Below are 144179 nucleotides of genomic sequence, written 5' to 3'. Positions count from 1 at the left end.
GTCCAAAGCTGTGCAACACATATAAAAGGAACAAAGAAGTTGAGGAATATGAATCCAGGTAAGTTTAAAATCATAAAACAAGAAATGGAATGTTTAAACATTGTGATCCTGGGTGTGTGAACTGAATTAGGATATTTCCAGTCAAAAAATTACTAAGTGTTTAACTGTGGAAATGACAAATGTGGAAGAATCGGTGTTGCTTTTATAGCGAGGCCAGACGTGGCACAAGGAATCAGGCGCAATAATGCAAATTTGACCAAATAATATGAATCAGATTTCATGGAAATATTCTGGTACAACAATATCATCATCATTCAAGTGTATGTCACAACTACAGATGCTGAAGAAGAAACTGAAAGCTTTTGCACAAATGTCCAAGAAGAAATTGATCACAAACCTAAACAAGAGGCACTGATAATCATAGGTGGCTGGCAGCGCAATCCTAAACAGAGTTACTCCAGTCCAAGACCATTGGTTTCATTGGCATTTCAGTCTAAGCCCATTGCCAAAGCAAGACCAGAAACTCATTCTGGTACAGATCACCAATTGTTAATATCAAAAATTAGAACAAAGTAGAAGCGAAATATTAAGAGAAACACAATGCCAACAGTTAATCTAAATAGCATTCCTGAAGAATTAAAAGCAGAAAAAGCAAGAGACCAGTAGCACCTATAAGACTAACAAAATTTATTGTAGGGTATGAGCTTTTGTGAGACACAGCTCACTTCTTCAGATACAGCTAGTCCATCTGTCCTTATATCTTGGAGAATGGAGTGATTTCAGAAGCTGAATAACAATTGCTGGTGAAGGACAATAGCAGGCGTGATTGGATTAGGGGTGGAGAAATCAGACAAGAAGCTTAGGTCTCTATTCAATCCATGTAGATGCATTCTCTTTTTAAAATCAATTTTTATTGAATGGGTTAACATACTTTCCCATAATACATAATACAACTACATTTATCCTTTAAATCAGTATATATGCCCCCATGCCTTCCCCCTCCCCCTTTTCCCTTTTGACTCCCAACAGCACTATGACCCCTTTATTTCTTATTCTTATCTCTATTCAAATATTTGTCCCTATTATAAAAGGTAAAGTTTTACATATTCTTTATACATCTTAATAATTGTCCAGAGACCACAGCTGTCCTTTCACATCCCACTTGCTTTCAAGATACTCCTTAAATTTCCCCCAGTCGTTTAAAAATTCACTTGGATTTTGTTCTTTCAGTGTTCTTGTCATTTGATCCATCTCCACCATGTACAACAGTTTTTGGATCCAATCTTCAACTTCTGGTATTTCTTCTTGCTTCCAGTACTGTGCATATAGTAATCTTGCTGCCACCGTCATATAAAATATCCATGTCCTATCCTTCACGTTAACTTTTTGCATATTCAATCCTAACAATAACATTTCAGGGCTCTTCAACAAATTACATTTCATAATTAATAACATTTCCGTATATATCTGTGACCAAAAAAGCTTGGTCTTGTCACACGTCCACCACATATGATAAAAAGAACCCTCATGTTTTTTACATTTCCAGCATTTGATTGACATATTACTATTTACATTTGCTAATTTTTTCGGTTAGATACCACCTATACATCATCTTGTATCCATTCTCTTTCAGATTATTCCATGTAGATATCTTCAGTGTATTCTTCCATAGAAATTCCCATGTCTCCTTTATAATTTCTTTATTAAAAATTTTTGCCCACTTCACCATTTGAGTTTTAACCATCTCGTCTTCCACATACCATTTCAGTAAAAGTTTATACACCTTAGAAATCAATTTTTCCCCCTCCAAATAGTAGCTCCTCTAATTCTGTATTTTTAGTTCTCATGTAGATGCATTCTCTTGAGCTTCATTATCAATTGTCCTAGATCCTAGCCGTGTTAATCTGTAGTAGCAAAATCGAAAAGAGTCCAGTAGCACCTTTAAGACTAACCAACTTTACTATAGCGTAAGCTTTCGAGAATCACAGTTCTCTTCGTCAGATGCATGTACGCGCGTACGCATCTGACGAAGAGAACTGTAATTCTCGAAAGCTTACGCTGCAGTAAAGTTGGTTAGTCTTAAAGGTGCTACTGGACTGTTTTCAATTTTCAGTTGTAATTCAGAAGTCTCTCTTTTACCTGGAGATGCTGGAGATTGAACCATTGGCCTCTGAAAGAGAGACTGCTGAATTACAATGCATTTCCAAGGCTTTCCAGGCAAAGAAAAACTTAAAGAGCAACCCCTTGCCAAATGCCAGTTCCAATCCAAGTCGCACTCCCAATGCAGGCAAAAGCTAAAATGATAAAACTAAGAATATCATACTTTGGTTACATCAGGAGAAGGCAAGACTCTCTGGAAAAGATACAAGGAAAAGGAGAAGGCAGTAGGAAAAGAGGAAGATCCAAAATGAGATGGCTTGACTCAATAAGAGAAGCTACAGCCTCCAGTTTGCAAGGTCTGAGCAAGGCTGTTAACAATAGGACGTACTGGAGGTTGTTAATTCATAGGGTTACCATAATCTGGAAGCGCACATAACACATACACATGCACACCACACTTTGGTGAGAAATTGTAGAGGCACTAATCAGCCAAGTTCCATTTCCTTTGGGTAAGAGTACACTGAAGATTCTTTGGCCGCTTTGTAGAATGCTCTAACCACTGCACCATGCTGCCTCTCTCCCCTCTCCATATAATTAAATTAAATCTAAGCCTCCAATTAAAATTAATTTTCTCAAAGCAGATCAAGACAAAAGAGGTCTGAAAGTTGAAGGGGATAATTTGATTCTAACGAAAAGGATAGTCTCCATGGCCAGATTGGATTTCACTGGGATTATAGAAACGGCAGCAGTAGATTATGTCCCATCTTGATATACCAGAGTTTAAAAAGTTGCACCTCTTATAGTTAACAAATTCAAGGTCCAAAACTTGGCTCACTTGTGATGACTACCTTTAAAAAACCACACGTAGTTGAAACTCTGGTTGCTGTTTTGAAATCTAATCCTATAAAGTGTGAAAAGCGTTCAGTATTCTGTAACAGGAAGTGGAGAATAATTTCTACAGACACCAAGGTTAAACAACAGTTAAAAAGGTCTAGAAGAAACGGAACAAAAGGACGGTACTGTGGATTAAGAGTAATTGTCCAAATGATTGTTTAGATCGTTCACTATATTGTGATGTGCCTGTTTTGTCAAAATAGGATTGAAATGCCTAAAGTTAAAATGCCAAAATGATCGGATCATTAAAAGGGATAGAATAATTTAAAACAGTGCTTGGATCTTCTTTCCATGTGTGCCCCATTTTGTCTGTTGTGTACATTATCCTCAAATGTCTTCAGCACTAGGTGCTGTCTTGATAATTGAAGAATTTTGTGTCTGTTTATTACTAATTGCAAGACCTCATGTGTGCCGCTTCTTAATAAAGGATTCACAAGAACCAGTGTTTGGGCTGGATTATGAATTATTCATCCACATGTCAGTCATCAGGAATGTTAAATTGCATCAGTTATGAAAATGGGTTTTCTTATACCGACTCTTCGTTGATAGTTAAGTGGGTAGCCGTGTTGGTCTGCAGTAGAAGCAGAGCTTTTTTTCAGCCAGAATGCGGTGGAACAGAATTCCGGCACCTCTTGAAAATGGTCACATGGCCTGTGGTGCCTCCCCCTGATCTTCAGACTGAGGGGAGTTTAGATTGCCCTCTGTGCCGCTCAGCGGAGCGGAGGGCAATCTAAACTCCCCTCTGTCTGGCGATCAGGGGGCGGGGCCACCGGCCATGTGACCATTTTTGCCGAGGACGATTTAAACTTTAAAAAACTCCTCCCTTGTTGCAGCTGACCCAAAGTGATGTCATTGTGCAGTCCTGGGAGCGTGCGCACACTTTGCATGTGCACATGTGGTACCAGGGACACCACCTTCCGCCAGGAGTTGCCCCCTGTGCTGGCAACCCACTGAGTTCCACCACCTCTTTTACCAGAAAAAAAAGTCCTGAGTAGAAGAGCAGGATTTTAGTCCAGCGGCATTTTAAGGTGCCACTGGACCAAAATCCTGCTGACTCCTCGTTGACTTCTTACCTTGAATGTGGACATTGTGTAATCTTCTGTTATAAAAAGTTGCTGACCCCCAGCCTATAGAGTCAAACAAATGAAATACAGAGGCCCAATTCTTCCTATTGTAACTTTGAGTGGGATATTATTATGAGTGTATATTATTCTATATTATTCGATATTTCTAAATAACACACTGATGAAAAGCTTGGGAAAATCATACTTAGAGCAATAGGTGGGGATGATAAACTAAACTCTTATAGCACATCCCTCTGCACACTGGAAAAGATATTCTTTCTGAAGCAACTGATTATTGCTAGCATTTTGTCGCCTGGTTGTCATGTTACCACATCCCTGTAAAGATGTGAACGCGTGTCTTCAGACTCTCATGAGGAAAACTTGCTTGTTTGTGCAGGGAGCAGAAATTGGGATCTTCTACCTAAAGAGGGAGCTATTGGGAGTCTAACTAGTTAGGAAAAGGACAGCAGCAGCTGATTTAAAGGTTTAACAAGAAATAGGGTTTTTAAAAAAGGGATTTGGTTGCAGTATTAGGGAGCAGGGGCGGGACTTTTCTGAGCAAATACTAACTCAAAGCAAATAGCACAGCTCCTTATCCGAAACAAATACTAAATCAAAGTACAAGCAAATTACACACTGGGAGCCAGAGGAATTACTTCTAAGATAGAGATGTAAATGTGAGGAAACGGAGAACGGGACAGAGAAGTGAGTATCGAGTCTTTCCAGCTTTGAGTTCCTAAAGAAGCAAACTGCCAGCCCTCTGTGTGGTGTAGTGTGAGTGGGAAAATAAGGGGAGATTAGATTGAGATGGAGAGGAAAGGATGTATCTTTTCTATTCTGCATAGCAATCAGGAGGAAGGAGTGATCCAGTGTGTTGGGAGCCTGTTGTAGTCCATGTGGAAGCCCAGAGAAGTCTGGGTGATTTCAGCAAGAATAGACCGACCATGGGGTTGGGGTAGCTGGCTCCAGAAACCAGCTACCAAAATTGGCTTTTATGCCGAGAGGTGGCTTTTATGTACCATTAATTGCACTGAGAAGGGAACAGTGTCTCTGCTGCAATGGGACTGGGCCCAGGCTAGAAACTGAATCTTATTGGAAGGTTTGGATTTTAGGGGAGTGAAAGCAAGGGAAGACACATCCCCATCTAATACTTAACATACAAGAATACAGACCTGCCTCTCACCTGGGTCTTGGAAAACATGAAACATTGATCTGGCTTCCTGCTGTTTTGTCACTCCCCCAATCAGCTCTGAAATTCCAATCTGGCCTACTGTTGAGGAATTCAAAACTTAAGTCTTACATCATTACCCAGGTTGAAGCCTGTCCCGACTGAAGATCTAATCCGTTGAACGATTACGGCAAGGTGCCAAAGCCCTGGCTTGAGGCAGAACTCTTACTTTAAAAGGACACCAGGCTTTCTTTTTAAACTACCGCTTCTACAGCTGTTTTTCATAGCCATCCAGTTGTCCTCTTTGATACTGCTGGGATGGAATATTCATCTTTTAAAAAATTTGCTTTCCTTTTACAAAAAACATAACACTTACCTCTGATCCTACCCAAAACTTGGTACAACTATCAACTATGGATTATTTATTTATTTGCTTACATAAGAAAGAAAGAAAGAAAGAAAGAAAGAAAGAAAGAAAGAAAGAAAGAAAGAAAGAAAGAAAGAAAGAAAGAAAGAAAGAAAGAAAGAAAGAAATTTAACAGTGTTGAAGCACAGCATAGACAAATTCCATGACTGATATATTAAACAACATAGAAACTACCCAGTAAAATCATACTTATAGCAATAGTAGAGATATATCTGTTGTGAAGTCTATTGTTTACAACAGTAGTAGTGAAGTCTCTGGTCCCTCCTTAACCCTTTACTGATGGGTTCCCTATCCTTTTATTGATAGGTTCCTTTTTTAAAAAAAAAAATATTTTATTAATAGAATTAAAAGCCCAATAAAAAGGGCAAAAAGCAAAGAAAAAAGAAAGAGAAAGTAAAAGAAGAGAGAAGAAAACAGAACTTAGAAATAAAATAAAACAATAATACAAATTTTATTTCCATTCTTCTTTACAACACATCTTATTTTAGCAAACATCATACCTAAAATGTAATCTCTCCAAAATTTTCTTTTCCACTACTGCTTCCCTTCTCTTTATTTTTTTTCCAGATTTATCTTCTTAAAGAGCAAAACCAAAAATAATCAAAGCACAATTCCTTGTTTCATGCAGCAAGTCAATAAGAGGATTCCAGTTAGCCAAAAAAGGAGCCAATTTTTTAATCTCTGATCAAAGCTGTAAGTTTAGCCATCTCTGCTAATTCCATCGTTTTCCTAAAACAGTCCTCAATTGAAGGCTACTTTTCCATTTTTGAGCATACAAAAGCCTGGCTGCTGTAGTCATATATAAAAATAAAGTCCCGTGCTGATTTTTCAACTGTGTGTCCATTAATCTCAACAAAAACGCTTCTGGCTTAAACTGTATAGTAGTCTTTAAAAAAAATTGTATTATCATATGAATATGAGTCCAAAATTTTTTAGCTTTACGGCAAGTCCACCAGAGATGATAAAATGTTCCTTCTTGTTTCTCACATTTCCAACATTTATTTGACATACTTTTATTCATTTTAGCTAATTTATCAGGTGACATATACCAGCGATACATCATTTTATAAATTTTTTCTTTAACACTCAAAGTAAATTTAAGCCCCTTTACTCTCATATTTTCCCACTGAGCCATCATTGTATTATACCCACATTTTTTAGCCCATTTTACCATACAATCTTTCACTGTTTCAAATTTCAGTAGCATCTTATACATTTTGGAAATAATATGTTCATCATTTGAACAAAGCTCTTTTTCAAACTCAGTCTTTTCATGTTCAAAGCCCCAAAGTTTTTTTATCTAATTTGAATCTTTCTAAGAGTCGAACATAGGAAAACTATTGACGTTTATAACCTTTAGCTATTAAACCTTCCCTTGTCTTCAGTTTGCAGTCTCCTTGTGAGAATTCTAATAAATCTCCGTAAGTCAACCATCCCTGTTTGAAAATCATCTTCCTTCTGAAAACGCTTCCAAACTGGTGTCTTCTGTGTTAGTCTCAGTTTACATTTGTTCCAGATTCTCAAAATGGCTCTCCTAATATAGTGATTTTTAAAGTCTGCATTGGCCTTTACTTAGTCATACAGCCTGTAATAAATGTATAAGACTCTCTGCTGTGAATTTTCTTTATGCATGAGTTGGAACATGGCATTGCATGCATAATAATGCATTGCATTGCATGCATAGTAATGCATTGCATTGCATGCATTATTCTTTATGGATCACTATTTTGGTGTCTTAATTACTGGTGGGTGACGGCTGTTGGGAAATATAGTCTGAACGCAGAGCACCTTTAAGAAAATTTTCCTTAACAGCAAGTAAGAAAATTACAATAAAATATAGTATCAGTACATTTGGGCGGCAACCCAAATTGCTCAGCCTCCCAACCATAAACATTCCCTGAGATGGGAACAGGCCTGTAATGTTAGTATTCAGTGGAAAACTAGGGGGGCGGAGTTAATGTTTGTATACTTATAAACTGAAATAAAATATATTTAAAAGGGGAAAAAAGAGAAACCTCGTCACAGACTGGACACTTTTACGTGCTGATTCAGAATCTCCAAGACTGTATAGGTCAGCTCCATTTTGGTACTCTCAGATTATGATCACAGTCACCCAGACAGCATTTTCCTGGAGGAATTCCTCTCTCTGTCTCAAAGCCAATAATTTCTTGCTATTGAGCAGTTCTATAGCTCCCATTTCCCTGAACTACGGAAGTTGGCAAGCCCAAAACAGATGTAATTAATCCTATAGATCCTTCCTTGTGTATTATCCCATAGGATGATTTTGACTGGCTCGTGTCTAAAATGAACCCCTGATAAATATCAGTTCCAGCCAGATATTAAAAATTAAACTGGAGCAGACTGGACGGAGCTAGAGGCAATTTAACAGTACAAGCCCAGATGTATATATTTATTTACTTTATTTATAGTCCACCTTTCTCACTGAGACTCAAAGCAGATTGCGCAAATTAAAAACAATGGCGTAATGACAATCAGGAATGTATTTAAGCTGCATTTGAAAATTCGAGCACAGCATAAATGGCATAATATGTATACTAAAATGATAAGACGCATAGAATTTTGCCAGAAAACTGGCTTACAGAATTAGAAAAAACAGTGTAACTGTATAAACAGAGTTACACCCTTCTAAGCCCATTGACTGAAATGGATTTAGAAGGGTGTAACTGTGGTTAGGACTTTACTGCGAGACAGTTTTCGATATTCTTTGCAGAACTGGCCATCCACAATATTTATTTGTGTTAATTTTTTTTATCCTGCATCTTCAGCTGCACAAAACAGCTTACTAAAAAACCAACAGTTCCCCCCAAAATATTACACCACCCTAAAAAAATGACAGCCCCTCCACCAAGTCAATGCCCCCAAATGCAAAAAATTACTATCTGCAAATCAATCAACTGCTTAGACTCAAATAGTGGAAAGAACTGTCAAGTCCCAGCAGTTTTATGGCGACCCCATAGGGTTTTCAATACAAGAGATGAGCAGGGGCAGTTTTCTACTGCATAGCAACCCTGGGCTTCCTTGGTGGTCCCCCATCTGGGCCCTAACCAGGGTTAACCCTGTTTAGCTTCTGCGATATGATGAAATTGAGGCCTCCACACATGCCACAGAAATTTGAGTTTGTGTTGGACCAATCCCCACCCCATCTCATGTTTAACATGCGTGACTATAAAATTTACCTTTAAAACAGTAGGGAGGGCACAATCCGTAGTGCCAATAGCCCTCCCTCCATAGCTTTACTTGGTTTTAAAGTGTGTGGGGTGAAAGGAGGAGGTGTAGAGTCTCCTTCTGCCCCTCTGTGTGCATGGGACATAATTTGTGGGCCTCCACTTTAAAGATAAGCTTCCATTCACACGTTAAACATGAGGTAGTTTGGTATTTTCATCCAAAGCAAACTTGAGTGTGAGGAGGCCCTGTGGCTAGCCTGGGCCATCCATGTCAGGGTCAGACTCACATACCCAATCATAAACCTCTCAGAAAAACACTTCAAAAAACAGAATCCTACAGAATGGTTGCAAAGAGCTTGATGGAAAAGTGTTGGGATTTTTGCAGTCTCCTACGTTCAGTCATGAAAGAGTTAAATTGTTATTCTGTTTGTTTAGTCAGATAGCTAGTTAGCATAGGACCACTTAGGCCTCGAATAAAAGTTCCCACCATAGAAAGGGGAGACTTTAGTCCTAATGAAGGAATCTAGGATTGTTTATTGGATGAGCCAGTTTATTGGGGGGCAATTAACTAGTTCAGTGTGTCTAAGGGCGAAGCTACAAGTGACGAATGACACTTGAACGGCAAGTGTATTTCTCCCTGTTCACTTGCCCTCCACTCAATCCACTTGCTGTTCAAGTGTCGTCCGTCACTTGTAGCTTGGCCCTAAGTCTCAGTTCTATCTCAGTCTTTCTCTCTAGCCCTCAAGATGTAGCTAGTTAGATATTCTTTATTTTCTTACCAAATGTACCCTTTCCCCGTGTTATGTAGTAAATTATTTTTGTAGAGCTAAAACCACAGACGTCTGTTTACTTATTTCCAATGTGCTAGTATCAAATTCTGTTACTTTCTTTCCTTTTTAATTCTCCCAACCAACCAAAGGCCTCAGGTGGTTTAAGTGACCGTTCTGTGTGTTCTTAGCTTGATAAAGCAAGGTATTTTAAAAAGGAAACTCGAAGACTTTCTGATTCGCGCTACCTTTCCTGAGGAGACGACCAGAAAAGCAAGGAACCTTGGTGAGCTTATGCCAGGACGAAAGAAGACAAAGCAATCTACACATCAAAGAAATTCAAAAAGCCATTACAAAGCAGCAGCCATGGAAGGGAACCAAGGACTGCTAGCTCAAGAGCTGTGGGTGAGGCTCAAGCAATTTCTTCATTTATGCAAAATAGTAAAGAGTTGGGTAACACCTTTAAGACTAACCAAATTTATTGTAGCATAAACTTTCAAGAGCCTCAGCTCTCTTTGTCAGATGCCACAGCCCTCTTTGTCATGTATGCACATTCCCAAATTAAATGAGCAAAACTTATCTAGAGTGGAAGTCAAGAATTTTATGTGCCTTAGATGTTCAGGATGTAAAACATTTAATCTCAGAAGACCAGGGTTCATTTCATAGAAAAAGAGCTGCAGGAACTTATTAGCATAACTCATTAGCACAACTCATTTGCATATGCGACACTCCTTGCCATCACCGGAAGTGTGTCATTGGCATAAGTGATTTGCATATGCCACACTCCCTGACATCACCTATCCTGGCTGTTTTGGAGCCAATCCTGGCCATTTAGAGCCGAAATTGGGCCCAAAATGGCAAAAAAGGGCTGAAAATGGCCAAAAAGGGGCCCAAAATGGTCAGGACTGGACCACTGCTGAGCGGGAGAGTGATCCACCACCCATCAGAGGCCCAATCCTGGCCGTTTTGGGACCAATCCTGGTTGTTTGGGGCCTGATCCTGGCCATTTGGAGCCTGAATTGGGCCGTTTCAGCCCCGATCCATGCCGAAACGGGCCCCAAATGAACGAGAGTCAGGTGGGTGGGGCCACCTGACATGTGACCTCTTTGGAGAACTGCCGGAACTGCGTTCCTGTGCGTTCCCCCCTCGAAATGAGCCCTGCAGAATACCCACCTGAAAACCAGGCTGAAAGACAAAAGTTCATGAAACTAGATTCTCAGGCTAGAATGATCATATTGAATGCAGTTGGAGATGATGAGAGCCCTTTAATAATAAGTGCTGGTACAGCCAAAGATTTGTGGATGCAGCTTGAGCAAAAGAATTCACTTCTTAGGATGAGACTTTACAGCCGAAAGTTCCAGGAACATGGTAATTTTGAGAACCATTGGAAAGAGATTATGCAGATTGTGGGGCAATTGAATTTGAGATCAGCAGGAGCTGAGGTCAGCGACTCTGAAATTAATGCAACTATCCTAAACAGTTTCCCCAGATCCTATGCAAATTTGATCTCGGTCCTTGAAGCTAAAGATAAAATTGATTTCTCTTATACTCTCAACTTTCTAAGAGCAGAACCACAAGTGACAAAAGGCACAGATTGGACACTTGTCAGCTTCCCTCAAGTTTTGATGGGAAATGTAGGCATCCTGGTCTCGCAGCTTGGCTCTCTGACTGCTGTCCAATGGACTTTTCAACTGTCACTTGTCCAAGATTCCGCGAAGCTGCCTACATTTCCCATCAAAACTTGAGGGAAGCTGACAAGTGTCCAACCTGTGCCTTTTGTCACTTGTGGTTCTGTTCTAAGAGGTGAATCCATTAAGAGATCTCTTAAAGAGACAGAAGGGAGAATGAGTGTGCTAAAAGTAAATGACAGACCCAGAGAGAACATTTGTCATTTCTGACAGAAGGTGGGGCATTTCACCAGACACTGCAGACAAAGAGAGGGACCACAGGGTCGTTTTGAATATCAAAACAGCAGGGGACATTTCAATGCACATAATAACAAAAACAAATCATGAGACTTTGCTTGCACCATATCAAATAATGATTTTAAATGAAAAATCTCTGGTTATTGGATTCTGGCTGCACCAATCATTTGACCTCTAATTTAAACACCTAAATTTGAATAAAGAAAGAGAGGCTCTTTTCCAAGCAAATGATGATTGGCTCCAGATCAAAGGGATTGGAGTTCTTAAGCTGAAAGCTTTTGATTCAGAAGGGGATGCCGTAGGGTTGATTCTAAAGGACTGCATTTATTGTCCACAGGCAAAACAAAATTGCCTTTCTATGGGAAGGACACTTGATGCAGGATTTAAGATTTCAATAAGTAAAAATGATTGCAGCATCTATATTACTGAAGCTGGTGTAGAAATTAAGGCACTGAGAATTGGCAAGAGCTTTTACTTAAGAAATGCTAATTCTATGTTGATATGGCAGTGTGGATCGGAAATGAATGCCTGTGAAAATGCAAATGAGAGGGGTGACTCCGCAGCACCACTCAGCCAGAGAGCTAATGAAATCTCTTTTACCGATTTGGCAAGACACCTACCTGACGAGTGGGATGCCAACATGCAGGGAGAACAACAAGCAGTTCCTCTGCCAAAAGGGAAGGCAGAAATCCAGGGTTCAGAAGGGGCAGGAAGGGCAGACCCAAAGGAGACTAATATGAGTCAGTCCCAAGCAGTACAGCCACTAAACTTCCAGCTATATGAAAATGTGCAACCAAAGCCTAACGCTGTTAAAACTGCTGCACCCATCACTAAATATATTGCAATCAGAGCTATACTCAGTGTAGAAATCCTCAAGGAAATGCATGTTGATTACTAAAAATCAAAGTAGAGTTTTCCAAAGAGAAACTATGTTATTAAGAAAGTTAAACTTCCAACTAGGAGAGGCAGAGCCATGCCGATTTACAAAATTAAAAAATGGATAGTATCAATACCTGTTAATCTTGGACGAGAATTTGATTTTGTGTTGTACAAACAGAAAGGATGCAAAATAAATTGCTAAATACCTAAGTAGAGACATTGACATAATACTTCTTGGAAAACTGAGTAAATACCTTGGATTACAAATTGATAGGACAAAAGATGGAAGTTTTCTCCCAAGTCAGAAAGATGAAATCTTGAACCTTGTACAATCTCTGGAAATGCAGAAAGCCACAGGAACAAACCAATGGAACAAGGGCCGTTTCCACACACGTTGAATAATGCACTTTCAATGCACTTTAGTTATCCTTTAGAAGTGGATTTTCTGTTTCACACACGAAAACCCAGTTCCAAATGATCACTAAGAGCATTGAAAGTGCATTATCCAACGTGTGTGGAAGCAGCCAAGCTTATTTCAATCTCACTGATGGAATGCAACTTGAAAACAACCTGAACAGCTGGACAAGCGAAAGGCAATCTCTAGTCATCAAGTCTGCCACGGAAGCTGAATGCATCTCTGACACACAAGCCTGAAGTGAGCTTGAATGGATCATCCATCTACTCAAGGACTTTGGCATAGATAAACTTAAACCATTTTCTCTATTTTCTCATCAAACCATTTGAGAAGTCTGAACAGTTACGCAAGAAGGCAAACCTTCATGACTTCAGCTTCTGACACTTGAGAAAGGGTTTGTTGGGATTTTTGCAAGTGTCCTTCGTTCAGTCATGAAAGAGTTAAATTGAAATTCTATTTGTTTAGTCAGATAGCTAGTTAGCATAGGCATAGGCCTCGAATAAAAGTTCCCGCCATAGAAAGGGGAGTCTTTAGTCCTAATGAAGGAATCTAGGATTGTTTATTGGATGAGCCAGTTTATTGGGGGGCAATTAACTAGCAACATATACTAAGGTTTTACTGCTCTTTGTTCAGTGTGTCTAAGTTTCAGTTCTAAATCTATCTCAGTCTTTCTCTCTAGCCATCAAGATATAGCTAGTTAGTTAAATATTCTTTATTTTCTTACCAAATGTACCCTTTTCCCCTGTTATGTAGTTTTGCTTGTGGACAACAACATAACTGGAGAGCCAGTTTGGTGTAGTGGTTAAGAGCGTGGGACTCTAATCTGGAGAGCCAGGTTTGATTCCCCACTCCTCCACTTGAAGCCAACTGGGTGACCTTGGGCTAGTCACGGCTCTCTGGAGCTCTCTCAGCCCCACCCACCTCACAGGGTGTTTTGCTGTGGGGATAATAATGACATATGGTTGTTGTGGGTTTTCCGGGCTGTATTGCCGTGGTCTTGGCATTGTAGTTCCTGACGTTTCGCCAGCAGCTGTGGCTGGCATCTTCAGAGGTGTAGCACCAAAAGACAGAGATCTCTCAGTGTCAGTGTGGGGACGGCAAGGCAGGCAGCGTGGCGGCTCACAGCAGGGAAAGAGGAGAGAGAAAATGCAGCCAATGTTGTGGTCGCAGCTGCTGCCAAAGCAGCTTAATTTAATCTGTCAACCACATCTCCGAGGGCTAAGCAGAAGCTGAGATGGGGCAAGAGTTCCACCTGGCCCAACCCACTTCTTTAAAACACTTGGTGGGCACCAGGGAAGGTGCTGGTGGGTACCATGGTGCCCAAGGGCACCTTGTTGGGGACGTGGATCTTCTACCTCATAATCTTTTGAAAAAAGGGAAACTAGAACCTTCTGCTCCTCTGCCTTTCTGTGTTACTTCCACATATAATGGTGCAGCATTTCATAAAGACCCAGACATTTTATTTTCAGCACAATCCTTTCAACGCCATTTCTGCATTTTGATCATTGTTTGCTATTAGAGTTCATAAAACAATCCACGCCCATGAGCACAGTTTGCACTCAAGATGCTAAAGAAGCTTTGGTGATTTTAAACCACTTTATGGGATGGGAATTTAATTCAAGAGATTAGCATAAACCATTACAACACCACAAGGGCTGTCAGTGCCTTCAGGCATTTGAGCCAGCAGCAATGGCAAAAGAGGCCTATTGCATCGTTCCCATCTTATTGCTCCTCCACTAAATTTGGAAAAGCTGCAGAGAACTTAATAGCACTTGTAGGAAGACCAAGCAGGGCATAGAGCAATGGAATAAATGGATATGGGGCTGTGGCTCAGTGATAGAGCATGTGCTTTGGCCTGCAGAAGGTCCAAGGTTCAATCCCTGGAATCTCCAGTTAAAAGATCTGGCAGTAGGCGATATGAAAGACGGTTGTTGTGGGTTTTCCGGGCTGTATTGCCGTGGTCTTGGCATTGTAGTTCCTGACGTTTCGCCAGCAGCTGTGGCTGGCATCTTCAGAGGTGTAGCATCAAAAGACAGAGATCTCTCAGTGTCTCAGTGTCACGTTTCGCCAGCCACAGCTGCTGGCGAAACGTCAGGAACTACAATGCCAAGACCACGGCAATACAGCCCAGAAAACCCACAACAACCATCGTTCTCCGGCCGTGAAAGCCTTCGACAATACATCGATATGAAAGACCTCTGCCTGAGACCCTGAAGAGTTGCTGCCATCTGAGTAGACAATACCGAGCCAAACTACACGAGATGCCCGACACGTGTTCTTCACGTGTTGGCTCCCGCAAGGTTCCCTGGGTAGTGTAGTCTTACAAAGAACAGGTGCTCGATGCAATTTTCTGCCAGGGGAAGAGTGATGGGAGAGATTCTTTCTCTGTCTCTTGCAAAAAGCCTTGGATTGGATTTTCCTCTGGGAGCTCAGAGGAGCTCAGCTTTTTCCAAAAGAGAGAGGGAGAGAGAGAATCTCCCCCACCACCACTGCTCTTCTCCCAGCAGAGAATCACATCATGGATTTTCTTTCTCTCTTACAAAAAGCCATGGATTTCCTGGCTCCTGTTATGTCCCTGCCCACAAGCTCCTGGAGGAAAACCTGAGTCAAGACTTTTTACAAGAGACAGAGAGATTCCGTGGTGGAAAATTGTATCGAGCAGCTGTTCTTTGTAAGACTACACTACCCAGGCAATCTTGCAGGACCCGACATGTGCCCAGGAGTCTCGTGTAATTTTCCTCACAGACTTTGATGATCTAAGGGTCTGATTCTGTATAGGGTAGCTTCATATCTTTATAACAAAGACCACCAGCCGAGAGCGAACTGAATCGGGCATTCTATTTCCTAAATGGGTTTCTGCAAAGCATCTATAAATTGCATCCAAATCTTTACCTGCCATTCCATTCTCACCTTGATTGTTCTAGCATCCCACCTATCCTTCTGATAGACCTTATCTTTTAAGTTTGATTTTCTTTCCCATTTTTAAAAGCCATAATTTGACTCTATGGTGAGCCACTTTTAGTTCTCCCAAACCATAGGTTGCAGACTCCTGGGCTGGAGTAACTGCACAAACTCTACAGAAATCTATCTTCCAAGTGAGGCTTACGTATGTGTGCCAGCAAGTCACAACCAACTCATGACATCCCATCAAGGGGTTTTTCAAGGCTTGTGAGGCAAAGAGATGGTTTGCCAATGGGCCTTTCCTAATCTGTGCTGGAAATATTAAGAGTCTCTCATCTTTGTTGTGTGGGTCGGAGGCTCCCTCCAGAAAAGCATGAAGCTTGGCTGAACTTAGAAGAATTCTAGTATTTCAGTAGAAAAGAGCAAGAGTCCACCTATAAGGCTAAGAAAATTTGTGGTAGGATATGAGCTTTCATGAGTCACAGCTCACGTCTTCAGATACAGCTAGAATGTGAGTCCATGTGTCTTTATATCTTGGAGAGTGGAGTGATTTCAGATACCGAATGACAAAAGCCGGTGAATGACAATAGCAGCTGTGATTGGATAGGGTGGGGTATGTAGGGAGCAACAAAGCTCAGGACAATGTATCCACCTGGATTGAATTGAGACCTAGGCTTCCTGTCTCATTACCAGTGCTGATTTCTCCACACCCACCACCCTCCTGCATATCTCACCCTATCCAATCACGCCTGCTATGTTCATTCACCGACTATTGTCATTTGGCCCCTGAAATCACTCCACTCTCCAGGATATAAGGACAGATGGACTCATTCTATCTGTATCTGAAGAAGTGAGCAGTACGAAAAGCTCCTACCCTACCACAAATTTTGTTAGTCTGACTTTTGCTCTTTTCTACTGCTACAGACTGACTAACACAGCCACCCACCTTGATCTAGTATTTCAGTTTATACTGAAGCTGAATTATATTATTCTGTGGTCAGGGAATTCGGATCAGGAAGTTTTAGTTGCTCAGAGATTCATCCCTTAACATCTACTTGAAGTATGGGATCAACAGCAGTTTCTGTTTGCTCCAGCTTTTTTTCCTCTAGAAACAATCTCTAAAAGTTCTCCGCTGAAATGATACAGGGATGATAGCATTGTTCACCAGCTGAGGAAGGCAAGATATTTGTACACTGAAAGATGCAATAGATACTGGCAAATTTATGATGTTTGAAGAGGTTGCTAGGTGATGTAACAGTTGGACACTGCTGTGCAAGGCTTTTTTTCTGGGAAAAGCGGTGGTGGAACTCAGGGGGTTGCCCTCGGAGAAAATGGTCACATGGCTGGTGGCCCCGCCCCCTGATCTCCAGACAGAGGGGAGTTTAGATTGCCCTCCAAGAAGGCAATCTAAGCTCCCCTCTGTCTGGAGATCAGGGGGCGGGGCCACCAGCCATGTGACCATTTTCAAGAGGTGCCAGAACTCCGTTCCACCGCGTTCCAGCTGAAAAAAAGCCCTGCTGCTGTGGTTCTCCACCCTTAGATCCTCAGATAGTTAATGAGGTTGCCTCCTAGCTGGAAATATTTGACACTGATTTGACTGTCCTTTTGCATTGGCATCTCACCCCTGGCAATTTTTCACAGAACATTTAAAGCAAACACTTGCAGACGTGAAGAGTGTGCTGCCCTGGATGCAGATTTCCCCCCCTCCCCGCCCCGCCTTTACTCTTGTATGCAATAGTTCTGTGGACACAAGTTACTTCAGCGATTCATGCCGTTATTAATATACTCATAGGTTTCAAGCTGTTGCATATTTGATTGAATTATGTTCCCTTGGGCTGTCAAATCATTTCAAGTTGCTGTTAGTAAATCTTCTGGCTGTAGCCACAATTATATGGTGGCTGTAAGCGCTGGAAGAATACCATTCCAGTGACGCAGGAATGGCTTAATAAATTTTGGGGTGTGGTGGAAATAGACAAGCTCTTGGTGTTCAGTGGGAGACAAATCCTTGCCTTGGCCAGAGGCCACCCAAAGATGGTGGATGGGGGTTGTATTTAAGGAACTGTCCCAAGTACCTGATTGCCTGCCATGGTGGCAGCAGCTGGAGAGGCTCAGTCCCAACTCATCTCAAGAAGAGGTATCCTAGTAAAAGGCCAAAGTGGTGGGTAGGCATGCATCATTTGTCCTGCTTCCATCAAGAGGGCCCAGGCAGGTGCCAATGAGGAAGCATTTAGTGAATCACTCCAGGTTGTATAGGATCGGGGTTCCCACAACACCCCCTCCCCTTTCAATCTGAGGTTACTGGGGGCATGAGTCTTTGCCACTACAGAGTATCTGGCACAGAAGAGTCAGGGGAGCAGAGATTCACCAAAGTGGCATCCCCATGATGCCACAACATCACTTCTGGTTCCATATCTGCAAACAACGTCACCATGTAATGGAACGCTCTAGGATTTTCCTAAAACTCTATGGTAAAATCCGTGGAGTTTGAGGGAATCCTAGATCATACTGCAACACAGTGACATCACTTCCAGTTATACTGCTGGAAATGACATGTGGTGACGGGATGATGTTCCAGCCTCCCCATCCCCTACCCCTCACCAGAATGAGGGCAGGGAACAGAGAGTAGGGGGAATTTCCCTATCCTCAGTTGGTGCTTGGCAATCCTAGTCCGGCAGCATCATGGCGCAGCATTCCATCCTAGATATTTAGGCACAACCAGTTCCCACTGGTGCCCATATCCTGTACTTTGTCCCATTTCCTGTACAGTACATCAATTCCTAAACTCCAGACTGTCCCACCAGGAACAAATGCCTTAATCGTGTTATTCAGAGAGCAGCACAGTGTAGTGGTTAGACGAGAATCTGGGAGGCCCAATTTAGAATCCCCACTCTGCCATGAAAGCTTGGTGGATGACCTTGGGCCACTCGCACACTTTCAGCCTAACCTTCTTTACAGGGTTGTTGTGAGGACAAAATGGGGAAAGGGAGAATGGTGTTGTAAGTTACTTCAGGTTCTCATTTGGAAGACAGTGGGATATAAGGATCTAAATATGATTTCGCAAGATGGTTGAGTTTTCCAAACACACACAGTTTTGATATTGTCCAGGGATGAGCTACCTACACACCCCGGACTTACCACAGCCACAACACCTGGGGCCTGCAGGAAGCATACTGCCATCACAGCGAGTGGAGAGCAGTGGAACGCTGGTGCCCGGGGGAGCCCTGGAGGTGCAAGAATGCAGCCAGCGTACCCTGGGAGACTTAGGAGCAGCCCCAGATGAGCCCCAGACCCCTCCCCAGGTGCTAGGACCCAAGGAGCAAAGCAGGCAGGCAGGCAAAGCACATTGGGTGGGGCTGGCCAGCTGGAAACGCCACCGGCCCCAGGGACCTGTCTAACCACAAGCATGCCCAGAGGGAAACGGCTACCAGGCCATCTTGCCTGGAAAGGCCCTGCCAGCCCTATCCTCCAGGTAAGGAACAAGGAGAAAGGGAGAGGCTGGAGCTGAGGAGAGACACCTGGAGGCCTCCCCAGCTGGCCTAGATCAGGAGTAAGCATCCCACAAGAGGAAGGGTGGAGGGCAGGGCAGGAAACCCTATATATATTATATTGGGAAACATAGTATATAGTTAGGCTGAGTTGGGAGCCAGGGGGTGGAGAGTGTAGGAGTGTATTGGGGTTTGGGAGAGGGAGAGGCTGGAAGGGAGATGAAGGACAGGAAGAAGAGCAAGCCTGAAGGAGGGTGGAGGCTTTGGAAGGCGAGGAGAAAGGGGAGGCAGCCGGGACTATGTCAGGTTGAGCAGGCCTGCGAGTGGACTGCCAGGGAGCGAGGGTGATGTATACCACTCCTCCTTCCACGGAGTGAGAACCTGCACTGTCCTTGATGGCTTCCCAGAATTGAGGTCAGGTGTGTCAGCGCCCGGCATAACGGCGCCCAGGGCAGAACCTGACAAATATCATGATCCACACTTTGCAAAGTTGTGGCCATTTAGGAGCCCAACCTTGCAGAGTTGCAGCTTCTGCATTAGTGAGAATTGCGGCCTCAGTGACAGGTGTCTGAGCTCTTGGGACCCTGGCGTTTCTGCTGAGCCACTGACGCTTTGCTTTCATGTCGTGGGCAGTCGCTCGCAACTGTTCACAAACGAGGACTTCAGTTCAAGATGTCTTTGTTGTGTTGCTTTAATCTTGGCAGGTGTGTGATAGTGAAGTCGTCTTCTTTTGCTTCTGCAGCCACTTGCTTACTGGTTCTTCAAGGGCTTTAAAATGAACGACCAGTTGCAAGAAGCAATGGTTTGTTCTCACTATAAACATCCTCCCCCACAGATGATGGAAAAAATTTGTGGACTGTACAATTGCGAGAAGTTCCTTTCTCATGGTGCAATTTTTTCTCCCCTCCCTCTCTTTCTCAACATTTATGCTTTTCCTGAAATAAGCAATTGTGCATCAGTGTCAATAGAATGGCAAGCTTCAAGCCCAGTTGCTTAAAGACCAGCACAATTTCCAAAATATAAGTTTTTGATAGTCAAGCATCCTTCGTCTGATACAAGTAGGTATGGAGATCCCTAAGCCTTTACATCCCAGTCAGAAGGTGGGAGGGATGTTACAAAGAAGGGAGTCAAGATGCATAAGTAGGATGCAAAATGTAATTAGCTTGATCAGAGCAGGGGAGATTCGCCTGGGAGTAAGAAATGCATGGAGAATTAAATGGGTATTGAAACATGGGTACACTAAGACTGGAGCATAAGTGCTTTTTCCCCAGTGTCTTTGGTTTGGTTGCCACATCAGGGTTGGGACATTCCTGGAGGTGAAGCCTGGGTAAGGGGGGTTGAGGAGGGGGGACATCAGCTGGGTATAACGCCATCCAGTCCGCCCTCCAAAACAGCCATTTTTCTTCAGACAAGCTGATCTTCATTAGAGATCAGTTGTAATTCTGGGAGATCTCAAGGTCCCATTTGTAGGATGGCAACCATACATTCTAGTATCCAATGGGTAATCCTTTCTGACAAGAACCCCTTCTGCACCGGTCAATTTCATTGGTTCAGTTCCCATAGGGTAGCGTTTTTTCCTGACCGTTTGCACCAGATTTGCCGCCATGCGTAGTCACTCCTGCCACTATACAACTTTTCAGCAGATTTCCTGGGAGCGCTTATATCACGATTTTTTAAAATTGCTTTGTGGCCTGCTGTTTCTCCGTGCACACTCTTTATTCCATTTTTGGGTGTTCCACCCTCTTCCCCCACCGCCGTCCCTTGCCTGTCCCCAGCCACTGTGATTGGCTACGCTCGTCATCATCATCAAAATAAAAAGGAAGCTGAGAGAGGTAGGCCATGAAGCTCCGTTTCCACCAACCTTTCAAAAGTAGCAGGGACACTGCACAAAACAAAGGGCTGTGACCCTAATTTGCCACTCCCCACCCTGCTGTTAAAAGTGTCTTTTCCTCATCTCTGGGAGTAATTCCCACCTGTCGGGATTCACTTGTCAGACTCTCTGTGGAGAACCACGCTGATTCTGCCACAACAAATCAGGTGTCATTACTCAAGGCATGGGGGGGGAATGTAATATTTTATAATTTTGTTTAATTTCCCAGTGTTTACACACAACCGAATGTTGCCATCTTTTTCTTAACAAGGGCAGTGATGGAAGGTCAAGGAAGGAAGAAGGTTCATTTATTCCCCCAGAGTCAGTCTTTTGCTGTTCCAGTGCCATGCATCTTATATCTGCGTCCAGTTAGTAAAAATAAACCCTTTGTTTCTCAGAGCTTTTAGTTTCTCCTCACTAAGAAATTCTGCACTGCACCAGAACTGCTAGACTTGCCATTTGCCCATCTGCAGTGTGTGAACCCCTGCCTTCTGCTCCAATATCTCACTTTGAGAAATGAAGGAGTGAGGGGAAAAAAATGGCCTCCACAGTGACACTCCAGGAGTTTCCCTATGTCTCTATGGCCTTTACCACAGAGATAATAGGCAAAACTCCTTGAGGTTCAGCTGGAAGTGCCATCTTGTCCTCCTAGCAACCCTAGGTATAGCCCACAGAGAAACAAAGGAAGCTTCCTTTGGGGATGGATCCACAGGGTTCTGCACCAACCACCAGCGATTAGTCAGGTTTCCACTTTGCCACCATTAAGAACGAATGAAATCCTGCCCTCAAGTCATAGCTGACTTATGGCGACCCCCTAGTGGGGTTTTCATGGCAAGAGACTAACAGAGGTGGTTTGCCATTGCCTGCCTCTGCAACCCTGGTTTTCGCTGGAGGTCTTCCATCTAACTATTAGCCAAGTCTGACCCTGCTTAGCTTCTGAGATCTGACGAAATCAAGTTGGGGATTCTTTAGAAGTCAGATTGGCATAGGTTCCCTGGAAATTTGGTGAAGTTTGATCAAAAATGATGCCCCGCCCCAGGCCACTGGGTGGAGCCCTGAATTGAGTTTCGCATAGGAAAGAATTGCCAAAGTTAAGCTAATTCCACCAATTGGGTAACATTTATGTTCTACTGCTGATCCACAACCTCACCCCTTATAATGAATACATGAAACTGCCTTACAGTGACACAGACCATTGGTCCTTCAAGGTCTGGCAGTGGCTTTCCAGGGTCTCAGGGGGAGGTCTTTCACATCACCTGATACCTGATCTTTTTTTAAAACCAGAAATGCCAGAGATTGTACCTGGGACTTTCTGCATGCCAAGCAGATGCTCAACCACTGAGCCACAACCTCTCCCCTCTTCATTGTATCCAACTAACAAGGTAGGCTGGGCTGAAAGAGTGGACAGAACCATTGCCCGGTGGTGGCATGGTGGCATGGGTCTGAGATGGAACTTTTGATGGGGTGGAGAGGGACATTGCAATGTCACTTCTGGTTTGTACCTGGAAGTGACATCACAATGTAGCGTTTCATCATGCGGCACTGCTGCCCACCCCCTTGCTCCTTGCTCCCAGTGTGGTGAAGAGGCCCCGCAGAGCCTGGAGGTAGAAGCTTGCATGCTGCCTCAAGAGGATAGCAAGCCTAGTCTGAAAGATAACAGATGAAAGCTATTTAGGTTTCTTCCCACATTGCCTCTGTGTTACCTCCTACACCTCTAGAAGCTGGCAGTGTACCAAGTCCAGCACCACAGTCTGCTGCTTGGCTCAAAGCCAGCTGCTGATAGGACAGGTTCAAGAGGTGACAGGCATAGGGCACCAGCATGCCACCTCCCACACAACTAGGACTTGGTTTGGTTGGAGAACTTGCACATGGAATGTACCCCTTGCACATAGCCGCTGTGATGCTGAGTAGACATGGGCACGAACAGAAAAAAAATGAACATGGTGTTCATTGTTTGTTGCCATCCACGAACAACGAACACTGACGGACATGACCTGTTCACGAACATGTTCGTTGTTCGTGGGGGCCAGCAGGCTCTCCTCCAGCCATCAAGATCCCTACCACACCACTCCCAGAAACCTTACTTGAGCAGGCAGCATGAAAGGTACCAGTAATAAATAATAGCTTGGCCCAGAGCCTGGCAGCAGCCCTGGAACTTGAAGGGGTAGATCCCTATCCCACCACACACAAAGAAAATTGGAGCTCCAATGCACTCTCCCTGTCTCTCTCTCAAAATACCAACAACAACTGTCTCTCCCTCACTGTCTGTAAAACCAGGGCAGGGAGCCCCCCTCCCCCCTGCTCTTTGGTTTCTTGTAACAAATTTGGAGCACACGTGGAAGAAAGACCTGCCTATCAAGCTAAATTGGGCTTAGATTGGGGTTTCCAGGGCAACAGCAGGAGTTCAGACAGAGTTCATACAATCCCTTCCTGAATTGCCATGGGAATTGATTGCTGGTGCCAAACTGTCTGGCTTGATGAATAGCAACGAACCAGGCTTGCAACGACCACCTATTCGTTTAGAATGGGGCCTCACGAACAGCTTGTTCACGAACAGCAGATTGGGCTGTTCGTGGGTTTTTTTAGTTCGTATTGCTGTTCGTGCCCATCTCTAATGCTGAGTCTCTCTTTCTCCCATCTGAGGGAATACAAAGCAAAGGAAGGGATGCAATCGCTCATCCTTTTCTTGCACCAGGCAGACCCAAAGCCCCTACTCCCAGCTCAACCTGTACCTCCTCTACCCTCCCAGTCTCATTTTCCACTTTTGAAAGAGTCACAACCCCACTTTTGAGTTTCAAGCTCACACTTTTAAATCCGTTGCCCTGCAGGCCTGAAGAGAGGGCAGCTGCAGAAACTGCAGTGGAAAGCCTCACCCCCTCCACGTGGCACATTTTTTCTCCTCAGAAAAAGGTCTTCCTTTCAGAACAGACAGAAATCGTCACCTGAAAAGCTTAAAATGTTTTCATACATTTATAAAATACACTTTGGGTGAACGAGTGTCTGCAAATACAGCTTCAACTGCAGCAAACAAACAAAACACCAACTTTCCTTGGTAACATATTCAATTGAAGGGTTCAATTTTGTATACTGTGGAAACTTCCTCACAACAGAGAGCCAGTTTGGTGTAGTGGTTAAGAGCGACGGGATTCTAATCTGGAGAACCGGGTTTGATTCCCCACTCCTTGGCTTGAAGCTAGTTGGGTGACCTTGGGTCAGTCACAGCTCTCCAGAACTCTCTCAGCCCTACCCACCTCACAGGGTGATTGTTATGGGGATAATAATAACACACTTTGTAAACCTCTTTGAGTGGGTATTAAGCTGTCCTGAAGGGTGGGGTAAATTGAATGTTGTTGTTATTATTAACACCTACAGTTATTTCATTAAAGTCACAGAGGCTGAGGAGTGACTTCATATTTGCTACCTTTTCAGGAAGAAAGTCCCCTGGCTGGGAGTCTTTCCAGTATCAAACCAAGCAATCTGTGAACCTGTTTCTTAAGGCCGAGCCCACTCTTTCCCCACGTCCCGGAAGGATTCTCTTCAAGTATATTATCAAGTCATTTAAAGCTAGGGTTGCTTAACTTCTCAGCGGGGTGGGAGGACCCAGTGCTTACCTTCCTGGTGCTCTGGAATGCTCTTTGTGTGTGGCCCCACTTTGGCACAAGTATGAGGAAGATTTCTCGAAGGCTTGGTCTACAAGGAAAGGGCACCGATGAAACGCTCATAAAAACAAATGGGATGGTCCAAAACGACAGGGAGGGAAGACGTGGCCCAGACTTGCTTCACATAGTGACCGAGGTAGTCTCTTTCACAGACCCCAGCCCCATACGTAAAAAAAACTTAACTCAAAATACTTAAAACAATTCACACACATCCTTCTGTAGAAGGTAAGGCATTAATATTACAGAGCAAAAGGATTGGCCAAAGCACATAAAACATGGAGTGAGGGGATCTAATCTAGGGGTGGCAACTTTAGGATGGGGAATTCCTGAATACCTGAAGGTAGACCCTGAGGAGGACAGGGTTTGGGAAGGTGAGGGACCTCAGAAGGCCTCTGTGAGCGGCTGTAGCACAGCGGTTAAGTGGTTCGGCTGCGAATCAGCACTCTACTGGTTTGAATCCCACTCCTGCCATGAGCTCAGTAGGTGGCCTTGGGTCAGCCACTCCTCTCAGCCCCAGCCCCCCAGCTGTATTGTGGGGATAATAATAACACTAACTTGTTCACCGCTCTGGGTGAGGCACTAATCTGTCTAGAAGAGCGGTATATAAGTGCAGTTGCTGTCGTTATAATGCCATAGAAGTCACACTCCAAAGGAGGCATTTTCTCCAGGGGAACAGATCTCTGTTACCTGGAAAGTAGTTGTAATTCTGAGAGATATCCAGGTCTAGGTAGGCAAGCTCAGTCTAATCTTGAGTGCAAGGGGGTTTGCCCCCGCCCCCGCCCATGCACTTGCCACTAACTTTCCTGTAGCTTATCCTCCCAAGTCCTCGTCTCTGAGCCTAGCTGTGGAAGTGTGCTTTGCAATGGTGTCTAAATATACATTAAACTTCCTCATCATCTCCCTCCCACCCCTGGTCATGTCAACCAGATGTGCACTGTGACTTCTGTGCTCAGAACTTAATTCCCAGGCATGCAGGAGCCCAATTTGGAAGAGGGGAATAAGGGAGCTGCGGCTTTCCCTCCCACCATTTTCCTGGACACCTGCTATTTTCTCCACAAAGGAAAGTTAAGTGTAACTAACAATGGAGTTGCCAGCTAGAGCTACAGCTGGCAACCTGGCAAGAGAAACTGAGGAATGATGTCGATGTGTGATGTCTCTTTCAGGTGCAAAACTGGAAGTGATGTCATCCTCTCAGGGTAGGGTGGACAGTGGAAGACCACCAACCATCTGCAGCTGTTGCCTACCTCCACTCACCTGACTGGTGGGAGGAAGTTGTCTGGCAAAATGGGTGGTGATAGGCATCCCTGGAACTATCCCTGGAAGTGACATCATTATGTCAGATGACACTCTATCATCCACCCCTAACTCAATGGTTAAAATATAGTTTGCAGACAATGCCACAGCATCACCATCACCATGCTGGCGTGATGTCACTTTTGGGTCACGCAAGAAATGAAGCTATTGCACAGGTGCCAGGCTGCCTGGAAACCCTGTAGCAATGCAACACGGAGGAGATTGTTGCATTCCCGTGCAAGCAGCAGCAAGGAACGGCAGGTAGGGCAAGGATTGGATATATCAGGTGATCTGATCCCCCCCCCCCAACTGAAAAGCTACTCAAAAGTTTCCTTAGAGGGGAAAAAGATAGCTCCCTGGGGCCATTTCAAGTTGGGAAAACTGCATGGGGGGTCCTAAATAGAGGTGGGCATGAATCGTAATACGAATCAAAATTATGCATGAACCAGGCCAATTCGTGGTTCATGAAAATGCGGTTCGTGAGGCCACGTTTTCTACGAACTCCATGACTTTTTGGCCCAGTTCATGAGAGTTGTGAATGGTTCGTGAAGACAGACATGCTGGCGCTGATCAATCGATTCTCTAGGCAATGGAGGCCTGGAATTTCTGCAGACCTTTCGTTGCCGTGGAAACCCCAATCTTAGCACACCTAACCTTGATAGGCAGGTCCCCCTTCCAACTGTGGAGCTTCCATTCTGTGACATGGGAGCCAAGAGCAGGGGGGAGACCGGCCTTCTGTAGCCATGGGAACTCCAATCTCATCCCTCTAAACCCTGTTAGGCAGGTCTGACTCTCAACCAGAGAGCTCCTGTTCTGCTCTATGTGACCCTTTATTATATCAGGCACAGCTCTCTGCCTCCTGCTTTCAGTTTCAGCCAACAGTGGGAGATGTGGTCACACGAAAAAAATGTAATGTGTTGTTAGGCCCCTAAAGTAAGAAGAGACTTGTAGGGTATGTGATAATAATTGTGTGCCACAGAGGTTAGGGTGGGTTTTGGTTGGTGGGCGGCCATGTCTTCTAGGGCTGAGGGGCCTTACGCTGTTGAGATCATAAGCATGAAACTTGGGCTCCCAAGTCCCGCCACCTCTGAGAAGGGAGGCAGCCAACCGTCTCCCTGAGCCTTCGAGGAGGAGGTGGCCACTGACATCACCCATGCGCCAGACATGAAGGTGGCCAGCCATTGGGGCATGTGGGCAGGCACAGGGGGGTGCTGCCAACCGGCAACCAAACCTCCTGCCCCCCGAGAAGGGAGGTGGCTGACAGCCTCCCCAAGTCTGTGAGGAGGAGGCGGCCACCAACATTACCCACATCTGGGGGACCATCACTTCAAATGGAGCCATAAGTCAATTGGCATTGATGGCTCCAATTCTATCGAATGGGACTTTCCTGGGGGCGCTGGCTTTGAGAGTCTATAACTTGGAGATCCGTATTGCAATCTTGACCAAACTTGGAGGGTGCCTGGAGAAGAGCCTACTGAAAACTCCCTGCAAGTTTGGGCTCTCTGAGTGTGAAGGGGGCCATTCTGGGCTCCGACTAACCATGAACCGGTTCGTGAACCAGGTCAAGTTCATCCAAGTTTGGAGTTCGGGGTTTGTGAAACTGAACAAACCTCGAACCTCGCGGTTCATTTTTTTTGTTCTTGCCCATGTCTAGTCCTAAATCATGCTCATACAAATCAGAACTCCATGCACACGTCTGGTCAAAATGACTGGGGGCATACTCTGGGGGATGTGGTCACACGAAGAAAATGTAGTGTATTGTTAGGCCCCTAGAGAAAGAAGAGACTTGTAGGGTATGCTGCTAATGGAGAGAAAGTTGAGTGTCTCTGCTTTTTGCCACTAAATTGGCCACACACACAATCTACCTGATACATGAGTAGGGTAGACCTGGCTTTAAACAAACAGCCCTTCACATCTGACATAAGCACCAGCAAAGTGACTCTACAATTGTTTCTTCTCTTCTTCCAAATGAATCTTCATCTCTGCAGTCAAGAAGCACAGCAACTTTGACCTCATTCCCTGCACCACAGAATAAGAACATGGGGTGTCTATGTCAGACGGTTAACCTGTCTAGCCTAGAAGGTAGAGAAGTTACATAGTTGCAATTTAGTTTTCTAGCACTGAAAGGCTGTCAAAGCCAAAAGTTCCATTCCGTAGGAAAAGGGGAGGGGTAAGTCTCTTCTTACTCAAGGGGCCTAACAATACATTATATTTTCTTCGTGTGACCACATCCCCCAGAGTATATAGTCAGTACTGTTACAGTTAAACAGTCATTCTCAGCCATTGCCTTCTGTTAGTTGGTTGTACTGGAATTCCTGAATAAAACCGAATTACTGAATCTGCCTCTGCCTGGTCTGATCGGGGCAGATATTTTGAGAAGATCCATTGAACAGAAACTGATAGTCTAACCTACTCCAGTCAGCAATGATACTGAGCACCGCTGGCGCCAGGGTTTCTGGCGCTGGCGGCCACCCTCCCATGCATGCGCGCACAATGCGCACGCCCCCGGACTGCGTGATGACATCATCATGCAGCAAAGCTGGGCCCATTGGCCAGTGGGTAGCTGGGGTGGCGCAAGGAGGCTGCCTGTGCTCCGCGCACCGTCCCGGCCACCTGCCATGCCTGGCCCACGGCTGCTGTGCCCGGCCGAGGGCATGTGGCGGCAGTGGCAGCAGCGGTGCAGGGCTGGCCGGCTGCAGCAGCAGCTGCAGGCCAGGCACACCAGCTCCGTGGCACGCACCTCTGCCCCCGGCACCCCCTCCAGCGCCCCCTCCAGGCCCACGGTGCCCAGCTCACTGCTTCAATGGTGGCGCTGGCCCTGATACAGAGAGAAAAGAGTTGTGGTTGGCAGGGGCTAAGAAGAGCAGAGTCATATTTAAATATAAATAAATAATATTACAATCTCCCTCAAATAAATCACTTCTGTATGCCATGGTCTACAGGTCTAATTTGGAATCAGGAATATGGGCAATTTTTTAGGGTAAATTTTTCTGGAATCCTAGACTGACAGAGGGTTAAATCTGCAAAAAGATTCCAAATGAAACACACTTCCTGGCAGAGTTTGAGCATCACTTTTAGAGGAAACTCTCCAGACTTCCCTTCGACTCATCTCTGGTACTGGCAGAGCCCCTCAAACTGGCAACGAGAGCTACAGAATGGTTAATCATTGAACTCTTGATGCCTGAGGGAAATGCCTATAACTGGGAGCAAATACTAGGAGGAAACATTGCCGGCAGTTTTGACCTCTTAAAAGATTTGTCTTTGTTTACTGAGCTTAAAGGTCATAAGCTCAGCTCATTCTTGAAAAGAACTTGGAAGAAGACATTTCTGAAACCATTTGAAAGCAAGTATTTCAGTTGCTTAAACATTCAGGGGAAAGCGTCTCAGAGAAAAGTCCTTGACGACACCTGAAGAGGGCAGCCTGCTTGGAGTGTGTGTGAGGAAGGTGCTGAATAGCTCACCCTGTGCGAGTCTCTTGTTTTTACAGGAACTCCTTGTCATATAGGAACAATATTAATTTTATTTGCTGGCCAACACGACAGACTTTTTTAAAAATTCCTGGAATAATGAAAATTGAAACCCTGCCACAAGCTAACTTGTGACGACCCCTGGTGGGGTTTTCATGGCAAGAGACTAACAGAGGTGGTTTGCCATTGCCTGCTTTTGCAACCCTGGTCTTCGTTGGAGGTCTCCAATCCAATTACTAACCAAGGTCAACCCTGCTCAGCTGCTGAGATCTGACGAGATAAATACGGCTCTCCTGGGCTATCTAATAATCAAGAGAAATGGCTCAAGTTCATGGCAACCAGAAGTTCTAAATGCAGCTTTTCCTGTTCAAACTGTGTGGCCTATTACAAACTTTGGGCTAGGCTCCTGTTCTTCATGCTGTAGTCTAGCTAAGTTATGCTTAAAAAGGTAGAGGTAGTCCCCTGTGCAAGCACCAAGTCATTACTGATCCATGGGGGGACATTGCATCACATTTTCTTGGCAGACTTTTGTTATGGGGTGGTTTGCCATTGCCTTCCCAGGTCATCTACACTTTAGCCACAGGAAACTGGGTACTCATTTTACTGACCTCAGAAGGATGGAAGGCTGAGTCAACCTTGAGCCGGCTACCTGAACCCAGCTTCCGCCAGGATTGAACTCAGGTCATGAGTAGAGATGGGCACGATCGGAATCACAATGTGAACCCCGCCCCCGATAATGGTGTTTGTGCCATCAGGACTCAGCTAATCGGTTCCGTCCACGGCAACCGTTCCAGCGTTCGGGGGGGGGGCTTGATTGGGGGGGGCATCGTGATCTAATCGGAGAGCCAGACACTCAGGCGCCAATAATCTATTCCCCTAGCAACGGAGCCAGGGGAATGCCTGAGCTGTGTTTGCCCTCCTTCTGTCACTCTGGAAAACCGAATGGAAGCCCAGCTTTCCTTGATTAGCAGGCTTCCTTCCAACCACGGAGCAGCAACCCAGGGGAGGGAGGGGGAAGGGGGTGTTCTGCAGGCAGAACACCCCTTCATGGGCCATGGGCACAAAGGTTTTTTGCTTTAAAAAAAACCAGGGCTTTGTAGGAGGAATGGGTGTTTTTCTGTCTGTCACTCTCTGCAAAAGGCAGCGCAGGTGGCTGAGAGGCCGCCCACACCGTTCGTCTTTCCCCAGGACAAGGGGCGCGCGGGCAAGCCAGCCACCCCTTGTCCTGGGGAAAGGCAAAAGGCAGCGCGGGTGGCTGGGAGGCTGCCCGCACCGTTCGTCTTTCCCCAGGACAAGGGGCGCGCGGGCAAGCCAGCCACCCCTTGTCCTGGGGAAAGGCAAAAGGCAGCGCGGGTGGCTGGGAGGCTGCCCGCACCGTTCGTCTTTCCCCAGGACAAGGGGCGCGCGGGCAAGCCAGCCACCCCTTGTCCTGGGGAAAGGCAAAAGGCAGCGCGGGTGGCTGGGAGGCTGCCCGCACCGTTCGTCTTTCCCCAGGACCACAGCTGGATCTACGGTTGCCAGCGCCCAGGGCAACCGTAGTCAGGCTCTTGCACATGTGTGCTCCTGGGTCACCCCCCCCTCCCACGCAGCAAGCTGGCTGTCCTGGTGCGCTGAGGAGCTGGCGGCAGCGCGAGTGGCTCGGAGGCTGCTCGCACCGTTCACCTGACCCACAAGACAAGGGGCGGCCAGCTTGCCCGCGCGCCCCTTGTCCTGGGGAAAGACGAACGGCGCGGGCAGCCTCCCAGCCACCTGCGCTGCCTTTTGCCTTTCCCCAGGACAAGGGGCGGCTGGCTTGCCCGCGTGCCCCTTGTCCTGGGGAAAGACAAACAGCGCAGGCGGCCTCCCAGCCACCTGCGCTGCCTTTTGCTTTTCCCGCAAGCTGGCCGCCCCTCGTCCTGCGGGAAAGGCAAAAGGCAGTGCGGGTGGCTGGGAGGCCGCCCGCGCTGTTCAACTTTCCCCAGGCACACTCCTGGGGCTGGCAACTGTGCCCAGTGCCCCCTCTTTGGTGGCGCTGGGGGCAGACTACCCCCTGCCCCCCCGTCGATCCGGCCCTGCCCAGGACAAGGGGTGTGCGGGCGAGCCGGCCACCCCTTGTCCTGGGGAAAGGCAAAAGGCAGTGCGGGAGGCTGGGAGGCTGCCCGCAGTGTTTGCCTTTCCCCAGGACAAGGGGCGCGCAGGCAAGCCGGCCACACCTTGTCTTGCAGGGCAGGTGAACGGCGCGGGCAGCCTCCGAGCCACTCATGCTGCCACCAGCTCCGCAGAGCACCGGCACAGCCGGCTTGCTGCATGGGCGGGGGGGTGACCCATTAGCGCGCACGCACAAGAGCCTGACTACGGTTGCCCTGGGCGCTGGCAACCGTAGATCTGGCCGTGGTGTGAATGTCCCCTCCCTGAGGGGAGGTGGCTTATTGCCGGGTTAAAAACTCCCCCCTCTGCTCTAAGTGTGTGTGAACGTCCCCTCCCTCCCTGAGGGGAGGTGGCTCATCGCCGCCTCCCCGTGCCCGCCAGGCCTGGCGGCCGCTGCCACCAACCACCGTTCCTATATCGCTGGAAACAGCGGGGCGCCCTCCCCGCTTTGGCCTCCCTGATTCCCGATTCTGGTTCGGAAACGGGACTTGATTGGTTAGAATCAGTGACCTGGGTTCGGTGGCGGCCTGAATCCGCGAACGGCTTGATCAGTATTTTTTTGGGGATTGTGCCCACCTCTAGTCATGAGCAGAGCTTGGGCTGCAGTACTGCAGCTTACCACTCTGCGCCATGGGGCTCCTAAGTTATGCTTAGTGTACTTACATTGAAATCAGTGTGCTTAGACTGGAGTAACTCTGCTTAGGATTTCACTGTCTGTGTACTACTAAGTAGATTACTGAGGGCCAAACTGCAAGTGACAAATGGCACAGGTTGGACACTTGTCAGCTTCCCTCAAGTTTCGATGGAAAAATGTAGGCAGCTTGGCGGAATGTTGGACAAGTGACAGTTGAAAAGTCCATTGGACAGCAGTCGGAGAGCCAAGCTGCAAGACCAGGACGCCTACATTTCCCATCAAAACTTGAGGGAAGCTGACAAGTGTCCATCTGTGTCCTTTGTCACTTGTAGCTTGGCTTTGAATCTATCTTTTTGTGCTTAGGTGTTTCACAATAAATAATTGTGTTTTAATTCTCCTGTTTTGAAGGCTTCGGTTCTAACCACAAACTTGCCTAACCTGCTCAATCGTACTTGTCCGTATGGTGTTTAGAAATTGGATTCTTTGCTTAGACTAGACGGACTTTGTAAACAAACTGGGGACAGCAATACATAACAAAGGAGATTATGGCTCAGTGGTAGAGCATCTGCTCTGCATGCAGAAGGTCCCGGGTTCAATCCCCAGCACTGCCAGTTAAAAGGATCAGGTAGGAGGTGATGTGAAAGACCTTGAACTCAGACCCTGGAGAGCTGCTGCCAATCGGAATAGAAAACGTTGACTTTGCCAGACCAGTAATCTGACTCAGTGCAAAGTAACTTCATGAGTCACATACGCCAAGATGTGAACGCCTCTTGAGCCTGGATTCCCTGAACCCATCTGATGTGTTTGAGGCCCAAACTCTACCTATGGGCAGCAGAACTGCATAAGGACATGGGTCTTCTTCTTTACATTTAAAGTGATGGGAGATGTACGTGGAGTCCATAGGAACCAAAGATGAAAACCGGTAGGACCCAAACCTTCTCCTCTGCACATAGGGTTGCCAATTTCAGGTCGGAAAATTTTTGGAAATCTGGGGGTACAGCAAGTGGGGAAGGTTAGGGGAGGGGAGGGACCTCAGCAGGGTATAATGTCAGAGCGTCCACCCTCCAAAGCAGATATTTTCTCCAGTTGGACTCATCTCAGATGGCTGCATCACCCTTATCTATCTATTCCAGCTAGGGTTGCTTAACTTCTCAGCGGGGTGGGAGGACCCAGTGCTTACCTTCCTGGTGCTCTGGAATGCTCTTTGTGTGTGGCCCCACTTTGGCACAATGATGTCACTTCTGGGAAGTGACATCATTGTGGAAAGTTGGGGAATGCATGCGTCACTGCAGGCCAATTTGGGCACCAAATGAGCCTGATTCGGCCTGTTTGTGGCCCAAATCAGCCACTGCAAAGTGTGGGAACACATTCAGGGCAACACGATAACTTCAGTGACATCATTGTGCCGGCCTCCAAGAGCGTGCCTGGGAGGGCCCCATTTCATGCCAGCCAGGTAAGTGGTCACAACTATCTAACGAGGCTAAACTCGGTGTATCCTGAAATATAAAGAGTGGGATGAACCCACCCAGGAATCACAACAATTAATCTCACAATTAATAATTCTGCTTATAACAAAGTGTCCAGTGCTCATACAACGAATCCAAACTTCTTATACAAGTCATGGCAAACAATTTCATAGAGTTCATGTAATCAATACATATGAGTCAGTTCTTGTACTTATATACCACTTCCTCAGGGGCAACTGTCGATCTGAACTGTTTGTTCAGATCTGGTTGTGCCAGCTGTAGGGGGGTCACTCCCCGTTGGGGAACTTTAAATGTGGGCACTGTACTGTATGTCTTTTAATTATTGAAGGCGACAGGATTGCTTTAAGTTTTCCTGTGAGACAGTTGCACTTTAAACACTTTGCCACATGTCAAACTTTGGGGGCCATATATTTAATTTTGTGCTCCTGTCCTAAGGTATATGTTGAAACAACTACAAAGTCAAGGAGTGATGGTTGTTGTGGGTTTTCCGGGCTGTATTGCCGTGGTCTTGGCATTGTAGTTCCTGACGTTTCGCTAGCAGCTGTGGCTGGCATCTTCAGAGGTGTAGCACCAAAAGACAGAGATCTCTCAGTGTCACAGGGTGGAAAAGATGTAGGTCATTTGTATCTACTCAGGAGGGGTGGGGTTGAGCTGAGTCATCCTGTAAGAGTTTCCCAGGGTGTGGAATGCTAATGGCGGGAGGCTTCACTGTATCCTGAGGAGGTTCTTTTGCATATGGATTGGTACTTGATGTGCTAATCTTCTCTGCAGGGCTATTGTCGGGGATAGAATGTTTTGTTAGCCTGGTGTTTTTCAGAACTGGAAACCATGCTCTGTTCATTCTTAAGGTTTCTTCTTTCCTGTTGAAGTTTTGCTTATGCTTGTGAATTTCAATGGCTTCCCTGTGCAGTCTGACAAAGTAGTTGGAAGTGTTGTCCAGTATTTTGGTGTCCTGGAATAAGATACTGTGCCCTGTTTGCGTTAGGCTATGTTCAGCCACTGCTGATTTTTCCGGTTGTCCAAGTCTGCAGTGTCTTTCATGTTCTTTTATTCTTGTCTGGATGCTACTCTTTGTGGTCCCAATGTAAACTTGTCCACAGCTGCAGGGTATATGGTATACTCCTGCAGAGGTGAGGGGGTCTCTACTGTCTTTTGCTGATCGTAGCATCTGTTGTGGGTCTGCATCGGGTGGGTCTGAATACTGCTTGAAGGTTATGCTTTTTCATAAGCTTTCCCATCTGATCAGTAATTCCTTTGATATATAGCAAAAACACTTTTCCTGTAGGAGACTGTTTTTCCTTGGTTGTTTGATTCATCCTGGGTTTGATTGCTCTTCGGATTTCATTTCTGGAGTAGCCATTTGCCTGAAGTGCGTGGTTTAGATGATTAATTTCCTCATTGAGAAAGTGCGGCTCACATATCCGTCTTGCACAATCCACTGATGTTTTCATTATGCCTCTTTTCTGTCGGGGGTGGTGATTGGAGTTTTTGTGTAAGTACCGATCAGTGTGAGTTGGTTTCCTGTAGACCTTGTGACCTAACTGAAAGTTTGCTTTGCGGATGACCAAGGTATCCAGGAATGGGAGTTTTCCCTCGATTTCTTTCTCCATTGTGAATTGTATGTTCAGGTGGATGTTGTTGAGATGATTCAAAAACCCCATCAATTCTTCCTCCCCATGGCTCCAAATGATAAATGTATCATCCACAAACCGGAACCATACACTAGGTTTGTGGGGTGCTGATTCTAGAGCTGTTTTTTCAAAATGTTCCATGTAGAAGTTTGCTATAACTGGGCTGAGTGGGCTCCCCATGGCCACCCCATCCATCTGTTCATAGAATTCGTTGTCCCATTGGAAGTAACTGGTTGTCAGACAATGGTGGAATAAGGCTGTTACATCCTCTGGGAAAATCTGATTAATAAGTGCAATAGTGTCTTTTACTGGAACCTCTGTAGATGCCAGCCACAGCTGCTGGCGAAACGTCAGGAACTACAATGCCAAGACCACGGCAATACAGCCCGGAAAACCCACAACAACCATCGTTCTCCGGCCGTGAAAGCCTTCGACAATACATCAAAGTCAAGGAGGTGGAATCAAAAATGTATACACAATATAGATATTTATCCAAAATCTTTTTCAGTATTTTAAAGTGCAAAGTGGAAAATATAAACCATGCAATTCTCTATATGCAAGTAATACAGTACAATTATAACAACCAACTATCAAGAACCAAATCATTCATAGAGAATATTCATATGCCAACTGGTGAAAGGTTTTTGAAGCCCCCCTGACACAACACTTCATTGAACAGCGGCACACAGAGACCGACTTTAAAGTTACAGTTTTATACGTGGCACGTAAAGGTTCTGGTCAGGACTTACAGAAAGAACTATTTCGTAGAGAGGCTCAGTGGATACATTACTTAGACAGCATGAAGCCACGAGGTCTTAATAACGAGCTCTTGTTGAATTGCTTTTTGGGATAAAGGGTTCATATTTGTGTCTGTGCCTTTAATTCTTAGCTGCGTTGTTAGTTACACAAGTGCTTGTAATTTCACTTAGGCCACGCTAGACGGATTGTGTCAGCGTCACCCTCCTGATTGTATGAATGGATAACAATGAGTATGGGTAAGCTGCATATGTGAGAAATTTCTTTATCATGATTTTGGTGGTGAAATGTTTATTGAATTCATATTCTGCTTGTTATCGTGGACCATCTTTATGCCCCTGAGGAAGTCCGCAAGACGAAATCTGCGTGATAGATAGCCTGCCCCAGTTTGGGCACAGGGTTCGGATTTCCACCTTTCATCATCTACCAAGTCGACTGTAAAGTAAAGAATGAAGATACACATTATTACAAATTAAGAGGAACTATCCTTTCTTACCTTAGACTTGGAACTGGAGTTTCTCTCCCTGAGTTTGTGTCGCACTGGGGGAGCGGTATATAATTACAAGAACTGACTCATATGTATTGATTACATGAACTCTATGAAATCGTTTGCCATGACTTGTATAAGAAGTTTGGATTCGTTGTATGAGCACTGGACACTTTATTCTAAGCAGAATTGTTAACTGTGTGATTAATTGTTGTGATTCCCGGGTGGGTTTGTCCCACTCTTTATATTTCAGCCAGGTAAGGGGTGGCAGAGGGCAGAAGGTGGCAGTGGGGGATCCCCTGCCCGCACTGGGGGATCCCTATTTCTAGCCCACCCAGAAACAGGACTAATTGGCGGGAAAGCACTTGAGGAAGGGGCTGTAGGGGTGATAGTTTTGCATTCATCTGCCACTTTAAATCACTGATGTCATCGTGTCGCCGATTTGAGTCCATTTGAAGCCCAAATCAGCTTGCTGTGAAGTGCATCTGTACTCCTGCGCCTACACATCACTGCAAGTGCCATCATCACGCAGCCGTGGGACTGCACATGCTGCAGTTCTCCATGAGGTCCAGAATATCTGGATCCAGCTGGCAAACCCACATGCTAAATGGCTCTAGGCAAGGACTGGTCCTCTTTCGTGCTGCAACAAACAATGTAAATAATTGCAGCTCTTATAAATGGTTACACAACCAATTTATTCAGTTCTGGTAAGACAGAATCCTTCCTGCCCATCTCCATTCTGTGATTTTGTTTTTTTGCCTGTTAGTGACAGGGCTTTTTTTCAGCTGGAACGCAGTGGAACGGAGTTCCGGAACCTCTTGAAAATGGTCACATGGCTGGTGGCCCCACCCCCTGATCTCCAGACACTGGCACGGAGGGCAATCTCAACTCCCCTCTGCCCGGAGATCAGGGGGCGGGGCCACCAGCCATGTGACCATTTTCTCTGAGGGCAACCCACTGAGTTCCACCACCTCTTTTCCCAGAAAAAAAGCCCTGGTTAGTGATATTGTTGTTTTGATATTTTGCTTTGCAGAGTATTTCTATTCTCTTTTGCTTCTCTTCTGCCTCTGACCTTAAGATGTTAAATTTCAATATATATATATATATATATATATATATATATATATATATATATATATATATATATATATATATATATATATTTAAAAATGACACCTGTGAACGGATACTTTTATGGGGACCAGTATCCTTTCCTTGAGGTTGATCATCTGACACTCTTTCTCCAAACGAGGCATGGCATTTCTGCGTGACAAACTGCTGATGGATCGGATCATGTCTGCCACTCCAACATTTTTGCCAGGGCTTTGAATGAATGCCATCATTAAAAACACAAAGAACCCTATGGCTTTCCAAAGCTCTTCTTCGTGGGTCTCTATCAACACCTACTGTCCACAGGTGTCTGGGGGGAGACAAAGACCCCCTCAGAGTTTCCATCCAAATGCTAGGACTGTTTGCACATAACTGTTTAGTGGCTAGTACACTTTCAACCCAATCTGTAGCATGAGGCACGTGCTAGGAAGTGATGACGATTGGATTGGATTGAGATCACTGTGGAGTGTAAAGTATCTGAACTCAGAAGGAGGGCTACTTTGGTCATGAAATATGTATGCTCTGTCAACAGCAGGTTAAGTATGTACAGATGTATCCAAGACTCTGTTTAACAAGCTTCTTTTTTCAGTCCAAAAGGAAATCCAGGAAAACATAGCTGCAGTGAGCCTATGAGAGTCAGTATGGTGTACTGGTTAGAGCATCAGGCTAGGATCTAGAAGACTTAGGTTTGAATCTCCTCTCTGCTGTAGAAGCTTGCTGGGTAGCTTTGGGTCAGTCATATTCTTTCAGACTAAATTAACTCTCAGAGTTGCTGTCATAAGGATAAAACAGAGGAGGAGAGAACAATAGTGTCAGCTGTTTCAGATGCCAAAAGGCAGAGAAAGGTGGGTTGTAAAATAAATCCTGTCTATCAGGCCAGTTGTGAAATGCCAATAATGGGTTGTGATGGTCTTTCCATAGCAAATAAATATCATCAATGAAGGACCACTATAAAGAGTACAAAACAGTCTTCAAAATGACCCATATACAGATTCGATATCTCTGTTGGAGATAGCTTTGAAAAAGAATGACTTTGCATTCAATGAAAATTTTATCGGCAGTTGCACCAGAGGTAGTCATTTTGAAGGACACTTTGTACATTCCACTGGTAATTCTTATTTGGAATTTATTATTACATGATGCTTCTCCTACATCATTAATGATATTTTCTTGATATGGAGTCAGGAACAGTTTTTCAAATTTCACAACTTGTTTTATGTAGAGGGTGAGAACAAGAAGTTTGCAGTGCATGTAAATGATAAATTAATTTCTGGACATTATGATGATAGCCACCATCCACTTCATATGAAGAAGAATTTGCAATACAGCCAGTTCTTAAGGATCAAGAGAAACGGTACTAATTTACAGGATTTCCACAGGGACGCTCTTATTCTAGAATAGAATCTGGCAACCATATATTTTCACGTGTTCTCTTCTGCTTATTGCAAAGCTACTGGTTGCAACAGAAGAGGTTTATTACAAAGAAAGAAAGAAAAACTGGAATTGGGAGACTTGCGTGCAGCCTGTGAATCATATAAACATTGGCCTCAATATACCATCTTTAATAGTACTTGGAATGTACTGTATGCTTTTCCTGTGTGTGACAAGAAACTAACAATTTCATTTAAAAGAACACCCAATTTGAAAGATCAGTTAGAACATGTATTAACCTGTAAATTCCACCATCCTGCCCACCAGGGCTTTTTTTCAGCTGGAACGCGGTAGAACGGAGTTCCGGCACCTCTTGAAAATGGTCACATGGCTGGTGGCCCCGCCCCCTGATCTCCAGACAGAGGGGAATTTAGATTGCCCTCTGTGCCACTCCAGTGGGGAAGGCAATCTAAACTCCCCTCTGTCTGGAGATCAGGGGGAGGGGCCATCAGCCTTGTGACCGTTTTCACGGAGGGCGATTTAAACTTTAAAAAACTCCCCCCTTGTTCCAGATGACCCAAAGTGACGTCATTGTGTGGTCCTGTGATGGCAACCCACTGAGTTCCACCACCTCTTTTCCCAGAAAAAAAGCCCTTTTGCCCACCATCCTGTTTTAAATGTATTGTTTTTAATGAACATGATTTTTTAAATTTTTTTTATTATGAACATGAATTTTTAATTGTATTTTTAATATGTTGTTATCCGCCCTAAGCCCGCTCGCGGGGAGGGCAGAATACAAATTTGAAATAGATAAAAATAAATAAATAAAATAAATTCACATCAAACTCTGCTGGGATCCAGCCTGCCGATAGGACATTTTCCTTGTGGAAACTGCTCATCCTGTAACTTCACAAGCAGCACAGCAAGCTTCGTTAATCTACACATCAAGAAACAATACACCCTCTCGATAACTTTATTCCATGCCATGCTTCTCTGGTAAGTGTATATTATTAAATGCCCTTGTAAGAAATTGTATGTTGGAAACACCTGAGGAAACAGAATAATGTCCACCTTTGGTTCAGCACTTTCTAGATTATAACCAGGATCGAAAAGAGTTTACATTTGGGGCTATTTTCAGATCTGAAAGCCATAGGGATAAAGTGCTATTGAAAAAAGAGGCAGAACAGATTCAGAAATTAGCAACTCTGGTTTCTTGAGAGTTAAATGAAAACTTAGAATTGTTCTCTTTCATATGAGATAAAAAGTGAGTCGGGTCATGGTATTTCTTCCTCTGAAATTCTGCTGCTGTGGGACCTATTAGATACAATCATACTGGTTCATTGTATTCTAACTTACAGAAGTTTTGGACCATCATACACAAATTTTGTTTTAAGATCTGTGTATCCATGACCTGAGTTTAATCCTGGCGGAAGCTGGGTTCAGGTAGCCGGCTCAAGTTGACTCAGCCTTCCATCCTTCCGAGGTCGGTAAAATGAGTACCCAGTTTCCTGGGGGTAAAGTGTGGATGACTGGGGAAGGCAATGGCAAACCACCCCATTAAAAGTCTGCCAAGAAAACATCGTGATGTGATGTCCCCCCATGGGTCAGTAATGACTCGGTGCTTGCACAGGGGGCTTTACCTTTACCTTTACCTTTATTCAACTATATATTGGACCTGTATTATATCTGTCATGTGCTCATGGATTTGTGGTTCTGGATACATTTATGCTTTTTTCACCGCTCACTATTTAGTCTTTTGCAATGTGTTTTTAATTCTGCTTTAATGGCAATATATTTTTTTCGTTTTTATTTATATTCTTAAGATCTCCCCGAAGAAACATTTTTAATTTATTTATTTTTATTTTATTTTTTCAATTTATATACTGCCCATCCCCAGGGGCTCTGGACGGTGAACAGTTAAAATCGATAAAAACAAGAACTAAAATCAATATACAAATAATAAAACAAATTAACAAAGTGCAGTGGTGGGGAGAACCCTCCCCCACCCCAAAGGTGGGAGGCCGACATGGCACCGCCCCCTTCAATCACAGAATGCCTGGCGGAACAGCTCTGTCTTACAGGCCCTGCAGAACGATAATATGTCCCGCTGGGCTCGGGTTTCCATTGACAGAGCGTTCCACCAGGCTGGAGCCAGGACTGAAAAGGCCCTGGCCCTGGTTGAAGCGAGGCGGGCTTCCTTAGGGCCGGGGACCACAAGTAAATATTTATTCGCTGATCGAAGCGATCTCCGGGGAACGTACAGGGAGAGGCGGTCCCGAAGATATGCCGGTGAACCAACATGTCTACTTGCTTGCCCCCTAAATCCTGGATATTTTTTTCTTAGTGTCATAAATGCAATAACCCTTAAATCATCAGATTTTCAGAGAACTATTCTTGATCTGGACCATTTCCTTGGATTTGGAATGATTCACACACGGCCCTTTTGTGGGAACATAACGGCTGACAATAATTAATTGATAGCTCCTTTCTGCTCCTTCCAGCGGCTGGGTAACAGGAGCCGTCAGAGGTGGCCACCGGCCTTGCTCAGAGAAACCTGACCGGGGATGAAGTCATTGAAATAGAGGAGCGGAGGTATCTGTCAATCTTTTCTCCAGGGGTGGGGGGACCTATAAAGCCAACAGCCGCAGAGCCAGGGGCCGGCAGACTTTCAGACACCTTTTGGGATCTGTCCTGCAGCGAGGAAAAGAATGGCCACCTTTGTCCCGGTAAGAAACTGTAATGCTTCCTCTGTATCTTTTGATTTATGTCATATGATATCTGTGGCAGGTTATGCACCCATTTCCCCCCCTGGGATGTGCCAAAGGTACAACAAAATACTGCAGTGTATCCTCCAAATTGTACTAATTTGGTTGCTAGAATATCAGATCCAAACAACCAGATTCGTATACCTTGGCTAAGGTCACGTATCGATGCTAGATTTTGTTCAGTAAATTGAAAATACAAACTGTTGGAGCTGTCAGGCCTGTACCTTGTTCATTGCCTATCATTCGTAACAAAATGTCAGACCTGTGGCTAAATAACAATTGTAATCCAGACTACCTTCTGCAATCAGACAAGAGTCCGTTGTTTTCAAAAGATTTACTGAAAAAAGCAATCATTATAGTCCACTGGCCCAGATGCAATATCTGGGCTGGTACATGTGTATTGTTACGAATGACGGGCAAAGAACAAGGTACAGAGTATCAAACCCCAGCAGGCCCAGCCTCCCCCCATAGTTCTCAAAACAAGCCGCTTGAAGCTGAGAAAGTGAAAGGTTCCCAAGGCTGGAAAAGCTGTAGTCAAAACATTCCTCTTCTGTGAGATAGCTGCTAGGGAACGTCTTGGCACCTGTGAATAAAGCACTCAGAATACTAAAAGAATTAAAATGGAGTCTCTTTGGTTAGAACATAAAGGAAAGCATTCTGAACCTGACATGAGCAGTGGAATATGCAGAGGTGTTGTAGGGATGCTAAGGAAACCTTAATGAGAATATTAAGACTTCCAAGACCCTAAAAGTAGGGGAGGGTTGCCAACTCTGGGTTGGAAAATTCCTGGAGATTTGAGGGTAAATCCTGGGAAGGGCAAAGTCTAGGGAGGGAAGGGGCCTTTGTGATGAACAGTGGCTCCAAAGCAGCCATTTTCTCCAGGGGAACTGATCTCTGAAGCTTGGAGATCAGTTGTAATTCTGGGAGATCTCCAGGCCCAACCTGGAGTTGGCAACCTTAAAACGGGGAGTGATGCTCACTGTCTTCTGAGAGAGTTTTCCCCACTTTGTTGTAAGGAGCTACCTTTTCAATTAATATAAAACCAGCTTTCCTCAAACAGAGGGCCTGAGCACATGGAGAAAACCTGACATGGGTTGATAGGAAATGGTAGCCGGTCGGTTTCAAGAGCAAAGGCAAGGCCCGCTGTGTTGCTGTTTGGGGCCCACTCTTAAAAGGAACCACAGCCCTAGAAGGGAGGTCCTCATTGTCCTCTTTTACTTGGTACCTGCTTCTCCCCACAGAGGGACAGCTCAAGCGGCAGCTTTGCTTGCAGAAGGGCCCAAATTCTATTCTTTGCATTCTTGCGGGAGAAGAATCACGGGCAATAAGCAGCGAAAAAGACCACCTTTTGCCAGAAACCCTACAGAGCTGCCACCAGTCATGGTGCAAAGCAGTAAGCTAAATAGACCCAATTCCGTATAAAGTAGCTTCATTTGAGAGCCGGTGTGTGCATTGGTTAGACTTATGAACTGGGATGCTCAAATCTCCATTCTGTCCTGGTATCTTGCTGAGTGGCTTTGGGCAAGTCACACACACACTCAGCCCAACCTACCTTAGAGGGTTGTTGTGAGGATAAAACATAAGAGGTTTTGAGTCCCCACTGGGTAAAGAGGCTGGGTATAAATGAAGGAAATAAACAAACTTGGGCCAAATGAAGTGTCTTATCTCCGTCTGCATGCATTAATCTCTCTCCCAAGAAAGTCACCAATGCAGCTCTTTGAATGGAAATGGCATTGAAACTATGCCTAAATAACACGGCATAGAGAAATCTTTTGCTACAAAACACCGTATTTTGCGCTAGCTTTTTCATGGTGTAGTAGAGAGCAAGTTGGATTAGGATCTGGGAGACTGGCGTTCTAATCCCCGCACTGCCACAAAACTTGCTACCCATCGAAGTAGATAGAAAGAAAGAGAACATACTCGGCCTGGGTGTCTCTCCCCTCCCAGGACCACTTGTTACAAGAGAGAGGTAAAAACCCAGGGGGGGAAGAGCCTGCAAAAATTGGATTAAAAAACTTGTGAGATAAAAATGAACGTTCAGAACTGGAGATCTTTCAAAAACCAGTTCCAGAGAAATAGACTTAAGGGTAGCATTTTGAAGGATTACTGTTTAAACCTATGCCGCTGTTTAAGCTTGTGACATTTACTGTTTAAATGGCATAGGTTTCACATGGTCAGTTTTGCCTATAGTTCCCCATGCATCATGAATACAAGATTGCACAGATCCAGATTGTTCTAAAAAGTTTAACTCAATATCCAAATTTACTTAGAGGCCTTAGGACAATGATCTCTTAAGACTGATTGACATATTATAGTTCACACAGGTGGGATCGGGGACTTTACCTTGTGCCCTAACAGCCCTATGTGAACTGCACAAACAGGAAGTGAGAACAACCCACAATTCACGGCCGGATGTCAGGAAGGACACTGGATAGGGATCCCAAACCCATCCGGTGTACTTTATAATGACTACATTGAAGTCCAGCCTGGAGGCAGATACTGATTTCCACTCTTGAGACTTGGAAGCAGAGAGACGTGTAAAGTACAGTAACCCTGCTAACACCTCCAGCAAAAAAAAAAAATGCACTACAAGTTTTCGTGCGTGGATAGCGTTGGTTGCACAAAAAGAGATCAGTGTTTAAATACAGATAATGCAAATGTGCTTTTGTTACTATCATCTTGTTATATGTGCCCCTCTGCAAAGAGTGAGAAGGTCTGACACGTCCTGGATTGTTTCCCTTTGGAGGAGAAAGCGCTCTAGCCACGGTGGCTAAAAAGAACCTCCACATTCAGAGGCAGTCAACCTCCGACTTCCAGTGCCAGGAGGCAACCTCAGGGGAAGGCCCAGGCTCAACGCCCTGTTGTTGTCCCCAGGGCCAGTGTGTCCATTGAGGTGGTGCTGGCAGCTGCCTCGAGCGCTGACCGGGGGTGGGGGCGTGCGCTGCGGGGCTGGTGGCGGCAGTGCTGGTGGCTGAACTGGAGGGCTGGGAAGCCGCTCCTGTGTGCCGCCCTGGACGCCTGCCGCGCCTGGCCCGTAGGTGCCCAGCCAGGAGCGCGTGCTGACAGCAGCAGCGCGGGGCAACTGAGCAGGCAGCCTCCCAGCCCTCCCACTCAATTGCCCCGTGCTGCTGTTGCCGCCGCCGCTGCCGCCACCACCACCAGCACACAGCTGTGGGCCAGCCAGGCACGGCAGGCGGCCAGGGCGGTGCGAGGCAACTGAGCGGGAGGGTGGGAGGCCACCTGCATGCCGTCCCAGCTGCCTGCTTTGCCAATGGGGCGGTCGGCTCGCAGTGGCATGTCCTGCGTGATGATGTCACGTGCAGTGACGTCACCACACAGTCCGGGTGCAGGGTAGCAACACGTGGGGGTAGCAGCCCCCAGGTGCAAGTATCTGGCCTCAGGTGCCAGAAAACCAGGCACCAGCCCTGGATGGTACTAGACGGACTGCTGGTCTGATCCAGCAGGGATCTTCTTACGTTCTTACGACTTAGCAGCATTGGTATAGTATCTGCTTGCTTTAGAATCACACAGGAGAAATCACAGAGGCACCCCTTCAAGGCAGCAGGTTGGTTATCCCCACCTCATCTCCAGAGAGAGGGGGAGATCCTACACTCCCCCAACTTAAAGCAGAGTCTGTCCATTGCTCTCTGTCCCTTGCAGCATCTGAACGGCCCTTTCTTTTCACAGCCATACTTGCCCACTCTCTTCAGTGAAGAGATGGGAGCTATCTCCTCCAAGCCCTGATGGGCAATTTGACAAGGGTAATTAAGGCCCGTGCCCTGACCTGGATGGCCCAGGTTAGCCTGATCTCATCAGATCTCTGAAGCTAAGCAGGGTTAGCCCTAGTTAGTACTTGGATGAGAGCGCCTACCAAGGACCTCCAGAATTGCTATGCTGTGGCAGGCAATGGGAAACCACCTGTTAGTTTCTTGCCCTGAAAACCCCATGGAGGGTCAGCTGTGACTGGACAGCACTTTACACACACATATCGCCTATGTAGGTGATATCTACAACCTTTCAGACCCATTACTCTTCCTTTTATCATGATAGGATAGACTGATCTGTTGTGATCAGAGGCCAAGCTCACAACACTAGTTTTAACTGTTTCCCCAGCTGTCCCCAAGATTTGCCTTAGCAATCTCACAAATCCATTGAAGGGGACAACTCTGTGTAAGATAATAAATAATAAATAATAATAACTGCGCTTATATATCACTCTTCTAGACAGATTCATGCCTCACCTAGAGTGGTTAACAAGTTAGTGTCATTATTAGCCCCACAATACCCTTGTCAACTAGAGAATGAATAAAACTATTTCTTCCACTTTGCATAAACATGCCAAACAACACAAGCTTGTGGTTGGACTATGTCATTCATACTGGATTCTATCTTCTTAAAGTAGTTCGCTGAGATTTGATAAGAAAATGCATAGATTTCAATCCCCCAACTTTCCCTTTAATAAAATAAGGGGTTTCTCTCTCTGCCTCAACATGTCCAGAAATTTTGTCTTGACAGTAAAGCATGCCTAAGGTGTCTTCTACAGATACCTAGGTGAATTAATACATTATTAGTTTAACACATCAAACCTGGTTATTATGCCCAGCCCACAGCACATGTGCTTCCACGGGGCATATTCTTCCACCCATGTTGTCTCCAAGGCATGCTTCCTTTCTGCTGCACTTCTTGGATGAAACAAGAGCACTGGGGTAGATCCAACCAGGGCTTTTTTTCAGCAGGAACTCGGTGGAACGGAGTTCCGGCACCTCTTAAAAATGGTCACATGGCCAGTGGCCCCGCCCCCTGATCTCCAGACAGAGGGGAGTTTAGATTGCCCTCCGTGCCACCAAGCAGTGAGGAGGGCAATCTAAACTCCCCTCTGTCTGGAGATCAGGGGGCGGGTCCACCGGCCATGTGACCATTTTCACCAAGGGCGATTTAAACTTTAAAAAACTCCCCCCTTGTTCCAGCTGACCCAAAGTAACGTCATTGTGCGGTCCTGAGTTCCACCACTGAGTTCCACCACCTTTTTCCCCAGAAAAAAAGCCCTGGATCCAACTAGCTTTTCTGCTGGTAAAAACAGAAGGAAGGGGCCTCTTGGACCTCTTGAACCACAAGAGGCCTCTTGGCCTCTTTGTGGCCTCTTGGACCACAAAAAAAGCTATGCTGGGGGCTCTACCTGGACAAAAGCCAAGTGGGTTCGTGACTGCAGTAAGGAAGGGAATTTGGTGAAATGTAGTGAAAAAAACGGGGTGGGTTCAGTCCTGTATTGTACCACGTTCACATTATTTACTTCACTTACAGTCTCCTTTTCTCCCAATGGGGACCCCAAGTGGCTTAGATTGTTCTCCTCTCCTCCATTTTATCCTCACAACAACCCTGCAAGGGAGGTTAGGCTGACTGGCCCAAGGTCACACAGGGCACTTCCATGGCAGAGTGGGAATTTGAACCTCGGTTCCCCCAGATCTTAGTTCGATGCTCTAAGCACTACACCACACTGGCGCTCAAATAGTTCCTTGGCACCAAAAGATGGGGACACTTCTGGATATTTGGAGGTGGTGCCTGGGGATGGATGCCACAGACTCTGCCCATCAACAATGCCATTTCCTATGGGGAAATTATTTTGCTTACAAAAGATAAAATATATACGATGCTTCAGTTTTGCAAATCGGAACAAGATTATATACTGATTCATTGTATACAATTTATAAGACGTTATAGTATAAAAATGCTGGAAATGTTTGGACATATAATAGGTGATACATATTATGGTGACAAAGGTCTAAAGTTAATGATAAGTAGAAATGATTTTTATACTAAAAGCCATGTTCATTAGTTATATTAGGAAATAAGTTGAGATATTGTAGTACTAATGGGAGAGGAAGTTTTTTTTTGTTCACCAATTTTTATTATTGATTGGGAAGAAGGAGGAGGTAGGTATGCAGTTTGTGTAGCATAGAGGGAAAATATATATTAATTGGACTTAATAATGGGTGTAATCTTCATTTCAATATGGACAAATATTGATAAAGGTTAAGCTCTTTTTTTCCTATTTGTGTACTCTGTATTTTAATAATACTTGTAGCGAATAGTTGTAAAATCCCTGTGACTTTATTACTCCCTTCTCTTTTTTCTTTCTATACCCTTTCTATTTTGACAAAATAAAAAAAACCCCTGCTATTTCCTCCAGGGGACTTCTTTATGTTGAGTGGAAATCAGTTGTAATTTCAGGAGAATTCCAAGTTCTGTTGGGGAAATGTACATATAACAGCCCATTGGGATATGTTCAGTTTCCCCCAGGAGACAAACGCAACTTCTCAGGGGTATTTCAGGGTGGGAAAATGGCACATGGGGGAACGGTAAGTCTTGACCTGAGCCTTAGAGCTCCCAGGGCTCATCCCAAACCAAACCAGGGAATTAATTCCAAGTACTGAACTTTGTAACATGGGATTAGGCCGTAAGTAACTATCAATTCCAGGGCTTTTTTTCCTGGGAAAAGAGGTGGTAGAACTCAATGGGTTGCCAGCACAGGGGGCAACTCCTGGCGGGAGGTGGTGCCCCTGGTACCACATGTACACGCTCCTAGGACCGCACAATGACGTCACTTTGGGTCAGCTGCAACAAAGGGAGAGTTTTTTAAAGTTTAAATCGCCGTCGGCGAAAATGGTCACATGGCCAGTGGCCTCGCCCCCTGATCTCCAGACAGATCTTAACCACTACACCAAATCTCAGTCTGGAGATCAGGGGGTGGGGCTACCGGCCATGTGACCATTTTCATGAGGTGCTGGAACGGAGTTCCATCGTGTTCCGGCTGAAAAAAAGTCCTCCATCATTTGCACACCAGGTAAGCCTACAGAGAGCATCCTGGCATTCACACTGAAATATGACGTTTCATTTAACAGCACATCACAAACACTATCCTCGTTGGCTAACTATCATGAAGTAACTTCAAAAAACCACGAACTTCCAAAGTATAGCTTTATATTTGAACAACTGACATTCGTTTTCTTTCTGAATGTCAGTTTGTATGTAATTTGACTCTACAGCATGTTAACTATGACGGAGTGATGTGATATTTTTAAAAAGGAAAAAAAGGATGGAGAGATAGATAGAGAACACAGGAGAGATGAGCAGAAGATATTCTTCCTATGAAGACTTAGGTCATAAGAGCTAGTTTGGTGTAGTGGTTAAGAGCGTGGGACTCTAATCTGGAGAACCAGTTTTGATTCCCCACTCCTCCACTTGAAGCCAGCTGGGTGACCTTGGGTCAGTCACAGCTCTTTCAGAGCTCTCTCAGCCCCACTCACTTCACAGGGTGATTGTCGTGGGGATAATAATAACATACTTTGTAAACTGCTCTGAGTGTACACTAGTGGCCAAAATTGTGGAAACCTTTCGAAAAAGTGTATTTTTGAGGTTTGATGGCTCATAACACCACTTTTTTTTTTGGAGTAATAACATAAAATTATATATCAATGGAAAGATAATTTAATCAAGAATGTAATGCAATAACTTTTATGAAGGAATTTTTTTTAGAACAGTAGTTATAAAGAAGAAAATTGAAACACACAGAAAAAAATGAGTGATACAACATTTCTCACCATGTCAGTTATTACTTAGTTGGGTAACCTTTTGCTTTAATTACGGCCTTACAACGCCTTCCCATGGAGTGAACCACGTTTTTTAGTTCTGCAGCTGTTATAATGTGAAACCACGACTGAGTTATTGCTTCTATTAATTGCGTTTTGTTGCTGGGTTGCTTCTCACTAACCAGTTTCGTTAGTCGGCTCCATAGATTTTCGATGGGGTTAAGGTCTGTCCCATTCCCAGGCCATTCCAACAGTGGGATATGATTGTCTTGAAACCACTTTTTGCACACAACAGCAACATGACGTGGAGCTGAATCTTGTTGAAATGTAAATGCTTCGTTATCTTGGAAAAGATCACGTGTGGAAGGCTTCAGTTTGGGCTCAAGTATTTCATTTATGTATTTTGGGGCATTTATATTGCCGTTTATCACGCAAATTCTGCCCACACCTTTTGATCTCATACAACCCCATATCATAACACTAACTGGGTGTTTCACGGTAGGTGTAATGCAATCAGGATGCAAATCTTCTCCGATTCTTCTTCTCACGTATTTTATGCCATCACTACCAAACAGGGAGATTTTGGTCTCATCACTCCAAATAACACTGTCCCATTGTTCCGCTGTCCAGTTAACATGGGTTTTAGACCAGTTTAATCTTTTCAACCTTTGTTTAAGAGATGACAATGTTTTTTTTCGTGGAATTCTAGCATTAAGACCAAATTCCTCCAGTCTGCGCCGAACAGTCCCTGCACTCAACTTCACATTGAATTGCGCCATTTCGTTCTGTAAACACCCCGGTGATTTTCTTCTGTCACTTAGGCTCAGTCTCTCAATTCTTCTATCATCCCGTGCTTGTGTGCGCCTTTTCCTGCCTTTATCAGTCTGGTTTTGTCGTGACTGAGTTGCCTTATACCTCTTCAAAAATGTAGAAATGCCACCTTTGGTTAAGTTTCCACCAATTTTTCTTCTAATTTCTTCATAACTGTAGCCTTGTTCACTTAATAGTACTATTTTACATCGCTTTCTGGGTGACCAGTCAATTCTTTGTGTCATTTCTTTAATTGTATTATGTTTTACAAGCTCACTAAATGAAAAAACACAAAACAAACAAACCAACTTGATAGCAATCACATTTTCCTGGTTATTTGGCTATAACATTTGATAGAATACAGATAATTGAACAAACTTTGCTGCATTACATTCTTGATTAAATTATCTTTCCATTGATATATACTTTTATGGTATTACTCCAAAAAAAGGTGGTGTTATGAGCCATCAAACCTCAAAAATGCACCTTTTCCAAAAGGTTTCCACAATTTTGGCCACTAGTTTATGTTAAGTTGTCCTTGAAGGGTGGTGTATAAATCGAATGTTATAAGTAACTATCATCTCAGTTACTTGACCTGTTTAGGAATATGAGAAATGTTGAAAATGTAACATAACAGAAGTAAACTGGACAAACGGAAGATAGTAAAATAACCCCACAGAAAGCATACACACACACCCATGTAGAATAAATAATACTTCATGATATAGCCTTAGCAACATAGGAGCTTCAAGACACAAGCTTCCCAAGTTCCTGCGTACCACAGACATTCCCTGTTTTTTGGTATCTTGGCTAAAAAGCTGGCAATTTCTATACAGCTTCATAAAAGGCTCTTTAGACATGCGCTAAACATGGGTTTGATTAGAAGAAACCCCAGCTCGGCTCACGTTTAACATGTGACTTGAAGCTTACCTTTAAAAGGGAGGGAATTGTCTCCCGTGCACGCTTGGAGGCAGAAGCAGCATCTTTATCCCCTCCTTTCCACCACATGCCTTAACTAGCAGAGACGAGCCATGGGGGAGAAGACTATTGGTCTTACTGCCAGTTCTATGCAGCGGCACCAGCAGTGGAGAAAAAACACAAGCCTATGTAAACCGCCACACAGAGGGTTTCTCTACATAGGACATCTTACACAGGGACGCTCAAGTGTAGGGAGACGCAATGTTAGCCAGGAAGTGTAATTTAAAAAGACTCGGAGCCGGCAGAGATTGCTCCTCAGAGGGTTTGTTAATTTCATCTTCGCCTCCCCAAAGGGAAGGTCTTTTTAAACTACCTTCCTGGCTAACATTGCGACTCTACACTTGAACATCCCATATAAGATGTCTTGTGTAGAGAGATTCTGACCTATTTTGCTTTCTGGGTTGATGTGGGAGCTTGGTTTAAAAATTCCAGAGTGGGGGTAGCCATGCTAGTCTGTTGTAGCAAAATTAAGCAGGGATGCTTTAGTGCCTGAAAGACTAAGCAAATTTATTTCAGCATAATTTTCAGCATAATTCCAGTTTATGCCATGATAGTTAATCTTCAAGGGGCTATTAGACTGGTGTTTAAAAATGTTGCTAGACTCTACCAATTCACACAAGCAGGGCTCATTTCAAGGGGGAATGCGCAGGAACGCAGTTCCAGCAGTTCCCCAAAGAGGTCACATGTCAGGTAGCCCCACCCACCTGACTCGGCCATTTTGGGCCTATTTCAGCCTGGATTGGGACTGAAACAGCCCCAATTGGGCCTCTGACGGGTGGTGGATCACTCTCCTACTCAGCAGCGGCCCAATCCTGACCATTTTGGGCCCCTTTTCGGGCATTTTCAGCCCCTTTTTGCAATTTTGGGCCCAATTTCGGCCCTGAATGGCCAAGATTGGGTCCAAAACAGCTAGAATAGGTGATGTCAGGGGGTGTGGCATATGCAAATCAGTTATGCTAATGATAGACTTCTGGTGATGGCAAGGGGTGTGGCATATGCTAATGAATTATGCTAATGAATTACATTAATAAGTTCCTCCGGCTCTTTTTCTGCGAAATGACTCCTGCACACAAGAATGCTCTCCTTCCCCTTCCATCTCCCCAGACCCACTTTTCCAGGGAATAAGGCTACAATCCAAAGAATATTTTCATTTCCCATTCAATAAAATGGGACTTATTTCTGACTAGTCCAGGTTAGGATTGCTCCCTAAGTATTATGAAATGTGGTTGAGTGGCAGTTGTTTCATACGTCTAGGATGAGAATGAACGTTCTATCAAAGGATTTGCTCAGCTTCCTAGCCTGCCAAGTTTCAAAAGGCAGAGATACCAATGCAAAGTAAAAGAAAACAATAAGGGGCTGAAAACCGTGTGGGTTGGACAATGACCCTGAGCCAAAATATCGGAGTGGTATAAGTTTCACTATTTCAGGGTATGAGTTTGCACAGAGCTGGCCGCAGCCTACTCCTAATGGCCCCTGCCTTTCTTCCCCCATTTTCAGTATGCCTCCTGTTACGGGAACAAGCAAGCAATGCAGCTACTGGGCAGAAACAGTTATTTCTCCCTCTTTGCCAACCCCCCATGCCTGATCAGTCAACGGCAGCGGCTGGCCTGCCCGGCTCCAGAGATGACTCTACGGCAGATCAGCCAGTTGATTCGCATCTTACGGCAATTAAACCTGCGAGATGCCAAGGGGAACCAGCTGCCCAATCCACAAAGGTGAGTGGCTTAGACAGGACCAGAGAAAGCTTGCCATCCACGTGGGAGAGTCTCCATGCTCCCTTCACCATCACTGCAAACGCAACAGAGAGCTTCGACGCTGGCTTTTCTTGTGCACTTTTCTCACTCAATAGTAAAGAGTCCAGTAGCACCTTTAAGACTAACCAACTTTATTGTAGCATAAGCTTTTGGTTAGTCTTAAAGGTGATACTGGACTCTTTACTATTTTGCAACTACAGACCAACACAGCTAACTCCTCCGGATCGGTTTCTCGCTCAGTTTCTCACAGCTGCCGTTTGCACTGCGTTTTGTTCATTGCTGCACCACCAGAGATTTTTTTAGAGGATTATTTTGTCAATCAGGAATGTCTACAGCAGAGGGTTGTCGACCTCCTAGTTGCCTTGGAGAAAATGGCTGCTTTGGATGGTGGAATCTATGGCATTATGTCCTGCTGAGGTCCCTCCCTCCCCCAAACCCCACCACCCCCTGGTTATACCCCCAAATCTCCAGGAATTTCCCAAGCCAGAGCTGAAGTCCCAACTCCAGTGTTATGGTGGTGGTGGAGAGTACCCTCAAGTCATAGCTATGGTGCCCCCTGCTGGGGTTTTAATAGCAAGAGACTAACAGAGGTTGTTTGCCATTGCCTGCCTCTGCAACCGTGGTCTTCGTTGGAGGTCTCCCATCCAATTACTAACCAAGGCCGATCCTGCTTAGCTTCTGAGATCTGACGAGATCAGGCTTACCTGGACTTTCCAAGTCAGGGCACTACAGTGTTATAGCAGTTTCCAATTTTTTAAAGCCCTATGGCAACAGAGAAAGTGGTGGCCGTGATAGGCAGGAAAATGGTGCTGGGGTAAGTGGGACCCTTTGAAAATGCACGCACCTTGTTCAGATGTCATGCTAACATGCTTGGACTGCATTCTTCCCCAGAACATCAGAGCAAAGCTGTTTTGGGAAAGAGCATGTCAAGGAGGGAGAAAAGGACAACTGGCATATGATTAAAGCATGACATTATGTGGCTGTTCCCCTCCCAAATATTCTCTAGTATGTAAGCTGAGCCCCATCCTATATAGCTCAAGAAAGTTTGATCTCATCAGGTCTCGGAAGCTAAGCCGGGTTAGCCTTAGTTATTAATTGGATAGGAGCCCTCCAAGGAACACCAGGGTCACAATGCAGAGGCAGGCAAAGGCAAACCACATCTGTTAGTCTCTTGCCTTGAAAAACCAGCCCGGAGTTAGCTATGACTTGATAGCGTTCTCCACCTCCATGGAAGCTGAAGCAGAGAGAATGCAAACAGCCAAAGCAGATTGGCTGGGGCCTGAAAAGGACTCGAGGTAACTGGTGGCGACAGACAGGGTCACCTTAACCAGAGAGGTAGTGCAGGGAGTTACTAAGAGTAGCAGAATCTCCAGGGCTCTGAGAGCCAAGCTACAAGTGATGAATGACACTTGCCTGGCAAGTGAACAGACTCACGTGTATTCCTCCCTGTTCACTTGCCATTCACTTGCGCTCCACTCGATCAATCTGAGCCAATCAGGAAACCTCGCACATGATAAGCCAGATCTCCAAACACTTGGGATGACAGGATCGAAGGGGCAGAGAGATTCCTCAATCTAATTGGCTGTAGCCTGTTTTCTCTATCCCAGAACATGGGGATACAGGGGAAGAGTCCTATTGCCTTGGGGAAAAATGGGGTGAGATGGGGGTAGGGAGGGGATGAGGAAATCCTTCGAGGGTTACGCAGTTCTTAGCCTAACTCACAATAAACACAGGAAGTTGCTTTATGCCAAGTCTATCCCTGTTCCTATCTGTAATTTTAATCTCATTTTGTATGGAGTTTCGGTATTTAAAATTTTGTATTTTATATATGCCAATAAAGGGTCGCTTGAAATGCCAAGTCTATCAAGGCTGGTCTGGCAGTGGTTCTCCAAGGTCTCAGTCTCCTCCTAGCTGATCTTTTCAACCAGAGATGTTGGAGACTGAACCCGGGACCTATCTGCTTACAAAGCATGCTCCTGAGCCAGGGCCCTACCTCTTAAATATTTATTATACCTTCCTTTTCTAGAAATGGACATACAACCAGGCACTCGGGAACCTCTTGCTGCCAGTAAGGGGAGGGAACATAAAAGTCTTCCTGGGCTAATGCCAGGTCCAGCAGCACAGCTCACACAGGATTGCAAGACACACGCCAGGGGCTAAGAGCCGAGGACAAGGACTTCTTTGGCTCTTGCCCTCCAGCACACGCTTTAGATGAGCCCAGGCTTCAATTACCTGTAAACAGGATGAATAGAAGATGCTCGGTCGGAGGCCTCGTTCAGCCGGCTTGGATGTCGAATAGGACATGATGCTGGCTTTGAGGGCAAGGAGGCACTCCAAAACAACAGATTATAACAAAGCTGTCAGAGATCAAGTTGTATGAACAAGATAGGGTTGCCAGCTCCAAGTTGGGAAATTCCTGGAGATCTGGGGGGTGAAATCTGGAGGAAGTGGGGTTTGGAGAGGGAAAGGACATTGGCATGGCATAATTCCATAGAGTCCACCCCCCAAAGTAGCCATTTTCTCCAGGTGAACTGATCTCTGTGGCCTGGAGATCAGTTGTAATTCCAGGAGATCTCCAGCTACTGCCTGGACGCTGGCAACCCTAGAACAAGAAGCAGTACAAAGTAGAAATTTAGGCCTCGCTCTTATAAACAGCAGCGAAGATTTCCCAACAGCAGATAGGGGGCTCATGGGACAAAAGTTTCTGAGTTGTCTTCAAAGCAAATCAATTAGCTCAAAATTCAGCAGCTCGCCTTGTGGCTGGAGCAAGCTGGCATCAACACATTAAACCTGTGCTAGATCATTGTGAGAGACAGCATGGTATGGTGTTGGACTAGAATCTGGGAGACCCATGTCCAAATTTCCCACTCTGCTATGGAAGCTGACCGGGTGAACTTTGGCCCATCACACATGTTCCATCTAACCTACCTCACAGGATTGTTGTGAGGATAAACTAGAGGGAAGACCAATGCACACTCCTGAGCCCTTTTGAGGAAACATGGAGGAAAAAAATATACTAGAGAAGGAGAGAATGCATAACTGAGCTGAATATGGCTATTGTAATGTTTCTGATATGGGCTTTTAAAAAAAACTCTGAATTGTCAAAGAGGGTTCTATTGATATTTTATCGTGCTTTTTTTGTATGTCTTATATTTGTCCGTAAGATGCTTATAGCCCTTTTTTGGGAGAAGCAGGGTAAAAACATTTACAAAATAAGTAAATGCCCTTCGGTACAAAAAAGAGACAAGCACACAGAAAACTAGTGTTTAAGGGAGAACCGATGCTAGAAACCTTCTCCCTGATATTTGTCTTTCTATGTCTATGGAGATTTTTTTGTCCTTTGGAGGATCACATAATCTTACACACACACACAAACCTCCATTTTGAGTAGTAAAATGGAGTCCTCGGTTACTACCTCACCTGCTGTTGGTGACAAAAAGCCCCACCAGGTAAGAGCTGTTTGGGCAAAAGATCTGCAATGGGTAGAGGAACCATAGGGGAGCAGTAGGTGGCAGGTGGCAGGAGGTCTTACGATGCAGAAGGGGAGGGGACTGAAGTGGGAGTGGGAGGCAGGCTCTATGGAGAGCAAGATACAAAGAGGGTCACCAGCCTAAGGAAACGCCAAGCTCTCGCTACAAGGGATATATCATAATGCAGACTGTAAAGGGAGGCTGGAGCCATGCAGGCTAGGAAAGGGGACTTAAGATACGCCTTCTGAGAACAAGAGCAGGGCTCTTATCTCCGGGGCAGCCGGCAGGTCAGGTTCTTCTTACCGAGTCTGGCACCGACTCTCAACCTTGGTGACCTGCAGTCTAGACTCTGCTACCTATGTGCTTTGGAAAGCAGCAGGTGCAGCTGTTACCACCCAGGGGTCACTAAATCATGCCCCTGAACATCCCCAAATGAGGGCTTGGAAGCTTATCATGAAACAGAGGATCGGCTGGTATCAGGCCGTGCTCCGGGGAGGTGGCTGTCCAGCGTAGACCAGACCTCCAATGCCTGAGGGCTGTGCCCTGCTGGACACAGGTTGTTTGATCTTGGCTGCCTCTGTCACTGTTTGCTCTCCAGGAGCCGCTCGAGCAGTTCCTCCACGGAATCACAGCAGTCCCGAATCTCAGACCAGCACTGCCTGTCTTGCTTCCAGCCACGCCGTAATTCTGGCCCACCATGAGCCTGACGAAGAGCCAGACGGCCAAGAGACCGACGCGTGAGAGAGACTGAACTCAACCTGCTTGCTTCCGGCCACCACTTCTTCCTCCCAAAGCAACCCACAAAGCAATCCTACTCAAGCTGAAGAAGACCAGGGGCAGAGTCCTGTGGCATGCCTGAGAACCATAGATTGATTGTGGGGCCTGTATCCTACTTTGTCAGATCCTAGTTCTGTTAGCAGATATGTGTAGCGTTGGCTCACCCATGGGCATGCATATAATCATAGGCAGACCACACTAAGACAGAGGTAAAACAACACAAACTCAAAGGTTCAGTCTCCTCACTGAGGGGCTCCTCTGGCTGATGTCCGATTCTTTGCTCTGACATCCGGAGACAGCTCCTTCTGTTGGAGCAAAAAGCGCCTCCTCTAGCAGAACAGAGCCATAGGATCAAACTAGGCTGGCCCCTCCTGCTGCCCCTTGTAGTTTGATCTGCTGCAATTACAAGCAATTTATCTCCATGCCACGAACAGCTTCAGCAGCTCAATTCCACTCATTAGAACACTATTAAAGGATAGGATGTCCAGCGGAGAATCCCTCAAGTTCTTGAGGTAATGTTACTTTCTTCTTTAGGGTGTGTTTTAAGGATAGGTCTATGCCGCAAAGCAGGGTCTACTCCGAGCAACTATGCTCCGTAATCTTCAGAGCGGGACCACAAGTGACGCCTGACACAGGTTGGACACTTGTCAGCTTCCCTCAAGTTTTGGCAGGAAATGTCGGCAGCTTGGCGGAATGTTGGACAAGTGACAGTTGAAAAGTCCATTGGACAGCAGTCGGAGAGCCAAGCTGCAAGACCAGGATGCCTACATTTCCCATCAAAACTTGAGGGAAGCTGACTAGTGTACAACCTGTGTCAGGCGTCACTTGTGGTCCCGCTCTCAGGATGTCCAAAGATTCGATGCATCCTTGCAAGGGGAGGTCAGGACATCCCACTTGGATCTCTCTCACCCATACGGAGCTCCCTTGGCACCTCTAAAAAGTCACTACCCCAAGCAACAATTAGTCACTTTTGCAAGGTGCCTTTCCCAATTAGATGGATGCTAATTTAACACCCACTCAGCATCCTTTAACAAGTTAATAGTTTGCACCATGTTCCTACCATTTGCAGATATTCAGGTGGATCCCGTCTTACAACTCCCCTGGTCCATCCACCCACCTATCCATCCCATCCAGGCTCAAGTATGAAGTCTTCCTCCTGTCTAAGGAGCCTTCCTCCAATTTAAGCAGCTCTTCCGTTGGAGGAAGAGCCACTCAGAGAATGGCTGGATTCGCCCCATTAAACAAGGAACCTAATCCACGTATGACATCTTCACAGGGAACTGGAGGACACATTTTACTAAGCTTATACCATGAACTATAGAACCCTGTAGCCCTGGCCCATCTAATAACAACAACAACATTTGATTTATATACTGCCTTTCAGGACAACTTAATGCCCACTCAGAGTGGTTTATGTGTTATTATCCTCACGACCAGGGATCATTTTGAGGGGGAACGCGCAGGAACGCAGTTCCGGCAGTTCCCCAAAGAGGTCACGTCAGGTGGCCCCGCCCTTACTGTCGGCTATTTTGGGCCCGTTTCAGCCTGGATTGGGGCCAAAACGGCCCAGATTGGGCCTCTGACAGGTGGTGGATCACTCTCCTGTTCAGCAGCGGCCTGATCCCAACCATTTTGGGCCCCTTTTCGGCCATTTTAACCCTTTTTTGCCATTTTGGGCCCAATTTCAGTCCTGAATAGCCAGGATTGGGTCCAAAACAGCCAGGATAGGTGATGCCGGGGGTGTGGCAGATGCAAATCAGTTATGCTAATGACACATTCCCGGCGATGTCAAGGGGCGTGGCATATGCTAATGAGTTATGCTAAAGAGTCCCTCCTGCTCTTTTTCTATGACTCCTGCTCATCATGACAATCACCCTGGGAGGTGAGTGGGGCTGAAAGAGCTTCAAGAAGCTGTGACTAGCCCAAGGCCACCCAGCAGGCTTCAAGTGGAGGAGCGGGGAATCAAACCCGGTCCTCCAGATCAGAGTCCCACCGCTCTTAACCACTACACCAAACTGGCTCCTTATCTGGTTATATCTGGCACTAGCGGCAGCTCTTTCAGGTCTCCCAGTGGAGCGTTTCATCAGCCCTGTCTGCTAGCCACAATCTTTTCCATTACAAAGGGCAGGGATTACCCAGGGGGTCCTCTTCAGGCAAAGCCTATGCGCCGATCCCTGAGGTGCTGCAGCTCGCGTGGCACTGGGACTCTAAAGTGAAGCCCTGCAGGTCAAACGCCTGTTCCCTAGTGGGCTGTCCATCTGCTCACAAACAAAGCAACATTTCCTGTACACCAATGACGATGGCCTGGGGGTGGGGGCGTCTTCCTACATCGTGTGATGGAGCCCTTAGATATTAGGGAGGATTCCGGGTGCCCGTGTCACGATTTCCTAGTGGGAATGCCTCGTGCAACTTGGGAGCAGCAAAATCTTTTGCTGATTTTATGGAAAGCTCACCTTCCGGACTTAGCTACATGGCCAACATCTCTGTGTTTCGGCCTTCGTGGAGCTTGTCTGCCCCTTTGTTCAAAGGAAGTAAAGACTTGACCCATGAGAGGTTCAGCAGCTCCCTGCCCCACAGCTCCCTGCAGCCCCTTCAGTTCATAGTGTGGGCAAGAGAGCTTTGGGCTGTTGGGGAAATAAACCCCTTCAGCACTGCAGAAGTAGGTAGCAGGGAGAGGGCCACTCCAGCACTCCAGGGCCACTCTCTCTCTCTCTCTTGTCCAGGCAGGCTCGAGAAATAAAGGTTTGGTATCTGCAAGTTGCTTTTCAAGGACTGTTTTATTGACTCCAATGTCTGGACTGTAAGAGGGTGTAAGGGAGAGAAGGGTGCAAGACTGGGCTCCGCAGGGTACTTTGGGAGACTAGACCACATAGAACAGTTCTGGACCTTTTTTTGAATTTTCAGTCCTCGTTACAAAAAGAGTTGCTACCCAATTGCCAGAGGGAAAGCAAACTTGCTCCAATTTGAAACAATCTGGCAACGGCATTACGATAAACAACAGCGCTGGAATTATTTTTCCGTTAGAAAACCATATCCAGTAAAGAGAGCATTAGCACCTTTGAGGCTAACGAACTTTATTGTGGCATAAGTTTCGAGATCCACAGCTCTCTTCGTCAGATGCATGGAGGGTATGAAGAAACTGGCCAGATATATATAGGTGGGGATGGGGGAGAAGATCAGTTGCAAAAGTCATGAAAGAGATGGAGTGCACAATCCAGGCTGCGTGTGACCCCTCCCCTCCATAGCTGAATCCGAATGAAATGCCTGGACGGCAGTTACTTCTGATAATGAGATAACCATCCAGAGTCTCTATTCAGTCCAAGTCTGACTCAATCAGACTTGAGGAGGGGAGGGGTCACACCCAGCCTGAATTGTGCACTCCACCTCTTTCATGACTTTTGCAACTGATCTTCTCCCCCCTCCCCTCACCACCCATGTGTCTCTGGACAGTTTCTTCATACCCTCCCTGCATCTGATGAAGAGAAATGTGGTTCTCGAAAGCTTATGCTACAATAAAGTTGGTTAGTCTTAAAGGTGCTACTGGACTCTACAAGACTGACATGGCTAACTCCTCTGGATCTAAAAACATATCCAGTGAAATATAACTTTAAACATATTAGGTTCTGACTATTCAGCATTGATGTTCCCCCCTCCCCCTGCTGTGTACCTTTGGACCCCCTCAACACAACATTCTTACCTGCGGAGCTACAAGTGCTAATTCTATTCCTTTTGGATATGAAGGATACCTCACAGGAGCTTGCCCACCATGTGTCCAGGTCCGGGGTGTTTCCTGCCTGTGCCTCTGGGGAAGGATTAAGGTGGGTGGGAAGGGGGCAAAAATCTAAGCACCACAAGCCATAACCCCTAAGATTTAATTCTGGTTCCTGAAGTCTGAATAAGGCAGAAGGGTTTCTTCTACTTATGCCATTCTGCACAGATCCTGGCCCTCAGCCTCTCCAATCTAGGTGCAGCTAACATTCCCTCCAGCAAGGGGTCCCAAGTCAGAGGTTGTGATGTGCAGGAAGGCTTGTGACCGTTCAAGCCTGGGTGGGAATTCCCTCTGGTTTGCTCACCTGGCTGTGCACACTGAAGGAGGAGGAATGCATTCACATCATTTCAAAGCAAGGAAAAGAAGGAGGGGAGGTTGAAGGCTGCAACCTGATGTTGATTTACCTGGTGGTGAACTCCACTGAACCTAACAGGGCTTCTAAATAGACATATGCAGGTTTGGTGGATTGATGGTTTCATCCCCATTTTAGACTGTATTGTAGACATGATCAGGAAAGCTACTGGATAAGAACCGCCAGAGACAATGGACAAGGGGGAACTATTCTGACTTTAGCAACAACACTTGTGTGAAAAAATATAATGGGATCTGGAAAACTGATTTGACAGGCCCCTCCCAGCAGCAAGTGGGCACCTCGCAGCGGCCTGGAGGCCAGAGCGGGAAGGCGCTGAGGGGAGGTACGGAGTCAGCGGCAATGCGCCTGCGCGAGGATAAAAAGTGAGTCGTCACCAATACGGCTTGCCTTTTTTATAGTAGGATTTTTAGCAATTCGTATGTTTGAAGACATCCTTCATTGCAGGGATTTAATCAAAGACAGTGTGAAAATATGATTGTGTTTCCCACCTTTTGTTTAAACAGTTCTCCTTGCACCTGTAAACACACTGGAACGCAAAGTGCTTCTGAGCATGGGCAGAATGCTCACCGCTGAATGACCACTCACCTGCTCTCCCAGTGACCACTGGAAAAGAGCAATAAGCATCGCCTGCCCTGGAGAAACCCTGACACTTTTCACAAAGAGAGAGGTCTGGGGTGCAAATCTGTTTGGAATTCACCCCTCACAAACAAACTTCCTCAGTTCTCGGAACCAGCAGACGTTATTTGTCAAATGTGCAACCTGTACTTTGAGGGTGAAGCAACTCACCTATTAACGTCTGAAGCTGAGGTGTGGGACTGATGAGAAGCAAAACGTCTCAAATTGCCCAACTGCACCATTGCTGACTCCAGCTTCGCTCCTTGCTCAAAATAAAACTCATCAAATGCTGATGAATGAACAGCTCCCACAGTTGATGTCTTGACTGCTCCCATTGTACCACTTCCTGAGCAAGCTTTGCTCTTGCAACTGAACCGTTGCAGATGGGAAGAGGAGATTCTAGCAAGCCGTGTCCAGTCAAAATAAAAGGACTGACCCCATGCTGCCTTAAAAGTATCCTATTCATTAGTCCTCTGTTTTAGCCTTGGGAAATAATTGACCGAGGCCTGACTGCTTGAAGTTATCTAACCAATTTGCACACAAAGAATACACTGAAAAGCCCACGATCCCAGAATTATCCTGCTGTTCTTCCAACGTGATACACACAATTCTTCAACCTCTACTTTGTCCTTACAACATCCCTGTGAGGTAGGTTAACTTAGCAGGAGGGAAAGAGAGTAACTGACCCAAGGCCACCCAGTGAACTTCCTGACGGAGGACTTGCAGTCATGATTCCCCAGTCTGATTCCGCTATCCTAATCCCCACTCCAGTTTCTTCTCTGAACCAAGGGCCTTGAAAAACACATTGTTGGTTTGCAGTCCAACAATGTCAGCTTGACATCTTATTCCTCACCTTCCTCTGCAGCCATCAGCCTGTGCACGCAGCCAGGACAGAGATCTGAATATCTCTACCCACCACACCGGTGCTCAAAGCCGCGCAATACAAAGGGCTTTCCCAGAGACATCAAGATGCAACCCAACCCATTCCTCTCTCGGCAATGACCTGCAGACTCCGGCAACTCGCCAGGTGCCTTAGAAGAACCACGCTGAAACCCCATCATGGTCCTACCTCTTGGCTGGAAGGAAGACATGATTTTTGATAATTTCTTTTCAAGAGTAAGCTTTTAGATCTTGTGGGTCAGAGAGGGGTTTTTGGTCTGAATTTGCAATCTTTTGCATACAAAGCAGATGCTCAGCTACTGAGCCATAATAGATACTCAAACCCACCTGGAAACACAACAGACTCTTCGGCAACTGGGGGCAACACTCCAGGGTAGCAGAAGAACACAAACAGTAAAAAGGATGCAATGAGAAGCTAAAATGCTTCCAAAACAACGGGGCACGCTCAGGGCCATATTATTCATAAGACTGACTGGGACGAAGCCTAGGGGCCCGTCAATTTTTTTTGGCTGAGGCACACCCCCACATAAAGTACAATTATTTGATTCTCTTATATAACCTCTACTAATATGATAATTACCTGCTATTTCAATTGCCTGCTACAGAGTCAGAGCTGGTCTATCAAGATCAGTCTTGTCTCCTCGGCCCAGCAGTGGCTTTTCAGGGTCTCGGGCTGAAGTCTTTTCCATCACCTGATGCTTTTAACAAGACGTGGCAGGGATGGAACCTCTTCTATGCACTCTAATGCAAAGCAGTTGCTCCACCACTGAGCCATGGCTCTTTAAAGAAGCAGCAGCCGTACACTGACTAGGCAATCCAAGGTCAGGATTGCCTACTCCAAGTGACAGCAGCTGTCCAGAATCTCTCAGGCAGAGGTCTCTGGCATCTACCTGGTTCTTTTAGCTGGAGCTGCCGGGGGATTGAACCTGGGACTTTCTGTAGGCAAAGGGCTCTGTCACAAAGCCATGCCCCCCATAGCTGTGCAACCCCCCTCTTGTCAGCACCGAGGAAAAAAGTGTCTGACAGTCCTGCAATGCAAGTCACAAGATCAGTCCCCAGATCTGACCAACATGCTGGCGCCCCACCTGCCGGCAGCAAATTAAAACATCCAAGCTTGATCCGCTGCCGCCCCCTCGAACAGACAGGATTAACTGCTGTTTGACTCCAAGATGGTTACCAGCCCCCCCCCCATTTTTACTTGCACACCCCCCTACTCCTGGCCTGAATGTGGAACACTGTGAGCAAGCTTCAGTCACTGAGAGGCAGGCACAGAACAGGGGAAGCACCTTTGTGTCTCAAGGTAGACACTGCAACTGTAATGCCAGCAACGGCAATAATCTTGCGGCAGTGACAACTTTTAAAGGAAAAGCCTGTTTGCAGGAGAAACTGGGTCGGCCAAGGTGCAAAGCAGGACTAATGAAATGACTCAATGCCATACCTTCAGTTAACCCCTGACGTTCTGAAAGGACTTTCTATTCTGAACTCCAGCTACTTTTGAATCGTGTCCATATTTGGAGTTCTTCCTACCTTCTACTCCCCTAAAATTCAAATGTTCCAAATAAATTCAAAGTTTCTAGCTTGGTTGTTGTGGGTTTTCCGGGCTGTATTGCCGTGGTCTTGGCATTGTAGTTCCTGACGTTTCACCAGCAGCTGTGGCTGGCATCTTCAGAGGTGTAGCACCAAAAGACAGAGATCTCTCAGTGTCACAGTGACACTGAGAGCTTGGATCCAATCTAGTCACAGCAGAGAAACTGTCCTGCCCTCAATGCAACTAGGGGTGCCTAAAAGCCACCTCTCGGCTCCCAAAGTTTTGTAGCTGGTTTCGAGATCCTTCATGCTATGCTAGAACCGCAGTGGGCTTATCCTTGATGAAATCACTTAGTCTCCTCAGGGCTTCCCACGGATAGTAGGCCTCCAGTACACAGGATTCTTCCTTCTTCCTCCTGATCTCTACCCAGACTAGAAAAGTAGATCTCTGCTCCCCTTGTTTAATCTATCTCCCCTTATTTTTCAGTTGATTGATTGATTGGGTTTTTAGCCTGCCCTCCCCACAAGCAGGCTCAGGGCGAGTTACAATCATATAAAACCAATAAAACAAACAAATAAAACCAATAAAATACAACTCAGTACCAACATGGATTTCAACATTTCAGGTGGTGCACCCTTCCCCCTTTCCCTGCCCACCATACACAAGAAAAGGGTGGCGGTGTGGGTTGGTGAACCTCTAACTCCTCAAGCATGGGGAGGCAGATGGACCATATGCTCCCCCCCCCACTGGCAGGAGACCGGCAGGGAGGCTAATTAGATGGATCCAGTGCTGGCCTCAACCATACGCCTGGCGGAACATCTCTGTCTTACAGGCCCGTCGAAAAGATACAAGATCTTGGCGGGCCCGAGTGTCTTCCGACAGAGAGTTCCACCAGAGAGTTCACATTGCGCCACACAGAGAACCAACATTCTGTTTCTCTCTGCTAGATAAAAAGACTGGACACTCACTTATTTTCTGTCCTGTTCCCCCATTTCCCCCCATCTTAGGCTCAGAGGGAACTGCTGCTCCAATTGGAATTGGAAGAGTTTTGGTTGATATTTTATGGGTCTCGTTAGGGAACATGCTATTTGGTTGCGCTTTGTTTTGAATATGTACTAGTATTTACTTAGGATAAGTCGTCCCCCCCGCCCCTTCCCGATATTGTACCCCAATCCCTCAATAAACTCCATATTCTTTTTAACCCTTAAAAATCTGTTTCTGTTGTCCTTTTCTGGCGGGATCACGCTCCTCACAGCAACCTCGTTCCCCACTCCCTGCACAAACAAGCGAGCTAATTCCCCATACTTGTCTGAACGCGCACGATCACAGGTCTGCAGGGCTGTGGTAACAAGCCCAGCCCTGAAACAGCAAATCCCCAAAGCAAGGGAATTCTGTTCCTCTTCAAGCTGCTTCGGAGTTTTCAAAGAGAGATGTGTGACTGCCCTGCTGGTTCGTATCTGTAAAGAGGAGGCAGCCGTTTCTTTTCTCAGTGCAGAGGCGGAATGCACCTCACTCTGCTTTGAATGAAACCCAGAGTATAGGGAAGCACGAACACTTCCTCCACGCTGCTTCCAGGGAACATACGAAGCCGCTTTGGGGCTAGGGAGAGCAAAACAACTTTAGCCAAGGGAAAGACCCAGATAAGAGCAGCGGGGGATAGATCTAGTGGGTCAAACTAGATCCAGCACCTGGGGACAAGGGGGAGAAATCATTACAAAAATCCAAACCCAAGAGAAAAATTCAGACTTGTTAATAAAACTGACACACAATGCCAACAAGTACCAAGCCTGCATCGCAACAGCAAATTCTGTTTGGACGCCATTACCAGGATCTCATCTTGGCTGCTGACGAGACCAAGGAAAATATACAGAAAATTGATTTCTGTAAAAATAGCAGCTTTGTCAATTAAAAAAAAATCATAATAGAAGCTAAAAATAAGTATAAACTGGCTGTTACTTATCAGAGTCCAAAGCTAATGGACTGTGCTACTGTGATGTCACTAAAACCTGGAGTCACCTGAGGATGGGGGGGAAGAGGGGAGATCTAACAATATCACAAAGTTGCAGTTAGCAAGATGGGAATTTTGCATTCACACTACACAGAACTGCCCCTTACCAACTGCATTTTCAATCCTGCCCAACCACCAAGGACTTCAAGAGAAGTGTGGTGTGTTCTTCCCTCTCTTTATTCTCACCACAACCCAGAAAAGTAAGTTAAGCTAAGAGGGTAACGGCTCCAAGGTCGTGAGCTTTGTGGCTGGCCAGGAGTTTGAACCCAGGTGTCCCAGTCCTTAATCCACCTCTCTTAGCAGTTACATCAACAGCAGAATGGCAAGTGGTGTTCGGCTACAGAGAAGAGCACAATTCACAAACCGCCCCGGCAGACGTGGTAGAGTAACAGGACTTTATAAAACATTCGTTCAAAATAAAGGAATAACACACAACCCGCTTCCTCGGCTGCAAAGCTTCAAGAATGGCGTGAGTGGTTTCTACTCCCCACCCCATGGGCTCAGCCAGCCTGGATCCAGGTACTGAATGGTTAAGCCCAAAGTGAGAGAACTCAGCTCAGACCCCGCCCCCCGCCCCCCATTGCATCACAGGATATTTAAGTGCTTGATTGCAGAAGAGGCGACTCCTCATCCATTCCACCGGGGCTGGAATGCAACTCAGCATCGCAGAGTCCGATATTTGAGCCTGAAAACTGCAAACCGCCATCGCTCCTCGTGTCAGGGCTCCTTCACATGCCTCGTAGATGCGCTTTTTAGAATCCATTCCTGCACTTGTCTAATCGATTCCAGCGATCCTGGAGGGAGGCGTAACAGGCTGCCTCAAGCAAGATCTGGCCCGAAATAACAGCCCTCATCTGCTTCTTTTCCTTGGAAAAAAGGAACAAATAGTTCCGGCCCATCGAAATCCCTAAACGAAGCTGCCACCAAGTCCCCAAAGAAGCAGAAATCCATTGCCCAGAGGAGAACTGATGGAGTTCCAGTGTTCATACCCTACTCTAACCCCATTCCACTCACGAGGAATACTTCTAACTTATGCCGTTGATGGGGCTCTGGTGTCTCTGTATTTGCACAGGAGGCTCTCTCTGGGAGTTCTGAGCCTTCCCTTCGTAGAGAACTTCACAAGGCCAAGGAATGGCTATTCAGGGGAAAGGGAACTCGAGTTTCCAGCCTGGGGCATGCTTTTTTCCAGGCCTCCAAGTGGGTGACCCAGGAACAGCCTCACTTCACTCTTCCATTCTCTTATTGCAAGACCTGAGATCCCCTTGTGGTTCAAGAGCTATTTCACCGTACCGACCTATGATGATTGTCCTTTGCATATTACTTCTTTGCCCTTGAGGAAGACTCTGCTGAGGCAGTCAAGTCCAAAGACGAACTTGCAAGAGGCTCTTGGACATCCACCAGCCCCCCGCCCGCTTTTCCGCTAGACATCACAGAACTCCACCAGCAACTAAGCTGACCCGTCACCTCTCCCAGAAACATCCTAGGGGGAAATGGCGACCTCCCTGCTTTCCAAGAGTGATCCCAACATGGACTCATCATGCTGTTAAGCTCCAGGGACGCTCTGTCAGAAGGTGTTCTCCAGCAAGCAGTGGCACCCGCAGCCGGTGGGGCACACTTCCTGGGTGCGGAACCATTCCATCATGTGGCTGGTGTGTCCTCCGTGACCGCATGTCAAGCAAAAGTTGGAGGAGCCTCGCACGGCCACGTGGCAGATGGCGCACTGGAACGCAAAGCCCTTGCAGAAGGCACACTGAATGCCGCGCACCTCGCTGCGGCAGTGGCTGCAGTAGACCCCAAACTCTGCAAGAAGAGCAAGAGGCCAGGTTATGTCAGGGGGGTGACAAGGAGAAGGGGGAGGAACTACTTTGCATATTGTAATAAAAAGGAATGCACGATGGTTTTACTGACAAGCTGGAGCCCAGAAGCTAGCTGCTGACTGAAAACCAGCTGTATTTTATCGTGAGCTGCTTGAATAGGTATCTGAAAAGGCACTCTGCAAGGGATATGTGTTAATGTAAAGTCTCTTGGCTTTGCCTGCCTTTTCAGATTGCTGCAGAGCTAGCTCTAGAATGCAACCCCTGGCCAGGTACCACTTCCAACGGAGAATTGAACTCAAAGGTTTCTCTGCTCCTCTGGACCAATCACATATGAGGGAGGAGGACAGAGGCCTGGCAAATCCTTGTCCAAAAGTCAGGTGTAGGAATCAGGTGCAAATGTAGCCAAGAGATGAAGCTGAAGGGAGGGGGCATGAAAAAAAACTGGAAACTCCTTGTAAAAAAACAAAACTGCAGTAGGATGCCCAGTGAATGAATTCTGGAGATTTCCAGACCATCTCATCTCAGGGATGCTCTTCAGCACTCTTGGCGTCTGCAGTTATGCTTGTTTATTTACTTTATTTGTAGTCTGCTTTCCTTGCTGAATAAACATGTGCTCCCCAGTAGGGAGTGCATTTTTTTAACCTGGTGAGAACCTCCTTCCTCTGCCCCCCCATCCCCGCCCGATCCTGGAAGAGGGTCTCTTCCACACCTTGCCCCAAGTTTTGGAAAGCAGGGAAATGCCTTGCTATTTTCAGAGTTTCTCCCAGACACTCCATAGCAAGGTTGATGTTCCTCCTCCAGGGACCTTCCTGCCCTTCCAAGTTGAACATCAGTGTATGGAACGGGAAGCATGAGATACTCTCATCTAGGTGCCCAAGACGATGTCATAACCTCCCTGCTACGATACACTGAGACAACAGAAGAGGACCCCCAACTCTCATAACCTCAATATATCCCTCCTCTACATAGGGGTGGCGCCGGGGTTTCTGGTGTCCGAGGCTGCCCTTACGCACGCCCCCCCAGGACTGTGTGATGACGTCACTGCGTGTGACATCATCACACAGCAAGCCAGCCCCATTGGCCGGTGGGCAGCTGGGACAGCACGCGGAGGCTGCCCGTGCTCTCAGTCAGGCGTGGTGGGTGGCTGAGGAGGTTCCGCACGCCGCTCCAGATGCCTGCCGCACCTGCTGTGCCTGGCTGGGGGTGTGTTGGTGGTGGCGGCGCAGGGCGGGCTGGCAGGCTGCAGCAGCTGTGGGCCAGGCACGCCAGCTCTGCGGCATGCACCCCCCCTGACGCCCCCTCCGGCGCCTCAACACTCAAGGCGGGGGCCGGCCTTGCCTCAATGGGCACGCCGGCCCTGCCTCTACACCACCCTTTTGCCCAAAGGAGTGCCTGCACTTCTCTTTCTCCCTTGCTGTGCCTTTCAGAACCTTCTCAAAACCCATCTCTTCTGCATAGCCTAAAACACACAGCTGCATTGGCTCACATTTTCCCCAACTTGTCTTTTGCTTGCCGCAAAAAGGGCCTCTCTTGCTTTTCCCTTGACTAATACTGTCATTGGATCCCCTTTTCAACAGGACTGTCACAAAACGGCATGCAGGTTCAAAAGGACAGTTGCCTACCTGTGTGGGTTAAGTCAGACTATGAGACAGGTCGCTACTGTTGCTTTTGGAACGGGACTAATGTAGAACCCTGCCTTCTTTGTCCGTCAGATTTAAAGCGTACAGCCACCACAAGATCCCAACCCTGCAAGCTCCCACTCACCAATCCCTTTGTGAGGCTCAGGGGGACAAGAGACGAACTTGAGGACTTCGGCTCGTTTCTCTCGCAGGCCCCAGCGATAAAGGATCTCCCCGTAGCACTTCTTGAAATCATCAAACTGCTGGGTGTTGGCTGGGTCCAGAAGCCTGGAGAAACAGCCCAGAAGCCTCATGCCCAACTGAAAAGACACTTCAAGTACAAATAACTGCATTGGTTTATATCTACCCCTTGGGATACTCAGCCCCTTTTCTTTTCTCCCATCCCTCTTGGCCATATCCCCAAGCAGGGCTTTTTTTCTGGGGGAAAAGGTGGTGGAACTCAGTGGTGGAACTCAGGACCGCACAATGACGTCACTTTGGGTCAGCTGGAACAAGGGGGGAGTTTTTTAAAGTTTAAATTGCCCTCGGCGAAAATAGTCACATGGCCGGTGGCCCCGCCCCCTGATCTCCAGACAGAGGGTGCTCCAAACTCCCCTCTGTCTGGAGATCTGGGGGCAGGGCCATCAGCCATGTGACCAATTTCAAGAGGTTCCGGAACTCCATTCCACCGCGTTCCTGCTGAAAAAAAGCCCCGTCCCCAAGACAGAAATGCAGATCATAAGCTCCTTGGGGCAGTAACCTCTCTCTTTTTTTGCTTAGGCTACTCTGCCTATTGCTATAATGGTAACCTTGTTACCTAACACCCCCCTGCCTTCTTGTGTAAAGCAGTACGCAGAAATAGCCTGGGAGGGAGGCGGATACCTGTGAAAATTGTTCATGTGATCACATCATGTTGGATGGAAGCTTTTTTTTTTAAAGAAAAAAGCTGATGGGTGCTCTGCAGAACCGTAGCTCTTCCTATCAGAGGGGTCACATGCACGGCCCAGGGGCACACCCATCCCACCAATGGCACTCAACCTCCGCTGGGATTACCAGCGTTTGTAAAAATAAATAAGAATTCAGTTCTGAATACTTATTTAATGAGTATTAATAACACGGGTCCTTTTTGCAATCTGATAATTTATGGTAGATGCACAGCAGTCAATCTTTGTTCTCCTCCTCAGTACAAAGAGTAGCAAAAGTAATAACCAGATTTTACCAAGGCAAGGGAGAGAAGTGCTTTAGGAACAGCTACACAGTGTATCAGGGGAAGGTCTGTATGTAAACGCCAAAGGAAGGGGACAACGCCCAAACAGACCCAATTTCTACAAATCCTCTTATGCTACAGGCAAGGATTATCCAAAACAATGTACGCTTAAAGAATCCACATCTTCAGTCTTTTCATTTCATCTTTATTCTTCTTATTTTCAGGGTAAATATTCAACCCATGATATGTTATGCTGTGAAATCGTCCTGCCGTGCCACCCCGAGGGGAGCTCCAGGCGGGAGATTGGCAACGGGTTCACTAGCCTCGGTTTTTCCTGTTTCACCACAACCGCTTCTTCACGGCCTTTCCAACTGCCTAAGAAATATAATTGCATAACAAATAATTCGGAATTCAAAAGTTTATTTGTTATGCAATTATATTATATGCCTTGCCACCCTGAGGGTGGCACAGCAGGATGATTTCACTGCATAACATATTGTGGGTTGAATATTTACCCTGAAAATAAGAAGAATAAAGATGAAATGAAAAGAATGAAGATGTGGATTCTTTAAGCGTACATTGTTTTGGATGATCCTTGCCTGTAGCATAAGAGGATTTGTAGAAATTGGGTCTGTTTGGGCGTTGTCCCCTTCCTTTGGCTTTAGGGACAGCATCACGATTTACACCTCCAGGTAGCTAATGGTAAAGGGTGCCAGGTGCTGGCAGGCCTGTCTGTGGGTATTTCTTTGGCCTCTTTCCCAACTGTGCTTGGTGCTGCAATGGGGAAGTGTGGTGTGGGCAAGCAGTCCTCAGTTAATCCCAAAATTGACACACACTACCGTTGTGAGGACAAGAGCACTGGACTGGGGTTGGGGATTCCCTACCAAAAACATTTCAGTGCCCACTCCTGCCACCCCAACTCGTCACAGGAGGGAAAACAAAACATATGGGGATTGACAAAAAGTGCATCTCTTGAGGAAGCAGACCAAGATTTCAGCTCCATGAAAAAAACAGTGGACAAATTGTATGCCTTAGAGATCCCATTCCCCTGCTCCCACCTTTTGCCTCTTGCCACTGCTTATCTGGCCGGCAGGGGAAAGACAGGGAATGGGCCTCCAGGGTGCGCTCTGGGGACAGTGCGACAATGCTGCTGACATCGTCGCTCCACTCCGAGAGTGCTCCGTGCTTTACAGCGGGCCAATTTGGGCCCCAAACGGGCAAAATCAGGCCCATTTGGGGACCAAATTGGCCTGCAGTGAAGAGCGTGCACACTCCCCAGCCTTGCTCAATGATGTCACTTCCCAGAAGTGATGTCATTGCGCCAGCGTGGGGCTGCACCTGTGCAAGGAGAGTCCCCGAGTGCCAAGAAGATAAGCACTGGGTCCCCCCTCTCCTGCGGGGAGGGTAAGGAGACTGGCAACCCTAGTATGGCCTGTTGTAAGGATGGGGAAATGCAAGACACGTGGAAAGAAGTAGTACAGCAAATCAGCAAGAAGAAGCAGGGGAGACAGAGAATCCAACGGTCTCCAGGGAGGTCACAAAACACTTGGGGAGGCTGTTCATAATAGCAACCCAGACCGTCCTCCAGCCAAGACCTGAGGGCCCAGCCGCACCTTTTGTTCCTGTCATGCTGGTCCTTCTCGCGGTCCCGGTGGTCGGCGTACACCAAGTTGCCAAAGCGGAAGTCGTCAGGCGAAGATTCGCACCAGGCTGCCGTGTGGTCCACCTCCTTGCTGGCTGCAGAATTCAAAAAAGGAGACCTCAGAGCTCAGAGCAGGGTATTATATAGGGCTATCCGGACCACTGGGGCTGGGAAGAAATGCTCCTTTGGTAGCAGGCGGCCAAGTGCAATCCCACCCCCACTACAAGAAATACTTATTGAAAAGATTTCTTTATCCCACCTTTTTCCTATATACAGTCCTTTAAAACATGCATTTAAGCAACTGATTAGCCATGCGCCTACACACAAAAGATGGTGGGCAGATGTTGTTTCAGTCCCCCCAGCCCAGTCTTCAAGGTGCCCCTGCTGCTGCTGATGCTCTGACTCTTGTTCCTCTTTCCAACCACAGTAGCTGTTGGATAAAAGCTGTCCCCTTCCTCACCCAGACAATGGATTTCCGGGCTTGCACTGAGTAGCCAGACGTGTCTCTGGGGCACAGGGAACAGAACACGGCCTCTCCGATAGGCCGCTGGATAGTGGTGGCAGGCTGTCCCACTCAGAATAGACACCCCACAGAATGCCTGATGGGAAGCTAAAGGCAGAGAGCACAGTTTCATCTCGTCCTGGTCTGATTCCTTTTAAGAAACTCAAGCAAGGAAATCGGCAGGCTTGTGCAACCTACCGCAGGGACAGAGATGGGGCAACTTTCAAGAGAAGGGCGAGTTAGGGGTGAATTTCCTTCCTTCCTCTGTAGCTCCAGCAGACACCACCTCCTGTCCTCATCCAAGCACATCAACAGCAGAGCAAGTTAATTACAAAGGTCGGTTAGAGCTGCCCTACCGCCTCTTTGTTAGATGGGATGGACCTACAGCTGGGGTACACAACTGCAGGCACGTGCACTGACAGCAGCACGCTAGACTAATTTTGCTTGGTATACCCACAGCCAGATCTCTGCCCAAGCAACCAAGGCGTTGGCATTACGGCTATGTGCAGTGGCAGAGGAGAAGACAACAGGCATGGCTTATGCCCACCATCGCCACCCAGACCTGCACCCAAGCGAATCCCTGAGATGCCGTCAGCGTCGCTGAGGCTCGGTACGCTGAGGCATCTTTCCAAGTACAATCCTCTCCCCCACCGCACCCACACAGCTCCCATTTTTTGGCCGTACAAACCACAAAAGGGCTACCTCTGGAAACCAAAGTGCTACCAAATAACAAGGGAAACTCTATCGGAGGACTAACAACAATACAATCAAAAATATTTTTCGTGTAATTTTTTCTATTTATAAAGGGGCAAAGTGCTTAAAGTGTTCTATACCGATAATAAATATTTATGATATAATAAATACAATAAATACAATTCCAAATATTATTATCAACCCAAATACTTCCTATCAATAAATATGCTAGGAGCTACTTATAACAATAAATAATGTATACATGAATTAAACACAGGCGCAGCGTCCAATAAACAAACTGGTGAGGAAAAATCCAGCAGTCACCAAATAATTCCTCACTGTCTGTTCTTCCTTTTCCTAGGTGTCATTTCTTCTTGGGAATTCTGATTTTCCAAAGAGCTGGTTGTGGATTTTAGAAGATCGCGTTGATATCCAATCGTCACTTGAAACAAGCCTAACGGGCTCCGTCGGAATGCGCCCAACTTGGTCATGTGAAAAAAGACCTTGTAAGACCTTGATCAAAAAGAGTCCAGTAGCACCTTTAAGACTAACCAATTTTATTGTAGCATGAGCTTTCGAGAATCACAGTTCTCTTCGTCAGATGAGACATCCAAGGTAAGACCTTGGATGTCGTGTCGACGATGAGCCTTTGATAAAGTTCATTACGAAACAGGATGCAACACGCTGGCATTGTTGTTAGTCCTCCAGTAGGGTTTCCCTTGTTATTTGGTACCCCATTTTTTGGCCAGCACACCAACATCTTCACAGGTAGATACTGCATTTTGGGGGGAACTTGGGCTAAAAAGGCTGCCTGCCCTGACCTACGGTCTTGCCAACAAACCCCTGCAGGATGTTCTCTTGCTTTTAACTGTACACAGTTCAGCATGGTAGGGAGCATCTCATTCCCCAAATAATTTTTTGAAAAAAGAAATATCCTGCCAGTACTCCAATGTACGTTTTCAGGCGAAACACTTGCAAAACAATGATGAGATACATCCTATACAAACGTTATCTAAAAATCTGCACCCAAGAATCTTAGTTTCTTTGCTTTTGCAAACCCTCAAGGAGGATGATCTGGATTCCCGGGGGGAGGAAGCACGAGGACGTCCTGTGAGTCGGAGCGAGAAGCCAACGTTTTCCCCTTCTAGGTCTTTATTAGTTAACTGCGCACTTTACCTAAGTTCCAGCTGCTGGTGCTGAGTCCAGGATCCGACATACTGGAACAGGAACCTGATGAGGTAAAGCTGGGCTGTTGTGGGAGAAAGAGGAGGAGATGATGACAAAAAATGGAGCTGGACGGCCTTTTTTGGGGGGTGGGGAGAGAGGAAGCAGCTGATACCAAAAATGTACTCGTACATATCGGCTGTGGCTGGAGGAACGTGGAGGGAAGAGTCCAGAGGGAATCGGGGCTCCCTGGGGCCGGGACTGGGCCTCAAACACGCTGCACAGCATGGCCAAGGTCTGCACATCGTGGAGCTGGCAATAATGAGCCACCCTTGGAAAGAGCAAGAAAAGATCAAGCAGGTCAAACAGCAGTTGTGGAGTCAAGGTGTAGTAGAGGGGTTACAGTAACAGGACAGGGGTCCCCAACCTTTTTCAGCCTTGGGCGCCATTGGAATTCTGACATAGGGTGGTAGACACAACCACAAAACGGCTGCCGCAAGAAGTAGAGCCATCCACAAAACGGCCAGCACAGAAGGCAGAGCCAACCACAGAATGTCAGGACATGATGATTAACTCTAGCAGTAACTCCTAAACAGAGCTTCTTGCAGGTCTATTGAACAGAACGCCTTTTAAAAGGAACATACTGTTTTAAAATACATTCTTGCATATACACACAGTTTACCTTCAGCCACTCAGTGAAGAGGCTTGTGTTATGGCGGCAGCTGTTCCAAAAAGAACGCTTTTGAAAATCTGCTCAGCCCATCTGATCTTCAGTGGCCAATCAGAAGCTCTCCTGGGCAGAAGCCCCACCTGCCCCCACTCACTCCTGAAAACACTTGGTGGGCAAGTGGGCAAGATACCCACAGACACCATTGGGGACCCCTGGCATAGGACTAGGATCCGGAAGACCCCGGTTTGAATTCCTGCCCTGCTAGGGAACCTTATTTATTTAATATTTATTAGTTTTGACTTTGATTCTGCCCTCCCCACACAAGCAGGCCCAGGGCGGATTACATCAAGTAAAACCATTTCTAATAAAACGTACATCTTTAAAAAGTTTAAAATCGATGGACAGCACAGCAGCACAATATAAAGTTAAAATATACAAGGTAGCAACAGTCAGCTAATCGGAGGCAATCAATCTGCCAATTTAAAACTGGATGGTGGACGCCTCTAATAGGGAGGGATCCAATCTTCCCTTCTCCTCCTCCATCCAGGCTGGTGGAGGCCTAGCCTAGCCTCAACCATACGCCTGGCGGAACATCTCTGTCTTACAGGCCCAGCAGAAGGATAGTAAATTCAGACAGGACCTGGTCTCACTGGACAGAGAGTTCCACCAGACTGGAGCCAGGACTGAAAAGGCCCCGGCTCTGGTCAAGGCCAGGCAGGCCTCCCAGGGGCCAGGGACCACCAGTAGTTGTTTATCTCCTGATCGGAGCATCCTCTGGGGCACATATAGGGAGAGGTGGTCCCTGCAGATACGCTGGTCCCAGTCCTCGCTAACGACTCTGGGCAGTCACTCTCAGTCTATCCCATTTTACAAGGCCATCGTTAGAGTATAATGGAGTGAGGGGAGAGAATGATCTTATAAACCCATTTAGGGTCCCCTCTGGGAAGTAAAGCAGAGTATAAACATCCAAAAAGAAAGATCTACCTGAAAGCCCAGGTACCTACAGAGATTCGAGGAGCTGGCGACCAAATGGGTGCTGAGCCCAGGGGGTCTCCAAGTCCGGGTCAGAGTTTGGGCCAAGGCAGATGTCAGTTGCAACTGTGGCCAGTGACCAGACCTGAAAGCAGGAAAAAAAGATGATGTTGGGCACCGATCTTCAAGAGATGGGAGAAGCCGGCCGCATCGTCCTGTGCTTCCCGGCAAGCCACACCAAGCCAGTCACCTCTTAGTGGGGCAAATGCAGGGCAGGACAGGCAGCCATGTGACTTAAGCGGAAAAGGCCTCTCTGCAGCAATGCACTATCCCGGCTGCGGCCCTCATCAAATGAACTTTGGCAACCAAACTGGGACCGTCTAATCAGCGAGCAAAAAAGCAAGGAAGTTCCTGCCATTATAACAAGGTGGGCTGCCCAGCAAGGGACGCTGAGCGATGAGGGCAGAACTAAAAACGCTCATGTGTGACTCGGATTTGCTGCCAAAAACAGCATCCCAACGTCGAGTTCCCTTCCCCCATATTATGTTACCACATTGCTCATTTTCGTGCCCAAGCTCCACATCAGACACACAGGTGGACAATGCGTATTGTGACCACATCACTAATGTAGGATGGGTATGGCAACAGCTTGAAACACAGGTGCTGTTTTCAGCGGCTGACCTGAGCACATGTAAAAAAAAAAAACCCATGTATGCACACAGCCGGTACACGCTACGCAGCCCACAGGGTAAGCATTATAACGGAGGCGGCAGAATTCAATGCAAGGGTGCTGCTTTCAATGTCAGCTCTGTGCCCTGTGTAATGCGAGTCCCAGGGAGTGCCCTGAAAGTTTTGAAATTGTGTATGTGCAAAGGTTGTCCAGTTTCTTTCATACACTGCAGGCAAGAAGATTTGAGAGCTGTGCATGTCTACAAGCTAGCCGGTGTGGTGGTAATAGCTAGGGCATTGGACTAAGATTCTGGGCAATCCAGGCTCGAATCTCCACCCTACTGGGAAGCTTGCTGGGTGACCTTCGGCTGAGAATGCATGACTGGCCCAACCTACCTCATATGGGAAGATAAAATACAGGACCTTGTCTGTCACCGTGCGCTCCTTAAAGGAAGTATGGAACAAAAATGGACTGCTAAATGTACTGTACAGAGGAACAGTAACTCAGCCCGTTGCCAATGCTGCAGCTTCCTTGCCCCTTCACATTCCTCTTCTCATCTTTTAGCTACACAAGGTTTGATGCCCATCCTAACTGACAATCTTCCCTTCCTTCACAAAAGCTGACTACGAATTGCTAAGTTCCCTGAGCAACTGAACATTCTGAGCAAGCCCATCAACTCAGCCAATCAGTGACAGAGGCTTCACCGCTTCAAACGCAATCCACAAACGGCAGCAGCAGTGGCGAGACCCATCACCGACCCACCCAGTCCCTCCCAGAACCGTACCTGCAAGAGGTCTCTGCGTCCCACAGTCACAGCTGAGGCAGCATTCTTCTGGCACGTCTCCTGAATGTCAGCCACATTCAGTCTGAAAGGAAAGAAAAGCAGCGGCTCTAGAAAAGGCGGGTTGGGTCTTTCTCACCTCAAAAAAAAAACTCTTCACTGCCCATCTATCTCCTCATGGTTTGTGGGTTAAGCTACAGGCTAGGGGAGACCTATGCCTGCTGCTGAAAATGGCTCCCCTGCATTGAGTTCTTCCTTTTCTTGTTGTAGTGTGAAATATCACTTTCCCTGTGTAAAGGCCTCGACACTGCCGAGAGACAGTCGGTAGCGATACGTAGAGGCAGGGAAACACACGTTATGACACGGGGAACACAATACCACAGGAAAGGGAAGCAGAGAACTCAGCCCAGGGATCCCGTCTGGCCAAGTCCCATGTGTCACGTGCAATGTACCGTTCTGACCCGAGATTCCTCTCCTCCGTGAGTCATTTTGGTTGTTTGCTAAATATTGAAGGGAGGTGGTTGCAATTTTGGCAGAATGCCTGGTTTGCATGCAGGGGGTTCCTAGATTTATTCCCTGGCATTTCCAGTTAAAAGGATCAGGTGGGAGGTGATGAGAAATTCCTCCACCTGAGACACAATGCTGATCTTTACAGTAAGACAGCTTTGCATGTTCCGAACCATCAGGCGTGGCTATCTGGCTTGCTTATGTGTGCAGAACCCTCTAGCGCATCTGGCACCACGTCCCCTTCAACTCAAGAGGGAGAAAGGATGGAGTTTCCAAGGCTTTGTTTCACTGACTCCCTCCCACGAAGAAATACACAAGCGGATCTGCAGCCGTATCACACAACCTACAGTCCTAAAGGGTGATTTGGGGCGTGCGCCATCTGAGGGCGAAAGCCTGTGGTTTTGCCAGCATCAGAATGTGTGCTCAGTACTGACTGACATGGATGGCTGCACATTCTGCCTGCACAGGCACACACTTGCCAGTCATATATTCTGGACTTCCATGGCTTCAGCTGAGGACAACCGCTCGTCCACATTCTGCAATCCATTCCAGCAAATGGCCGAAGCCATTTTGACATGCTGCTCTTTGCTCGCCTCCCACTGGGTCTACCTGGCTTGGCATGCTTTTCTTGGATCCGAGAAGCCACTTCCAGGGACACCAACAATTTGCAAAGAGGCGCAGCCCCCGCCCCCCTTTCCCCAGTCTTGCACATTTTGAAGACAGTTTCTAAGGAAGCGATGCTCCTGCTTCTCTGAGACAGGGAAAACGGATTTCTCCAACGTCCCTGAGAGGGTAAACAACAAGGGCACCATGCACTGCAGGGCTTAAGTTAAATGAAGACTTAGCTTTACAGTGGCTGAAATTGGTTTTGAGTTCCAGGGCTCGGCTATCTTAAAATGATTCCCCTTGGTTATAAGTACATTTAGAGTGTACAGCAAATAGCATCTCCCGTCCTCTTTTTAAAAGACACCTGGATCAGATGTTTTTATGACACACTGATAAGTAAAAAGACACAATAAGCAAAATACACCTAACTGACAGTACACAGAGAAACTTTAAAAACCTTCAAGGGAGGGGAAAAAACATTCCCCAATATATGGGCCATTTCATATGCCCCTAGAGCTAAATTCAGCCTCATTTTCAGACTCGACATATTAAAATTGCAGATCGCAGAACTACTTATCTGTTATCAACCTAAATGTTCAGTACGGCCTTGAGGACTGAATAGGTTTTCATTTTTGTGTCTAGAATGCAAATTCTTATGCATTTCTACCATGTGCACAGAAATGCAAGAAAGGACCAGATGCACGCAAAAACGGCATGGGACGATCACCTAGCTTACTGTTACACTCACCTGGGTTCTGCTCGCCTGTCCTAGACCCACTTCTCTCCCTCTTCTCCTCCACTGTGCTCCTTCCGTAAGCAAAGAGGAAGTGGGCCCCAGAAGGCATAGTGCTTTTCCTTAGGGGAGTGGTTAGAGCTGCTCGTTCATTGAGTTCTCCCTCTGGGCTAGGAGTCACCTGCTGAGTATCCTACCAGGCACTTTGTGGCTGCCCCTTTACCCGAAGGTGCAGCAAGAAACTGTGGATTGGAAACTGAGATGCTCTGATGGCTACACCACCGTGCAATAGTGGGCCCACATGATTCGCTCTGTCCTTCAGGTTCAGGCTAAGAAGCCAGGGGGGCAGACGTCCTCCAGCCATCACTTGAAAGTAACAGAATATGGAAGGGGCAAAGCAGGAGGTATAGTGGACAGACATCGGAGAGCCTTGCCATACTTCCTACCTTGGAAATGCAATGGCAGGGCACCCAGGGGGAGAATTTGGTGCCTGGCTGGCTCTTCCTTTACCAGAAGGACAGAGAAGGCGGCCAGAAGGAGTGCACAAAGCTGCCTGTTCCCTTCCGGTTAGTAAAGAGGAAGGCAACACCCCCCAACACACAGCCCCCAGAGCAAAACCGACACAGTAAAACGAGGACTAGAGAGACACTGTGAAGACCAGCAAGCTATCGCTCTCTTCATCCATTGCACTGGAATGTAAAGCCATGAAAATGGTGCTTAATGGATCTCCACTCCAGACAGCTAAACTTAGTGCCCTTCTGGCATGACAGTTCCACACGGGGAGCCGTGTTAGTCATATAAAGCAGGAGTCCAGTGGCACTTTAAAGGTCTTTTTTGTTTGTTTGTTTTGAAATTTTTTTTTATTTTTAATATCTAAAACAGAAATCTACAAAAAAAACTACAAAAGTACTAGGAAAGGGGAAAAGGGAAAGAAGAAAGAAAAGGTGGAAGGAGGGCTGGAAAAAAGGGGGGGTTACATACAAACAATAAACACTACACTACAATGTTTTCCCTTCATACTGCCATGGTTAAAAATTTAAGCCTTCATAAAGTAATGATGGAGTGGTTGACCTTGCAAAATACAAAATACAACCCATATTAAATTTTCTCCCCCCCCACCCCCGGGCCTCGGACGCAGTTCTCTCTGAGCAGCTACAGCCACTGCGCTCACTGCCTCCCCCCTCCCTTCAGGCTTCGAGTCTTCTTCATTTTGCATGGTATCTTGCCCGAATTCTTGATTTTTGTCCACAAAATCCCTTAGCTGATCCTCTGAGTTTATCTTGTAGGCTTGGCACTTTAAAGGTCTTTAAACACCTTTAAAAGACAGCCTTGGGTAGTCATTGATCCTCTATTCTATTTTGCCGAAAACTCCCTATCTGGAGTTTTCAGCATGGAAGGCTCTTTATCACATGCCTGCATTCTGGTGAGAGGGCTCGGGGTCACCTTCCTGCTCTGTTGGGATGAACCACGCACACCACGAAGGGCTGCCGACAGAAACCACTGGACAAATATCCAAGAGCAAGGGCTGCATCCTCAACTCCCAAAATAAGACTGCGGAATTTCCCTTTCAGCAACTACAGCAGTCATCCGGACCTCCCGGGGAAGGTTACGTGTACAGGGGCTTGTGTACTTACATATACATCTCCCCGAGTGACTTGTGGACAGGAAGCAGGCAAGAGATGTCCTGAATAATCACCTTCCCAGCAGCTTTGATGGGCCGGTTGCTGGTGTCGGTGCCCTCTCGCTTGCTCTTCCATCTCCTGGATTTCTGAGGGAGACAGAGCCGCGCGTTAAGAGAAGGTGACGAGAGAAAGGGCCGATGCAGTATTTTCTTGGAGGGCAGGGAATGCTTCTAGAGAACTACGCTCTGTCTACAGCCCTGGAAGCTCTGCTCTAGTAAACAAACGAGCAGGTAATACACTGGGGAGACTCCATAAAAGGCAAGCAAGAAGCAGTAAGGACAGAGAAGGAACAGCCTGGAGGGTTCAGTGGGCAATGCCTGGAGGAGAACAGACGAGGCTGCCGAAGCAATGAGAGAATCCCCTGCAGGTGGGCTGGGGGAAAGCCCTCCTCTAGCCCCTGCCTCGGCTGCAGGCCTGACGGCGGGAATGTTCTGCACTTACTAAGTGGAGAGCAAGCAGGGGAACAAACTTGAATCACTTTAGCACCATCTCACTAATTCTTATTTAAGGCTCCAAAAGGACAGTGAGTGGTCAACCGTATCAACAGCGTTTGAGAGATCCAGGAAGACTGAAAGGGAAGCGTCCCCTTAACCCATCTGCAAAACAGGGGATGGTCCGCTGGATCACCCAAGGCTGTCTCTGCCCCAGAACCAGGAATGAAGCCAGGCTGAGAAGGGCCAAAGGGCTGATCAAAGGGCTGATCAAAGGGCTTCCATGAACCGCTAGTTTGAGAAGCACGAACTAGCCCAGTTCGTGAGGAACTTTAGTTGTCTTGCAGTTCATGCCCAACTCTACTGCCTTGACTTATCTGGGTGAGCCACTCTCTGCCCCAGATGCGAATCATCTATTTTATGGAAGGGCTGATAGGTCCACCCAGAAAACCTTTTGCCACACTCTGCTCAATCACTTTCTCTTAAAAAAAAAAAGTAAATTAGAAACTGAGCTCAAATCAGCCATAACCTTTTGATCGAGATAAGACTTTTCAACAAAGGACACATTACTGCCCCTTTCTGAGGCTTAGAGACATCCCGCTCTGATGGGGGGCATTCATGGTTTTCGTCAACAGCTCTTTCACCTCATCTGTACTCCATTTTAACCACCAGGGAAGGGCAAGGATCCAAGCGACATGAGTAGACTTCGTGCAACCCAGGATCTCTGCCAACGTTGCTTAGCAACGCCAAGCCAAAACTACCGATAAAGGTCCCAAGGGTGGTTCGGACACCCCTTCTGTGTGATCCATTACCAAATTGGAGTGCATCTGAGAGGTGATAAGCAAAACACCATGTGAAACCATCACTGGCGAATGGACCAATTACTACCATTCTGGGACTCAGACTGCAAGAGTCTTCTGATATTGAATGGTTATGGATGCAATTTAGGTAATGTAACACTAAGCGGAGAAGTGCAGCTTCTTCGCCACTGTCACTGCCATCCTCTAGGTCTTCAAGGGCACTCTATATCATGCTGTCAGATTTGCCCATAGTTTTCTGCCATCACTTTAAAATACAATCCCAACAATCTGTATTCACTTAGCTGGGCAGTGAACCCCAGGGACAGGGTCCTGTCCAAGGGAGGAAGAGGACACCAGGAAGCTACCTGACCTGTTTGGCCCGGGGAGGCTAGTGTTCTAGGACCTCACAAAGGTGTCTCAGCAGAATCATCACCATCAAAACTCCCACAATTCCCCTGAGTTCCTAATGGAAACATCAGTCTTTGAGGGTCTCAACCAGCCTGCTGCACTTGCAGGGAGAAGGTAAGGGTAACCATCTGTGCCTCCAACAGAACATGGTCCAAGCATGCCGCACTTTCGGTATTATGCAAAGCATTAACATCTTGGTAGGGACACCGAGTATCTCTCCAGCACAGAGAAAGACGTGTGTCTGAGAGCTCATGCATCACTCCATTTGAGTGACATGCAAGCCACAGTTGTTGACATGTGCCTGTGCAAGCACAGGAAGCACAAATCCACTCCACAGAAGTCTCTGTGCCTGCCTGGATCGTTAACACCCAAAGCTGCTTTGAGAGTGGCAATGAAGGCATAGAGAAGAAGACTGAAAAGTATGTGTGGGAGGAGCCCTGTGTAGACAACCCTACTGAAGCCCTGTGTAGACAACCCACTGGCGCACTGACTCACCATGTAGGGAAGTACTGGGCATGAGAGAGCTGGCTGTATGATGTGAATTGCACAAAGTGCCTGTGCACACAGCCCCTCCCCAAAACGAGTGATGCTGCTTTTCCAACCGTTGCTGATCGTGGGGAGCGGCCATAGATGCGGGCACGTCCTCTGCATGTTCCCACCATGCAGAAGACTCAGCGATTGGGTAGAGCTGGAGCCAGCATGCTCGTGCCACTCTTCAGCCTCATGCAGGTCACCCACACAGATTTCAACAGTCAACTACAGCTCACAAAACTCCGCCAGATATCCAAGGACGCTTGGCAGCCGATTGGCGTGGCAAGGCAGAACTGTATGCCTGGTTCCAAGTTCTGGGGATTTTTCTACACCTGTATGGAATGCACAGCCTGACTCAATACCTCACATGAGCATGACATGGCCTTGGTTGCCTGTTTATACCTGCAGGAGTAAATACACGGATGTGCCAGTGTTCTGCCGTGTCAAATAGCAAGACAGCCTTAGGTGAAGACTCTGGGTGTCCATTCTACAGGAGAACAGTGGGGACAGGCTTGTTTATCTTTACTTTGATGAACAAGTTCATCCTGGCTGCAGCAACTGGAGCAAGCAGACAGACAGCAAGCCACGAGGGCTGGGAATCTGAGAAATGGTTCTCCCAGGTAAGAACAGCACACACGTGAACACAAACTGAAGCTCTCCTTTTTTCCCCCCTTGCGGCTCTGCTGGATTCAGCCTTTCCACCAAGAAAAAGTTGGTAGGCTGGTTAAAGTGTAGATTTGTAAGAGGAGAAGCCCCAGCTATCGCCCAGTTAATTCCACAGGCGTTAAGGCCAATGTCAAGTTGCCTTCCTCTACCTTCGGAGCTTCTAGTTGAGAACTTGCTCCTGTTTGAGGCCTGGAGCTGAGACGCAGCTCTTCCCTTATCGACAAAAAGGAGGACCAAGGCAGGTAGACGGGGCTGTACTGCTGTTCCTTGGAGATCCGGCCCATAATGCTGTAATCTGCCAATTTCCTGATGGGTCCTGAGCAGATGTAGTTATCAGGTGGTGATAGGAGGCGGGGGCTAGGGACTTCATGGTGTCCTGATTTCTGCACTGCCTGGAAAGCTACACATTGTGGCAGGTTTGTTCTGTGAATACAGAGGCGGGCTACTTTCCCCAGCCGATACTGACCTGCAAATCATAGCACAGGCACGCAAGAGGGCAAGAAAGACTTCCGTGTATGCTAGGAAAGCAAAGCAAATGAAAGTCTGGATGTGCAGCTGATGGCTTGACAAGAGAAGCAGGGAAAGAGCAAGCAGAAACAAAGGGTCCCATCTTTGCCTTCTAGGCGTCAGGAAGGAGGACTCAACGACTCGAGGGACAATGAGGTGGGAGCGGAAATGGCACCGAACGACCACACAGCCTACATCTGCACCACCATCACCACACTGGACGGCCATGGCGACTGACGGATCACAACACCGAGTCAGCCCAAGAATAAGCCACTGACTGCTTCGTAGCAACTGCTGCGGTCAAACCCCCTCGAATTAGGGCTGACAGGATACATCCATAGAGAGCACAGCTCAAACCCCGCCCCCCCAGGTATGCACCAGGTGTGCACAGTTCAGCCCCTCCCTCGTGATCTATCAACTTCTGCTTGGTCTACATGGGCAGCAAGTGGTAACAAAGACCACACCACTTCTGAATGGAGGGCATCATCTCTTAACACCCCTTGGCGTAGGAACTATGCCACCCAGTCCACTTCTTGGTACGTGAGTTCGTGCAAGGAAGCATTAAAAATGTGAGCCCCTGTCTGAAAAGGTACACTCTATCACCTCATTTGTTCTGCTGGCTTGACAAAGGGGCCTCATCCTTTGAGTGGAGGTGCTGGGAATTGTTAGTGAACCTGGGATTTCATAGTGTGCGCAGCACCCCACCAGGTTTAATTCCTTCTCTCCTGCCCGCCTCATCCAAGGAAACAATCTAGCAAGTAGTTCCTCTGTTCTTCTTCTTTTTTTTTTAAAGGTTGGCATGGATGAGGCAAACGTGCCATTTTATGAAAGCCAACTTCCCACAAGGGCCAAATCCCCTGCCAGCTCGCCAAGTGGCAAGGGTGCTTCAAAAGGTCACACTGTGAACAGCTCAGCAGGCAAGGAGGAAGTGCTTTGCCCAGAGAGAACATGCCATGATCACAAACAGTCCAGGCACATGGACTGAACAGATTCAACTGCAGTCTGGACTTTTCACTAACTAAGAATGAGAAGAGCAAGATTGGAGCCCAGTAGCACCTTAAAGACCGACAAGTTTTCCGGGGTGTCCCAGCCAGAGGGCAGGAGGAGCGTCGCAATCCGAGACTGCTGAAACTGAGGTTGCTGAAGTTGAGTTCATTCGCAGATTCGGAACAATGGACACCCTGCCCCGCCACCCTCCGCAATGAACAGAGACATAGGATTCTTATCTCACTACGGATGCTAATTCCTGCTCTTATTAAGCTGCATCATACTATTGTACTTTTATATCCTGACACCTTTCCTTGGAACACCCCTCTCACCTTCTGGCTGGGATATAAAGACTTGGGGACCTCCATTCCTACTTGTATCTGAAGGGAGCTTTGACTCTCAAAACTTACACCCTGGAAATCTTCTTGGTCTTTAAGGTGCTACTGGACTTGAATCTGGTTGTTCTCCTGCAACCTACTTGGCTACCCACCTGAAACTAAGACTAAGAAGTCCACTCAGTATTGGTTTCTTAGGCTCTAGCCACCTCCATGGGCTGAATTGAACCTGCCTCCACCCCCAACTGGCATCAAGGGACCCAGGTTCAGGAACACAAAGCAAGATACAGAACGATGGTCCCTGGCCCCACTGTAACAGAGGCACAGACCCTATCAGGAATGGGTGTGTGTGTGTGTATGTGCGTGCACGCGCATCTTGCCAACTGACTGAAGCAACGAATTTCATTTTCAAAACCTGATCCGAACATCTCTAAACATCCCTCACTATTGTAACAAGCTCCAAATGGGTTTTGGAATGGGTAAATGTGTACTACAAAGGACTGCCAAACAGCAGAGAAGAAAACATATATGGGAAGGGGACACACCACGGTCAACTCGGCCGTGCCAGCCTCATAGCTTGTGCGTATCATCCATGCATGCTCAAAGCAGTAGGTCGAGGCAACAGGGGAGCCGTGCCGCCTTTGCAAGTGGCTCTCTTCCCGTAGAAAGGCAAGCACTGCCGCCATCAGCCTGAGCTCCAGGGCTGGTGGGGTGGAGGTAGCTCACTTGGACCAGCTCTGGGTGGAAAGAAAATTTTTCTAGCAAGTTCCCAACTCCTGCCCCTTATCCCGTCACCCAATGCAGGGAGTACCAGATTGGGAGCGGGGCAAACAGATTAAAGGCTTCCGGCGGCCTGTGGCTCTTCTCCACAGGGGAGGAAAGCGACAGCGCTTCTGGGGCTTGCTGCCGGGGTCTTTCCCCCTTCCAACAAAAAAGGCAGAAGGAAGGAAGGCAGACACAGGAGGCCTGTGGTGATGGGTGCCCTTTGCCCAGAAAGGAGCAAGCGGATCCCCCTCCAGACCCAATTGCCTGAGTGCTGCTGCAGTTGGTGACTTCCCCCGTCTTAGCCACATACAAAGAAAGGGGAAGAGTGGTGGAATGAGAAAAATACAGGGTGGGTCTGCCTCCACCTCTGCTTTACTAGGTGTTTCTCCAGACAGTTGGGACGTCCGCAGCCTCAAGAAAGAAAAGAAAGGACTGCTAGACCTCCTGCTGTCCCAGAGCTCCGGGCGACCGTGGCTTGACCTAAGGCTCATCATTTTGAAAGCAGATATTGGGCACGACAACAAAATGGCTGCCACGAGGGGGGTCCAACCACAAAGTATCGGGAGATTCCATGGCAGAGGCAGCTGACTGGTGCTTCCTGCAATCAGAGAAGGAACGCCTCAGGGGCTCCTAGTCCAATGAAGAGGAGAAAAGTCATGACTGACTCATAGCTTTACGGAAGAGATGCTCTAGAAGAAGCAGTTGGGCACCAGAAAACACATCAGCAGGAGCCATGGTGCCCACGGGCACCGCCTTGGGGACCACTGGTGTAAGGCATGGAAGTTATCCCCTTAATTCATGAGAAAATCATATTTAGGCATACCTCTAGGCTTTGGGAATTTGCCAGGCATTTCCCACACACTTCCTCAAGTCTACTTTTGAAGTCATAAGGGCCTTAGGACAGGGAAACTGTCAGAAAGCTGCATGCAACTCTAGCTTGAACAGATGAAGCTGCCTCATACTGGGTCAAACCCTTGGTCTATCAAGGTCAGTGTAAGTGTTCTACCTAACCAATGGTGACTATCCAGGGTCTGGGGTGGAAGTCCTTCACGTCAAGATGATGGGGATTGAACGTTGGGCCTTCTGCATCCAAAGGAGATACTCAAACACTGCGCCACGGACTCTCTCTATTCTTTGTGGATTTGGGGAGGGGGAGAAATCTCATTATGTAACCCTTCTCAAAATCCTATGATCCTGCCTTCCTCATGAATAAGGAGGGATTCCCAGCCATTCTACTTAATCCAAAGTCCCATCTCAGCCACACAAGATGCCCCCTACCTTGTTCCCTCTCCCCCAACTAAAGCTCTTCCCCAATTTTGGTCCAGGTTACACAAAGCCAGGAAAGTGGCAGGTTATTCTTGGGCCCAAGGGCAGCGGACAGAGTTAAGTCAAGGGCAGCATTGACACAGCACACGGTACCGGGAAGTCGTTAATCGCCTGTATGGACCAACGCCGTCTGGCAGAGCAAGGAGACATCTGCGCATTAGAATGTTATGCCCAGGAGGAGGAGGAAGAGGAGGAGAGAGAAGGAGAACCGTTGAGAAAAATAAGAAGAGGAAGAAAAGAGCACAGCTAAAAAATGACCAAGCAGAGGGACGGAGAGATTTCACACCACAGAAATGCACCTCTTCTGGCTGGGGTTTGAATCTGCTCACCAAGAAAGAGACCTTCCAGTGACACTCCCAGATCTCAAACAAGAGGCCTTATCGCTCTCATCCTTGAGGTATAGATCCAGAGGAGTCAGCCGTGTTAGTCTGCAGTCGCAAAATAGTGAAGAGTCCAGTAGCATCTTTAAGACTAACTAACTTTATTGTAGCGTAAGCTTTCGAGAACCACAGCTCTCTTCGTCAGATGCATGGAAGGTATGAAGAAACTGGTCAGAGATTTCAAAAGCAGAATCCAACGCGAAGCTGCTGAATTGGAATTCACATGTAAATTTGACTCAATCAGACTTGGACTGAATAGAGACTCTGGATGGTTATCCCATTATCAGAAGTACCTGCCTTTCAGGGCATTCTATTCAGATTCAGCTATGGAGGGGAGGGGTCACACCCGGCCTGGATTGCGCGCTCCGCCTCTTTCATGACTTTTGCAACTGATTTGCATCTACTCCCCCCTCCCCTCCCCACCTATGTATCTCTGGCCAGTTCCTTCATATCCTCCATGCATCTGATGAAGAGAACTGTGTTCTCGAAAGTTTATGCTACAATAAAGTTGGTTAGTCTTAAATGCGCTACTGAACTCTTTTCTATCCTTGAGGCATGGAAGCTACTGTGCATCAGTTGCTCTCCTGGGCTTCTCCAGTCTTATTAACCTCTTGCAACTAGTAACTGAATCTGTATCCCTCTAACATGAGATGCAACAAACCTCCTGAAGAAAAAGTAGTGGCCACCAGAACATGACTGGCTTACTTAAAAACTGGAAGTATGTCGACAGTAGCCCTTGGAGAGGACCCGAGTCACCCACCACCCTTCTTTCCAACCCCAGAGCACAAACCAATGCCACTGGCCATGACAATAAAATCAGAACCCCTGAAGGTTAAGGAAATTTGGCGCTTAGAGCAGACCCCCCCCCCCAGGGGAGAGTGTGCTCCACTCACAGATCATGACTGGAAAAGCAGCTCCAGTACTTTGCTCTACTGCAAACTCCTCCCTTCCCGACAGCCATTCACAAGATGAAACCCACCAAGCCTGCTTCTAGCCCCATGTCACTTCGGGGCCGTTTCACGTGTGATGTTTTCAAGCTGCACCTGCAGCACATTTGCTGTGGATCTGAATGCACCAAATGCACATATTTAACATGCATATGAGTTACACACGGCTGCTGTGACAGGATGGGCTGTGGCTTCCATGGACTCAGTGGCACCTGTGGGTCTGCTGCTGTGGAATAGGCGCAGCAGCCTTCTAGCAGATGTGCTTTCAAAAGGCTCCTGTTACTTCCTTTTACATGTTTTTACAAAACTCGCAGCTCGCAGAGCTGGTGTGTACCTCGGGAAAAGGCTGCTGCCAAGGATTTTAATTGCTCCCTGCCAATAGGCAGAGAAACTTGGAGATCACACAGGGAAGAGCTGCCAGGCCATTTTCCTCTACCTGTTCTTTCTCTCTGCTCATCACGTTCCATGATGGCTAATTTCCCCTAAGAGTTCTATTATGATGAGGGTGGAGGGAGAGAACAGGGAGAATAAGTGGCCTGGGACAGGGGAAACGAACAGACCAGTAAATCTCACTTCCTTGTAGTTCTACTTTGATCCCCCCCTTTCTTCTCCTCTGTCCCTGGCTATACAGAGCCAATCCAAACATTATGTATGCTGAGAAGGTGGAATTCTGAATTCTTAATAGGTGTGTAATATTTCAAAGGTCTGTTCACAGTTCCCTCCCCTACATAAAACTAGCACGTTAGGGAAAGAAGTTTAGCGTTTACTTCATTGCGTACAGAAAGCTTTTTACTTCACCTATTGAAAAATGTAAAGCTCCAGTCTGTGTATTGTCGAAGGCTTTCATGGCCGGAGAACGATGGTTGTTGTGGGTTTTCCGGGCTGTATTGCCGTGGTCTTGGCATTGTAGTTCCTAACGTTTCGCCAGCAGCTGTGGCTGGCATCTTCAGAGGTGTAGCACCAAAAGACAGAGATCTCTCAGTGTCTCTCAGAGATCTCTGAGAGACACTGAGAGATCTCTATCTTTTGGTGCTACACCTCTGAAAATGCCAGCCACAGCTGCTGGCGAAACGTCAGGAACTACAACGGCAATACAGCCCGGAAAACCCACAACAACCATACTCCAGTCTGTGGTCTGAAGACCTGAATTTTACCACCTTGTTCTGCATAATTCAGGAAATACCTCTGTTAACAAGAAGACTCACTGAAGAGAACCTGCATGGCACAATGGTAAGAATGTTGGACTATGACATGGGGGACCCTGGTTCAAATCTCCCACTCTGCCATGGACACTTGGATGAGTGTCCATGGGCCAGTCCCTCTCTCATCTTACCCTGACTCACATGGCTGTCCATAAAATGGAGGAGAGAACCATGATGTACGATGCTCTGGGTCCCCATATGCGAGAGAAGCAGAATATAAATAGGTAAATAAATGAATAGGAACCTTTCTAGACTCCAGGGTCTGCCATTTGTCAGGGCAGCTGGAACAGAATTCAGCTTTGCATTTGCCTCCTGTGGCTTTGGCACAACACATAGAGAGGCAGAAAATGGGGACTGCCTCTCCCCATATGGGAAAAAGGGGACCGCCTCTCCCCGTATGTTCCCCGGAGGCCGCTTCTATCAGCCAATAAGCACTTGCTGATGGTCCCTGGCCCCAGGGAGGTCCGCCTGGCCTCTACCAGAGCCCGGGCCTTTTCGGTCCTGGCTCCGACCTGGTGGAACTCTCTTTCTGAGGAAACTAGGGCCCGGCAGGATTTGTGACCTTTCCGCCAGGCCTGCAAGACGGAGCTGTTCCGCCAGGCATTTGGTGGGGGCTAGGCTGTCCTCTCGCCGGCCGTACCACTGAAGACCGCCCACCCCCCATGCAGGAGCTCATAAGTGTGACGCCGGGCATGATGCAAGAGCCGAGCCCTGCATCTAAAATGCTGTATTTTAATATTCATATCCGCCAATTTTAATTGTATATGGAATAATGTTTTAATGTTTTTATAATGTTTTTAATCTTTATGTAAAAATCGTATGTTCTTACGCCGCCCTGAGTCTGTCTGACGGGGAGGGCGGTCCAGAAGTGTAAGAAAATAAATAAATCAAACCCAGACCCTTTGCCCCGGCCCTTCCCCTTCCCGTGTTCAGAAGTGCACTGCGCCTCCCAGACATTTGGGTAACAGGACTTCGCCTTACAAGTGTTCCTTGCTGGTACTGCAGCTCCGGCAGCCCACTTGGCCCCCAAGTGAACCGAGGACCATTTCGCTGACTTCCAGAAGGATCACTTCCAGCAGCCTCTGGGCGAGTTGCCGCGTTTCCTGGCCACAGGAGAGGAGGATAGGCTGAATCTGGGTCCAGACCCCTACACTGCCGTGAAGCGCTTGCTTGGTGACCTTGAGCCAGTCGCACGCTCTCGGTTTAACCAACTTCAAATGGTTATCACAAAGGTGTAATGGAGAACGGAGGACCACGGATGCCCCCTTGAGCTTCCTGGAAAAGGGATATCTTAAAAACCAACTATAGAGGTAGGACATCTCCCAGTTTTGATTGCATGCTAAAGCACTGAATCAGAAAGACAGTGGAAAAGACCAGTGGGACTCTTGCATGCTTATTTGTTCTGATGGAGCAACCTTAAAAGTTGCCCAACAGCTGGCGCTTCCAATGGCGAATCAGATGTACATGACAATTCCTGGCTGCTTCCGAAACAAACAAGCTCAGTTCTCTAGCGACAGTACGCTCTGTATCAAAGCTGGCTTGTCTAAGATGGCAGACACTAAATGAGGAAGACACCTTACACTGTATCAGAAGCTGTAACCCTGACCCTTCTTCCAGACCCATTACAGGCCAGTGGGATCTCAAGCACAGCCACGACGCCTTCTGTGACCAGCTCAAAGCACATTTCTAAGTAGATTAATTTCCCACCCGTAGCAGAACTAAATGCTGATCCCAGAAGGAGTCACCTGGGAAGGAGGTACACTCTCCTTTGTTTTCTGCCAAGGGGCGAGATTGTTTATTTATGATTGATTAATTAAGAGTTGTGCTTTATATAGGATGTTTATGCTTATATTTGTTAACTACCTTGATTGTTCTTGTTAAAATTTGTTGTAACCCGCCCTGAGCCTGCTCGCAGGAAGGGCGGGCTATAAATCAAATGAATGAATGAATGAATGAAGTCACAGCTTGGTCCTAAATTTATAAGCCACCTTTAGCCACGAGGAAAGCCACAATATAAATGTTTTAATAAATAAATAAAAGGGCTGCCCTCGAGTAAGATCTGCAGATTTTCAAAGCAGGACAGGGAAGCCCCAGGTACTGCTTGGATGCAAGGGGAGCCTTGTTCGGGCTCTGCAAGGAGTTCTCTGGGATACCAAATGGACAAAGGCAAAGGGAAGTCCTGACCACAACCTTATCATTAGTCCCAGCTTTTTTGGAGGAAAGGCACAGGAGGGCCTAGAGCCATCTTGCTACCTGAGGGTTCTGTCCAGCGGGTATCTCCCCAATGAATGAATCCCCAAGCAGATCCCATGGTCCAGAGCAAAAAGCCCACCACACCCAATTCACACCCAGTGTAGCATGCACACGAATCCACACATCTGTCAGGGACTGCTACAGAGGTGACTGCTGGCTCTGTTGCAGTGTATGGAATTCTTTCACTGAGTTTTAGTCAGCTCAGGGAGCACGGGGAAAACTGCTGAAAGGTAAGAAGAGGCTTTTGCACAGTGAGTAAAAAAACAGCGGAGGCAATTCTCTGAACTTATGAGGAAGCAGCAGCATTTGAAAGAGGGGTCCGGAAATATGGGCTCTTCGCAACGCAGCTTCGCCAAGGGGGTTTCTGAAACCACCTTCAGTGGTGCCCGACAATGACGGGTTTGACCAAATGGCCGACGACAAGACATTGAGAAAGGGCCACTGCCTGTGCGCTTACCCTTTCTTTGTAGTAGAAGGAGCTGATGGAAACCTGTTCCTTCTCGCTGCGAGTGGGGCTTCCTCCGTACAAGATCAGTTTGCCGGGAGTCTCTGTACGCATCTTCATGGGGGTGATGAGGCCATTATGGTAGGCAGAGAGTGCCGACAGGGAACTGAAAACAAGAGATGCATTTCAGAAAGTCGAGCCTTCCAAGTAAATCCCACCCAGCATGTTCTGGGGGGACCAAAGAGAGCTGCAGCAGCACACGAACCTAAGAAAACATCTCGTATTAAGTCAAGCCATTGGGCCATCTTGCCCAGCAGAAAGGTGACAGGCAGAGATTTCTCCCAGTCCTACTTCCTGGAAGGTCCTTCCGACCAGAAGATTTATTTAAAATATTTCTATGACGCCTTTTCACCTTTCAACTGGAAGGTGTATTTATTTATTTAAAATATTTCTGTGCTGCCTTTCCGCCTAAATAGGCGCTCCCAGGAGGCAAATATCAAAACGTTTCAACATTAAAACAGCATGTAAAATAAAGTATATATAAAATAAACAATTCAATAAAAAACATACATGCGCAAACACAGCTGAACACCACACTAAAGGGGGAGAGTCAGTAACAGTTACTGGGAGTATGCCAAACGAAATAAAAAAAGTCTTCCTTGCTGGCAGAAGACAAAGATAGAGGAGACAGATAAACCACCCAGGTGAGAGAGAGTTCCAAAGTTTTGGCACCGTGACTGAGAAGGCCCTTTCTTGCACTTCTACCTGTCTGGCCTCCGATGATGGAGGCGCCCAAAGCAGGGCCTCTGAAGGTGTCATGGGCTCAGAGCCCATGACAGAAGGGGACCGGAGTGCCAGGGGCTGAACCTGGAATCGTCCACATGCAAACCACGCTCCCAGCCACTAAACTATAGGTCAAAAAGATGCTCTGCTGAAGCTTCCCAGATGAGCCCCGCTGGACTGGCCCAATCAGCCCAGCATACTCCTTCTGACAGGAGCCAGGGGGCAGGAAATTTTTGGGATGCTCTATTGTTTTGTATATGTGAGCCTTTGCGGTCTAAATTGACTAAAGAACGTATGAATAAACCCTTCCATCTGTTTGCTTATCATTCCATCCTGTATTTGGGTTGCAATAACACAAAGGCCTTGCTGCGTACATTCAGTTTGCACGGAGAACAAATGAAGGCTACATATGTTTCCTTCCTGTCTTGCTCTCAGCCTTGGGTGTGTTCTTCCTTAGCAATGTACATATAACCATGGAATCTTTCTGGAAAGTGTATGTTACATAACCCGAGAAGAAACAATCTCGACCTGTCAATTTATCATGTTCCAAACATCATGAGACATTCCCTGGAGTGTTTATGTAGTCTTGTAATAATCCTCTGTACTGTAAGCAATTGTTGTTTACTTGCATCATGCCTGTGTGATAGTATAAATGTAGGTGCCGCCTGTTTGTTGGCACGCACCCTGCTGTAATAGAGTCTGCATCTGGCTTATTTGAGAACTTCTCATAACAAACCTTTTCTGCTTCTAAGATCACTCAGTTCAAAGCCTATTCAGACAAGGAGGGAAGGGGGACTTCAAAACCGGCAAACAGAGGTAATGAAACTCTTCTCTAACAGCAAGCCAGATACTCTACAACCAAGGCATGGAGGTTAAAGGGCCCCCCTCCCTCCACAACCAATATTCAGAAGTGTACTGTCTCTGAACAGGAGGATTTCATTTGGCCATGGTGGTTAACAGCCACTGATGGAGTTCTCCTCCATGAATTTGTCTTAAAGCCACCTGAGGCCTGGCCTAAAGGGCTGCAAAACAGATGCTACCACTTCAGACTGCAGATAGCGGGTGCCGATTTTTAACCCTCCTGCCAAATACAAAGGCTAGCTTACTAGGGAGAAAGATACTAGCACAGCCCCCTTCTCGCTGATTTTCTGCTCTCAGGAGTGGGGGGGGGGGGGGTGGCTCAGCAGCAGAGCATCTTCTTTGCCTGTTCCAGGTTCAGCCCCTGGCATCTCCAGTTAAAAAGATCACGCAGTTAGTGATGCGAAAGACCTCTGGCCGAGACCCTGGAGAGCTGCTGCCCGCCAGAGTAGACAATGCTGACCTTGATAGACTAAGGAGCTTGCTGAGGATAAGGCAGCTTTATGTGCACTTGAGATTTATAAACAGAGGAAACATTTAACCTGTCTCCTGCGGTCTGCATGTGTACGTCCAACCTACTCTAATACTCTACTGTATCTCAATCCGCTGGATGCAAGCACAGATCATACCCCATACTTCCTGTGGCAGTGAGTTCCACAGTTAACCCCACCTCTCTCTCCCCCCCCCCACAAAGAACAGGCATTACTCCAAGATGAACTGTATTACACCCCCTCTTGCCACTAGGAGTGGTTGCCACAAACTCTGGACACTTACCGGGGGGTTGGTTCGGTAGGTGAGACTGCTCGGTGCATTGTCATTGGCCTTGTGAAGTACACCAAGTACCCTGCAAAGATGAGAGAGACTAACTAAGCTGAAGGGGACATCCTCTAAAGCAGAGGCTGGGGCCAACTATACAATCAGACTAGCCTTGCATTAGGGCCATCCATAGAGCTGGAGTGGCATACGGGTTAGAATGCCGGGACAGGATCTGGCCAGTTTGGTATAGTGGTTAAAAGCGACGGGACTCTAATCTGGAGAACGGGGTTTGATTCCCCACTCCTCCACTTGAAGCCAGCGGAGTAATCTGGTGGGAGGTGCATTTTATCAAAGGACACATTCAATGACTCCCAATAGCAACTGCATACGGTTTAGAATGTGGGGGGTGAGGACCAATCAGGCCACATATGCAAATGACCTCTGTTTTCCAGCTGTCTTGGGGGGGGGTGAGGTGTGGAATGTTGTGAGCCCCAATCAACCCACATATCCAAATTGCCTTGAAACGCTGGCCCAATCAGGGAAGAGTGGCTGAGCTGGCAGTGGGCAGGGGCGCAAACAGGCAGCAGTGAATTTCTTAAAATCCCATTTTAGTGGGTATTTACATCATGAAAGGAATGTTCTCCCCAAATTTCATGTTTCTAGGTCCAGGGGTTTGGGCTGGGCGTTGATGAATGAGTCAGGACACTTGTCTTTACATATGTATAGATGCAAATTAGGCATGCTTGCATAAGTTTCATTAGCATCGTTTTCCATAGGAGAAAAGTGCAAGCAAAGGTAAATCCCACCCTTCAACCCCTGGAAACCCCCATTCTCTCCACCCCACCCCCAACTGACTTCTGGTATTTGATCCCTTAGGCTGTGAAACCTGTGGAAGTATATAATCTTTTATTCCCCGTACCCAGTGCAAACAAGGTGTTTATTTATTCATTTGTTGTCCAACTTTTTTTCCCCGTTGGGAACTGCAAACTACCTTGCAATATCATTTTCTCCATCTGTACTTTATCCTCACAACAACAGCCCTGTGAGTTAGTTTCAGCTGAGAAAGAGTGACTGGCCCCCACGGTCACCAAGCAGGTGTCCACTGCAGAGCAGGGCTTCAACCCCAGATCCTGGGCCAACACTCCAACCACTATACCACTCTGCACTAAGGATGTGCAACTGAAACGTGTGACTTCACCTGTCTTCCCTCCTTCTGCCTGTCCCTTGTGGTGGGTTCTAGATTGTATGGGTATCAAGCTAGTAATTTATACACCGGACATAAGGGGCTCCATGCTGCTAACATCATGCGCACACATGCCCCTCTCTGGCTGGCAATTTTTGACACACGCTAATCTTTCTTCTCCACATGTAACGAAGACTCAACCTACCTGCTCCACAGAACCTGGCTCCTGAAGTACGTGGGAATGGGATGTTTGAATCCTGATAGGAGCCGTAAGCATTGGATACTCTGGGAAAGGTTGGCAAAGGAGGGGTTACTGAGTTTGGGAGGGCATAGGGGTTGCTGGAGTTGTTGTCTTCTTGGTTCTGAAACATAAAAACGCGTAAGAGTTGCATGTGCAGAGCACTGTACCCGGACATTTAAACTTCAGGATTAAAGCCCCAAATGTATCTCAATCGTTGCCAGCATGCTATGCAGGTCAACCCGAGGATGGGGCGGTCAACAGTATTCCCTTCCAAATTTCTCTCAAAATGAGACTGATTTGCTTTGCTTTAAGAGAAGCTCCGATGTTCCCAATGGTCGAAAACAGGGGTCTTTCCTTCTAAGGTGAGTCACAAGCCCATATAGGATGGTCGGGGCAAGGGATAGCTGGGCCATACCAGGGGAAGAGAGAGAAGACAAGGGCTGATTCTGCACACGTTGGATAATGCACTTTCAATGCACTTTATCAATCGTTTGAGGTGGATTTTTTGTTCCGCACATGAAAAAATCAGTTCCAAATAATCTATAAAGAGGATTGGAAGTGCATTATCCAACGTGTGCGGAATCAGCCAAGGAAGAGTTTTCGTGGGGGGAGAGGGACTCTGGATTTGCCCATGCTAAAAAGAAGGCAAAAGCATGAATAGCTCAGCTTGTAAGAGCTTGGAAGCTAAGCACGGTGGGCCATGGTTAGTACTTCTGTGGGAGACCACCAAGGAAGACCAAGGTTGCCACACAGAGGAAGGCAATGACAAATCACCTCTGTTCATCTCTCCTAGGAGGGTTTGCCATAAGTCAGTTGCGACTTGATGGCACTTAAGTACTATTAGGAAAGGAAGCCTCGTCCCTGCTCAGTGATGTTTCTTACATCAGATGATCTTTCTTATATCATGCAAAGAAGCAGATGATGTAGTGCTCTCGTATATGTAGGTCCTTCACAAACTGCAATTCCGTCTACCGACACTACCCGTGCTTTGCAACACAGCTCCCCTTCCCACCAATGAGGTCATCCTCCCAGCCCTTCCTCCTCCTCTAACATGACTCTGATGTCACAAGACCTCCTGCCATGTACTTGTAGTTTGGTGGGCTCCATACTGCTGCCTGGGCATTAAGGGTGGAGTCCAAGGTATGGAGAAGTTAAAGACCCCCTGGTCTAGAGCACTGAAATGGAGAGACAGACAGACTTGGCTGACCGTAATGTTCACTTCTCTTTCTCTCTCTCTCTGGGCTCCTGCAATACTGCCACATGACTCATATAGGAACTTGGTATCAAGGCCCAAAATGTAGCAACACAGCTCAACTAAACAGAGAAGACAGCTCTTGGGAGTGCAGGGGATAACATGAATGGAACTTTAATACTTGTTATCTTCCACAGTGGATCCTCTAAAGAATGCTCTCTTCCAATATCAAAATTTATCACAGTGGTAGGAGAACACAGGCAGGAGAGCATGCCTCAAAGCCTGGTAATTAGTCAAGGATCTTTTAAAGCTATTTCCAAATCCTGCAAACAATATCGCTGTATCTGGCCAGTCCACACCACAGGAAAGGGTTCAGCCACGCAGACATATACGCAGTTTCTGGTTTACAAAGTGGAGGGGACATTTTTGGTTTGAGGGTTGCTTCACACAGCAGCGGGGAAAACTTTTTTTTTTGGTAAAACTTCGGAGCCAGCAAACTTTTTAGGAGTCAGACAATGACAAGAAATCTGCTTCTTGATCTGCACAGCAGTCCAGATTGACCAGCCCAAATCTTTTAGAAACCAGAGGCTCTTGGGAGTCTGGATTTTGATTTCTGCATCTCTTTCCCAGGGCCTATTTGTGCTCCGGGTTTAAATGTTCCACAGCTAAAAATGGATACTTCCCCCACAAACGCTACCGTGTGAACGAGCGCTCCCCGAGCGCAAAGATCTGTTCTGTTGCAAATCTGACTGGGCGGTCTCAGGCAGGATGCCCTTGCTTAAAGCCTCATTGTTCTTCAGTGGGAAGTTGCGAAGCTACAAAACGCCATTCTTCTGACCCTGTTAAGACTCAGTGTAACAAACTAGAGATACTTTAGGGTTGTTTCTCATTTTTATCGTACGATCTGTTAATTGTAGCATGTCATTGTACTTATTTGTTGTCAGTGTTAGACCTGATTGCCATGAGCTGCTTCGGGCATATCAAAGTCACTCTCCATCAAGAAAGTTTTTAAACATAAAAATGTCACGTTGACGGTCAGGAAGGAATACGGCACTGCTGGAACCAAGGCAGCAACGAACGGGGGCCAAGAGAGACCCTGCCACAGGCAGGAGAGGGCTCATTCCCTACCACAACAGACTCTAGGCAGGAAACCAACTGGCGTAGGCATGGCTCCAGGCAGCACTGGTTCCGCTTCACCTTCTGCATGGATGTGTCCTTCAGGATCTGAAAGAGATGTAAAGAGGCGTTGGGAGGGGGGACGTGCCCCCCCGAACTCTCGGGGCTCCAGCTTGGAAAAGTCACTCACTCTAGGAGGTGGCCTGCTGGATCAGACCAGAGGTTCATCTAGCTTAGCATTCTGTTCCACACAGCAGCCAAGCAGTTGCCCAGGAAGGCCAACCAACAGGGCATCAGAGACCAAGGCTTTCCCCAGTTGCTGCTTTCCAGCACGGGGTTTCAGAGGCTGACGGCCTCTGGAGATGCAGGTTTCCCTTTAGCCATCTCGCCTGATAGCTGCTGATGGAGCGCTCCTTCATGCATCTTGTAAAGACACCTAAACCAGGAGCCATCACCACCCCGCCCTCAGAGATTGCCACAAGTCTTTGGACAACACCCTCACCAGTGAATTGTGCACTCTGCCTCATGCACACACAGGCTCACCTTCAACAGCTTGACCTTCATGGTGGAGGGGATGGTTGTCTGATTGACGAACTGAAAGGAAGGAGCAGCGTTGTTGGGATACTGTGCGGGGAACATCACCAGCATCTTGACCCGGTGGTTGCTGCAGTGCACAGAAACGGTGCAGCTACGGTTGACGGCGTCCATCTGCCAAAGAAAAGCATGTGGCACATGGCAGGAGGGGCTTCAGAGCAGGGCCCCCGACCTTTTTGATCCTATGAGTACTTTTGGAGTTTTGAAAGAGGGGGATGGGGGCCACCGCAAAATGAAGGGGTGGTGGTGTTGAACACACATGCAAAGCACACCCAGGAGACCACTAAGGGGAAAGGTCCCTTTATCTGTATGAAGGCAGCCAACTGCGGTTCCTGCTTTCACGTTAGTCCCATCCACTTCGCAGAAACACATGGAAGGAACCAGCGGATGTGCCAGAGGGCACCAGGGAACCCACGTATACCACGCTGGGGAAGAGTGCATGATGCTTGAGTCATGCTTATTCTTCAAATGGTAAACTGTGGCACACAACGGGTTGGATCCAGCTAGCTTTTTCACTCAATATTATCTCATCTCCCTCCTTACCGAAGTCCCAGCCCCACCTAGCTTTTGTCCACGCAGGTCCCATCACAGCCGTATTTGGTGGTCAACTTTTCCTTTTCCATCAGCACAAAAGGCGGCCGGATCCAACCCAAGGGGTCCCCAAGTGGGCCTCTCGACTCGGTGAGATGGAAAAGCAACCCAAGCCTCCCTCGAGGCAAAAGCTGCCAGGCATGCCGTTGGGAGGAAGACGCTCTGCTTTCTGCTCACCTCCATGTTCACGTTTCGAATCTGCACGTTGATCAGGGAGAACTCCTGCTGCAACGTTTGCGGCAGCCCCAACTGGTCCAGCTTCTTCCCCACCAGGAGGCTGTGCGGGGATTCTTCTCTCAAGGCTGCCAGGAGAAGAAAGGAGCCCTCAGCACGTGCTGGAGAAGCGGTGCCGGGAATCAGCACGGCCCCTTCTGCCCCAAACAGTGGCAGGACGGAGGTGAGACAGATAGAGATGGCTAAAGACCCCAGCCAGCTGACACGGGATGTGCTGGGGCCGTACAGGTCACACATGAACATGCATGAAGCCGCCTCAGACTGAATCAGACCTTTCGGTCCATTATAATCAGCACTCGGAATGCCAGCAGCTCTCCAGGGTTGCGCGTGGAGGTCTTTCCCATCACCTACTACCTGATTCCTTTAACGGGAGATGCTGGGGACTGAACTGCGGACCTTCTGCATGCCAAGCAGATGCTCTACCGCTGAGCCACAGCCCCCCTACTGGACCAGAACAGGAAACGTATAAGACGGTTGGGGTTTCTTTTTTTTTTTGCGAACCTTGATGCCATCCCGGGAGTTTTCGATGTAAGCAGAGCTACATTTTTGAGATCTAAGCCCGATAATATAATGTGTAACTTCACCGCTCAGTACAGCTGAGTGTAAGCAACTGCAGTAAGAGAATGTCCAAGCAGAAACGTGTAACTGCTGCGCGGACAGTGCGGTCCTAAACAGAACGGCACCCTTCCAAGCCCGCTGAAATCAATAGGCTTAGAGGGTTGTTAATTTGCCTTAGGAGGCCATTGCTGGGCAGGCTGCTCCCAGCGCCGCACTGCTTAAAGCAGCCTGCTGTAGCAGTCCGATGCCGGGACTAACAAAAAGAGGATTCTGGGGCCCCCCAAACAGCCAGCAAGAAGCAGCCTTTGAACTCTTCTGCTTTCTAAGCAACAAGCAGCATCAGCATCCCAAGCCCAAAAAACCTAACCTGGCATCCATAAGGGGCATCCTGGAAGACTGGCGATCTCATCCTAAACAATTTCCACAAAGCTCAGCCGCACCCTGGCAGCAGAGTGAGTGATCTATCAGGAGAGGATGGGATGGAGGGCTGGTGGCGAAGAGCAAGACTCATAAAAATGGGAATGGACAACCTTCTGATCTGGACGTGGAATAACCTTTTCTTGGCCTGCCCCCAAAAATGTCTCCATCAGCAAAGACGGGGCACCCGGTTAAGCCTACAAACCCACTCTCTCCCACTCGCTCTGTCTCACCTTCCTCCTCTCCGTAGTTGGAGTTTTGCTGGGGCTCAGAGTCTTGGACAGGCAGGGGCTTGTCCGGCTCTGGCAGGAGAGAAATCCCATCGATAAGCTCCTCCACCCCATCCAGAAGGTCATTGGAGCACAGCTGGAACAAGAGGCAGCAAAAGCAGGAACGCAGCCAGGCGTGGCAGGAGGCGGAGGATGCAACAGAGAACGCCGCGGTCAAAAACAGAACCTGGGATCCTGCGTCACTTTAAAACAACATTTCTCAGCTTGTTATAACCCCACCACATAAGTTTATTAGCCCTTTGGCGCTGCCACCAATCTACAGACCAAACGGGGTACACAAAGCAGCTGAACCATGACCAAAAAGGTTAATTTTACACTCAAAAGAAAGGAGAAATGGCAGTACTGCAATGAGTTGCCTAGTAGGCTAGATTCAGGAAGTGCTTCCTAATGGTGAGCCCAGCTGTTTGAAGGGCGTGGTGCAAGTGCCTTCTTTGGGAGGCTGTCAAGCAGGTGCTGTGCGCATCTAGGGGAATGAGGGTTCTAGAGGAACCCTTCCGTTGTTCAGTTCAGTTGAATCAGCAGTGCCTGATAAACCGCCGAGAGAGGCCTCGCCAGCAGACACACAAAAGGAGCTGCTCTGAAAAAGCGGGTTTGGGTCAGACCATGCACAGCTTCATAAAACTGGTTGGCAGGACCTCCAAGACACAAGAAGAAAGAAAACTGTTGTCTATCAGAGTTACCCTCTGCAGCTGGCAATCAACACGCCACATCCGCAGTGTCTGGTCTCGAGACCACGTCACCAGTTGGTAGTCCTTGGATCCTGCAAAAACAAAAGGAAAGACGTGTCAGACGCTTATTTAAAACCAATCAGCTTTAAAGTTGATTCGGATGAAAAGGAAGGGGAAAACTGGGGTGTGGGAGTCAAGCTGCAGGAAACGCATCTTATTGCCATTTCTCCAAACACAGATGGCATACTTGATTTTTGCTGTTTAGAAGGCAAGGTCAAAACAATACTTGCACAACATTATATGGGCCTTCCTTACCGGCAAGAAGGCCGTTTTGCAATAGTAGTGCTGCAACTAGCTCGCCTGCAGGTTGGAACGAACAAAAGGCCTTGATTGGCACAGCAGAACCATTACCGGGGTGTATGCAGAGTCGGTCTCACAGATATGAGGGCCCCAGGCTATGAAGAACTTTAAAGAAACAAGACCCTGAATTGTGCTTAGAAACAGGGAGGTAGCCAAGGCTGAGCTTGCAAAATAGGCGTGTCTTTATTGGCTCCAGCCAGCAGTCCAGCTGCAGCGTTTTCTATCAGCTGAATTTTGAGTAGGTCTTCAAGGGTAGCCCCATGGAGAGCACATTACAACAGTCTTACTGTGCCATGGATCAGTGTAGCCAAGTCAGCTGAATCCACTTATGGAAAACCTGTGGCCAAAGCGTATTAAAATCTTGGATTGATCAAGGCTTCAGGTTTTCAATGCACCATTCCCCAAACTTTCGAGTTCTGGGGTGTTGCTTTCTCCCACTGTAATTAGAACTGGAGAAGCACAGTTCTCATAGAAGATCACAAAATCAACATCACGGGATCATGCATGAACACGGGAATTGTTTCTACAAACTGGTGGGAGGGGGATACGCCGGACTGCATAAGGATGCGAAAGTTGTGTGTGGTTACGCGCCCCCCCCCCCCCCAGTATCTTATGTCTCAAGAACCCTTGCGTGCAAAAGAAGAAGAAAAAGTAAGGAGTTGGGAGAGAAAAAAAGTAAGGCCAGGAGGGTTGGAAAGGGGAACATGAGTGAGAGGGCTGGAGGAGGGACACAGCAAGGAAGGAAGAAGGGGGAATTCCCACAGGTCCCCCCACTCAGTCTGTTTCTATTTTCTTCATCTGGACACTCTGCTATGATCAGACAGGGATACGGCTGTGCTTTCTGGGTATCGGTGATGCTCCACTTGTAGAAGACACTACAGGAGTGATTTCATCCCATTCCTTCTTGTCTGGCTGCTAGGAGTGGGCTTGAGAGCAACCACCGCCCCTTAAAAAGTCAAAAGCTTTGTCACTGAGCTAACACCCCTTTCACAACAACCTCCCCCCCCCCTCCCAGGGCAGGTGATATGTGCGGAGAGGCTCACGAAAGGCACGGCGCTGCAGCTGAAAGTCTGTGGCTCACTACAACTTGACTCTCTTGCCTGGGGAGAGGGCGCCACCTGGTGGCTGCAGACAGGAAGAGACACAAGCTTCTAACTGCTGCTGGCAGATTTCCCAGACTGCTTAGAGGTAGTTAAGAAAGAATATGGGAAGACTATTATTATTATCTAGGTATTTATATCCTATTTCTTTCCCCAATGGGAAACCTAAAGTGGCCTGAACACATGACACAGTCCTGTACTGAGTCAGATCCTTGGTCTATCAAGATCAGTATTGTCTACTCAACCTGACAGTGGCTCTCCAGGGTTTCAGGCAGAGGTCATTCATACCACTAGCTACCCACTCCTTTTAACTGGAGATGCCGGGATTGAACCTGGGACCTTTTGCAGGCCAAGCTGATGCTCTGCCACTGAGCCACGGCCCCTCCCCACACAACTTTCTTTCTCTTGCTTCCATTTTATCATCACGACAAGGCAGGTTAGGGTGGAACAGAGTGACCGGCCCAATGTCACTTATTAAGTTTCCATAATGGGGTTCAAACCTACGTCTCCCAGATCCTAATGCCCATGCTTTAACCTTAACCAAAACAATGCAATACAAGGGCAACACAATAAGCAGTCAATGAAACAAGATTTATATCTAAAGTAAGTAAATTATATCAAAGAAGTAAACAAGGTATAAAGTCTCCACACGGGAAACCCAGGCGGCAATAGGCGGTGCAACCAAACAAAGTAATAAAACGCAACACGAGTGCAGGAAGAGTCCATAGAAATCTTGCTTGCGGAGGGAGCCTCTTAAGTTTCCTTATTGTTATACTTGTTCTATAGCTGCAGGTGTCCAACGCCAAAAAAGGGGTTCACCAGGACCCCCACGACTCTAAAAGGAGCCGGCAAAGAACTTGTTCCAATTTCTCTTCCTCAGGAGTCGAAAGGAAGGCCTTAACAGTAAAAAAAAAAAGCACTTCGAATCTCTATTGTGGCAACACAGCGCCTACACAAACAGAACGCCTGTGTGTAGGCGCTGTGTCGCCACAATAGAGATTCAAGGTGCCTTTTTTTGCTATTAAGGCTGTCCTTCCTTTCAACTCCTGAGGAAGATTTCTATGGACTCTTGCTGCACTCATGTTGCGCTTTATTACTTTGTTTCGTTGCAGCGACTATTGCCGCCTGGGGTTTCCCGCGTGGAGACTTTATACCTTGTTTACTTCTTCGATATAATTTACTTACTTTAGATATGAATCTTGTTTCGTGGACTGTTTATTGTGTTGCCCTTGTATTGCATTGTTTTGGTTCGGGTTCTTTCGAGGGCTGCTCCGGGTTTTGTAATACTTTAACCTTAGCGCTATGATGCTTCTCAGGCTGGAAATTTTTTTTCTCCTGTTGGCAGCCGCAAGAATACTTCTAAAATATTTTGAAGAAATGCAGCCTTTTAAAAATATGGTGTAAGAGAAGTGGACAACCACCCAGGGTAGTTAAGAAAATTATTTCTATATATTACAGCAAAAAGCTCGAAGGTTTTGGAACAGGGCATGCAGTCCCTTGTTCGACTTTGACTGCTGAATTTTGTATTAATGTACCTATGAATGTTTTGTATATATGAATGCATGATATTTATGACAATTGTTGAGCACACCTATTGTATAAACCTTCGAGCTTTTTGCCTTAATATATAGAAATAATTTTCTTAATTTCCCTGGGTGGCTGTCCACTTCTCTTATACCTTGTCAGTACCGGGAAACTGCCTTGTCTTATTGACATTACCTTTTAAAAATATGGGGCAGGACTAACATATTTGACATGGTTAGATTCCAGGGAAGGCAAAATGAAGAACGCGTTAAGACAATGAGATACAGTCTTAAGCTTTCTAGTGATGTTCAGTGGGATTTAGGTGTGTGGAAAGACTGCCAATTAACTCCCTTACTCCTAGGATGCTATTCTTTATTTGTATTAGCTGAACAAAAGAACTCCCCTCTAAGGAAAATAAACGGATGAAAACCCGTAACATCAAAAAAAAAAAAACCCACCCAGAAAAATCACCCCATAATAATTTCCCTGGGGAGGTGGGGTCTTGCAACTTTTTATACCAGGTTCCAATCGGTTTTGAATATTCATCTTATTACAGCGATGCCTCACTTCCCTTGTGCCTATCCATGCTGCGTTTATGGAACTTTTGGTGCCAAACGAAGGCATCCCCGTGTATTCCTTGATAGCTAATTCTTATTCCTTGCCTGGTTTTTACAAGCCTCTACATTACTGTTTTTATTATGCCGTTGCTCTCGTTTTCATATCCAATCTTCTGGTTCGCTGTTAGGTTGTATAATGTGGGATATTTAATGACAAGTTTAGTATAACCACTGTTGTGGCTTTAAAAAAAAAATGTTCACTCGGTCCGTCACACACCTTCTTTCTGCTTCCGCCACTGGAATTCGAGCACCACATCATCGTGGCCGACAAAGGTGTGAACTGGCGTGTTCAGGTCAAAGATATTCCAGAGCAGAAGGCTGTTCTCTCGCCGTAGCTGAGGGACCATCACTGTCACCAGCCCGTTGCTGAAAGGCTGGCAAGAAGGAAAGGAAAGCTTAGTCACCCCGTGCTCAGCCCAGGGACTCTGAGAAGTCGGATAGCCCATAGTTCCCAGGAAGAACAAAGAAAGGCATGCACACTTTTTTGTAAGGGGTACATCCAAGGTGCACAGGTGATGGGGGGACAGAACAGGTTGTGTGAAATAGCCACTTCATTCAGTGACAACACTAAGGTGCTCGTCAGTTTTGCAAGCTTTCGAATATCTTTGTGAAAGAAATCACTTGAGACATTTCTGTCATCTCATGCTCCACATTCTGTTTTGTATTTGAATTCATTTTCACACTGAGAACATAATTTTGTCTTGAACTGTAGTCAGAAGGCTTGAAGTGGGTGACTGTTACTATCCTTGGCCCAAGAAGAGGGCGTCCAGTGGTAGGTGCCACCCACCTGGAATGGGAGCCATCGCGGTGGGCAAGTTTTACATACTCCCAGCTCTGCAAAAATCTACCCACTCTGCTCCAAGGAAATGCTAAGAAGAGGCATGCTTTCAAAGGCATTCCCAAGCCAGCAGGATGTTTGCATAAGCAAAACAAAACGTGGCAACACCGACCCTCTCTCTTGGCTAGTTGCAAACAGGGGTAAGAGAGGAGAAACTCCAGCTGGCAGCTCCTTCCCACCACTGGGCTCAGTTCATACAAACACAGCAGTGAGAAGAATACAGAGAAATTTCTAATTCACTCCAACTGGGCTAAGACTCTCAGTTCTCACTTCAATCTTGCATGGTTTATGCGGGGGGGGGGGGGGGTCCGATAGCCTACCTCTGTATGTTTTCAACAGAGCTGCAAAGTTTAGGCTGCAATCCTAAGAACACTTCCTGGGAGAAAGACCCACTGAATACAACAGAGTTTACTTCCAAGGAGACCTGTTTAGAATTGCACCCTCCCTCCCTTACAAAATGGGCCCTTACCGTATACCTGGCCTTCCAGACTGGAACCTGGCATGGCAGGATGTTGAGGTATTTTCGGGGCTGTCGGTAGTCCCAGAACTTCAACCAATAAAATAAAAAAAGAGACAGACAGGACAGTTCAAGAGGAGGGTGCTCAACAACAGCAACACATATAGTAGTCCTGGTAGATCACAGCACAGCACAGCACAGCACAACAGAGCTTGGGACTAGGCACCTCTTCAACAGCCCAGGACAAGGAAAGCCAGGGTGGGACAGAGGTTAGAGAGTCAGGCTAGGATCTGGGAGACCGAAGTTTCAATCCCCACTTTGCCATGGAAGGATGCTGGGTGACCTTGGGCTGGTCGCACATTCTCAGACGTACCCTACTTTACAGGGCAGCTGTGATGGTCAAATGGAAGAGAAGCCACATGGGTCAAAAGTTTTCCTGGGCTGTGACACTCTGGGATGACATCATGCACCCCTGTGTTGTCTCCCTCCCAAAATTGAGAGGAAAAGCTGGTTGGATCCAATCCACTGTATTACTATTATGACTCTTCTCGGTTGCCCTGCCCTATAAGGACTTGGGTCCTAAAGGATTCCCTGGCTAGGCTGAGACCTGGGCACAGCAGCTTCGATTGTCTGGCTTGGATCTACCAGACATTTCCTACTGATGGAAGGGATATCTGTCTCACCCATCCTTCTGCAGTCCCAAATCATCCCAATTGCTGCTCCTGGGCACAGGGGATTGATAATGGCAACAGAGCTCCTTTTGAACACTGTTTGAAAGCTACTGCTGGAACAAAAACCCGGCTTTGCCTCTTGCCAGGAGCAGGCAAGAAATAATGGGCTGGATCCAACCAGCCGTTCTGTTGGTGAAAAAGGAAAGATGATGTCCTCTTACTGCCCAAAAACAGCTCTGCTGGGGATCATGGAGCCTACATGGGTCAACGTCATGAAGGACGGAGGCTGTAGTTAGGAAGGGAATTGGGCAAAATTGAGAGGAAAAGCTGGTTGGATCCAATCCATTGTATTACTATTATGACTCTTCTCGGTTGCAGAGTATGTCTGAGAATGTCCAGGCACAATTCAAAGAGATGGTCACTAGCGAAGTCTTGAAAAGCCAAGGTCCATGGTATCATAAAGGAACACAGTCTGTTAAAATTCCTTACAGCTCCTTTCTATGATCTGCAAGATTCGGGTTAAGCAGCACCTTAAAGACCAACAAAATTTCCAGGGTATAAACTTCCAAGAGTCAAACTCCCTTCTTCAAATACCCGTGCCTCTCTCTGATTCTCAAAAGCTCATACCCACAAAATCTTGATGGTCTTTGAGATGCTACTGGTCTAAAATCCTGCTCTTCTACTGCAGACAAACTGGGCTACCTGTCTAAAACTGACTAAGATCTGGGGATAAGGTCCCACTCCAGATTCATGTTCCTGTAAAATGGTGGTAGTAGAGCAGATCTTATGACGGGGATTGTCTCGTTAAGAAGATAACCTGTCAGTATTCCACACCATGTATTAAATTCAGGTATTTATATCCTGCTTTTCTTCCCAACAAAGGCCCCAAATGGCTTACATCATTATTCGCTCCTTCCACTTGATCCTTACAACCGCCCTGTGAGTTATTCTAACTGGCCTAAGGGCACAAGCAAAATTCCAGGGCAGAGTGAAGATCTGAACCTGAGATCTCCCAGAGCCTAGTCCAGCACTCTAACTAGTATACAACACTGCCTCTTCTGGCATTTTGTGAGGTCTAAAAAGACTACTAAAACGTTGTTTTTTTAATTGGCATGTACATTTGGCTGTTGTGATGTCTAAAGGCAGTTTTATTTGCTGGGTTAATTTTATAGGGTTTTTAAAAGATTCATTAAGCCTTCCATATGGATGAAAATACAAGGTGGAATTAGGACTTGGGCTTTTGTTAATAAAAGAAAACAATTTTTAAAAGGCAGATCCAGTCTGTGTTCAGACTAACTCAAAGGCTCCCAGAGATGGCAATGAACAACATGTGACTCATGGGGCGCGTGGCACGTGACAGAGGAACATATTGCAGCACGCAGCTAAAAGTGTAGAAAGAGCCTTTGGGGGAACCTCTTTGCAGCCCTTCTCTCCAAGTCTGGAAGCCAGCCACACAGTGTCTCTGCACTCTCCTCATTGCCTCCCAATGGTCCCCAAGAGCAGGGAAGAACAAGGGCCAGCCCAGCTGAAATATCCCACCCAGCCCTACAAAAAGCAACATCTCCACTATTTTAGCGCATCTGAAGGATGTGCTCTTTGTCAGAATACATCTGAGAGACCCAGAAATCCAGCCCACATACCTACCCTGACGGAATTGTCTTGACTGGACGTGGCCAAGATGTTCTCATTATCTGGGTGCCAGTCTAGGCCGTGGATTTTGGAGAGGTGGGCGGCCAAGTACTCCACAGCAGTGCCAGGTTTCTGCAAGAAGAGGCTTTGCTTACAGGCTCCCCATCACCACAACCACACATAAGAGGCAGCAGCCGGACCAAGTAGGAGAACAGTGGTTTTCAAACATTCTCCTTTTAGGGAACTTCTAAGTCGCTACCCTGTGCTGAGTAATTCCAGCACATTCAAAAGATTCCGAGATATACTTGAGAGTTCGTGTAAGTTGGTGTGGCACGCTGGGCAAGCCTGCTGGGCTTTCCTTGCCACACCTGAACCGAGAGTGACTCTGAATCTGTGCATTGTTCCCATGTGGCTGTGAACTGCAGGGGAAGACGACTTGTTTTCTTGGAGCCTTCTCCACTAGAGATGGGCACTAACCAGAAAAAAATTGAACTGTGTGGTTCATGGTTTGTCACGTTTCACGAACCACGAACTTTCACGGAACTGCCCCAGTTCGCGAACTGGTTCGTTTGGTTCGTGAAAATGTCACTTCCTGGCCAGCAAATCACCACCTCTGGGTCAGCAGGTCACTTCCGGGTCAGCAGGTCTGCAGAAAGCCCATCCCCCATTGCCTAGGAAACTGATTGATTGGTGCCAAGTTGTCTGCAATGACGAACTGAAAATGAACCAAACGAACCGCCCTAAAGTTCATGGCAGTTTGTTAGAAATGGGCTCTGATGAACCACCCTTCACGAACCACGAAACGGCCTGGTTCGTGCTGAACTTTGGTTCATATTTCGGTTCGTGACCATCTTTATTCTTCACTATTACTGGTCTTCTTCTGGATAAAACCGTAAGAGGCTTCTGAGTCAACCTGGGCTTCGTTGAGAACCATTGCACAAAATTAAGGTGAGGACACTACTGAAAATTGATAGGTTTGGAGTTCAGCAAGAAACTAAACAAAGGGAATTGGTCTAAACTCATACTGTGGATGGAATCCACGAGATTCCAGGAGGGGAGTCTGCTGGTACAGCTGAATAGAAATGCCTATGTATTAGAAAAAAATCAATAAAGTTTGTGCCTTTAAGAACAGACCTCTGAGAAATGTAGTCGCTTAACCCCTTTTAAACAATTTCCTCTGGGGAAGAGCGGTAACTGTGTTGTATGATACCTTTTCCTCCCTTTGTACTCACCTGTCCCCAACCAGGGATGGAGGAATTCATCCTTTTCACCGCAAGTACTGAATGGATTTAGCTAATGAAAAAAGTACTCCGTTTGAACCATATCTGCACTGATATGAACTGTGAGTAGAACTCTTTTGAAAGCTAGAATCTTTAAGACAAGTGCATTGAAACTCTCCCCGAACCAGATCGATAGCTGCAATACGGTGATACACCATATATACCAGTCCCAGAAGAGAGAGAGCCCAAGTCTTATCTCTATTTTGAGCCATCAGGACCAAAGAAATCATGGCTGCTGCCCAAGCGGAAAGGTCATATGGCCTCTATTGTAGCTGGAAGAGCTGGAAACAGTGGCTGGGATTGAGATACTAGATCATACATGAGGCTGCCTTATACTGAATCAGACTCTTGGTCCATCAAGGTTAATATCGTCTACTCAGACAGGCAGTGCTTCTCCAGGGTCTCAGGCAGTGGTCTTTCACATCATTTTTTACCCGATCCTTCTGAAGGGAGACACCGCCTGGGATTGAACCTGAGACCTATAGTATGCCAAGTAGGTGCTTTATCACTGGGCTGCAGCCCCTCCAGATCTTGTGGATCAACTTAATGGTTTGGGCTTCATGAGTTTTGCACCAAATACCCCCGAGTCTGTTCCAACAACAGAAAAATTATGCACCATTTTATAAATCTGCCTTTTTTTGAGTTGTGCATCCATTACCTATAGGTGAGAGATGTGTTGTTACTAACAGCAAGAAAATCCCTACCCCTCTACCACTTGGCGGAACAAAAGATTCCATCAAGCCCTTTTTTACAAGAGAATTTCCAGAGTTAGGACAGATCTTCAGGTAGCAGCCCTAATAGCCCAGACTATCCTGACCTTGTCAGACCTTGGAAGCTAGGCCACGGTCAGTACTTGGATGGGAGACCACCAAGACAGACTGGTGCTGCTTCGCAGAGGAAGGCAAAACACCTCTGCTCATTTCCTGTGTTGGAAACCCCATGAGGTGGAATTTCATGGGGTCACTGTAAGTTGGTTATGACTCCTGCCCACTTTTTAATGGATATTCATAGGTACTGAATTCAACACTACAATCTATTTTCAAGCAGCATGACACACAGAGATGGGGGATTATTAACTCAGGCTACATCTAGCTGCAAGGGCTTTCGGCAACCACCGTTCACGTTTGTCCAACAATAGGGAGGTTACAGTCAAGTTATCCCTGGGGCTGTGTCCAAGAGGTATGCATTGGGCGCTCTAGACTACTCGTCGCTTGGGAATATTACGCAGAAGGAAGCAAGAAGCTTAGCAGAGCAACCCTACTAGAATCAAACAAATCATACTATGCTTCAGTCACAAGTGGAGGAATCTCTCCAGTTTAGAGCTCAGGGTGAAATGGATGCCGCAGATCTTAAGAGAGCTGCGCCATCTTGCGACCCTCAGAGCCATGTAGGAGACGGATGTTCGCCAGCTTATGAGGTCATCTCCATTTTCATTAGAGAAGGTGGCACCAACTCACCCGCTTGTCCCAAATGCGCACGTCCCCGTCGTGGCTGGTGGCCAAGCAGTTGGCGTTTTTCTTATTCCACTTGACCTGGGAAGCTCCGGCTGCAGAAGGAGCAGAGCACCTCGAGATCAAATACCTTCATAGAAAAGGCCTTTCTGCGACCTTCATAGAAAAGGCCTTTATGTGAGGCAGGGTGAGCAGAATACCAACCCTGCAGCAATGGATGGACTGGCTGTCAGTCCAAACCCACCCATGGGTACAGTGCCTGACACAAGACACCAGCAATGGATATACGACTCAGTTATCAAGAAAGGGCTAGTCAGTCACGCCAAAGGCCACAGCAGTTCCACATTCAGGAAGTTCACCGCATGATGCGGCTTCAAGGGAAAGCAGCTCAACAGTAAGCTACTGCAGTGGTGACCAACAACTGCAGTAGCCACAGTCTCTGAATAACGGGAGAGTACTATTCTACAGCACATACTGAACACACACCAAGACACTCCACTTTGTGCTTTGATGTGTGTTTTTTTGCTTCTTGCCACAGTGGAGCACAGAAGCAGCAGCAGGGACTGTGTTTGCGCCACAGCTAGACCCACTCGCGCTCCAGCACCTGCTCAAAAGATGCCCCGCAACCCATGCCAACGATGGTATGCATGCCACCCGTTGGGGACACTTATGGTCTACTGGATGACCTACACTGGAAGCCTTTTTGGACATACAGGCACCTTTTCTGCACTCAGGCACCACCCCCACGCTTTGGGGCTTCCAACCACACCCACAGCACAGGGACCCTTTGGCAGGACGCTGCTCAGGGCAGTCTTTCCATTTCACTTCTTTGCTTGCTTGCTGTCTTTGAGATATCCACTCATGTGCCTCCCCCCATCATTCTAAATTCAATTCGCTTCTTTGGTCCTTTTTGTCGTTTAATTTATATCACTTGAGCGGTGAGGCCTTTAAATGTCCGTATTTGAAAACTGATACCTTTGAAGGTGATTTATACGTGCAAGGGAGGAAGCCCCACGTGAACGTCTGCCGAGATAGGGTGCCTCATGCCTGTGGGTTGCAAGAAAGACCCAACACCCATCCACAGAGAGACGCAACCAGCACATGAATGAAAAGATTCCACCTACCCAGATAACCAGCACTTACCGACTGCAGAGAGCGAGACTGTAGGCTTTCGAGAGTCCCTGGAAAACAAAAATTGCATAAGCACACACACCTGTATCCTGATCAGTGTTTCCCAAAGTTTTTATAGCCAAACCACACTGTTTTTTCCAAAATTAATACTGGACACACTCTGACACTCAGGAAGCTTACATTTGTAGGGTGCGTGAATAAATCTAACTTCCACATGAGTAAACCTAGCTTGCTCTCAGAGGAACCCACAATGGCTTTCTGCACGAGTCACTGATCTCAGCCAACTCCCTCTTGGACAAAAGGCAAGCTCAGAGCAGCAACTCAGAGACATGGTGAGCAGTCTCCTCTGAGGGCGGGTGCCTCATTTAACAGCCCTGAACTGTTATTTTTCCAGTCCAAACCTGGTCAACAGATATGCAGCAGAATCACTTGTCTCCAGAGGCAGCTGGCTGGGAAAAAGTCCGAGACCCAGAGCAGGTAATCATGCAGAGGCACAGCCAGCAACCCCTTCACTGGACAGGTGCTTTAGGCTCACTGGTGTCTCTATTTATTTAGCTCAGAGGTCCCAACCTGTGAGCACCTTTGGAATTCTAACACAGTGTAGTGGGCACAGTGGCAGTAACCTTCAGTCACACAATGAAGATCTTTGTGTTGTGGGGGGAGCTGCTGCCAAAGCAATGTTTTTTTTAAAAAAATCTGCACAGCGTATCCAATCTCTAGTGGCCAATCAGAAGCCTTGCTGGGAAAAGCCCCTTCTGGCTTGCCTACTTTCGAACAACGGCAGGTGCCTGGTACAATGTCAGTAGGCACTGTCGTGCCCACGGGCATGATGCTGGGAACCCTTGATTTAACATTTCCCATGAAACGCCCATTTGGGGATTCCTGATCTAGGAGGGTAGCCAATCATTTACCCATGATGCTAACGACCACATTCTGAGACTGAGTGAATCATAGAAACCAGCTTTTACACCATGACAGTGACAGGTTATGCAAGCTAGTGAGATAAGCAAGGTCGATATGTACTACCAATGACCACTCCAATGGGGGACTCAGTTTGACCTGGAGGAAATCCCTTTTGGATCCCAAAGCATAAGGAAAACCCGTTCACCAAGTCTTCCCATGAAAAATCCCCAGGGACCTGACCCAACCATTCCTGGATCTAGTTTCAACATCTGATGCCCCCACAGGAATCTGCCAAGGCAGCCAGAATTAGCTCCTCCTACAGGACCCCGCTCTTACTTGATGTCCCAGATGTAGATGTACGTGTCAACTGAACTGGTAACCAGCAGATCTGGCTCGAACACGGCCCAGTCCAAGTCACTGGGGAGAGAAAGGCAGAGAGAGGGAATCAAAGATTTTAGCAGAAGGCCTTTGCCTTGGAAGGCTGTGGTCGCAAAGCCTGGCACAAGGTCAGTAACAACCTCTTTTGCTCACAGCTGGCAGAAGGCACAACACCACGAAATTAAGTGCAAATGAAAGGAACCTTGGTCTCTTCCTCCTACTTGCCCCCACCCAATCTCTTACCCCCTGTCCCATCACTCTGCCTATGGCTTCTCAGCTCCACATACCAGCCTTTCAGGCTGGGATCCCCTGAGAATATCTTTACAAGCAACTGAGGAAGTGAGCACTGAGACACAAAAGTGCATGCTGGAATAAATGTTGTTAAGGTGCTGCTGGACTTCTGCTTTATTTTTCTACAATAAATTAACCTCTGGACTTTACAAGTCCAGACAGAAATGCGAGCTACCTGAACAAAGATGTCCAGACAGCCACATCCCTGTGCTAACAACCTGGGCCAGTCGCAGGCCTCTGTGTTATGGATGGGAACTGAGGTTCCCCAAAAGCTTATCAGGGGCTCCCTGGTAGCTACCCTTGAGAGTTCGCTAGCTATCAATCTTCCCCCTGAGATTGCAAGAGAGTGTTGGGTGTTTTTAGGGTATGCCCTCAATTCATTCAAGGCTACAGGGAGACTCTGCAGCTTGAATGTGAATTTTACACCCTAAAACACTCACCTGAGTATCATGAACACACAAAACAGATACAAAACAGATTCAGAGCCAAGCTACAAGTGACGCATGACACAGGTTGGACACTTGTCAGCTTGCCTCAAGTTTTGATGGGAAATGTAGGCATCCTGGTCTTGCAGCTGTAATGGAGAGCCAAGCTGTAAAACCACGACGCCTACATTTCCCATCAAAACTTGAGGGAAGCTGACAAGTGTCCAACCTGGGTAAGGTGTCACTTGTAGCTTGGCTCACAGAAAAAGGTTTCGTAGAGGTAGAAGGCTCAAAAGCCAGTGCTCAACAGAACAGTGAGCTACCAGACAGAACCAACCCAATACTGCCAATGTCATTGTCAGAGTTGCAGGAGAGGAAAGTTATTAAATCATTCCCCATTTAATTCAACTTTTGATTCACCCTACAAATATGCGCAGTCACCTGCATGAGCGAGTTCTGGAGTTGCTATCCTAGGAAAGTATTCACAAAGCTGAGACCCCCGTTATGGCTACTGCAGTAGTATCTGCTGAACTTTGTGCAACAGCATCTTAAAGGCACAAATAGAGCTAAAGCTATGACCTCATTGCATCTGGGCTGAACTGCCTGACCAGAGCTGGTGTGGCAGGGCTCATTGGCCTCACCTGATAACAGAAATGCACCGGGGCGGGGCGGGGGATGGACATACCTGATCACACGCGTGTGCCCTTGTAAGGAGGTGCCAGCTTCCCCATGCCCATCTTTCCATTTATACAGGTCAACTCGCTGGTTGCTCTGAAATTAAACAGAAGATGTAAGTATCCACAATAAGGATGGAAGAGTAGGTAACAGCTACAGAATCAGTCTCGGGATGATGGCTGGAAGACAAATGGTAATAAAAAAATCTTGCTGAAGTTAAAAAGATCTAGAAATGGTCAGTGATTGAACAGAAGCCCTTCCAGAAGCCCCACCTTGAGTTTCATGATGAAAGGTGGAATATAAATAATCCAATCCAATCCTAGCGATTTAATCGTGTCCGATCCTTGGCTACTCTGTAGATCATATCCCTCCAGGCCTTTCTATCTCTGACTGCTGCTTTCAATTCCTTCATGTTCAGTCCAGTGTCTTTCATGATGGTATCCAGCCAGCGGGTTTTTGGTCTTCCTCTCTTCCTCATTCCACTCACCATTCCTAGCATCATTGATGTTTCTAGTGAGTTGGCCCGCATTACATGCCCGAAATAGCTGAGCTTCTGCTTTGTAATCTCCCCCTCCAGAGACATGTCAGGTTTTATGCGTTCCAAGACAGCTTGGTTTGTTACTTTTGCTGTCCAAGGGATCCTCAGGAGTCGAATATAAATAAATAGAAGTAAAAATCACTTGCTTCAAAGCCCATCAATTAGAAAAGTACATTCTCTGGCAACTAAGAACAGGGCCTTCACAGCTGTTCCTAACTTTCTTGTAGACTTTCCTATGAAGACTTTCTTAAATAGGTGTCTTGATGCTCCTTCCTTTTAAGTTATCACAACTAACATGAAATATAATTTTCTAAGGACAATGCTGGTCCTTTACCTTGGAGCATGTTTTTTTTAATTATTATTTACTTATTTACATGCTTTAGGGTTTTATTCCCTGGATGTTTTATGGGTCTGGACTTTGTAAGTCATCTAGAATTGAAGAGACAACTGCATAACTAAACCAAACTCTAGACATTTCAAAGACGCCGTCTTCTGGAGACCAGCTTTGAGGGAAAAAAGCGCATGAGATGGATCGGTCCTTTTTTGCCCAAACACACTGACTCAGTTCAGACATCTTGTGCCACTGGAAAAAGGCTGTTTCATAAAGAGCTACATCAAGAGCATTGCAGAGGGGGAAAACGGATTAAGTAACAATATATTCTGGTTATGCACATGTAATCTAGGGAACTTTGCATAAATTTCAATGTAGCTTGTTAACAGGTTGTATAACGTTAATACACATCTGTTTCTTCTAACTTTTTGATAGTTGTTGGATGACAGTATTTCAACAACTTTTGAAAGTAGTTGGACAAAAGTAGATTAATGATTCTTTAATTGCTAGGATGGACCAATAACCTGAACTTTTTGTCAACTTTTAAAGATCTATGAAACTTATCAGGAACTTGCATCATAACATCACACCAGGCTTTAGTAGAATGTCATGAATGAAAATCAAAGCAACTAAATCTAAGATGAACCATATCTTTACATTACTGTCACATGCGAAGGATCCTAGAGATGTCTTTATAGATGGCACAGTAAACACGGGCTTATTAGATTGTGGGAATGCTGTCAATGTAGTTTATCTGGATATCATTAAAGCTTTTGACAAGGTTCCTCGGGATGTTCTGATGGGTAAACTGGTGGACTGTGGACTAGTTAGATGGATAGGGAACTGGCTGGATAACCACACCCGAAGAGTAGTTTTCAATGACATCGAGTCTGATTGGAGGGAAGTGTCCAGTACAGTGCCACAGGGCTCGGTTCTGGGGCCAGTGCTTTTCAATATTTTTAGAAACGATCTGGATGAGGGTTTGAAGGGATTACTCATTAAATTTGCAGATGACACCAAACTGGGAGGAGTAGCAAACGCCCTTGAAGATAGGGATAGAAATCAGTGAGATTTGAACACACTGGAAAAGTGGGCAGATTTCAACAAGATGTGATTTAACATGGATAAGCGCTGGGTTCTCCACCTGAGAAACAAAAACGCACAGCAGACATACTGGATGAGGGATACACTTCTGGGCAGCAGTGTGTGTGAACGAGGTCTTGGGATATAGGTAGATGTGAAGCTAAATATGAGCAGTCAGTGTGATGTAGCAGCAAAAAAGGCAAATGCAATCTTTGGGTGCATCAATGAAGGCATAACATCCAGATCAAAGGATGTCATTCTCCCACTATATACTGTGTTGTTCAGGCCCCACTTGGAGTATTGTGTGCAATTCTGGAGGCCTCACTTCAAAAAGGACGTGGACAAATTGGAATAGGTGCAGAGGAGAGCAACCAAGATGATCAGGGGCCTGGGAACCAAGCCCTACGAAGAATGACTGAGGGATCTGGGAACGTTCAGTTTGAAGAAGAGGAGGTGGAGGGGACACATGATTGCTTTCTTTAAGTATTTAAAAGCCTGCCATTTAGAGGAGGGAAGGGAGCTGTTCCCGGTGGCAACAGAGGATAGGACTCAAAACAATGGGCTTAAACTACAGGAGGGAAGATACCGGCTGGATGTTTGGAAAAACTTCTTCACATTAAGATTAATTCAGCAGTGGAATCGGCTGCCTAGGGATGTGGTGGATACCCCCGCCCCATTGGCCGTCTTCAAGGAGCAAAGCAGAAAGAGAGCTCCTCTGAGTCTAGAAAGCTTCCCAATGAACAAGAAAAACCCCAGGGTTTTAAAAAAAATGTGCAAAGAGCACTTTGCAAAGTGCAAATTTTTTGTGCAAAGTTGCACATTTTTTTTAAAAAATATTTAATTTATCTTTAGTGTACCCCTGAGGTTCTTCTTGTTCATTGGGTAGTCTTCAAGGAGTGTCTGGATGAATACTTGTCGGGGATGTTTTAGGCTGTTCTTGTATTAGGCAGGGGGTGGACTAGATGGTCTGTAAGACCCCTTCCTGTGATTTTATGTCAATTAGCATAAAAGATGCCACACAGATAAGAGATTAAAATTTTGACAAATAAAATCTCATGAAGAAGATTTAGGTGAGGAATATTTGTAGCATAGGAAAAATGCAAGAGAGGGATCCCTAAAAAAAAAAAAAGTGAGGAATATTTGTATCTGGGTGCGTATCTATTGAAAATTCAGTACATTTCATAGTAGACTTGAGTATGATCTGACTTTAAATCATTACTAGCTTTAATTGAGAGGAGATAGATTAACTTTTCATTGCATGCATTTGTTCATCAATTATTGGTTTTATTTTAATACGCGGTTATATTTTAATGTCTTGCTTAATTTAAAGCAGGGGTCCCCAATCTTTTTGAGCCTGCAGAACTCATAAATAAATTGTACTAAGAGGTAGTTTCTCTAACAGAGAAAATTCTGCTTTTAGATCTCATTTGAAGCTTCTGAGCTCACCAGAATTTAAGACACAAATCTCTGTAACAGCTTAGTGCTTTAATGAGGCACAGATAAAACATTCCGTTACAGGACCTTAAAACAATGGAAAGCATAGTTTTCTAGGGATGGCTTCGGCACTTTACTTTGGAGCTGCACATTGCAAAGCTTCCAGGACCTTCTCTAGAATTCAGGTATCTCATACTCACAATCCCACCCAAATTGGAAGTGGGGGGCAGTTACTGCCGGGAAACTGCAGAGTTAAAAGGTGTGCATGTGTGCGGAAACACAAGTACACAAGCCCTTTTCAGTCATTACAGCCATGTGTACTGGGACTCTAGCAACCACACATATTGGTAGTGTCATGTTCTGGCAGTTAGATCCCCATAGTACTCCACTACACACACTCCAGGGTATGAGTTAAAGTTACTTTATTAGAGATCCATCAGCTTCAGCATACACAGACAAGGGTCTTGGCAGAAGTGACGTGTAGAAGTTTGGAGGGGTTAGTTATAGGGAAAGTTCCCGCCTTTAGGATATGGACGGTTAGGATTCAGGCGCAAAGGAGCCAGGAAGGGTGGGGGAGGGGGTTTGAGACAGGAGGCGAGAAGAACTGGAGTAGAGAAGCAAAAAATGAAGTTATTTTCAGTTCCCAGGCTCAAGCCGGTAGTCAAGGACACATTCACAAGTGGCTGCAAAAACGAAAGTAGACACCAGAGTAGGCACCTGTAAGATAAGCAACTCCCAGCCAAATAGGCCACTGCTATGCAACTTCACATACTCTCAGAGGATCAGTACAGAGTACAGAATACAGAAAATACTCATGGCTGATATGTAGACAGACATATATGACAGGTAGCATGCACAAACCATGCAGACATAATGTTGTCTGAACATGGGCAGTGCATATATCTTGCACGAACATCCAGCTTCAGTGTGTGTAAACCACCACCGTGAAAAATCTAATGATCAACTAAAGCTGTATGGGTATGTAAAATGCATAAGTACCCCTCTTCACCTGGGGATGTACACACAGTTGGGAAGCTCGTATGTATGGACATAACAATGCTCCTTATACATGCAGGATCACCAATCTGGCCTCAATCCCACAAGTTATTTAGATCCACACACTGCAGTGTTAGGACCCAGCCAGAGAGGAAATGCAGCTGAGTATCAGGATTGGCTTACCGAAGCAGCAAAGTAGTGTGCGTGGCTGTCGTGTGGGTTCCACTGCACAGCGCCGATATCCCACTTGCTCTGGCGAGAGATCTTGCGGTGACCTTCTGCTGGCACGTCTAGGTTGACGATGTAGAGGAAGCGGCGTCTGCAAGGCACGTGCGTAATGCGCCATCAACGTTGGAACCAAGGTGCATTCTGCAACCACTTTCTCCAGATGCCTTTTTTGTCAGGCTAATCAGGATAAAAGGTCCAAGCTCGAGAAGTTAGACTTCTGTTTAGCTTCTCAGTAACAGAGGATTAATCACTCAGGAGAAGGTGCACTGTGACAACATTTCTCAGCAACTAGAAGTATACATGGGGGATATGTACGACCTGCGTCTCTAAAAGACCCTCTCAGCACTATGTGCCAACTTCAGTCTTCAAGTTGCCACCTGCCGGCTGCTCCCTTCACTTAAGGTAGCCCACCCGGCATCTACTTGATCCTGTTCCTTTTTTGTGATAGCACACACCTGGTGAAACAGACCCCCAGAAGAGGTGAGAGGGGTGCCATCTTAGAGGTTTTTAGGAGGTCTACCATACCCATTTCATTTGCTAGGGCTTTTAGCAGGGTGTAAACTGCTGGCTTCTTGGGGAGGGGAGGGAAGGGTTAATTGGAGTTTTATTGAACTTTGAAAGGTTTTTAAATCTGGAACCATAAGCTGCCTTGAGCCAAAATGGAAAGATAGGGATAAATATTTTAACAGGTAAGTAAAAATACTATCAAAGAATATTTGTACCCATTTTCTTTTATTCACCTGGATATACAATGCTCACAACCTCTACTAACTTAACAGAAGAGATGAACAGTTAGAAGATAAACACAGCATTGCATGAGTCTAAAGCAGCTTGCCCACAGAGGGAAAGGAGTTCAGTCTCACAGAAGCAGTCTCATTTATGTATTTTCAAAGTATCTCATACTGAAATCACCTTGAACAAAACATAGCAGCCCCCAATACTTTGCATGTTTATTTTCAAAATTCCTACAGAATTAAAACATCTTGCAAGGTTATGTTTGCTCTTACATTTCTAGATAGCCTAAATTAGACTTGTGCACAAGTCTCTTTGGGTAGTGTCAAGCTCTTTTTCACTGCTTTTTAAACATAACAGACATTTCAATTTTAATGCTAAAACATTCCACAAACATATTATTATTTATTGCCCATGAACTGACCAACCGTCTCTCTGCATATGCATTTCTTCTGACCTTGACTGTAATGATTTGTCATTTTTCTGGTTCCCCTTTCACCTTGATTTTAATCTTTCAGTTAACATATTGTCTCTCTCTCCCAATAAGGTTCAAACCCCTCCTCAAATTACCTCATTCATAACCAACACACCTTCGTTTGTTCTCGACAAAACACTTTCAGATATTTAACAAAGCAAGATATCACCTGATTCTTATTTGTGAAGGCCTTTTTGGTCAGTGTCAGTCATTTTTTGACATTTGATGCTCAACAGCCTTTGCTAGATCTGTGACGGCGTTCACCGTGCCACCCTAACTGGAGTTCCACCCTTCTATGGCCATTGACTTTAACAGACTTAGAAGAGCGTCACCCATCTTAAGACAGCACTGACGCTATTGTCAACTACAAGCTCCATCTTGTTTCCAAAGCTTCACAGAAGTGAGAAAGATAAGAAGGGAGGGAGTCAAAAGAATTTATTACTACCACTAGCAAGATAGGTATTCGTTATCGCAGGCGATGTGCAGAGGGAAGGATTGTACGTGGCAAGGACACAGGGTTTGTGTACAGAGAAGAGATACAGCACACGGTAGGAAGAGATGCAATGCACACTGGGTTCTCCCACCAGCAAGGCGTACGCCCCCCTCGCGGGGATGATAGGTGACAAGAACAGTGTTTTTACTTTACTGCACAGGAACTAACGGCAGCATCCACTTTAAAAAGAAGAAAGTGAAGGAACATACTGAGTTTGAGACGAAACCTTCTCCTTCCTCGCAGAAGACTCCGGACAGGACCATCAAATTTACTCCTATCCCTGGATCTGTTTGTGTGTCACACTACACAAAAGCATTGTGAAGAGCCCTGCCAGAGATGACTGAACATTCCTCTAGGCCAAAATTCTGTTATCTAGATTGGCCAACAAGACATCCCCGAGGAAGAAGGAGACGCAGCCACTGATGGATCTCTCCTGCGTGAATTTCTTGAATCTCCTTTTAAAACCATCGAAACCAATACCGAGTCCTTAGTTAGGCAGGCATTCCACACTGTACGAAGAAATATTTCCTTTCGTCCTGGATCTGCCGCACAGCCGTTTTATTTGCTGACCCAGGAGTTCTAGTATTAGGGGAAAGGGAGAAAAAGTTTTCTCCATCCACCTTCTCCAGTCCATGCATCAGTTGGCAAGACTCTTATCATGTCCTCCCTTGGGCATCTTTTTTCTCTAAATTTAAAAAAGCCCCAAAGATTTTTTTCCTCTGTCATGGAAAATGTGCTCCAAATCATTTTGATTTCTCTTTTCTGCACCACTGTGTGACAAAATATTTGGAACTGGAAGGAAACCAACAGATGGAAAGATATTTTATGTACATCAGTTATACCCCGTCTTTCACTCTAATGGGGACCCGAACTGGCTTAACACTGTGCTCTTCTCCGCTGTTTCATCCTTATAAAAAACATGTGAGGAAGGCTGAGTAACTATGGCCCAAGGTCACCCAGCAAGTTTTTGTGGTGGAGTGCAGAGTCAAAAAAACTTTTATAGAGAGAGAGAGAGCTGGATGGACAGAAACTACCCTGTCTCTGGGATTACCCTATACCAACTGTTGGGCTGAGACTAAAAATCTGGAAAATGGGCCAAATTAAACAGGTTGTACTACCAGTATTTTTTTCCTTTGGAGCTTTTGTCCTTTCCCAGACATTTTAAAGGGAAAGGGAGCGGATAAAACAGAATCCGGGCACTTGGAGAAAGAAAGAAGCAGGAAAACAGATAGATGTAGTAAAAAGAATTAGAAGTGGGTCTCAAGCAGCAAGTTGGGTGTAAAGGCTTTACAAGGCTGCCACACTGGCACTCCAGCATCAGCCACCCAAAATCTAAAGCGAAGGCGATACAAATCAGAAGGGTCCCCGTAAAAAGGGCTGGATGGCATTTGCTTTGCTTTTGTGAAATCGTGCAGTAACCGAGTCCCACAGGGCATATCCCACACCAAATTAGTACAGGATGTGCCATCCTGGGCATCAGGTAGGTGGCTGGCCTGCCTAACCTGATGGGAGTTCTGAACCTGCACAGGCTAATGCAAGTTAGTCATTTTTCTTACTTTGCATAATTTTCTGTTTTGCTGTTGGGAACTAACGATGCAGGGCGTGGAAGCACTGCTCCTCATCACTGTAAAAGCCCTCTGCTTTTTGAAATTTCATTAGACATCGGCCACACACTTTCAAGGATTTCTTTGGGGCCTTGAGGGCTAGAAATTTACTTCCTTAAAAGCAGGGTTGTAGCTGAGCCCCAATACTTTATTTTGTGTGTTTTTGCCATTCTTGTGGAATCATATAGCCTTGCCCCTTGCGGGGGGAGAATCTCCAGTGAAAAGGATACAAAAAAGCAGAAAAACAGCCCCAAATGCAAATTTAATGCCCCAGATGTGGACAGCAGGAGCCCTGGAGAGGAAGGTGCCAGGAATGGTGCAATCTCCCACTGCACACAGAAAACAAATGCCTGCTTAGGATAGCTACGACTATTATGGCACATCACTGCAGACTGGAACAAAAAGAGAAATGTAAGCAAGGCTTTGGAAAATACACATGCAAGGACATCAGATAATCAGATCAACAGAAGCAGAAGGTCACCAGCTGCAAAGCTAAATACATGCAAGACGAGATTAGAGATAAGACAGGAAAAGGCTCCGAACATCAGCGATCTGGGGAGGGGGGTGGGAGATGACGTGAAAGATCCAGGCTCTCCGACTCAAAGTCAACACTCCTCAACTCCAGATTTGAGCAACCTAGCCGTGCTCCAAAACCGGTTGAACCAAGGACCCTGATTCTAGGCAAGCCATCACCCAAGTCCTGAATGTTCAGGACAGATGAAAGAAAGTTTGGCACATAACACATAATATAATTCATTGACTCTAAATGCAGTGGCAGTCACTAACATAGGGGACAAGTTCATAGGGAAATGGATCCTTTCAACAATTATGATAGCTACGTAGAACTGTCATATGCAGAGGCAGTGTATCCCCAGACTCCAGATGTTTGGTCAAAATAACAGAAGTGGGCAGAAGTGGGTTTTCCTTCATGCTCTGGAAAAACCGCCGACAGAACAGGCATCTTGCTGGGCATGGATGAAAACGACATATTGAACTGACTGAACTGCTAGGGTGTGATCTGGCTGTGACCTTTCTTTCTTTGTTTTTTCACTGGAGTGATGCCCCTTTGAGAATGCAAGAAGAATCCTTGCACCAAACTGTGAAAAACTTGCCTTCCATGCTCACCACCAAAGAGCAGCCTAGTGGCTGCTGGCATTAACGGCAACTCTAGCGCAAATGTTTCAGCACTCACCCAGAAAGCACGGCATGCTGCCCAAGACAGTCCACAGACATTGCAGTCGCCTGTAAAATGAGGGAAAGAGAGAAAAATAAATCCCCTGTCATCAATTTACCAAATAATGCAGAAAGAAAAGAATGAGGTTGGGAACCATGGCAAAATCCCACAATCAAGAGATCACCACAGCTGTGTTTACCTGTTTAAATATGGCTAATAGGAGTTATAGGAAGGAGCTGATTTTGGGAACAGAGAGAATGAACTCACAAGCCAGCTCCACCAGAGTTCTTTTTTTTAAAGGTACATTCTGCGTGCTTAAAATCCACCTTAAGTGTTTTGTGGACTGCAACCTGACAGCCACAGTTCTGCAAGTTCCATTGAAGTGACAAATGTCATGTAATGAGGTTTATCACCTCCGAGACTGGAGTACGATAACCCAACACGATAAAAGATAACAACTCATGAGAACCATCACATCATTATAGCCATTAGGAAGGAGGTCATAGTGTAGATAAATCGGGGCATACCAATTTAATATTCGGTGGCAGCATATAGGGTTCCCCAACTTTGCCATGCCCATGGGCACTTTGGGAACTCTGAGAACAGGAAGCGGGTACCACCGCAGAAGGGCTTCCATGGGGTACTGGGGACAATCACAAAATGTTGGCTGGTTCCAAACCAAGTATCATTCTGTGATGGAGGCAACTGTTTCTGAAAGGGTGCTCCCTGCAGACTCGGGAACTCTTCTAATGCGCACACACGCACCTGGTTCAATAAGAAGCAAGCCAGGACCGGCTCTTTGCTTTGTTGGGTTCATAATTTGGGGAAGAAGAAAATGGCACCATTTTGAAGATTACTGACCCAGTACCTCTCCAGCTGTTTTTTTTAAGTGAGTTTTTTATTTTTGCTAGAAAGTAGGGAATACAGAATAGAAGGGATGAGGAAAAGAAATTCATGTTATACAAATCTGATACACTGCACCATTCAATCTAATATGTTTCTTAGTACATCATTATATTCTGCAGTTCAGCTATTTATTTGCAAATATTTTAGGTAACATCCATAAAAGTCTTTGTCTTAACTAAAAGCTAAGTTTCTTCAAACTTCTTTTGTATCCAGTTGTAAAATGGCTCCCAAGTGTTATTATATATTGTGTTCTCCATATCTTTCAATAAACTTGCCAGTTTATCCATTTCAGCTGTCTCAAGTGTTCTCCAGCTGGTTTGGATGAGCAAGCAGAGTGCTGAACTTTGGCTGAGAAGACTGGAGGTTTAGTCCTTGGGCACCCATGAAACTCCCTGGGAAACTCTGAGTCAGCCGTATTCTCTCACGCTAACCTACCTCCTCAGTGTGCCGTTGTGAGCATAAAATGGGATAAACCCCAGTTAGGATTCCCTGAGCTCCCTGAAGGGAGGTCAGAATTTAAAGACAAATTAAAACGCACTGGGATTCTCACCGTTACTTCTAGCGAACAAGTTCCATGGAAGAGAACAACTGTCTATTGTTCTACCTAACAAGATCCCATCTCCTGATGAAAAAAACAGACCCATAGTGAGAACCCTAAGCAATGAATGTAGAGACATTGTGGGAAGGACAAGCAGACACGGTTTTCCAAAGGCCGTGCTTGAAAACCCCACCCTCCTAGTAACTTAGCTGTTGGCTTCACTGGTTTTAACAGCCCCTGAGAATCACATTGCAACTGAAAACCAATTAGCATAGGTAGAGTTGACAAGGGGCTTTCGGTACTGGTCCCAAAGCGGCACAGACAAAGAGTCCCAAGGACTTCTGGACCACTCGTTTCAATAATGCTTGGCACGTCAGCAATATTGCATTGCTAGATGGCAATCAGCCAGCCTGCAGGTGAAATACAGCACCATAAAAGCTAGAGACTGATTAGAAGAGAAACAAAACACTGCCTACCAGCTTCTCTCTGCTGGGTTCCTGCTCCACTAATGTGCCAGGCTAGGTCAGTAGGTAAGTAAGCACAACAGCTGCTGAATTAGGGATGGCTGTTGGGGAGAAAGGTTTGCTATGCAAGAGGCAAGAGCTCAAGTCTGGAAGGAGAAATTCAGCCTCAAAAAGGTTCAAGTCTATGACAGATTTCCTGATAGACTCATAGGGTTATAAGGTACCGCCAGGGTCGTCTAGTCCAACCCCTGCACAATGCAGGAAATTCACAACTGCCTCCCCCCCACACACACCCAGTGACCCCTGCTCCATACCCAGAAGATGGCAAAACATCATAAGGATCCCTAGCCAAACTGGACTGGGGGAAATTGCTACCTGACCCCAAAGTGGCGATCAGCATTACCCTGGGCATGTAAGAAGGGGCCACGAGAACTAAGCACTGATGTAAACCTTCCTGCCCTCCTTCTCATGATCTGCCAAGGTTCACAGATTCAGCATTGCTGTCGGATGGACATCTAACCTCTGCTTTAAAACTTCCAAAGAAGGAGAGCCCACCACCTCCTGAGGAAGCCTTTCCCACTGAGGGACTGCTCTACTGTAAGAAAGTTCTTCCTAATGTTTAGCCAAAAACTCTATTGATTTAATTTCTACCTGTTGGTTTCTACCCGTTGGTTCTTAGATGAAAACTCCTGATTACCTGTTGGTTCTGGTCTGACCTTCTGGGACAACAGAAAACAACTCTGGAAGGCTGCCCAGAGTCAAACAACTACAAGGGTGCACATAAACGCATGGAGCTGTCTTCTACTGAATCAGACCCTTGGTCCATCAAGGTCAGCACTGTCTACTCAGACTTGCAGCAGCTCTTCAGAGTATCAAGCAGCGGTCTTTCACATCACCTGCTACATCATCTTTTCAACTGGAGATGCCAGAGATTGAACCTGAGACCTTCTGCACACCAAGCAGATGCTCTACCACTGGGCCACGACCCCTCTGGGTACCTGGTAATTGCTTCTGTTGCAGAAGTACCCACTGGGAGACGGAGACGGAAAAGGTTGCAACATTTGAGAGGAAATCCAAGTCACAGCTACAGATGGCGATCCACAAGATCTGAGGGAGATGATCTGGTTTGCTGAAAATCCACCCCTCACGAGCCATCTCTATCAAAGACATATTTCTGGAGAATCCAATTTGACTGACTTCAAAAAGTGGAGATGTGTTTTGTTAAGGCCAGATCTGACATCAATGAACTCATTAAGCACAAAAAGTAACAAGCAAAAAGGACCTTAGCTCTTGGGAATTCTCAAGTAGAAACCTTGGGCTGACATAGCAGTGCATGATGATTCCCATGTTGCCATTTCATGTGTGTGGGTCTACAGATGTATTTAACCTGTGCTTGCCTGCAACCAGCCACTCGCCTGGTTACCTGTAGCTAGCAAGAACCTCCCCTCGAAGGGATCAGGCAAGGACTAAAGCAACTTGCGTAAGTTGGTTCTTTTTGGGTAGCTGTGTTAGTCTGTCTGTAGCAGTAGAAAAGAGCAAGAGACCAGTAGCACTAACAAAATTTGTGGTAGGGGTATGAGCTTTCATGAGTCAGAGATACCGACAGGTATCTGAAGAAGTGAGCTGTGGCTCACGAAAGCTCATACCCCTACCACAAATTTTGTTAATCTTATAGGTGCTACTGGACTCTTGCTCTTTTCTATAGGTTCCTTTTGTCTTTTAGGCCACACAAATTATTAACACCAGTACGCATAGTGGTACTGAGTTACTAGCTTCTGGGGACTTACTTGCATAGCTGCTTCTGGGAGAACCGGTACAGGACAGAAAACCGAATGTTAGATCAGAGACCTAGCTTTAAATCCTCGTTCGGCCACAAAGTTCACTGGGTGCCCTTGAGTCAGGCACGATCGCACAGCCTAATCTACCTCAAGGGGCTGTAATGGGGATAAAATGAAGGACAACACCACACACACAGCACCTAGAGGAAGGGGTGGAATATGGCCCCAAAGTGAAAATCACACAAGCCTGCTCCACATCTGTTTAACATATCACTTGAGACCTAGGCCCTCTGCCGGCCTCACAACTTTCCTGTGAGTTGCCACCAGTTCATCTACCATCTTTCCCCAAAAAAGATAGCAAGCTTTGTAAAGAGCTCACTGGTCACCTGTGAAAAATGAAATCCTGCCCTCAAATCATAGTTGACTTATGGTGACCCCTGTTGGGGTTTTCATGGCAAGAGCCTAACAGAGGTGGCTTGCCACTGCCTGCCTCTGCAACCCTGGTCTTCGTTGGAGGTCTCCCATCCAATTACCAACCAAGGCCAACCCTGCTTAGCTTCTGAAATCTGACAAGGTCAAGCTGCAACACCTGTGGTGAGAGAGAATTCCCTTCAGGCAGCCAGAAAGGAAGCTTTAAAAATGCGTATTTTTCAGTCCTTTAATATTAGATATCTGGATTGGAACAGCAATGACTTTTTTTTGTAGACTAACAAAGTTGATGAATGCGCTTGCAAAGCCGAACTACAGCTCCCCAGAGGAGAGCTTATTGCTGCTAAACAGAGCAGGATTGTTATTTTCCAAATACTGGAAGCCATAACCCTGTTAATCCAGCCTAGAAATGGCATTGACCTTTCGAGTGCAACAGCAAACTGCTTGACTTGTATTCATTATAGCCCACAGAACCGTCTCTGAAGCATTGCTACCTAAGTTGTCAGAGCTTGTTACTATTGACTTTCCTACCATTTTGACAGGCTTCACTGTGGAGGCTGTCTTCAAAGGGAGTGGGTGGTGGGTGGGAGAAGGCACCCACTTCCCCCTCCTGAAGTTTAGCCTGGCAGAGAGAATTGTGGGGAGGCTGCCATCACTGGGCACAGGGCAGAATTCACCTACCCACTGGGGGGGGGGAAACACCTCTGCACTCTTTTGTAATGATACCATGAGAAGTATTCTAGAGTTGGGAAAGACCTCCACTACCTCTTGGTCATACTAGCCATTCCTAGAGCACACACTGAGGCAGAAGGCCAGTGTGACCAATTCATGATATTTATAAGTTTTCTCAGAAACACATTCTTTGTGTGTGTCCTACAGCCCCTAATTTGTTTGATGATACCATCTGAACAAGACAAACTGTGCCAAGCTCTGGGAGCGATGTAAACAGGGCTAAGAGTAATTCATTTAGAACATTGATATACCATCAGAGAATCTGCTCAAGCTGAATAATAACAAAGTAAAAGGTAATGAGGCATTTTAGGAACCTGGTTAGGCATTTCATGTGCGAGTCTTCCGACAAACCCAACATGGTGCTCATGGGTGCTATGACACCCTCTATGAGTTTTTAAAAAGGGGGATGAGGCCAGATGCAGCTTTTTACCCAGTATGGTTTCTGATTAGCTGTGCAGAGATTTAAAAATGTTGATCTGGCCGCAGCTGCCATCACAGCACAAGGATCTTCAAGGTGTGAATGCAGGTAAGCTGTGTATAGGCAAGAAACTATTTTAAGACACGATGTTCATTTTAAAAGGCATCCCATTAAAGAGAGCTTCTGCTTGAAATGTTGAAGAGTTACTCTTAGTTATGCAAATAGACGAGTCCAGTAGCCCCTTTAAGACTAACCAACTTTACTGTAGCATAAGCTTTCGAGAATCACAGTTCTCTTCGTCAGATGCATGATGCATCTGATGAAGAGAACTGTGATTCTCGAAAGCTTATGCTACAGTAAAGTTGGTTAGTCTTAAAGGGGCTACTGGACTCTTGTCTATTTTGCTACTACAGACTAACACGGCTAACTCCTCTGGATCTTAGTTATGCATAATCCTGACATTTTGCAGTTGCGCCCATCACCCTGTGTCAAAATTCCAATGGCGCTAAAGGCTCAGGCACATTGGGGACTCCTGCAAAAGATAATCTAAGCACCTTGCAGTTCATTAATCTCCATAAATTAATGTTCATAAAAGAGAGAAAATTATATCTGGGGTGACAGTGGTTTATTTTTCATGAACAATGGGCTACTGATCAGGAATGACTGTGACTGGGCTGGGGAAGGATATATGGTAACTACTTTGCTTGGGGTCGCAAAACACCTTGAACTGGCCCTGGGCAAAGGGTGGGTATTGTCTCCCCTGCAACAGTGTCCCCAAGTGAACTCCTTAATTTTCCCCATGGGAAAGTAGTAAACAGGTGCAGTCAGGAACATACGGACATACAAAACTGTCCTCTTCCAAGCCAGACCTCTGGTCCACCTAGCTTAGTGTTGTCTACGCTGACTGCCCTTGGTTTTCAGGCAAAAAAAAGTATGTCTTAACATTTGCTGCTGGGGACTGAACCTGGAAAATCCCGCATGCCATGGGCAGTATCCTTGGAAAGGACTACACTGGGGTGGGGGCTCGATCCATTCCGTTACCCAGCCATTAGAAATCAAGCATGCTCCTATATGCCTAACATCCTACCTGGGGAACATGAGAAAGACAATGATGTACATATCACATTTAAATACTGTCTTTCCTTCAAAGAAATCAGAATTGTATAATGGAGGATGGGGCAAAAGTGAGCCCGTTTTAGGATCATAACAACCCTGCGAGATTAGGTTGAGTGTATGCAACTGGCCCAGAGTTTCATGGCTGAGCAGGGACTATGAACCTCGGTCTCCTTGGCCCAAGCACAGCATTTGATGTCATTTGGCCAGGCTCAACTTTATTCCAGGGTTTTAAGAATAGCTCTCCGATTGACTGTGATTACTTTGCATATTTCAGGGCAGAGCCTTGACAGCCTGCAACAAGGAAGGCCCTAGGCACACTTGCATTTGAAGTCAAGATGAACCGTGTCAGCCAATCATTTTTCTAAAATGAAAAAAAAACCTGAGATGCAGGTTGAAGGCAAACTCTGAACATTTCCATTCCTGTTTGCAGCAGTTCAAAAATGTCCACCTAATCACAAAGAGTCCAGTAGCACCTTTAAGACTAACCAACTTTATTGTAGTATAAGCTTTCAAGAATCACAGTTCTCTTCGTCAGATGCATCTGACAAAGAGAACGGTGATTCTCGAAAGCTTATGCTACAATAAAGTTGGTTAGTCTTAAAGGTGCTACTGGACTCTTTGATTTTGCTACTACAGACTAACACGGCTAACTCCTCTGCATCTAATCACAGTACCTCCAGAGGCATAGCCACGTTTGTCTGCTGTGGCAAAATCAAACAAGAGCCCAGTAGCACCTGAAAAATGAATATTCCAGCATAGCCTTTCTTGAGTCAGAGTTCACTTCAGACCCACCCACAAAAGCTTAGGCTAGCATAACTTTCCTTTGCCTTTAAGGGGCCACTGGACTTGTGTTTTATCTAATCATGAGGAGCACTGCAGTTATTCAACCCCGTAAGGATCCTAAGCACACTGCGGGGCAGGGTGCGATTGTAGTTTGGTTGGGAGCATCCTTTCAGGTCTTCATGGCTTCCAGCTTCAATGAGATCAGTTTCTGTTTTTTTCTTCTTCTTTCAGCACAAGCGCTGTTTGCTAGAGATGAATTACTTGCTCCGCCATCGTCCCCCCCTCCGCGCCACAATTAGATTATTCAACACAAAGAAAATGTGTTTCTTGGATACATCTCGCGATGTGGGCCGGAAAAATTTTCAATGCTATATTTTTCAGCGGAAAATTTCCCATCTCACGTATGTAAATATAGCCTGCTTATCTATAATTGTCAGGGCTGCTGTGCTGCAAACCCACCGCGTGGGATTGGCCGCATGGGGGATAGAACGCGGGGACAAACCCCAGTGCTTGTACATGGTCCTGGCTTGTGCACGGTGGTGTTTGCCTTCTCTGGCTAACATCATTTAAATTTGGCTAACGTTATGTAAATACTGAATTTATTTAAACTGGAAAATTTTCCGATTCAAATCATCGGTTAATATCCGTACTCTTCTCAAGCGGAAATGGTTTCCTAGTCTTTTTAATCACAAGAGCAGAATGACTAGAAAAGGTTTGGTTTGCATATGCTCTTTTATCTATTCTTGGTTCTACTCCGTGCTCCTCTGTACAAAGAGAAATAACCCCATATGGTAAACATTCTCCGCTTTATCCTCGAAAGGGAAATTCTGTGCAGACCAAATAAGACAAACCTCCCTCAGCATACCCCTGTGATCTCTGGAGGGGGCTCAGTTCATTCACTTCTTTTATAACCCACTTTCCCCCCCCCAATGTGGACCCAAAGCAGCTTACACTGTGCTCCTCTCTTCCATTTTATCCTCGCAATAACCCTGTGAAGTAGCATGGACAGAGACTGCGTGACTGACCCCAGGTCACCCAGCAAGCCTCCACGGCAGGGGTTCAAACCTGGGTCTCTCCGATCTTCGTCTGACATTCTAACTACGATACCGTGTCGGCTCACAATCCTTATAAGGATGTTCAACCACAGCCTGAGAAAAGCATCCCCCTCCAACAACGTTAAGATGAGCAAGTCTTGCTACCTCCTCACTTTAACACTACCCTGCATGAGAGCAGAACAAGATCTACGGCATATTAGATGTTTGCGATGGTCTATGCCAATGCGGCTCTGCCGTCATGGCATGAGTGAATCCCCCGACTCCTGCAGCGCTGAGAAACCAGAAGCTCGGGCTTTCACCTTTACTATCAGATGACATTGTGATGCAATTAGAAAAGGCAGCCTGCCTCCTAGAGAAGAGCATTCTTGACTTCATGGAACACATGGCCGCTGTTCAATAACAGGCAACCAGGATCCTAGTTAAAAATTCATTAGTGGATAGTTATCTGCACATACTTTCCCATGAAGATTAATGACTTGTGTTTCCCTCTCCCTCACCACTTGTTTTACACTAAGTATTGTGACCGTCTCCTCAATGGCCAAGAGCGGGGCAGGACTGATATACTTGAAAACTGTGAGATTTTGTTTGTGCGGTGCTGCCTGCTGCTCAGAGACTCCAGAAACGGAATGTCGAATATATACTATGGAATGGTCATGGCAGCTTTGCAATGCGGTCACACCCACAGCAGTCTTATTTTGGAATAAAGGGGCATTCACATAGTCTCAGCTCAGCACAGCAATACGAAAGGGGAAGTCCAGACAGTTTCTATTTCAAGGATCCAATACCTTCTTTGCCCACTCCCACATCTAAGAGACGTGGGATATTTAAGTCCATAGTTGGCCACGTGTGTGACCTGACTCATAAGAATGCAGTGATCCCCTCCCCTGCATGATAAACTCAAGGTTGCTGGGTGGAAAATACCATCCACCACCTGAGCTCTTAGGGCCAAGCTACAAGTGATGAATGGCACTTGAATGGCAAGTGAACAGACTCACGTGTATTCCTCCCTGTTCACTTGCCCTCCACTTGCACTCCACTCGATCACATGACCGAATGGAGTGCAAGTGGAGCACAAGTGAACAGGGAGGAATACACGTGAGTCTGTTCACTTGCTATTCAAGTGTCATTCGTCACTTGTAGCTTGGCCCTTAGGTGCATTAATACACCTGTCACGTTCTAGAGCACCCTGGGCCAGAAATGGAATGTGAAAAAATAAGATACCTTTTCTCTGATGCCCATTCCAATGGGAGAGCACCAGTGGAACTGAGTGGTTAAGAGCACTGGACTAAGACTGGGAAAATATTTAATTTCTTTTCTAGGAGAGGCTGTGCCTCAGTGATACAGCATCTGCTTAGCATGCAGAAGGTCCCGGATTTAATCTCCAGAGAAGAATCAGGCAGCAAATGATGTCAAAAACCTCCACCTGAGATCTTGGAATGCTGCTATCACATAGCATTGATCTTGAGGGACCAAGGGTCTGATTCAGTACAAGGAAGCTTCATAGATGTTCTTATGTGAAATCTAGACTCAAATCCTCACTCAGCCATTACGACCACCAGGTAACCTTGGATCAGCCATTCTTTCTTGGCCTGACCTGCCTCCCAGGGCTGTTGTGAGAGTAAATGGAGAACTGAACCAAGTATTCTGGCCTGACTTGACTGGAGGAAGGGTGGTACCATTATGGTACTGGGTTGGGGTGTGTGTGAAGCAGATGGCAGGGACAGGCAAGCCAGCACCTATTTATTAAGGAAAGAGATGAGCGGGCAAACTGGAATAATCTCACCTGCTCCTTTTTGTGGCTGCCATGTTTTAGCACCCAAACAATTGTTTTTTTAAAAAAAGAGTAACTGTTGCACAGGCACTATGGCTCTTTCTACCATCATGAACCAACATTTAGGGAAACTAGAAGCCCAGTGGCAGCTTAAAAGGTTAACAGTATTTGTTCCAGCATGACCTTTCATGAATCAGAGCCCACGTATTCAGATGCTCTGAAGAAGAAATCATAATCCACGTTTTATAGGAAAAATTACAGAAGAGGGAAGGAAAAGCTGGCCATACTTGCCACAACAACCTTAACTGAACAGACTACGTTGACAAGCTCAACATGAACTTTCCAATACATGTCCTGCAGATATTTGTGCTTATTATACAAATTTCAGCTCTCAACAGAGAACTAGAATGTTACATTTCAGTAACAGACCTCATGATGCGATCAGTTCCTCATCAGTGAGACTGGAATAACAACTGCTGGTTACACAAGGGCGGAGTGGTGATAAATAATTAAAGCTCTCTGCAAATTATTAGACATATATACATTTATTAATAAAAATAACTACCAATAACAACATTCCCCACTCCCGTAGCAAAAGGTAAGAACATAGTGGTACTTGCCAGCATTAGGAATAAATTCCATACACTCCAGCAATAAAGATTTGCTAAGGGACAAACTACATGTTAGAATTTGCAAAGTGTAAGGTCTGGGTTCCTGCAACCTGACTTTGACTGAGACAGTTAAATATCAGGTGCAAGGTCATTTCCCAAGAACACGAGGCCTCCAATTCAGTTTGAGATGATGGGGGAGAAGAGGCTTCAGTCTCTACACCTGCGCTGTTTTTCTAATACAAAACAGCACCAAGGGATATTATCAACCTCATTGGGGGGCTACACGTGTATCCTGCCAGTAGTACAGAAGCATGTGAGAATCCACATACAGAGGAAGGATAGCCCTAAATATCAGAAGCTTTGGATAATGAACAGAGCAGGGCAGTGAGCGGCCTTTACATCCTGCAGAAGCATCCCTTTTGGCCAGTGCTGGAAACAGGATTCAGAACCGGTTTAACACTGTGATCCTAATCACAGTTGCACCTTTCTAAGCTAATTGGCTTCAAAAGGCTTAGAAGTGTGCAACTGCATTTAGATTTGCACTGCCAGGTTACCAGCTCATTAACCACAATCCCTATCCTATGTCTTCATCTGTAAGTTAATTAGCAGGTGCATAATGCCTACCTTCGTACTGTGAGAGAAAGAGAAAGCTTTGCCTGCCAGTTCCTGTGGCATCTCACAAAGTATTGTGGCTTGAATTTTCACAGATTAGAGCTCATGTCAACACTGCCATCAAGTATTATTTTCAAAAATACATAATGCACACTTGAGCACAAATAAAATGTAGTCTCACAAACACATAAAGCTGCCTTATACTGAATCAGACCCTTGGTTCATCACCATATAGATCCAGAGGAGTTAGTCGTGTTAGTCTGTAGTAGCAAAAATAGAAGAGTCCAGTAGCACCTTTAAGACTAACCAACTTTACTGTAGCATACGCTTTCGAGAATCACAGTTCTCTTCATCAGATGCATGGAGGGTCCCTCCATGCATCTGAAGAAGAGATCTGTGATTCTCGAAAGCTTATACTACAGTAAAGTTGGTTAGTCTTAAAGGTGCTACTGGACTCTTTTCTATTTTGGGTTCATCACAGTCACTACTGTCTACTCAGACTAGCAGTTTCACGTAGAAGTGTTTCTCATCACGTCCTATCTGATCCTTTTAATTGGAGATGATGGGGACTGAACTTGAGACCTTTTGCATGCAAAGTAGATGCTCTACCAGTGAGCCACAGCCCCTCTTTGGGGTAAAAATAATTGTTTATATTATCCAACCTCTGGACCTACATATGTCAACTGCAAGTAATTTTTTGTGTGTCTGATGAAACAAGCTCTGATCCACAAACAGGCAGAGCCTATTTTGTCAGATGTGTGTGGCAACGTAAGTGGGTAGGCAAGCATACAGACAACATGAACACAGAGGCAAGGAGGGGAAATGTTTTACCAAAGGGCAGTCATCTACTCCTGAGGTTAATGCATCACACACTTGTCAAAATGGGTTCTGACCTATGAAAGTCACAATAACTTATTTAAAGAAGAAAAAGATTATTTGTAGCTTTTGCTACATTGGACAAATCTGGCTGATCCTCCAGAATCTACCAACTCCTGCATATCAAGAAGGCATTAAAAGCCGAGGATGCAAGCCAGGGTTGAGGTTTTATTTCATTCTGATCAGTTGGTACCCCTGAATCATTATCAATAAAGAGTCATTTGGTGATGGTACCCAAGAAAGACGATTCTTATGTTCATAACAGATACATATATTGAGAAAAAACAGGGACAAAAGAGGCCCATCCTCATATCCCCACATCCCCACTGAGCCATGAAACCCAGTGGGTGATCTTTGGGCCAGCCATTCCCTCTCAGCCATGCCTACCTCACAAGACTGTTGTTGTTTCAAGGATAAAATCAAAGAATGAAGAATCCCAACTCTGCCATGAGACATTTACTCCCACCTCACAGGGTAGTTGCTATCACAAAAAGGAGAAATAGAGAATCCTCACTTCTGTGAGAGGGATGAGCCATTCCCTCTCAGCCATGCCTACCTCACAAGACTGTTGTTGTTTCAAGGATAAAATCAAAGAATGAAGAATTCCAACTCTGCCATGAGACATTTACTCCCACCTCACAGGGTAGTTGCTATCACAAAAAGGAGAAATAGAGAATCCTCACTGCCGTGAGAGGGACGAGCCATTCCCTCTCAGCCCCGGCTACTTCATATGACTACTGTTGTTTCAAGGATAAAATGGAGAAAAGGAGGATCCCTGCTCTGCCGTGAGCCAGCCACTCCCTCACACTCACACTCCCCTCACAAGGTTGTAGTGAGCATAAAACAGAGAATCCCCACTTTGCAACAAGCTCCTCCCTCACAATATCTCTTAGCCCAGCCCACAATGCTCCGAGTGCCTTATCTGATCTGTATTTAAATACCATAATCTGGAGCAATACTGTTACTTCTATTTTATATTGTATGTTTACTGATTTTTTAATTATTTTTTAAACAATTATATTGACTGATTCTTGATTTTATATGCATTCATCCTTTATACCTTTGTGTTTTATCATTGTTATCACCAGTCCTGAGCCTGCTTGCAGGGAAGGAGGGCTAAAAACAGAATAAACATTTAAATATGTGCTCCTATGTGCATCTGATGAGGAGAGCTGTGGTTCTTGAAAGCTTATGATACAGTAAAGTTGGTTAGTCTTAAAGGTGCTACTGGACTCTACTATTTTGCTACTACAGACTAACACAGCTAACTCCTCTAGACCTATGTGCTACCTGTGCTTCATGTTGTCTAATGTCAGTCCTAGAATTGCTTGTGCTCTGTTTCAACATTTCTTTAATGACTCGGTGCTTGCACAGGGGGCTACCTTTACCTTTATCTTTGTAAACTTGTATTTATTTACCCTATAGTATTGTTTATGGAAACGTCCTTGATACCGACTGTACTAATCTCACACTGCGTAATCCGCCTTGAGTCTCAGTGAGAAAGGCAGACTATAAATGACATCATGGTCATCATTAATAACAACAACAACCCACTCAGCCGCCTGCCCCATAGGGTTGTTGGAAACATACAGGGGAGGAGCGAAAAAACCATGCACGACCCCTGTGGAAAAAGAACGAAGGGGCCCAGAAATGTAAGACAATTTACAAGCCTTTTCAAACGAACTGGGGGGCGGTTGAAACCGCTACGTAGCCAAAGGCAGCAGCCCCAGCCTGAGTGAGGAGCAGGGGGAAGGCAAGCTCATCCCTTCGCAAAGATGGGGACACGCTTTGACCCCCCCAACCGAGGACCCGCCGCTTAAACCCGCCCGGTCTGAGGCGGGAACCGGTTACCTGCGAATCCCGGAACTCCACCACAACATTCTCGCTGCTCCAGCGCGCCGCCATCTTGCCCAGAAAGCAGCAGGAGCGCCAGGTGGAGAAGACGCGGCCGGACGCAACGGACGCAGGCCGCATGCGCGGGGCCTGCCGGGAAGTGTAGTCTAAATAGGTTCGGAGGGAAAGGGAAAGCGGAGTTTCTGCCCGACGCAAGGGACGCAGGCAGGCCGCGCGCGCAGGACCTGTCGGGAAGTGTAGTCTGAGGAAGCTCGGAGTCGAAAGGGAAATCTGAGCTTTTGTACCTTGCGCCCTTGGCCTGGAGGTCCTGTGTGAGGTGCGAAGTTACGCTGCCAACCTCCAGGGGTGATAGGGTTGCCAACTCTGGGTTAGGAAATTGCTGACGATTTTGGGGGAAGCACAGCAAAATATAAAGCCATAGTGCATCCTCCAAAATAAGATTCCTCACATTTCTTCAGTTCTTCAGATAAGAAGTGAGCTGTGACCCACGAAAGCGCATGCCCTACCACAAATTTTGTTAATCTCATGGGTGCTAGTGGACTCTTGTTCTTTTCTGCTGCTACAGACAGACTAACACAGCTACCCAGGGCTTTTTTTCTGGGGAAAGAGGTGGTGGAACTCAGTGGGTTGCCCTGGGAGAAAAATGGTCACATGGCTGGTGGCCCCGCCCCCTGATCTCCAGACAGAGAGGAGTTTAGATTGCCCTCTGCTCTCCTGGCAATCTCAACTCCCCTCTGTCTGGAGATCAGGGGGCGGGGCCACCAGCCATGTGACCATTTTCAAGAGGTTCCGGAACTCCGTTCCGCTGCGTTCCCCTGAAAAAAAGCCCTGCAGCTACCTATCTTGAGCTGCATCCTCCAAAGCAGCCATTCTCGCAAGGGGAACTGAGCTCTGCAGTCTGAAGATCAGCAGGCCCCACCTGGAAATTGTCAAGTGTAAGGTGAGGTCTGGCGTTCTCATGGAATTAAAATTGAGACTCCAGCCTGTACAGATCAGTTTTCCTGGAGGAATTGGTAAGAAGGCAGACTGTGTTGCATTACAACCCCCAGAAAGCTCCCCAAACGTTGTCCTAGCACCACCCACAAGTCTCCAGGAATTTCCCAAACTCGAGTTGGCAACCTTGGATCCAAGTCTACTTCGAGGGCTCATGTGTGCGCGCCATCAAGTCACAACCGGCTTATGGAGACCCCAGCAAGGGGCTGTCAAGACAAGTGAGAAGCAAAGATGGTTTGCCAGAGCCTTCCTCTGCAGTCTTCCTTGGTGGTTGCCAGTCAATGTACTGACCCTGCTTAGCTTCCAAGATCTAACGAGATCGGGCTATACCGTGCCGCCTTCCCTCAACTTAGAGGGCTCACACACCCACATTACAAGCATTTATTTCTTCTGCTAGTGTTTGGGGGGGCTGCTTTGGTGCTGTGAGGCACTGCATTCTGCATATGTTCAAAGGCTCCTCTTTACTGTACCCTATCAGGAAGGAGGGACGGTCTAACCTCAGTGCTGGTGCTTTGTAAGCAATCCGTGAGCCAGTTTCTGACATCTGTTTTAAAAGGGATCTGAGGGCAGAGGACTGGCTGGCAAAGACCCTCTCCTTAGCTGAGAAGGCCCTTGGAGAGCAGCCAAATCAACATAAAGCTGCTCTGAGCCTGGTGATGCTCTGCCTCTTACATAGCAGCAAGAAGTTTAAAGTTCCCATGACCCATATCTCTGCTTACATTGAGCTGATATTGCAACCAGTTCTTCATCCCCAGATGACACAGAATACATCCTGTGTTAAAATTTAATTTCTAGCCATGTATCTTGTGAATTTCTTTGCAGGCCTAATGCCCCAAATAAATTATATCTTGTGCAAAGAAAAAAAAAACCCAAGACGTTACATTGGTATGGAGTATACGGCAAACTGATTCATACAAATGATGTGAAGACTGTGTTCCAGAGAACAATCGTGTCACAGTTTGTGCACAGGCATGGAGTGTAGGGCTATGATCCGCTGCTGTGATTCTAAGTAAACATAGGCTACGGCTGTGATACACCCAAGGTGACAGAGGAGAGAGAGCTTAACTTTCCTGGTTTCCCACATGATCCCAAATAACTGCATCGGCTCCCTCCCTTTGTGCTGCTATGTGTGTCAATGGCTATTTTAAGAGTCCTCTTGGGGTATGGGAACAAATAATGAGTGTGAAACGAGCATTTGTAAAACAGGCAAAAGGTGGGATTCCCTCATCGTCAGTATTCATAGGGCCATGCTTCCAGAGAACCTTTCTTTGTCCTCTCCATGAAGAAAGCTTCATGGCTTTCTTCATTGGCTAGCACATGGCTCTCTTCATTGGCTAGCACATGTGAGCCCCCCTCACACATGTGCTAGCCAATGTTGAGCCCAGCAGGGCATGTTCTGGCCTTGCAGTGTGATCCTAAGCAAAGTTACGCCCTTCTAAGACAGTTGAAATCCATCAACTTCTGGGGTGGTTTCGGTTCAGGAAAGAGCAGCCGGAGATGGTTTAAGACCCTTTCCTCTGTGCACTGCAATCCCTGTCTAAATTGGCTCTCACGTACCTGGCAACTGAGTCCTGAGCACAGAAATCACAGCGTGTGTTTGATTGCCAGGAGCTGGGGAAAGCGCAAGGCAAACGTCACGTGTCACTTGGCCGTCAGTAAAGCACTTCCTCCAGCTGACATTTTTTGGGCTTGCTAAAGTGTGAGCTACAATGTTTTTTTTTTGTTACTTTGTGTATGTGAGCACTGATTTAGCCCAGAGGGCTGGTTCTGGAGTTAAGCTCGGGTGAAACCTGGTACAAATAAAGATCTTGTTGGCCCAGTAGCAACAGCGTTTCAACATCAGGTCACCATGTACCTAAATTTATTTACTTCATTTATATGCTGCCTTTCCCCCCAGTGGGGATGTACAGTGGCATACTGTGTTCTCCTCTCCTCTTTTTATCCTCACAACAGCCCTGTGAAATAGGCTAGGATGAAAGTGTCTGACACAGCAAGTGCCATGGCAGAGCCGGGATTCGAACCGTGAGTACTGATACATGTGTCGCTCTTTGGGTGGGTGAGACATATGCTTATGAGTACAGGTGGTCCACCAGCCCCTGAGGAAGTCACGAGGACGAAATCTGCCGCTTAGCCGGTTGCAGTTAGGGCTGCTTTTTGGTTGGACTCTACAAATAACATCTGGGAAGACACCTGTATGGAAAGAAAAGAGAAGAAAAGACATCAAATATATTAAGGATCATAAGTGATTCATACTTACCATCTCTTCTACCCACGGAGTACTTGCCTTGTTCCTAAGAGGAAAACAAATGAGGCAGGAGCCAAAAAAAGACCGTTGTAGAACAACCAATTCTTGTACTCAATATCGTTTTACTATTTTGTCTCAGGCAACATCACAATCGAACGTAGTTGGCAATATCTGTTCAGAGAGTGACCACCCGGGGGGGGTCGCTCCCGACGGGAGAATGGCAACGGGTATGCCCGGCTGAATATCCCGTTTCGCTATGCACACGCTTCTTCAAAAGCCTCCGTACAATTGCCAATAAATATGTTAATTACAAAGGAGGAGGAGTCCACCATTGATTTCCTCTATTTAATATCGGGCTCAAAGCCTCTATTCTCTCTCGATCTCCTGTAAGGAGGAACATCTGACGTGAATGTTAGTGCATGACAACTTAAGGCAGAATAACAATTTGTTCAGTTGCTAACAGGCCACAAGACTCCTGTTTTGCTGCAACAGACTCACAGTGCAAATCTTACACAAAGCTACCAGCATCAGGTCCTTTTTACGTAAGGGTTTAGAAGGGTGAAGAGCAAGAGTCCAGTAAATTAACAGAGTCCTATAAGACTAACAAAGCTTTTGTGAGTCACAGCTCACTTCTTCAGATACAGCTAGAAGTAGTGAAACTCACGAAAGGTCATACCCTACCACAGATTTTGTTAGTCTTACAGGTGCTACTGGACTCTTGCTCTTTCGTACTGCTACAGACAGACTAACACAGCTACCCATCTTGGTCCAGAAGGGTGTAACTGCTTAGGATTGCACCGTAACAACAGAACTCTATGCAGAGAAACGAAGCAGGAGTCAAGCGGCACCTTAAAGACCAACATTATTTATTCTTTAAGGAGCCACTGGACACCTGCTTTATTTTGCTGTAGAGTTACTTCATTTTAAAGCCATCAAAACGGACAGATTTAAGAATGGAGTAACTGCATAGAACTGCACCATAATGTAAGGGGAGCCCTCCTGTTGCCGCCTTCCGG

The 144179-nt window shown here is 46.5% G+C and overlaps 1 protein-coding gene across 2 annotated transcripts; it reads right to left on the bottom strand.

Moving 5' to 3' along the window:
• Positions 1–66610: 66610 nt before the first annotated feature.
• WDR59 (WD repeat domain 59) lies at positions 66611–139986 on the bottom strand. 2 transcript variants are annotated; one of them, XM_055000714.1, is made up of 26 exons: positions 139923–139986; positions 126001–126050; positions 121460–121595; positions 116905–116990; positions 115462–115542; positions 114235–114272; positions 113098–113186; positions 110376–110492; positions 108073–108150; positions 106983–107139; positions 103177–103256; positions 102440–102572; positions 101175–101299; positions 100356–100520; positions 99825–99920; positions 97469–97625; positions 96099–96168; positions 93696–93849; positions 81653–81786; positions 78176–78257; positions 76754–76866; positions 75272–75410; positions 75092–75164; positions 72692–72815; positions 70017–70159; positions 66611–68235 (listed from the first exon to the last, which is right to left on the bottom strand). In XM_055000714.1, the coding sequence occupies exons 1-26, from the start codon at positions 139974–139976 to the stop codon at positions 68000–68002; spliced, it is 2910 nt and encodes a 969-aa protein (XP_054856689.1). In that variant the 5' UTR covers positions 139977–139986; the 3' UTR covers positions 66611–67999. The 2 variants fall into 2 exon arrangements, with proteins under 2 accessions (XP_054856689.1, XP_054856690.1); XM_055000715.1 differs by lacking the exon at positions 139923–139986 and adding an exon at positions 138459–138523.
• Positions 139987–144179: the final 4193 nt, after the last annotated feature.

Source organism: Eublepharis macularius, chromosome 16, assembly GCF_028583425.1.
Source record: "Eublepharis macularius isolate TG4126 chromosome 16, MPM_Emac_v1.0, whole genome shotgun sequence".
Lineage (NCBI taxonomy): Eukaryota > Metazoa > Chordata > Lepidosauria > Squamata > Eublepharidae > Eublepharis > Eublepharis macularius.
This window is presented reverse-complemented; position numbering and strand designations above follow the sequence as displayed.

Bases quoted from the DNA above. Each gene is read 5' to 3' on its own strand.
- WDR59 (XM_055000714.1), bottom strand. From the start codon at position 139,976: ATGGCGGCGCGCTGGAGCAGCGAGAATGTTGTGGTGGAGTTCCGGGAT. The intron at 113,187-114,234 runs GTAAGTGCTGGT...CTCCTTCTGCAG, and splicing joins AGTCTCGCTCTCTGCAGTCG to CCGGAGCTTCCCAGGTCAAG. The intron at 81,787-93,695 runs GTAAGCGCACAG...TGTCTCCCTCAG, and splicing joins CCTTCTACTACAAAGAAAGG to AAATCCAGGAGATGGAAGAG.